The 144,179-nt window shown below is 33.3% G+C and overlaps 1 long non-coding RNA gene across 2 annotated transcripts; it reads left to right on the top strand.

The window, feature by feature from the left end:
• The first annotated feature begins 38,996 nt into the window (after nt 1-38,996).
• Nucleotides 38,997-129,609, top strand: LOC111095658. 2 transcript variants are annotated; one of them, XR_005358636.1, is made up of 7 exons: nt 38,997-39,334; nt 69,571-69,639; nt 71,371-71,506; nt 110,072-110,096; nt 114,940-115,130; nt 121,049-121,155; nt 129,480-129,609. It is a non-coding gene; the product is annotated as an uncharacterized LOC111095658 (long non-coding RNA). The 2 variants fall into 2 exon arrangements; XR_005358635.1 differs by lacking the exons at nt 110,072-110,096; nt 114,940-115,130; nt 121,049-121,155; nt 129,480-129,609 and adding an exon at nt 76,669-77,400.
• The last annotated feature ends 14,570 nt before the right edge of the window (nt 129,610-144,179 follow it).

The following is a 144,179-nucleotide window of genomic DNA, read 5'->3' as shown; positions in this document are numbered from 1 at the left end:
AAAATAAAATATCAAAATATGTATTCTTCTGTAGTATTAATTACATATTCCCTCACTTGTAAGATCCTCATCTTCCCATATTTTTATGAAAGTGTAGCTGAGACATGTTTGAAATTCAATAGTATATTACAATTGTGATTAGCAAGGTGGTAGTTACAATGACACTAGTTGTCACATGTATGAGTCTTGTTATTTGTTAACATGACTAGTCACCCTTAGCCTTTTAAAGTTTCAGTCAACAGTAATTTAAAAATTATTGGAAGAAAAAACATGGGTCTTATCTTCCATTCTGCAAACCTTTCATTGTCACCTTTAGATGTGATGAAAAAGAAGGTTCTCAAACTTGAGGGTACAGAGATAAATACGTTGGGAAAAAAATCTCAGAGCTATCATAATTTTTTTTTAAAGAAATCTTGTGTCAGGGCCCCTCGATGGCTAAGTTAAGTGTTTGACTCTTGATTTTGGCATCTCATTTTGTGGTTATGAGATTGAGCCCCAAATAGGGCTCCCCACTCAGTGTGAATCCTGCTTAAGATTGCTCTCTCTCGCTCTCTTAAAAAAAAAAAAAAAAAGAAAAATAGAAGAAAGGAAGGAATGCTGTACCACTAACACTATTAATGGCACAAAGTAGGATATTTTTTTTTTATTTTTTTTTTTACAAAGTAAGATATTGAGTGGAAAACAGACCTTCAATAATAGGAGAAAAATTATTTGGAAGAGTTGGATTCTAAAAATAAATTTAAAAATTTAGGAATATTTAGCATTTTCATTTTATTGCTTTCCTATTTCACATATATGAGTGGATATATATTATAGAAATCTACATGCAAGTATAAATGAACTTTTCTTGTAAATATTAAGAAAATACCATGTTATAGATAATTATCATTTTTGCCCTTTTTCAATACTTGTAGCTCTATATAAAAGAATTATGTATATTAAACTGGTGTCTAAAATTTGATGTAGTGTTTCTAATCACCTTGATATTTCCCTCAGAAAAAAATGTTTTAAATTCTTAAGTACAAATATAGTAGTCAAGAAGTAAAAGTCAAAAAAAATTACCCTGTACTAACATGTTTCCATTTTTACTTAAAAGCTGTGAAATTTAAAATAAGCATGATTTCATGCTGTACTTTAAACAGCTATGTTTTGATATGGGTATGAAAATTTAGTTTACTAATTATATTGAATTATAGTTATATTCATCAATTATTAATTTTTAGGGACATGTTAAAAACTTTAATTATTATTATGCCACCTGAAGTTTAATTACAGTTAGTCTACTCAATAGCCTGTTTTTTTATTATGATGTAAATGTTGTTTTAAGAAATTAACATATTTGAGTCTCAGAGTACAAGAAATAAGATTACTATTGCAACACAATTCACGTTAATGTAATATTCATACAGTAATATGAAAACAGATTAATGCAATTTATAGATATAATTCCAAGAGTCTAATGATATTTAATTCATAAAAAATATAAATTATGTGTATGCACATGATTATCTACAGGTAGAGATATTCCTCAATTTTGTCATTTTAACTAACATTTTGAATATGTTTTTTCTGTTTTATGTTTAATTCCACTTAGTGCATTTTTAAATCCCTATAAGAACAAACACTGCTTTCTGCATAAAGTTTTCTAATCTTGCCTATAATTTCTTTATATACACTTAGTTGTGATTCCCATTGTGCCAACTTCTTGAGAAAATTACTTGTAGAAAAGTATCCCTGGCCCTTGAAAATCAAGGAAACTCTCAATCCTAAAACTCAATCTGCTCTGTAATTTTGAAGGAATATTCAGCATGTCTTTTTTTGAAAGTGTTTATTAGTGCATATTTGTTATTGTTAGTAAAACTGTTATCCTTCCAAAATTTTGAAGGGTATTGAAGGGCAGGACTGTGATGTCATGTCAATCTGAAAGTAATCAGAGCTCTTTGGTTTCTTTGTTTTGTTTTGTTTTGTTTTTTCAATTTCAGAACTTTCCTAAAGATTAGGTAAACCTGTACTCTCAGAAGCCACACACCTAGTGATTTATCGTTTGTTTGCAGCATGTATTTCCAGTACTGCTCCCACCTCCCCCCAAAAAAGAGCAAAAAGCCAGTCCTTTGTCAAAATGACTCAACTCATTTAGATTGTCTATTCCTACTGCTTTTTTTTGTTTGTTTGTTTCCTAGAAGGTTGGCCATTCTTAAAGTATCAGTATGAGACAGAGAGAGGCAGAGGCAGAGACACAGGCAGAGGGAGAAGCAGGCTCCATGCAGGGATCCCGATATGGGACTCGATCCCGGGACTCCAGGATCATGCCCTGGGCCGAAGGCAGGCTCTAAACAGCTGAGCCACCCAGGGATCCCTGCTAATTTCTTAATTTCATTCTAAATTCCTCAGTTGGAAGATTTAGGCAGTGATTTTATGTCCCACACTGGCTATAATTCCTTGCTTCCTTGTCTTTTATTTTTTTTATTTTATTTTTTTAAGATTTTATTTATTTATTCATGAGAGACACACGGAGAGAGAGAAGCAGAGACACAGGCAGAGGGAGAAGCAGGCTCCATGCAGGGAGCCCGATGTGGGACTCGATCCCGGGACTCCAGGATCACACCCTGAGCCGAAGACAGGCACTAAACTGCTGAGCCACCCAGGGATCCCTTGTCTTTTATCTCTCACTTTGTGCCTTTCTCTGCTAATAAACAAAATAAAAGCAACATGAATTTGTTTTATTCCAGGTTCCCACATTGGCCATTCATTTCAATCAGTAAATGGGTAAATCAAAGTCATAAAAAGGAATGCCTAATTTTGCTAAAAGAATGTCTTAAGCAATCACCTATAAAACATACATCACAAAAATAATGTGTTTGATCCACTAGTTGGAGTGTCAGAACTATTGGACCATAGTATATATAAGAAAATTCATATTAAATTTCTTCTGTGATGGTATTCCTAGAGAAAAAATATTTACATAAAAATAAATATTTCAGTAAACATAGAATTATGCATTCTGAAATTCTGTTTAGAGATGTTAAAACTCTTTAAATACAAGTAAATTGTTGATTGATTAAATTTTTACTATAAAAAATGCATGAACCCTCCACAGACTCTTATTTCTAACTACTTTTCCAAATTTAGCCCACTTCATACTTTGTGAAGTCTTATCTTTCAAGACATCTACTTTAGCATGTGCTCTACAAACTAGAATGCATTATCAATCTTGGTATTCTATGTGTGATCCCTTTTAATGCCTCTCCCTTTATTATACTTTTTAGATGATTTATAAATGTCTTTTTTTTCTACTATATAGCATTTTAGCTGTTGTATCTTAACATTTAACACAGATTTTGGCATTTTCTACTTCATCGATAAATGTTTGTTCATATAGGAAGAGAATAAAATATGGAAAAGAAAAAAAACATCCTGGTAACCCACTACGGTTTTTATAGCTTGGCTCATGCCTCTTTGTAATTTCAATTTTGGAGTCCATAAAGAGTATATATTGTCATGAAAATGAAATCAGTATACATTTACTATTTTTTCCATAAAAATATTTGAGCTTGCATGTGGTCATGACAATAATGTATGCTTTTAATTTACTAATTATTAACCATATTTTAGTCAGAATTTCTTTCCACTGTGGGTAAAGGAATCCACAAGAACAATTCTTCATACTTAACAATGAAAAAAATAACTTCATCTGCAGAATCAGGAGTTTCCCTAAGTATGAGGGCACTGGTATTGGAAGTCAAACAAGTAAAATAAATTCCAGAGGGTGACAAGTCTCTTCAGTGACAGATTGGAAACACAAGCTGTTTCACTTGGTAGGTAATGCGCCTGCCTAAAGCTGAAGAAATAAAACCAAGAAATCACCCATCTCACCATGAGACTTCCATCAAGAAACAAGTGACCATAATCTACTGAGTTAGGTGCAAGACTGCAAGAGAACCACTCTGGAGAAAATGTGTTAAACCTGCTGTGAAAGCTGAAGGTGGCAAATGAATAGAGAAATCTCCGAATCTCTAAAACTCTGCAAAGCACAATGTAAAGCAAAATTTGAAGACAGCAGTAATCTCAAAGTAATTACAGCCCATATTACCCTCTTACTCCAAAATAAAATAAAAAAAAAATTTAACTACTGACTATATTGACTGCACTTCACACAAATGTCCTGTCAGAAGAAGAGATGTGAGTACATGGTATGGAGTATAAATATCTTTCTCAAACTAAAATTTTTGTATTCAATTTCTGGCATTAAATTAAAAAAAAAGTAAAAGCAAAATCAACATATCAAAAGTGACTCATTTTTAAGATATAAAGTTATCAACAGTTGTAGAACCATAGAAGAATAAGATTTTGGAAGCAACAGTCAAAACTATTTTAATTATGATTATTATGTTAAGTTACCTAGTGAGAGAGATAGGGAAAAAAATAGATGGAGACTTTTAAGGGAAATCAAAATTTTACATAAAGAATACAATGAAAATAGAATTTTAAAAAGTTTTTAGGGGATCTCTGGGTGGCTCAGTGGTTTAGTGCCTGCCTTCAGCCCAGGGCATAATCCTGGAGACCCGGGATCGAGTCCCACAACAGGCTCCCTGCATGGAGCCTGCTTCTCCCTCTGCCTGTGTCTCTGCCTCTCTCTCTCTCTCTCTCTCTCTCTGTGTGTGTGTGTGTGTGTCTCATGAATAAATAAAATCTTTTTAAAAAAGTTTTTGGTTTCACAGATGATGAATCACTACTCAGGGGCTGTTAGCAAATTGGATATCTTAGAAAGTTATATACTTGGAAACAGGCCAATGAAAAATTACAAAACCTGAAACACATGAAAGCAGAAGAGTACAGACGAAACAACAAAAAACAAAGCATCCAAGAGCTGTGGATCAATATCAAATGATTTAATATACGTATAATTGAAGTCCAAGATGATGAAGAATGAATGGCAGCCAAAACAGACTGAGACAGTGAGAGTACAGTTATTTTTGTAGACACTGCCAAACTGTCTTCAAAAGGGCTGTGCTATTTTGCATTCCCACCAGCAGCGAATGAGAATTCCTGTGGCTTCAAATCTTATCAACATTTGATGTCAGTGTTCTGGGCCATCTTAGTAGGAGAGTAGTAGTATCTCAGTGTTTTAATTTGCATTTCCCTAATGACAGGTCATGTGGAACATCTTTTCTTGTGCTTATTTGCCATCTGTATATTTTCTTTGGTGAGGTAACTGATAAAATCTTTGGTCCATTTTTAAATGGGGGTAGTTTGCTTGCTCATTGATAAGTCTTAACAGTTCTTTGTATATTTTGAATTACAGTCATCAATCAGATACATGCTTTACTAATATTTTTCCCAGTCTGTAGCTTGTCTTTATATTCTTATGGCAATATATCCTGTAGAGCAGAAGGTTAGAATTATAATAAACTTCAACTTATAAATTATTTCTTTCATGGATTGTGCCTTGGTGCCATATCTTAAAATGTCACTTTCATTTCCAAGATCATCTAGATTTTCTCCTATGCTGCTTTCTAAGCAATTTTATACAATTTTTTTTGTTTATTTATTTATTTATTTATTTATTTATTTATTTATTTATTCATGAGTGACAGAGAGAGGCAGAGACACAGGCAGAGGGAGAAGCAGGCCCCATGCAGGGAGCCAGAGGTGGGACTCAATCCTATGTCCCTGGGATCAGGCCCTGGGCTAAAGGTGGCTCTAAGCCGCTGAGCCACCCGGGCTGCCCTATACAATATTTTATATGATATTTTTGCATTTTACAATTAAGTCTATGATCTATTTTGATTTAATTTGGGGAAGACTATAAATTCTGTATCTTGCTTGCTTATTTATTTATGTATGGATGTCCAGTTTCAGCATTATTTTTTTCAGCACCATTTGTGAAGACTATCATTGTTCCATTTTATTGCCTCTGCTTCTTTGTCAAGGATCAGTTAACCACATTTGCAACAATATGGATGGAGCTAGACAGTTTTATGCTAAGCAAAATAAATCAGTTAGAGAGAGAAAAATACCATATCATTTCATTCATGTGGAATTTAAGAAACAAAACAAATGAGCAGATAGACAAAAAAAAAAAAAAAAAGTGAGAAAGAAAGGCAAACCAAGAAACAGACTCTTAACTATGAAGAACAGACTGATGGTTACCAGAGGAGAGGGTTAAATCAGTGATGGGGATTAAGGAGCACACTTGTCATGATAAGTACTAGATATTGTATGGAAGTGTTGAATCACTATGTTGTATACCTAATATTACAATGTGTTTTAACTGGAATTTAAATAAAATCTTTAAAAAATAAAATTTTGAGCAAAATATCAGTTAACTATGTAAATGAGGCCTACTTCTGGCTTCTTTATTCTGTTCCATTCATCTATTTGTCCATTCTTTCACCAGCACCACACAGTCTTGTTTACCATAGCTTTATAGTAAGTCTTGAAGTTAGATAATGCCAGTCTTCCAAGTTTGTTCTTCTCTTTCAATGTTGCGTTCTCTATTTTTTTTTTTTGTTTTTGCTTCTCTATATAAACTTTAGAATCATTTTACCACTATTCACAAGCAACTTGCTGGAATTTTAATTTTGGGTTGCCTTGAATCTATAAATCAATTTTGAAAGAACTGATATCTTGACAATATTGAGTCTTTTTGACTGTTTCTTTCAACAGAGTTGTGTAGCTTTGCTCAAATATTCTTATATTTTGTTACATTTTTATTTCAGTATTTTATTTTTGGGGATGTTAATGCAAATGGTATTATATTTTTAACTTTAAATTCCACTTGTTCGTATCTCATATGTAGAAAAATAATTGACTTTTAAACATTTACCTTGTATCCTGCAACCTTGCTATGATTACTTATTAGTTTCAAGAATTGTTGATTCTTTTCAAACTTTCTACAAAGATGATCAAGTCATTTTTGGACAAAAGACAGATTCTTTCTTTTTCTGCAATCTGTATAACTCATTTCCTTTTCTGGTCTTATGGCATTAACTAGGACTTCTACCACAATGTGGATGGGCAGTAATGAGAGAGAATATTCCTGTCTTGTTTTTGGTATCAGGGGAAAGCTTCGAATTTCTCACTATTAAGTATGATGTTAGCTATAAGGTTTTTTTGTTTGTTTGTTTGTTTGTTTGTTTGTTTGTTTTTAACAAATACTTCTTGTCAAGTTAAGGAAGTTTCTATTTCTAACTTACTAAGAGTTTTTTTTTTTTTTCATCTCCATGAGTGGATGGTGAACTATGTCAAATGTTGGTTCCCCATCTATTTATATAATCATGTGATTTTATTTCTTTAGTCTATTGTTATAATGGAATGTGTTAACAGATTTTAAAATACCGAGCCAGCTTTGCATACCTTTAATAATCTACTTATTTGCACTTACATAATTCTTTTAGACATTGTTGGATTCAACTTGCTGATATTTTGCTGAGGATTTTCACATCTATATTCATGAGATATCATTCTGTAGTTCTTATATTGTCTTTATCTGGTTTTGGTCTTAGGGTAATACTGACTTCGTCAAATGAGACAGGGAGTGTTCTTTCTACTTCTATCTTGTTAAGGAGATTGTAGAGAATTGGTATAATTTCCCCCTTAAGTATTTAGTAGAATTCATCATTGAACCCACTCAGAACCTGGAACTTTCTGTTTTGTATGGTTATTATTGATTACATTTCTTTCATAGTTTTAGGACTATTCAGATTACTTCTACATGAATTTGATAGATTGTGTTTTTCAAAAAATTAATCCATTTCTTCTAAGTTATTAAATTTGGTGGCATAAACTTGCTTATAATATCCCTTTATTATCCATTTAATGTCCATAGAATCTGTAATAATATTCCCTTTTTGACTTCTGATATTAATAATTTGTGTCTTTTTCTTAGTTCTGCCTGAAGGAGTACTGATTTTTATTGATCTTTTCAAATAACTGGCTTTGGGTTTCATTGATTTTTCTCTACTGTTTTCCTATCTTCAATTTCACTACTTTATGCTCTAATTTTACGTCTTCTGCTTGCTCTGGATTTCGTTTGCTCTTTTCTAGTTGTTGTCTAAATTAGAAGTTTTACTGCATCCCATGTTTCCTTGATTTTTAACAAATGATTTTGCATTCTTCCTGGCTTGTTTCCAAATTATGAAATATTCAGTTTGTATTCTAGGAAATGAATTCATTTCTCAGAAATGATCATTCCTTATCAGTTATCTTTTAATAAAAATTGGAAATATATTTTTGGTACTTCTTGGTGTTTTTGTTTTTCTTCTAATTGTATTATTGATAATTTATTTTTAATTTTTATCACTTCCATTAGTTCACTGTGGCCTTTCTCTATCAAGTTACTGAGTAATCCATCATAAGATTTTTCTCTGGTTCCTCAGAATGATACGGTTTCTTAACACTCATAGACCTCAATTTGCTGATATTATGAAGTAAGAGTCAGCCAGTAAGGAATTAGAACAGCTTTTGATCTTATAGCCTGGGAAAAAATAAACCAGTATATTTATTGGGAGGCATTTTTTCTCTTCTCAGTTTCATCAGATACAAAAGGAAGTCCAATCCAAAGTAGAAATTTGTGAATAAAGAACACCAATGCAAGTTTTGTCTTTTCCTGTTAGGAGATTAATTCCTCCCTCTCCCATGCAAATTAAATAAATTAAATACCCTTGGATAGAAAGAAAAAGTTTCTCAGTCTATCATTGTGTCCTTTATATTACATGTCATGTCATTAAAATGTTGATCCTGTATCAAAAAAAAAAGAGCTTTCTAATTTTGAACTGGATATTTTGATTCTTGAGCTTCAGTTACCCCACTCAAGCTGATTCCACTGTCTACTTATTAATGGTGCTACCTCCATAAAGGTCATTAGCAGAAAAAGGGGGTCTTGAATGCAATTTAGTCTGTCTTTTTTTTATAATGTGATTTAAAAATTAATTTATTTGGTTCATTAGTTTCCTACTTTCTCTGATAATAAATTTTTACAAACAACTTAAACACAAAGTTATTATCTTCTAGTTCCATAAGTAATAAACCTGATATTGGTCTCCCTGGGCTACAATCCCGGGGTCTGCAGGGCTACATCCCTTCCTAGAGTTTCTAGGGAAGACTTTCCTTGTCTTTTCCAGCTTCAGACAAACACTACTTTTCCACTTTAAGACCAACAATATTGCATTACTCTCTGCCTTTCTTTCATAAAAACATATCTCTCTGAATCTCCTCTTCTGTTTCCCTGTTCCACTTTTAAATACTCTTGTGATTACAATAGGTACATCTAAATAATCTGTGATAATCTATTTCCAGGTCAATCAATTACTGATCTTAATTTCATTTGAAACCTTAATCATCTTTGTCATGTAATCTGAAATAGTCACAATTATGGGCATTAACATGTAGACCATTTCAGGAAGCCATTACTCTCATTACCACAGTTTAATTTTGAAAATATTTAATCTGTATATACATACAAATATGAATAATATATTCATAACTTTGTCTTACATAATAACATATTCAAATTGCTTACAGGTGCCTAAGTGGCATAGTTGGTTAGACATCTGACTCTTGGTTTTGGGTCAGATAGTGATGTCAGAGTTGTGAGATAGAGCCCTGTATTAGGCTCTGCACTTAGCAGGGAGTCTGCTTCAGGCTTTTTCTCTCCCTCTGCCCTTTTCCCCTGTGTGTGCATGTGCAACTCTCTCTCTCCCTAAAATAAATAAATCTTTAAACAAATAAATTAGTTAAAAGAGGTTTAAAATGAAGAATGTAGCCTATCAATTAGTATTAACTTAATCACTATATAATATATAGTATTATTAACATATAACTATTATATATAATAGCCTTTCTCTAAAATCATTATTTCTCTATAGTTAAATTTAGTTCCTCATAATTTTTAGTTTCCTCTCACCTGTCATTTTTAAAGATTCAGTAAGTTGATAAAATAACATTTAAAAATAAGCACTAACTGATAGCTCAGTCCTAAAAAAAATATGTAGCTGTAGTATAATAGTTCCTGTATTTAATATTTCTAGGTATATATTGCTGAAAAACTTCTCTTTACTCAGATAAATCTGGTAATTCATAAAATAAAACGTTGCTCATTTTTATTGCTTGACAATTCCTATTTTATGATAAGTGATAAGTCACCAAGTATGCTAAAACACAACATCAACATTAGAGTCTTTAACAAGATTACAAAGATACAAAGGTAACTCTATTTAGTATTGATGTTGTGCTTTCAGCATTTGTTAAGAAAATGTTATCTAAAAGCCCATTAATTACATTGCTAACAAAAGAGCATTTTTTAAATGTTTCCTAGGAATAGCAAATACAGATAATAAATTGGAGAAAAGAATAACATATATTGAATAATCTAGATTAAATTATTTCCATTATTGCTTTGGAGTTTAGACTAATTGCATCTGTTAATTATATTGACATTTTTTTTCCAAATGAAAACTTTTATATTAATTAGAAATTTTTTTTATTAATTAGAAATTTTAAAGAATTCTAAATCTAAAGGAGGTAAAAATTCTTAACATAATGCAGTAATACAAATTTGAAAGCTTTGTACTTTTCAACAGTACTCTACATTGCTATTTCTGAAAATCCTTGACTTCCCTTCAAGTAACAGTATATGATCAGGTGGAGAATTATACATTTGGTGACTAAAAAGACAATTTCAATACAATATTTCCCATGTGATTTTCAAGTGTTAATCACTGTTTAAGGTTACTGGTAGTTCTAATTTGTTCTGCAGTATTTGACATCATTTTAGCAATATGGAATTAAACTTTCTCCCATGATAAATGGCCCTTCCAGGGAATTATAATGGACACCAGTTTGTGTCAAATGTACTTAGAGATAGAAATGGGCATGCTGAAAGAAAGTGGTGGAAAAAATACATAACTGTGTGTCATAAAAATGTGAGTGACTAGACAGGAAACATGTTTTTTTTTTTTTCTATTGAATGTCAGAAATGTTTATATGTGACCTGGAATTATTTGAAAGTTTAACTTTAGCAAATCCTTCTTTATAAATAAGAAAATGTAATAATTTAACTACTGGGATAGAATTTATATTGTTACTATTTATTGTATTGACCTAAAATTGAGTAAAATGATTCTAAAACATAAAAACCTGGATTGTAGTACAAAGGTGCATTTTTAGTTGACTATTGTAATTTGGCATATTGTATGTTGAAGTAGCCATGGAAAACTGTAGATCTTAACTATACTATTTTTTACAACTGAGGCATAATTGATATATAGCAACATATTTCAGGTATATAGCATAACAATTCAGTATTTGTGGAATGGTCACCACAATAAGCCTATTAATATCTATCACCATACATAGTAAAATTTTTTTCATATAATGAGCACTTTTAAGATCCACTATCATAGCAACTTTCAAATATGCAATAGTATTATTAACTATGCTGTACATTACATCCCCATGACATTTATTTTACAATTGAAAGTTTGTAACTTGATCCCCATCACCCTTTTCACTTATAACCAGCCTCCCACCTCTAACAACTACCAATTTGTACTCTCTCTATATATATATCTATATCTATTTTTTGTTTGTTTAAATTCCACAATAAGTGAGATTATATCTCACTTATTGAGATTTATCTTTATCTTATTTCACTTATAATAATGCCCACAGAGTCCATGTTGTTGCAAATGGCAAGATTTAATTCCTTTTTATGGCTTATAGTATTCCATTGTGTGTTTGTATCACATTTTTTCTATTCATTCATCAATGAACTCTTAGGTTGTTGTAAGTAATGCTGCAATAAGCATTGGAGTGTACATATCTTTTCAAGTTAGTGCTTTTGTTTTCTTTAAATAAGTACCCCAAAGTGAAATTGTTGGGTTATAAAGTAGCTATTTCTAATTTTTTGAGGAATCTTCATGCACTTTTCCATAATGGCTGCACCAATTTATATACCTACCCACAGTGCACAAGGATTTCCTTTTCTCTACATCCTAAAACTGTTATTTCTTGTCTTTTCAATAATAGCCATTCCATTGTCTAAATATGGTAGAGTGATAGTTAATTTTATGTATCAACTTGTCTAAGCCATTGTACCCAGTTATTTGGTCAAAGACCAGTCTAGGTGTTGTGATGGAAGTATGTTTTTAGATGAGATTAATATTTAAATCAATAGTTCAATAGTTGTTGAGTAAATTAGAATGCCTTCCATAATGTGGGTGAGCCTTATTCAATCAGTTGAAAGTCTTAAAAGACTGCAGTCCCTGGAGAAAGCAGGAATACTGCCTCTAAATTGCCTCTAACCTTAAGCTAAAACATTAACTCTTCACTGGATCTCTAGTTTGTCAGCCTACTCTGAGGATTCTGGGTTCATCAGCTCCCATAATCAAATAAGACAAATCTCTGTCACTCTTTTTCTCTCACATCCTGTTTTGTTCTGCTTCTTTGGAAAATTCTAATATAGGTAGATTTTGAAAAGTTACTTTGAATCAGAAAATATCTAATGATCAATTTATATTTCTAGTATTTTAATGATAATGATCATATACCTTTTGTGTTTTTATTTGAAACAAACATTCAAGCATACTGTACTATCAAAACCTGATAAATACAAGAAAATTACAGAGCAGATCTCCTGCAAACAATGAAACAAAATATATAAAAATAATATATTTAATAATATATAAACATACGATTGCATAGCATGTGCACCAAGAATGGGAAACTTATTTACCATACAAAAATCTTTTCATGTAATTCGCATTATTAACAGATGAAATAAGGATGAAATAAAAGTTGGAATAAATTTAAAAGGTGTCTGACTGGGTGCCTCAGTGGTTGGGAGTCTGCCTTTGGCTCAGGGTGATTCTGGGATGCCTGGATCGAATCCTGCATCAGGCTCCATACAGGGAGCCTGCTTCTCCCTCTGCCAGGGTCTCTGCCTCTCTGTGTGTCTCTCATGAATAAATAAATAAAATCTTTAAAAAATAAAAAAAAATGTCTGAAGGAGAAATTAATATCACGCTTGAGTTATTATCACATGTATATTTAACAAAGATACTTAACAATTGGTTTTTGTATTTGCTGAGCTGATAAATACCTAAATTTAACACTTGACCCACATTAAATTAGAAATGGTCGAATTTCTTTACCATAGTTCAAAGAAAGGAATTCAAAGGACTTTTGAAGAATGATAAACACTCATTTTCTAAGTTTTATTCTTGAAGAAACACATGAAACATATGTTGGTGAAAGAAATAAAAACATTTCTTAGAAGAAGTTTGATAGGGGCACCTAGGTGGCTCAGTGGTTGTCTGTCTTTGGCTAACGTCATGATCTCAGGGTCCTGAGAGCAAGCCACACATCAGGCTCCCCAAGTCCCACATCATGCTCCCCACAGGGAGCTTTGTCCCTCTGCCTATGTCTCTGACTCTCTCTTTCTATGTCTCTCATGAATAAATAAATAAAATCTTAAAAAAAAAAGTTTGGTAACTGGTAGCTGTAATGTATGTTAGCTTTGTTCACAAATATTCTAATATTTCCAGAAACTTGATGAATTGTGCATTTTTTCAGTAATTTTTGTCCAATAAAATGAGTAAAGATTTTTTTTTTTAGATTTATTTTATTTGAGAGAGAGAGAGCTCAAGCAGGGGGAGGGGTAGAAAGGGAAGGACAAACAGACTCCCCATCAAGCATGGAGCCTGACACAGTTCGATCCCAGGACTCTGGGATCATGACCTTTGCTGAAGGCAGATCCTTAGCCAACTGAGCCCCCCAGGTGCCCCTGAGTAGAAGTTGTAAAGACCAATGCATTGTTCACTCAGGCATTGTATAGTATCTGTGATAGCAGATTGTAATTCATGATATGAGTCTCTGAGTCTCTTCAGCCATTGTTGACCTACTGGACATGGAGCATGAGTAAGAAAAAACCTTTTTTTGTGTTAAGTCACCGAGATTTCTGGGCTGCTTATTCAGCATGCACTAGCCCATTTTTAATGCTATAGTCATGCTAGTTTGAAATACTAAAGTTAAAATGACCTTATTTCTGAGGATAGAATGATCTCATACTTACTCGTTAGTAAGAATTAACTCCTGGAGATAAAGTGAGCATTGATACCAAAGAGTCAGTAGAGTCAAGATGGTCATATTAGTCTGAAGCAAAAATGCTCTGTAGCTTTTAATTGATCATGGAGTCCATAAAAACCACAAGTTATAAATGGACAAATAAGTTTCACCTTGGCTTATATAACCTCAGAGTTCTAGGTTCACAAGATATATCCTGATACACCATACTAGAGCCAATATAACTGTTCTGCACATGTTTAAAGTTGGCTAAGCCAAACTATGATATTAGTAGTTTAGATGTATTAAATTAAATTTCAACCTAAGATATTTTCAATTTACAGTGGATTTGTTGGGATGTAATGTCATCATAAGCTGAGGAAATCTGTAAATACCTTATTCTGCTCTTATGTAATGCATTAACACTTCATTTCCCAAAATTGAGTTCCTAAGGATCATAATTGCTCACCATCTCAGATGATATTACTCTGTTCCACACATTTATGACATTATCCCTCTTACCACCTGAAAAGCAAGTATCAGAACCTTCTAAGTTAAGACAGCTATGGTTAAGTCAAGTGTCAAAGAAGAGATACTCTAGGGATAATTCAATAGTCTGCCAACCTTTTACATTTCTTATGCATACAGTGGTAAGTTAAAGTACTATCTCTTAATTAAAGGACAAAATGTTATACTCTATTCCTTCTGGCTCTAAGAGTACTAAGCTTTTGTGAGACTACTAATTTTTGAAAACATGTTCTGTTTAGATATGCTATTTTTATCTATATAATGAGTAAGTGAGAAAGTTTCCACTCTGAATGCATTCAGAGTGTAAGAGGAGTTTCTAGCTTTTCACATAGTGTTGGAAGAATTTGGCTATCTTCACATACTAGTTACAAAAACTATAACTAAATTAACTTGATGTCTAAGGAAAATTATGATGTAGCATGGGACCCATGAAAACCCATACAATTGTGAGTAAAACTTTACGGGTTTTGGTCAATAAATCTCCCCTTGATTTTCAGCACCTGGTTTTCCACTGGCCTTGATGAAATATGAGGCCCAAGTGAACATAAAATCCAAGGTGCCTATTCCAAACTTAATCTGACCCACCTAGCCTTTGAATTAGGTACGTTTAATTACAAGGCCAATTAAAAATGTGCAAAAGAGATCCGGTTCAAACATCCTGAAGGCATATTCATTCTGACTAAGCAGATTCTTTATCTTCCTACTGCTGTGACCTCTACATATTTGCAGTAATAGGAGCTATTTTTAACTAATTGACTAAAGGTTAGAAAAAAAGTGTGGTAAACAAAGAATTTAGTTCCATCAGCCAGAGTAGCCTGTTACAAATTTATGTCCCAGTGCATTAGAATCTCTGAGGAGCACAAACATGCCAAAATGCATCCAATATATTTATCTTTAAGCAGTACATTTTATACTCAGAATAGGAACTAACATGATAGAAGAAACAAGTAAATTCATAGAAATGACTGAAGTCTTGTCCTATTATAGGGTTGAGTTTAAAGTTTGGGGACATATCAGAATAAGATTTTTGTGCCTCAAACCTTCTGTACTGAAGACAGAAAATTTATTCTCTGAATGTTAGATTTTAGCTTAGTTTTAGCTCATCTTGTCTAGTGGGCTCCTGAGCAAAGTGCCATGAGGGTAATAATGAATATTAAATACTATGCATGGATTTAAGTCCATTTTCACAAGACTTAATTTCATTGCTAATGACTTCACTCCCCAGAAGAAGGACCATACATTAGTTTCTATATTTTATTGTACCTTAAAAAGGCCAGCTGTTTACCTAGTAGCAAGTTGACAATATTGCACTGTGCCATTGTGAAAGGCAGTAATATTTGCTCTCACTAAAATAGACATTTATTCTTTTTTATTATTATTCATTTAATCATGACAGAAAGAGAGAGAGAGAGAGGCAGAGACACAGGCAGAGGGAGAATCAGGCCCCATGCAGGGAGCCCAACGTGGGACTTGATCCCAGGTCTCCAGGATCAGGCCCTGGGCCAAAGGTGGCGCTAAACCACTGAGCCACCTGGGCTGCCCAACATTTATTCTTAACTAAGGTATACTTACCATGTGTGCCTTAATTTACCATGTGTAAACATAATAAATACCACTAATACTAAATGTATCCTAGAATCCTATGCAAACTTTCCCTGATCAAAGATCTCTAAAGAGGTCAATTAAAGACTCCATTCCTTTGACATCTTGGTGGTAATATGTTGTGAAGTTGAAATACAAACCCAGATATATGCATGTGCCCTGAATCAACAAACCACACAAGCTATTTTTCTTCTATTAACAGAATATTTAGGTTCAGGAACATAAAGAAGGGAAATCTTTTAAGATAGTGATCTAATGGTTGACTTACAAAAAAGTTCTTTTGTTCCTCAATACTCTAGGGATCTGACAGTTTAGATATTTTAAGTTTAAACAATGGTCATTCTTTTATTAAACACATGCATTCAAGGAGAAAAATATTGTCAAGAACAGAGGTGTGTGAAAAGGTTTGATCAGTTTAAACATTTGGAAATAGTTCATTATTGACAAATGATAATTCATTAGTTTAATTCAAAATATATATTGAGTAGATACTCAACGATAGACACTCTTAGATGTTTAAATGCTTTATAGGTACTCACTGGACAAGACATTTAGTGATCCATTTCTTTTTTTTTTAATTTTTTTATTTATTTATTTATGATAGGCACACAGTGAGAGAGAGAGAGTCAGAGACACAGGCAGAGGGAGAAGCAGGCTCCATGCACCGGAAGCCCGACGTGGGATTCGATCCCGGGTCTCCAGGATCGTGCCCTGGGCCAAAGGCAGGCGCCAAACCGCTGTGCCATCCAGGGATCCCTAGTGATCCATTTCTATTGGTATAAAACAATCATAAGTTTTGGGGTGGTTTATCATGGAGCATTAGATAAATGATAAACATTATACAATTTAATGAAAGTCGCCATCATTCATCAAGACCCATACATTTTAAGAATAAACTAAATAGGCAAATTGAATATGGCTGAAGGAGAAATGCCTATATTTGCATATTTCAAGTCCTTCATGGTGGCATTATTCTCTAGAGTCCCCCTGTAGAGATAGTATTGCTTTTAACTTACCACTTTTGAAGATAGAGGCAGTCTTCTAGGGTTCCATTTGGCCTTTCCTACAGTATAAGTCATCATTCCATGTATCATGAAAACCAATGTGGATTTTCTGCCAGTTGGGTCTATTGAAACTATACATTCTGAAACTGGGGATATAATCACAGAGAGATTTAGGGAAGACCTGGACCAAATATAAAATTAACCCTAATCAAAGCTCTATTGATTACCTGTTTTTTTATGAACTTCTTCTCTGACTGGTAGAATATAATAGCATTGTCCTCCAGATATTAGTTTCAGTTTAACACTAAGACTTTATGAAAAGTCTGTTTATTTCCCCTTTGCCAATGTACCGTACACTCCCACCCCTTTTTACTGTGATAAGGACATGTGACATGAGATCTATCACAACACAAAAAAATTCAATGAATAATTCAGTATCATTAACTAGTGGGCACAATGCTGTACAGCAATTTTCTAGAACTTACCTTGCATAACTGAAATTTTATACTTTTTGAATAGTAGGTCTCTATTTTTTACTTCCTCTCAGTTCATAGCAACTCTTATTCTCTCTTCTATGACTTTATTTTAGATACCTCATATAAATGAATCATGCAGTATTTCTTTCTTTGACTAGCTAATTTCATTTAGCATAATGTCTTTGGGGTTCATCCATGTTGTCACCTTCAACCAGATTCTCTAAGATTTACTAAAGGGAAAATTACAGGGTGACATTGGTTACGTAGCAGGATACTCCTGCAAGGGAAAATGACTTCAAATTTATTTAAAGGTTTTTTGACTCTGTAAACTGGCTCAAGTCTGGGAATTAAGAGCTTTAGTTGCAGCTATTATAGTGATTCCAGTCACATTCTGTTCAATAGGTATAGATGTTTCCTGTGTATGCAAAACAAATATGACCTTTGCAGGCTGCCTGTCTCTAGCTTTTGTTGGGAGCTTGATCACCCAGGCACATCAAAAGGCTAACGGCAAAGGGAATACCTTTGAGGTCCCTCCAGAGAACACCGGTAGAAAGAGCAAGTCTTATCTTATAGATCCATTATAAACTTCTGATCTCTCTTTCTGTCTGTCTCTCTCTCTCTCTCTCCTTTTTGTACAGAATACCCAAAAAAAAAAAAATTCTGGAGTTTCAAGTTTATTTTGTTAAATGCCTTTGTGCTTATGGTTAAATCAACTGATCAAGATGCTAGTCATTCCCAGAAAATTGAGTTTACAGATGGGAACCAGAATTTCTCCTGATTCACAAATTGAACATTCAAGCTGGTCCAACACTACATATCTTAGATCCTGATGCATATCTTTTAAGACCTATTCCTATATCTTTTCCATAGGCTTTGTATTAAAAATTTAATTTCAATCTTATATCTTTTCTAAAATAATTGTTGTGATTTTATGAATTTATATAAATAAGTAAAAATAAATCCCATAGAAGTAGGAAGTGGCTTTAAGCAAGGTGGTCTTAATCTTCTCAAACAACAATATGGCAACTATTATCTGCAGCCGTGAATGTCATTAGGAGTGGTGCCATGAAACTGAGCTCACTGAACTAAATGGAGATGATAATATCCATGGTAGCTTGGCTACCTGGCATAAATTAAATGTCATTTATAAAATTAGCTGTTTCCATAATGGGCAGGTGAGTCAAAGAATTAATCAGACTTACTTGGCTCATAGAATTCACATGATCTTGCTATGTCTCCAAGTTTATAGACACCCCAAATTTCTGCTGCTTGTCATATTTTGGGTGGATGCTGGTTACTGTATTTTCTTGTTGAGTGACTGGATTTGTTTCTTAAGGAGTTTTGGGTTTGTTTTGGCTGGCTGGTAAGTCATTTGTGAATCAGTGAAACACTAGATTTTCCATGGAACATAAACTATAACCTTTTACTTCAGGGATAGTTCAGTCTTATTACAAGGAAGTGAGACTTCTGTATCACTGACCCCTAATGATTCAGGTGATCATTGAAGATGACAGTTGACCCTTGAACAATGTGAGGGTTAGAAGTGCCAACCCCCCACACAGTTGAAAATCCACATAAAACTTATGCTTCCCCAAAACTTAACTACTTACAGCCCACTATTGACTGGAAGCCTTATCAATATCATAAGCCGTTGATTAACACGTTTGGTATGCTATACGTATTATATAATCTATCCTTACAATAAAGTCTGCTAGAAAAAAGAAAATGTTATTAAAATCATAAGGAAGAGAAAAATACATTTACAGTCCTATACTGTAAAAATATCCTTATATACCTGGACCCATGTAGTGCAAACCTGTGTTGTTCAAGGCTCAACTGTATTTCTTTTGCTTGTACATAGCTCAAATATCTTAGTGTTCTATGGGGTTGATGGATGTTCTCAAGTTTACAATTTTCTACTTTTTTCCCCCTGGCCTTTTAGAATAACTCTCCACACTTGCATAATTTCATACTCCGCAAATATCAATTGGGACACTATCCATATTTCTGATTTATTTTTCTTTATGGTTCTCTCCTTTCTAGAACTTAGCTCTCTAAATTTCAGCCATCTTAGTCTCACCAGATTTCCAATCTCTACAGTCTCTTCTCAGTAGGGCTCTTAGATTCTGTTTTATTTGCCATACCTGATTCTATGATTTAAAAGAAGCATATAGGCAGAAAATCAATATCAAGAATATTTCATTTATTTTCTTCATATCTTTAATCAAAATCTTGCACTTCTTAGTGATTAATTCCTGAAACATGTGTTTAATCTCTTGCCAAGTTATTTTGTTCGGTTTTTGGCTTTCACTTTAGTTATTTTTAGGGCATAAGTTGTAGTTTTATCCTTATTAATTTGTCATGAGTAGAGTGGATAAATTTAATTTAAAAATGTAGACAAATGAAATGAGAATAAAAGGAGTCTTCACAGTTTCTTATACTTTGTAAATAAAAGTGAAATACAGTCAACATAAATATTAGTAATTTTCCTGAAAGTTAGCATGGTAGAATTTTGTCAGTTGGTAAACTACAAAAGTAAATAAGTAACACCTGATACATATTAACTTTCTATTGTTTTTGTTGAAACTAATAATAAACCTATGAGAAATATTTTTTTGAGTGAAATACTACCAAGTTATGTAATTTTCATGTGAGGATACTGTATGATTTTTGTTAGGCATTGTTGTATTTTAATAATGTCAAGAAAAAATGAGTATAAAATTGATAAAAATAATCATTCTTTTCAACATTTCCATGTTTATTCATGGGTTTTATGCCAAAGACAAATAGGGAAATGTGTATGTGTGTGGTTTTGTGCATGTATGTGTGTGTAAATATATATATGTAAATATATGCATGTATATTATAAATATATGTGTATAAATGTCAGAATAACCTGGAACAAGACATAGATAAGCAAACTATTTACATTATTCCTAGCTGTTAAATGTTAGTTTCCTCTTAATAAACATATTTAAGGTTTTTACTTAATCCCTCAAATTACTTCAAGTGTATAATTCATTTGATCTGATGGTTTTTGTGAACATGGTTTTAATATTTAAACTAATACATTTCTTCTTTCCTGGATTGAAAATATCATTTATTTCTTAAATTTATTTAACACAGTTATTTTATGTATCATGCTGATAAAAGTAAGAAAAGCTCAGTTTGAAGGAATTATGCTATTTTACATGAATGTTTTTAAGAAGCTGGTAGTAAAAAAAGTTACTAAGCCTTTTGAGCTATATTGCCCAGGGCCGATTGATTCGTATAATTTTAAAGGGCATAATTAGATATTACAAGTACTCCTTTTAAGGAAAAGAGAGCCTAGCTTATATCTCTTAGGTATTGTGTGTGCCTACCAGCCATTTATTATTGTTCTAAACTTATTTATTTGTGTATTGAAATTTATAAAATCCTCACCTGACATAGATTTATGGTAATTTTCATATCATTGGCAAACAAGTGTGGGTTAAATCTTTGAGAAGAAATATTCAGAGGATCTAGAAGTATATACTCCCTTAGGACTTCAAAAGGAAGAGAAAGATAGTCAACAGTGAAGAAGCATTTATTTTACCAATAGGGCATCTTTGTTATATATTGAATTTATTCTAAATCTAGAGAGTCCTAATTTTTAAGCCCAAACTTAAAAGAGTGATTAGAATGTATGTAACAAATCTTATTTAGCTCTGAAATAATTCAAAATTAATGAAAATAAGAAAATCATGAAAACTGTATTTTCCTACCAATGTAAACACGTTGCATAAGAAATTATTCAAAGATGCAGTGAATCATTGAATAATTTCTTATGCAACGTGTTTACATTGGTAGGAAATTAGATGGGCACTGGGGGGCACTTGACAGGTTGAGCACCGGTGATATGCTCTATGTTGGCAAATTGAACTCTAATAAAAAATAATTAAAAAGAAGAAAGAAATTATTCAATGATTGACATCCCAAAATTTTCAATAACTATGTTAAATATTTCTTCATTATAGAGTTCAATGTTACATTATTTAAATATTTGTTATGATTAATTCAATATCACATTGTCTTAAATTTAGTAAATATTATGTGGATTTATATTTAGCTATGTTCTTGATTATCTGTCTCCCTCTCTGTTTGAGAAACAGCATATTACTATGTTTACATTTAATGAACATTTTTTCTAGTCTTTATTTTTTTTTAAGATTTTTATTTATTTATTCATGAGAGACATAGAGAGAGAGAGGCAGAGACACAGGCAGAGGGAGAAGCAGGCTCCATTCAGGGACCCCAACATGGGACTCGATCCTGGGTCTCCAGGATCACACCCTGGACTGAAGACAGCACTAAACCACTGAGCCACTCAGGCTGCTCTTTTCTAATCTTTATTCATGGCTTCATGTCCTTCAATTTCCCAGATTTTTCTTTAGAAACAATTTAGGCATTTAATTATTTCTGTATGTAGTCTGGAACTTCTCATCACATAGTTTTTAACATTCCTGTTGCCTTGGGCATAAACTAAATGGCACATCTTCTGATTTTTGGCTACCCATTCCAGTGCTTCACAAGGATATTAGAAAGCATAGAATATTTCTCTTTTATCCTTACAAATTTTAGGTGAATTCTGTCTGTGTAAATATAACAGTAATGATGATGATGATTTTGACCGTGACGGTTTTGACAGTGATGACAGCACTATTCTATGTGTATGCTCTTTCAGTTTACTACTTTTTAAGTTAAACTCTTCATGTTTTATATTAACTTAATTTTTTCTAAAAGACTATGAAGTTGACAAGATTATTGTCCTCATTTAAGAAACATGAAAATCAAGACCCATATGAACCTCAATTATGGGATTTTTTTAATGGATAAAGAATCAGAAACAGGTTTCTGACACCAATGCCAATCCTCTTAACAAACACAATCTATTTTCTCTCAATTTATTTGCACTTTGAATCATTTTCAGATAGAGCCAATGTGTATATGAAAGATAATGATACATAGGTAAAACCAATGAGGCTTGTTTTCTCTAGGTGGCTTATATGCTGAGAAGAAAAAATTGTAACCAGAAATAATTTTTCCTCAAATCTCTACAAAAGGAGCATTTCATTAATCAGAACACAATTTAATGAGAAATTAATGAGCATATATGTTTATAAAATTATTAAACTAGCATTCATATTGAAAAAAATTATTAAATAATAGAAGAAAATTCAATTAACATTAAGAAATAGATGCATATGTGAGAGTCTTATTATAAAAGACATAAAGGAAAAAGGAATTGCCAAATTCTGATTATAAGTAATCAGATATAAGTTTAGGTTTACATTTTCCCTAAAGCCTTGTGGTGTTTATGGCATGATTTTTGGATACCACATTGATTTTTATCAACACATATGTCATGTTATAGCAAAACTGACTGCGATTGTTATGAATTTGTTGAAATGACGTGAGGAAGGAAGGGAAGGAGGAGAGGATGGAGCAGAGGGGAAGAGAGGAGAGGGAAGGAGTGGAGAGAAATATTGAAGCTTCTAGGCAATCAACGTGGGAGGAAACCCATTGTGTATTAGTGTTTATGAAAGAAGGCAAGAATAAGTTAAATACTCATGGATATTTTATGTAGGTGGAGAGTAATGTGGAGAGTGTTTGTGGTAGGGTCAACATCATGATTGATATGTGGGAGAAGAAACGAGTTCCATAGAAATAGGAGCCCCCTAATTGGTCTACCTTTAATCCCAGAATATTGGATTTATCTAAGAGCAATTATTAAACTGAGCAGATTGTCAATGTAGCTCTTGGTCTTACTAGTGAATATAAGCTTTTTGAAGAAGTAACACATTTACTTGAATCTATCTTTACTGTGTAACTGGTTAGTGCCTCTGTAAATAAGGGTCTGAGATATAAGATATCAGTAGATTTATATTGAGCAAATGAATGGAATAGTCAGAGAGGAATGCAGTGTTAATAGCTGTAAAATGCAACTTGACTTCCAGTTTTTTAATTCATTAATGTAACATTAAATGTTTAGTTCAATCAATCCTTAACAAGTGACTAACTGACATGTATTGAGACTCTGATATCCCAAGCACCAGACTACTGGGTGAGGTTAAAAGAGAGGTAAAACAAGATTTCTCCTACAGAAGGAGAAAGACAAAACAAAACAAAACAAAACAAAACAAAAAACATGCAACTAGAAAAGCTCAATAAAGCTGCATCTGAACTACAAATGCTTTAGGTTCCTACCACATTGGGCCCCTCTTATTGTGTTGAGTTGTGTCTCTTGAAAATTCATATGCTGAGGTCCTAATCCCTGGTATCTCAGAATGTGACCTTATTTGAAGATAGGGTCTTTATACGCTTAAATTAAAATGAAATCATTAGGATGAGCCCTAATCCAATATGACTTATGTCCCTGAAAGAAGAGAAAATTAGGACACAGATACATACAGATGAAAGGATAACGTGAAGATGCATAGGAAGAAGACAGCCATTTACAAATCAAGGACAGAGATGTAGAACAGATTCTTCCCTCAGGTCCCTCAGGAGAAAAATAAAAACTAATTAGGACAACACCTTGCTTTTGAACTCCCAATTGCCAGATTGTGAGAAAATAAATTTCTGTTGTTTAAGCCACATAGTCTATAGTACTTTGTTACAACAGCCCTAACAAACTGATACAGGTACTCTAACACATATTATTGGTCCAAGTTATTTTCCCGCCCTCCTGAGCTCTTCACAATTTCACAGGAGGCTGAGAATCTACTAACTTTATTTCCTAGGCTCCTTTACCAGATGATTTCTATTTGGTTGTCATAATTGGGAATCCCTAATGGGATATTAGAAGGGAATATAAAAGAGAAAATGTATTTCTTCTTCTGACTGTGGTAGAAGAACCAATAACAGATTTGGGGACCTCCAAGAAATTGCTAGTTCCAATACCATTGGCAGCAGTAGCAAGGAACTCTCCAGGTGCATAGCTGCAAATGTAGAGTTGTGGGCTCTAGGTAAGATGTCTTCCATGTTTCTGTAGAATCTCTTTTCTTTTTTTTTTTATCTTTTGATTTTCAACTTTAGGTCTTACAGATAAATTTGTGACAAAATATTTTTATGCTAGAAATGTCCAGAAGTTGTTTTTGTTCTTTTGTCTGCACTGACACAAGATAGGCTACAGAAGTGAGTAGCACAAAGACAAATTAAGATACTTTCCAGAGGGAACCAAGACCATGGGTGAGGATATGTGAAAGACTATCATTGGTTGTGGCTGCAGTACATAATATAATAAAATTCCAGTAGTAAACTTTTTTTTTTTTTTTTATGTGTTTGGAGGAGCAGAGGTAAAAGAGGTATAAGCTAGACCAAAAAAGTGCAGCATAAGTAGGTTAAGGAGGTTGGATTTCTTTATAAATAATTTGTTTTCATATTTGTCAACTCTTTTGATATTATAAAATCTTTGTGAGGAAGGCCAGATAGCTGTTATTATCTTCACATTACAGATAAGAAAACAACAGGTCAGTTGAAGTTAGTTATATTGCTAATTCAGCAGTTGACCGTTCCTATAGTCTTATTTTTCACAATTAAAAACAATTAACAATTTGCATTTTTTAAAGATTTTTATTTATTTATTCATAAGAGACATAGAGAGAGAGAGAAAGACAGAGAGAGGCAGAAGGAGAAGCAGGCTCCATGCAGGGAGCCCAACGTGGGACTCAATCCTGGGTCTCCAGGATCACACTCTGGGCTGAAGGCAGTGCTAAACCCCTGAGCCATCCAGGCTGCCCAACAATTTGCATTTTGAAGAGCCATGACTTTTTGTCTTATATTGATTTAGTTTAATCCTCTGTAGAATCACCAATCATGTTTTAGTCCTGTTGTTTTTTTTCTCAAATTATGCTTTAAGAAGACATTACAATTTATTTTCGCATTCATTTGGGTAAAGATTTCAAAGAATGATTTTAATATTTTACCCATTCATATGTAACAAGGTATATATTAACATGAGCTAAACTATCAGCACATTTTTTCTCAAATGCAGCACTCTTTTTTGATAGCATAATATCCACATGTAAATCAAATGATATACAATCAGAACAAAGAAGCTCAAAATGAAGTTGAAGCATGTTAATCTCAAATCTCAATCGGTATTTTTTTTCTTCAAATTTTATTTAAAAAACTTGACACAAGTTATACATTTATTTGCAAAGTATCTTAAGAGATTATACAAGGGAAGGACAGAGAGTCTCTTATGCTAATATGAATGTCTGGATATTCATAATGAATGTTCAGTTAATAGCTTCATTATAAATTAATTTATAGTAACATTCAAGAAATGCTATGGAAGCCAAAAGTGGTTCTGTTTACAAAGTTCAATCTACTGTAAGACAGAGTTTTACAAAGACCATTCTTGAAAATCAGAGCACATAAAATATAGACCTGGAGAGAAGTCAATCTCAAAAGTATTTCAGGGTATTATAAGTATAAAAGTAAGAATAAGAATAATTTAATTACATTTTTATAATTGTGTGGATACCTGCCCATATAGTCTCTCACATTTGATCTCCTTTTTATAAATAATTCGTGTACATGAAAACATATTTCTTGGGAAGAAAAATCAATAGAAAAAGTAATGATTATATTAGAATATGTTAATATTTTAAAACATTTAAAGAGCTATTTAATTTCCTAATAAAATGAGGCATTGTAAAATGACATTAACCATAGCAATAAGTATCCTTAGGCCAACTAATATGTACACTTAAGTTTTCATTTCTCCATACTGAGTAGGGGAAGAAATTTGAGAATGTCAGTAGATGATGACCTTGGTCTCTACTGGAAGAAATTATTGAACTTATATTCTGGTAAACCACTTACTATATGTGGATAAATTTGAGTGAGACATTTAAACTCTGTAAACTGAACTCTTTATTTATAAAAATAGGATATAATAGAACTCCATAAACATTTACAATAGTTAAATGTGCTCCTATGTTAACATATTTAGATTTAGATTTAGAAAGTACCCAATAAATATTATTTATTTAATAATAGCTTATTTCCAAAGTGCTTTTATATGTGTTTATAAAGGGAATTATATATGGTAAAAATTGCTTAAAGGACAAGTAATAGTGAGCTGATAATGAGCATAAAATGTCAATTGCTAATTCTCATTATATTTGTTTTGTCTCTAAAGTCAGCCTTAGAAACTTAGAATCCTTAGTCTACCCATAACTTTGCACTATCAATTCAAGTGCATTTTAACTTATCACAGTTTAGAATTATTAGTAAGCATTTCAGAACAATCTCAGAGGAAAAGACTATGTATAAATTAAAGAGTGATTGGGATAAATGAAATTTAACTTCTGTTATTTTGTTTCCCAAAATACTAATTTTATTTTCCACTCTATTTGTGTTATATGACAACAAAATAAGTTCAATTAGGTATCAAGTAAATCTGATAGCATATTAAAGTGTGATAGGTTTATGAACAAACATTGAGTGGATATACAGCAGTGTTAGGCCAAGGGAGGGAATGTTGAAATTTTCAATGGAGAAGTCAGGCTAGGTCTGAGTAGGAAGGTAATCAATCTTTGAGTGTATGTTATGAGAATGTGAGCCAAATAAATTTCTGGTGGAGAGTTCTAGCAAAAGTTTTAGAGTTTAGAATACTTTGAAGAAATACCAGCAAGAGTTCATGATTCACTGGGCAAAGGACTATGCAGGAAAAGACAAGAGTTGAGGAAAATTTCAATATATTTCATGTGAGGGATAGAAGAATGGGATTGCCTGAAATGAGAAAGACTGGAGTAGAAAAAAAAGGCATGATAAAGCCACTATATTTTGAAAGTAGAAAACTTGAGCTTTCTATCACATATCAATTGGACAATTGGGCAAAAATATTGAATAGACAGATTTATCTGACTTGTGTTTAAGAGAGGGAATGAGGCTTGAAATACAAATTTTAAAAAGTCAGGATATAGATACTTAAAACCATGAAACTAGATGGAGTCACCAAAAAGTAAATACACACACACTATAATTTCCTAAGGATATACACATACACATACTTACTAGAATGTAATTGATAAATTGATAGGTTTTATACCTGGAAGAAAACTCTTGATAATATAGTGATTTCCATCATGAATCAGAAATGTCATTAAATCACACAAGTTTCTTCTTAGGCAACCCTGTCATGTGGCATATTATTTGGCAAGTGATAGAAACTTGAAAAATAGAGAAAGCCAGCATCTATTTCTGAATCATGGCTTATGACATGAAAGGACAAATTGAGCAAAAGGTCAGTAGAGCAAAGCTGAGCATAAAATCTCTCCAGCTGGGAACACAGACTTGCCATGGATGTCACATTCAGCTACTTGAGTAGCTTCAAAGTGTCACTGTGAGCCATCCTCACCATCAACAGAAAAGACAGCCTCACAAATCAACCAGGCCACTAATACTGAATACTTTTGGAGACACATGAAAGTAGGAAAAGCCAGCAACTGCTTCCTGGCTTATTACATAGAATTTACTTAAGGAAAAAACTGGGAGTATAACATCAAGCAAGAAGATAAAACCTAAGACACATTGAAAATTTGCACCTGGAACACAAATGAGATGATTTTTAAAAAGCAAAAAAAAAGAGATTTTGAAAACTGAAAAGTTATTTGCTTAGTACAGCAAGCCAATAACCAACGTAGGTATAGGTCTAAAGATTGTCATACACTAGAGGCAGTGGCACGGGCAGCTTTATGGTTTTCAAAAAAGATACTGAGAAAGGAAACACATGCCCATACACCATGGCCCTATTTACTAAGTCCATGACTTTGATAAATATATATCACTGTTAAGAACTATGTTTCTTCACATAAATGATGGTTTCTTTATAATACTACTTACAATGTGTGGTGGACTAGAGTAATGAAATTGCAACTGCTTATTTCTTCTGGAAAAGAAAAACTAGATTTTCTACATGAAATATGACCATTTAAAAAAATGTGCAGTAGTTTGCAAAAAGGAAGGGGAAATTATAGATGCCAGAAGTAAAGAATCCACTGAGAACTAGACATGGAAGTAAATAAGATGATACAGCGGCAGTTCTGTGAATTTATTGCAATAGTAATGGTTAGAGTACAGCACTTACAAGCCTACAAAATTCCTATAGAGTAGGTACCATCAAAGGCCTTTAGTGTCAGTGATAAGGAAACTAACTAAATCTGTCACCAGAGAAAACTAAGGTTGCCTCTCCCACGGCTCTGTGGGTGGGGTAAAAATTCTCACAAGAAATCAAAAGGATAGCCTTGCAACTTTGACATGTTTGAACATAAATTTACACTGTGCTTATAATATGGGGATATTGCAAGCTGAGATGGTAGCAATTAAAAAATGATCCTGGTGTGGTGCAAACCCTGGGTGGTCTAGAAATCAAATGCAAAATTGCTCTGGAGAGATATATTAGTCCATGTAGGATTTATAAATGGGGAGAAATCAAAAGAGGCCAGGTTAAGATGAGCTCAAAAGCTCCAGATCAGAAATTAAAACATTTATGGTAAGTGATAGCAGTCAAATGCTCAAGGAGAACTGGAGCTATTGGGTTTAAAACCTCAAAGTAAACCCCAAGAGCATGGGATCCTAGGATGACAGAAAAATTAGACACACATGCATACATACAGGTAGCCTAAGTGTGTTTTAAAGGGATTAAAGAGGTAACATTTGTCGTATGGATAAATGCAGGAAGTTTGAAAAGACAGAATCTTAATTTAGCAGTGGGGAAAGTTAGGAATGAAGTGAATATGTCCCCATAGAGCTTCCAGAAGCTGTGCTAATTAGTGGCAGTAAATGCTAAAAGGTGAAGGAAGGTGACCTTTAAAACAGGTGGACTGGTTCAAAGTCTAATTGAGAAGAAATTAGACCTAAGTATCTTCTTCCCACTCCACGCAGGCGGGAGATTGTAGCTGCCTTGCTTAAGAGGAGACTGAAGGATTGTACTCTAGAGAGAATAAAACACAATTTCTTTTTGCCTGGGGGGAAAAGTTGAAGGTTGGGAGACCATGCCGTTCACATGAGAATTAAGAGATACTTAAAGATTTTTTTTTTTCCTGCTATTTGGTATCCTAACTGGGAGGAAGGTATTTACCCTTCAAGCAGGAAATGGGCTTTAACTTCTTCAGAATGCATAGGAAGTACGAATGGAGGAAAAAATATCAGAGATTTCCACAAGAAGTACCAGCAAGATCAATCTACAGTAAAGGACAAAGAGGACCTGTATTCCCACATGGATCTTAGTTGAACATGATTTTCAGTACCCCTATTTTATATATAATAGATAACCCACCAGGAAAGTAGCTAATAAAACAAACTAAAGCAACTTCTGAGAATCCGTTTACTCATGGGAAAGAAATACTACTTTATGGAGCCTGCTTAAAATTCCATTTCTCTCTCTCCCTCTGCCCCTCCCACCCTCTTAAAAAACAAAACAAAACAAAACAAAAAAAACTACTTTATACCCTTAAAGATATGAGAGAACTATCTACCAAAAATAATTAGATCTTTAAAAAGCCAGATGTAGAGACGCCTGGGTGGCTCAGTGGCTTAACGCCTGCCTTTGGCCCGGGGCCTGATCCTGGAGTCCTGGGATTTGAGTCTCACCTCGGGCTCCCCACATGGAGCCTGCTTCTCCCTCTGCCTGTGTCTCTGCCTCTCTCTCTCTCTCTCTCTCTCAAGAAAAAATAAATAAAATGTTAAAAAAACCCAGATGTAATATTTATAATAATATAACATACATATATAACATCTTTATATAATATATATATGTGTGTATCTACAATATTGAATAGAAAAGATGAAAGCAGATGGTCCAGTCTTGTTCTTGAGCTCAAGAGAAAGTATTCAGTCTTCTGTCATCAGACAACAAGTATCATCCTTATCAAAGATGCTCTATATTAGGATAACAAAGTTTCCTTCTGTGGCAGACGTGAGAGTGCTCCACTCAGAACTCTTTTCAAAAGAGAATCTATGCTGGGAAGAGTAAAGTTAGCTCACAACCTCCAGCTGCCACAAATTCATGACCCACCAGAGCATTTTATCAAAGCCACATTTCCCAGTCTACTCCCAACCAAAGACAGAACATGGTGAGGGTACTTGAAGTATCAGATCCTTGCCTCATGTGTGACTCCTCTAATGGACTATCATTGTTATGAGGCTCCCATCATCCTGGCCAGGGCCTGATCAGGGCTGCATTGCAGGCTGAAGCTCTTTCTATCCTAATTTGCTTCTTTTTTTTTTTTTTTCTCTCTCCCTGCATTGTGGTCTGATGGTCTCCTCACTACAGTCTTTTTCCTCTATGCTTCCCTGGCATAGAGTTCTATACCTAATCAAACACGAGAAATAAATATGGGACAGAAAATATACTCTGCTTTACTCATTTTTTTTTTAAGATTTTATTTCTTTATTCATGAGGGACACAGAAAGAAAGGCAGAGACACAGGCAGAGGGATGAGAAGCAGTCTCCACGCAAGGAGCCCGATGTGGGACTCGATCCCAGAAATCCACCTTATGACTTATTGTAATATGCCATGGACACTTGAAAGGACTATATATGCTTCAGGGGTGGGTTGCGTTTGTCCTTTAATTATCAGGTCAATTAGATCTACAGAACTTAGGTTGGCTTGATATCCAACCACAAATATCCATACCTGTGCTCATTTTTATACACTTGCCCTGTCAATTACTGAAAGGAATACTAAATATTTAGCATTTACTGTAGATTTGATATTTCTACCTTTAGCTCTATTAAATTTTTCTCCAAGTATCTTGTAGTTCTGTTAAGAGGTGCACACTTAATGACTGTTAGATCTTTTCAAATAATACTTTATTTTTTATAAAATATCTTTTAAGATCTAGTAATGCATTTGACTTGAAATATACTTTGTCAGGTATTAATGTAGTCATCACAGCCTTCTTTAGTTTTAGAATAGTAAGTAATTCTTAAACATTTTTGATTCCACTACTGCATCTTTTTACTTAAAATGCATTTCTTATAAGCAAATACACCATGGTCTTACTTGATCAAAAGTCTGGTCTGATTTTTTTTTTTGCTAATAATCTTAATTCAATCTATAAAATAGTTGGTATGTTTGGGCCATGTTTCCCATCTTGGCATTTGCTATTATTTGGTTCTTCTTTGTTAGTTCTCCTTTGCCTACATCGACTTAATTATATTTTTGCTTTTGGTATGCTAGAGATTTTAATATGCAAATAATATTACTGTACATCATAATAATTTTACAAACCAATCACAGTACATTTACTCTCTCCAAATACTTGTCATTTTTTATATTCCTTTCTATACTCTAAACCCAACATAACTTATTTTGAAAGAAATCACTAGATTTTTAATAATTCAATAATTTTAAAACTCTATAAAATATAAATACTAAAAGAATGCTACTATATATTTCCCAAGAGATACCCCTTTCCTGGTACTTTTTATTATACACTTTAAATCTGGCTATTTGTTAATTTTTCCCTTCTACTTGAAGAACTTCTTTTAACCATTTCTTGTAGTGAATTTACTGGATAAAATACTCTTAGTGTTATCTGGAAATGTTCCTTGAGACTTGTTAAAATTCAAGCAATATTTTTAGTGAATATAAAATTGTAGCTAAAAAATTTATTTTTGTTCTGCCATTTGACATTCCATTTTCCCTGGTGGAAGCCATTAGTCATTCATCTTGTTGTCCTGCTGTATGTAATATGTACTTTTCCCTTATCATTTAAGATTTACTTTTTGTTTGCTTTAAATAATTTATGATATGCTAGTGTGCTTTTATGTATATACTACATGCTTAGAGTTTTGCTGAGCTTCCTATACATGTGTATCAACGTCTTTTTAACAGTTTGGAAATTCTCCATTCCTTATTTCTTCAAATAGTTCTTCTGACTTATCCTATCTTTTTTCTCCTTCTGGAAGCTAGTTATATATAGTTTTTCCCTTTGCTATTATGGCATATATCAGAGATCCTCTCTTTCAGTTCTCATTCTTTATTCCTTTCTGTTCCACCTTTACTATTTTTACCTGCCTTAATGGTCACTAGCCTTCCTATTCTGAACCCAGACTGAGGTTAAGCCTATGTAGTGGAAAGTGTTCCAACTAAAACACAGGGAATAACTGATAAAACAACAAAAATGAAACATCACAGTTAAGTGTAATGCAGTGAAAAAGTTTAGTATGCATCTAATTTGATTTATAGGGGTAAAAAGAGAAGAAAATGGAGTACCCAAAATACCTAAAGATGTATTCACTATGAATTTTCCAAAACTGAAGAGATGGCAAACACAAGTTTATAAAGCATTATGAACACCAAGCAGTATAAATATAAAATGACATATATAAACATCATAGTCAAAATATCTGAAAAAAGAAAAATTAAGAAAATTAATTTTAAAGGACATTGTTTGGGGTTTTTAAATTTATTTTATTTTTTTAAGTAGGCTCTATGACCAGCATGGAGCCCAATGCAGGGCTTGAACTCACAATACTGATACCAAGACCTGAGCTGAGATCAAGAGCCAGAGGCTTAACTGACTAAACCACCCACATTCCCCTAGAAGACAGTGTTTTAAATTAAGAACCAATAAAACTGACATCTGATTTCTCAGCAGAATCCTGGAATCCAGAAGACAATTGAATTAGATCATTAAAGCAGTTCAAGAAATGCAAGATTCTACAAATAGTATTCTTAAAAAATTAACATATTTCACAATATTTTAACAAAGAAGCAATTTTAACTATGATTCCTTCCCTATAATTCTATAAAGTGAAAGAAAATTATCCCCATAGAATATTATAGAGATTTTTAAAAAATGTATTGACAAGAAATTGAATGTTAGGATACCCAAATTTGAGATTTCTTAATGAATGTGCCAAATAAATGAATGTTGATAAAATAAATTTAAATTAGACAAAGATATTAAAAGATCTAATATACAAAGAAGATAGCAGCATAAAGGGAATAGAAGTACACATTATCTTACCTCATTATATTTTAAAGTATCCTAACTTTTAAAGTGATGAGATTATATAAATTAAAAGGAACCACTAGTTTATGGGGAAGTGAAAGATTGAGGAACCTCATCCAAACTGTCAGTATCTTGAACCAGGAGAAGCTATGAAAATTAAAGCAGCTTAAAACCAACTTTAAAGTTCTGGTTATGTTGAAGCCAACCTTATGTTTTGGTTGTTTAATTAAAGTGCATTATAAACTGTTGACATTTTGCAAACAAGAGGGTGAATATTTTTTGCACAATAGCAAAAAAAAAATCTTTCTGCAAATTCACTTCAAAGTATGTCTAGTTTAGTGCCTTCTGATGCACTTGAATCTGATGAGTTATGAGTCTCAAAATTCCAAGTCTATTTCCTTGTTTTTTTTTTTAAGATTTTATTTATTTATTCATGAGAGATACAGAGAGAGAGAGAGGCAGAGACACAGGCAGAAGGAGAAGCAGGCTCCATGCAGGGAGCCTGACGTGGGACTCAATCCCAGGTCTCCAGGATCACACCCTGGGCTGAAGGTGGTGCTAAACCTCTGCACCACCAGGGCTACCCCCAAGTCTATTTCCTTGTATCCATCTAGCATGCATTTGTTGGGTTCTTTTGAAATGTGACATGAATATTGCCCAGATTTACCTAATTTCTCTCTCTATAGCTATCAGTTGATCTTATTGTCAACCTAAAAACTTTATAATTCTTTGGGTATTAGAGGTTTGATATCATTTATCTTTATATTCAGTATTTCTCAGAGGAATCATCCTCCCAGAATGTATTGCTAATTGTTAGCCCCACTCACATCCTGTCTTGTTTCTTAAAATGTCACCTCATTGGACCATTGATAAAAGATCTACTACTGCAGGATGCACAATTTTTAAACAAAACTGTGGCTACTCTATAGAAGCTATTGCAATAGATGTATAGTTATTTGGGTTTGTAACCAGCTTGAAGGCCTTAGGAAAGGTGTTCCCTCCTTCCCTAGGCAGCAAGATATCTGTATAGACTAATTACATTAGTCCCCTTTATTTATGGCCTATAAAGTCTAATTTCTCTCTGAAACTGACAAAAAGTTTAACGCTTGTTATTACCAGGAATTGTTCTCATAGTAGGTAGCAAAAGTCCAACCCAAGCTGCATTAATAAAAAAGAGTAAGGTGTAGTAATGATGCTGATATAAGTCCAGAGACTCAAAAAGGGCTGAACTAAATTCAGAAATACAAACCCTTTCAAACTCTACTGGTGTACCAGTTCATTTTTTTTTTACATGATTTGTTATCACTTGCCCCATATTTCTTTCCTCCATTTTCAAGTTCACACATCAGAAAATGGCCAGTAACTCCTAAATTGACATGTCTACTATATGAGAACCATATTACTAAAGAACCCAGTGAGATCTGAAAGTGTTTGTTCAGTTACCCAAAGAGCTACTCATTTTCATATATTGTGTCTAATTCCCACTTCTGGTCAATAAGTTATGCATCATAGGCAGTATCTATTCATTTTAACCAGAATATTATCACAGTAAATATAAAGTTAGAATGAAAATAGAGAGTTAACAGAGCAGCCTGGGGAAGGGAGTTTCTAGGGAAAAAATGATAAAGAAATGGAAAAAAATAATATGTCAGTTCCACCAAAATTACAATTCTTGTTCTCATTATCAATTTTTTCATATTTCTTTAGAATTTTAAAATAATAAACTGGAATAATAACAGTGTCTAGTTGGTGCTTTAAGAAAAAAATGATGGCAATAGGTGAAAATAATCAACTTGTTTAAATGAAGTTTAAAAATTAGTCTTTGTTTGGGGACACCTGGGTGGTTCAGTCAGTTAAGCATCTTCCTTCAGTTCAGGTCATGATCTCTGAGTTCTACACGTGGCTTCCTGCACTGCAGGGAGTCTGCTTCTCCCTCTCCTTCTCCCTCTCCCCCCTGACTCATGCATGTTGTCTTTCTGTCTCTTTCTCTCTCAAATAAATAAATGAAGTCTTAAAAAAATTGGTCTTTGTTTAAATAAGCTGCATTATTATCATATGAGAATAAGAGAGGGTATATATAAAATTATATGGTAATTTTGCTAATGAGTCTGTAGGATATGTATATTATATATCCTATATAATATATATCATATATATAGGATATATCCTATAGAATAATAATGATAGAATAATATACTATAGAATATACATATATATTCTATAATATACATTCATCAAGGTTCTATACCTTTCACTTCTCTTTTTTCTGAAAGGTTGTTTTGCTAGTTTTTAAATATATCATGGTAACAATTATTTTGGTCCTTATTAAAGTACCAAGTAGTTGATCCAGAAACTAGTACAAATATTTTAAAAATAATGTTTCATTAAACATGCACACAGGGTCTCCTGACTGGCTTAGTTGGCTAAGCATCTGACTCTTGATCTCAGCTCAGGTCTTGATCTCAGGGTTGTGAGTTCACGCCCTGTGTTGGGCTCCGTGCACACGTATTTATGCCTATATTAGGAAACAAATAGAATGTTAAGGTAAATACAATTTAAAAAGGAACCATTTCTTAGAAAAATAGCATACGTTTTTTTATTTATATTCCTTCAGACTTGAACATTGCAAGGGATAATTTAGAGTTCTATATCTGGTGTCAAACAAAATGAAACAATCTGACTACATAAAGTAAAGTACATTAAACCACGGATGGTGTCAGCTTCCCTCCTGTCTCCTCAGGGAGCAAACATTACAACATCATATGAAAGGTAGTGGATTAATAGTAAAGTTGCCAGGATTCAAATATATGTAAATACGGCGCTTAATCCTTTTGACTCCTTCTGCTAAAATTGACTTGTCTGATATATGTGTACATTTTCAGGTTCAGTAGTTTAAATTGTGTTTTCAGAAGCTGCTGGAATAATCTTTGTAGTTAATGTTTTATGGAGTAGTTATACACCTGGAAGAATCTGATTCCGGATGTGGAAATAACATATTTGTACAAAACCAAGCAGTTTCAGAAAATTCCTCCGTAGACGTAGGGCATAGTGAGATATCTACAAGAAATTATTTTGATTTTTTTACACTTTTTTCAACGAGTATTTACTATTAGTTGAGGCTTGATTCAGGATCCCGTGGTGGAGATCACCATGTACCCAGGTCCCCCTTCACCACCCTGGGAGAAGGATGGAGGCCAGAGGAGAGGTGGGTGGACCAGTTCAGATCTTCTTAGGCAAGTTGCCTTCTTCCTGGTGGTCATCCCAGGCTGGCACCAGGGGTATGGGGCAGAGGGACTTGTATGCATGCCCAGCACTGTTCTCACATGGAGATGTTATCCTCTTTAGCAGTCATTGGCTGCTCACAGCAGTGGAGATCCAGGTAGTTCTGGCAGCAGTTCCTAGTCTGTTTCTGGTTGGGGAAGCAGCTGTCAAGAGGGACAGTCTGGTAGTTCTCGATTTTGGTCCTGATGCCTTCTGCCCTGGTGCTCACTCTAAAGACACCCCTGTAGCCACTTGCAGCTCAACGTGACCCTCAGCAAAGATCAAGAAATTATTTTTAGAACATACTATTTGACTCTAAAGTATTCAAAAAATAAGATGGGAAATGTTGCTACCCACAAAGTACAAAAAATACCAAATAATGGTTTCTGATTTATTTTCTAGTTTTGCTTCATTTATCATTTCAAATGTAGTTAAAATTTGCCTTTCATCTAATTTAATGCTTAACCAATACTATGACGTAAACTGTGGGTTGGTATTACTGACCACATTATAAATATAAAGAAGCCAAAAACTAATTAGGTTCTAATAGTTTGCCATGGTGACAGAAGGAAGACTAGATTATAGAGTTTCTATCCATTTCTGCATTTTATTTTACTGATTCATCTCTGTTTTAGGGCTAAAATGAGAACAACTTTTTTTTTTTGGAGAAATATTTGGATAAAATGTGTTCAAAGCCAAAATTTAACTGTGAATACATTTACAGATCAATTGACTTTACCTAATGATTCATGAATCTAGCAGCATCTTATATATCAAATGGAAATGATCTCCAAAGAGCTGAACAAAATAGGAGATGTTCATAGGCAGAAGGGGACAGGGAACAAGGAAAGAGTGAATTATATCATCTTTGGGGGATGGGAAGGGCCTATCAGGTGAAGTAGCTCATTAGCACTGACCAGGAAATTTCAAATTTACTACTTTAAGATTATTTTCCTGGGACAGATTGAAATTGCAATTAGGTTAGGTATTGAGTCTTGATTTTCTGATGTGGGGTTTAGCACAAGTGATTCCATTGTGGGCCTATTGTCTTTTCTTGTTTTAATTTCCTTCTTTTGATCAAAGTCTCAGATTGAGAGAAAAGAACAAAATTTGAGGCATTGTCACCACTCCCAGCTACTGCTCAGAAGTTCTTGCGTGTTTTTGTTGATCTTCTGTGTGGTATTCACAGGTCATGACTTTTTTCCCCCCTTAATCTCTGTGTTACAAGCCACAACTTCAGATCTACAAATTTTAATTCAGTCATTTTCTTCATACCATTTCTGACATTTCAGTCTTAGGGAGATCGTTTGCTTGGTGATTGACAGGTGCAAATATGCATTTAAAGTTTTTGAGAGAGTAGAGCATGACACAGAGATTACTGTTGAGTTTTAGAAGTAAAAAAAAAAAAAAATCTAGCATATGGAGTGAACTTCAGAGCCACGGTCTCCAAGACACAATCAATCAAGATAAAATAAAGAAAGACACCATTAAGGAATTATCTTTTTAAACCAAGGGGCTAGCTCAATAATCCTACATACTTGGAAAATACCAAGTTTGAATTTCATGAGAAGTGTTAATCCTGGTCTAAAAACAGGTGTTGGCCACGGCAAGATACTAGTACTTGTTCACCTGAAAGATAATCAAATGCTAGCCTATATCAAGAATGATTTTGGCCAAAGAGTCTAAAGATTTTTGCTGGGCAGCTATTGTTTTAGCAGTCATGTAATACCTTCAAGAGTTAAGGAAAACTTCCTGATCATAGCCTCATTTCCACCTATTCTTAGCCAGGGGAGCTGTGATCTATCAAAGGAAGCTAAACTCCTCTTGGTAATTTCCACATGAGTCTATGGCTCAAGACTGGAAAATTTACATGAAAGCCAGTAAATTTTAATGGTCTGTAGACCACACAGTTTTATTCTGGTTACCAATGCCTTGTGCCTCTTTCTTTGCATAGAGCCTAGATGCAAGTTTCCCTGAGTTTGGAATTATTAACCACAGAGAAATAGAATCTCTTGGTTAAGTATTATGACACAATAGAGAGGGAACAGAGTTTGTTCCAGACAAACTGATGCTTTGGAAATCAAAGTAGTTTGTGATGAGCTGAACTACGTAATCACTGCAAATCTAAGAGTTGTTTGAAGGTTGGGTTACCCCCTTAGCAATGGCTTGGGAGATACAGCCCTCTTTGGCTGTGAGATGTATATCTAAGGTTCAGGTTTCTGAAGTTTGGCTTCCATTTGGGGAGTGAAGGCAGCCTGATATATTTACCTCTAAGGAGATTCAAGGGAAGTCTTTCTCTTAGTCCAAAAGAAGGTGGAAGAAAATTAGAAATGTTCGTTCAGAGAATTGTAGCCAGGTATTTGAAAAAAATTAGAAGATTTCAGAATCCAGTTCAACTTACAGGTATGTACCAAAACTTAATTAGACATGCTCACAGGATTAGAATCTAATATTTTTTATGCAGACATAATTCCTCTCTCTAAAAATATTTCTTCAAACATTTTTCTCTCTATAGTCAGCCCCATTTTTATCAAAGATAATAACATTAAAATAATATTTTCATTAAACTTGGCCTCATTATTAACAAAAGTAAAGCGAGAATAGTGATTGACCCTATAAGCTCTTTTTAAGAATGCTTTACCGACATCTTTTCAAAAAGGTCCTCTGTGACTTTTCCAAGAAGCTTTATTGGTTCCATAAAGTCAACCTTGCTTCCTGAGAAATGTCTTATCACCTCTCAGTGTATGCACATCTCTCTCAACTATGGCATTCCAATCAAAGCCTTGGTAATATAGTCAACATTTTCAATTGGGTCCTGTAACAAGAACAAATGCTTGTTAAACTTATATAAATATATTATTTTGCTAGGAAAATATTACTCGAGAGTTTATGAATTCTGAAGGAATCAGGCAGGTAGGAAAAATAAATGTTTTCCTCTTGGTTTATAAATGTGTGATTTACCAAACTGCCATAACCCATAGGAAGCTTAAGAAAAAATGCTTCCTTAAATTTTGGAAAGCAAGTCATCATAGAACCAGTAATGTTTCAAAAAAGTCATAGAAATTATGATCAGGGATCCCTGGGTGGCGCAGCGGTTTGGCGCCTGCCTTTGGCCCAGGGCGCGATCCTGGAGACCCGGGATCGAATCCCACATCGGGCTCCCAGTGCATGGAGCCTGCTTCTCCCTCTGCCTATGTCTCTGCCTCTCTCTCTTTCTCTCTCTGTGACTATCATAAATAAATAAAAATTAAAAAAAATAAAGAGATATTAAAAAAAAAAAGAAATTATGATCATACTTTTCAGTTCCTGTAATCCCAATAATTAATAATTCTGCTTTTTACAGTTTCTCCACTAGTTCAAGAAATTCCTACCCAGTTCAGTTTTAATGATCTTGATGAGGACAGCTTTCTGATAGCTTTAAGATTCTTTACATGAATTTCCTTGAAGATGAAGTACTTTTACAGGAATAACTTTATAAAAGCAGCAAAGTAAAACAATAAGAGCCTATGAAAATACTTAAAGATTCTTATAGTAAAAGATCTGATAAGAGTTTATTATAATGCAATTGACAAGGAAATTTGGTTATTTTCATGCACACATTTGAAGATAAGAACTGGAATTATGACTGATAATGTTAGAACAGGAAATAGCAAATTTTGGAAATTTCATATTTCTGCAATACTTCTATCTATACAAATATAACATAAAGAAATCTTACTATTATTTCTTACTTGACATTCTTACCGTATAATTTAACATATCAAATTAGCCTAATTAGTTTATCATTTCTCTTTTTTTATAAAGAGAGAGAACAAATATTTTCAGCTATCTCAAGGACCATCTTTAAAATCCTTAAGTTTGTTCCAGGTCAAAAAAACTTCCTTTAGAATTTGATTTTGGAAAATTTGTCAAAAATTTTGAAAGATTTTAAAGCACTTGGTCAAATAGGATCATAGGTTACTGTGAAACAATATTTTTAAACAGTTACAGGCAAACACAGAAAATAAGTTTAAAAACAACAAATCTTAGCTCTTTTAATAGGGAAAACTCAATTTCTCCAATAAAGTTTTGCTAAAGACAACACAGAATATTATTTTCACAGAACACAGAACCTTTGTTGTCAAACATTAAATAGGAAAAATAATACAAACAGGCTTTTAAATTGCATGTAGTCAATATTTAGTGACTGTTAGTGTGAGTGGAAGAATTTATCTTTGGGACTCAGCAAAACCAGTTCTAAGAGCAAAGTGTGTAGTGATAGAAGCCCCCTTCAAAACAAGAGAAATCTCAAAAAATCTAACTTTACACCTAAAAGAAGTAGAAAAAGAAAAAAAAAAGCCGAAGGTTAATATAAGAAAGGAAATAATAAAGATTAGAGTAGAAATAAATAATATAGCAACTAAAAATTACTATTAGGAATCAGGTACAATAATAGAAAATTGATCAGTTAGAAAAGAAATTGGATCTTTCTGGCGGATGGAATAAATTAAGATTATCTGCTCCAGATGACTAATGAATTACTAATTTTTGTGGAGAAGACATAATATTTTCCATTCTCCTAAATTTTAAAATACTCTCTCCTCTTTTGCTGTCCTTCAGATAAGAATTACCTCCCTGGGGCAGCCCAGGTGGCTCAGCAGTTTAGTGCCACCTTCAGCCCAGGGCGGATCCTGGAGACCAGGGATCGAGTTCCAGGTCGGGCTCCCTGCATGGAGCCTGCTTCTCCCTCTGCCTGTGTCTCTGCCCCTCTCTCTCTCTCTGTGTCTCTCATGAATAAATAGATAGATAGATAGATAGATAGATAGATAGATAGATAGATAGATAGAAGATAGATGATACATAGATAAAGAATTACCTCCCTGAAGTTGATATTTTACAGATGGCCTGGGTAAGAGTTATGGAAAGAACGCATGTCCTCCCAGAAAAATTTGTTTCCTAAAGATAATATTTACAAGCCTCTGAGATAAATGAGAGATGTTCTGAGACTGATAAAAAGGAATAGGTAAACTTTGAACTACCTCTAGACCCGCATTTTGAGTTTTGCAAAGATTTGTAAGATAAGGACAGTTGTTCTCAATTCCTCAAATACAGAAAGGTTCATGATGTACCTTTCCCATGTCATTATCTGTTTCAAATGCCATCAGAAGTTCACTTCAAACCCCATCATTGCCAGCAAAACTGCTAAAAAACAAAATTCAACCGAATAAACTTAAAGATCACATTGGATTTATTCAGAGATTCATGAATTGGGCGGTATCTCATCTAGCCAAAAGAAGTTATGAAAAGCTGCACAAAATGGGACTTTAATAGGCAGAATTGAGCAGAGACATGGAAAGAGCTGATTATCTCATCTTTCTTTAGGGGGATGCAAAGAGTGTAATGTATCTTGAAATCTGGGATTGAGCTACCTCTAGCTTTGTTCTTTGTCAAAATTGCTTTATCTATTTTTGGTCTTTTGTGTTTCCACACAAATTTTAGGATTGTTTTATTTCTGTGAAAGTGCTGTTGGCATTTTGATAAAGATTGCATTGGATTGAATCTATAGATTTCCTTGAGTGGTATGAATTTTTTAACAATATTCTTCCAACCCATGAGCATAATGTATCTTTCCATTTTTTTGGTGTCTTCAATTTTTTCCATCATTGGTTGTAATTTTCAGGGAATATATATCTTCACCTACTTGTTTACATATATTCTAGATATTTTATTCTTTTTGGTGTATTTTTAAATGGATTTTTTTCTTAATTTATCTTTTTGGTAGTCCATTATTAGTTTATAAAAATGCAACGAGGTTTCTGTATATTTTGTATCCTGTGACTTTTACTGATTCATTTATTAGTTCTCATAGGGTTTTGGTGGAGTCTGTAGGGCTTTCTGTGTATAGTGTTGTGTCATCCACAAATAGTAACAGTTTGATTTTTTTTCTCTACCAATTTTGATTCCTTTTATATCTTTTTCTGGTCTAATTGTTGTGGCTATGAATTTGAGTACTATGTTAAATAAAAGTGCCAAGAGTGGACATCCTTGTCATTTTCCTGATATCAAAGGAAAAGCTTACATTTTTAAAAATCATTAAGTATGATATTAGGTATGGGTTTGTCATATATGGACTTTATTATGTTGAAGTATATTTATTTCCTCTGAATTCACTTCTTTGAGAGTTTTTATAATAAATGGATTTGAGGGATCCCTGGGTGGCGCAGCGGTTTAGCGCCTGCCTTTGGCCCAGGGCGCGATCCTGGAGACCCGGGATCGAATCCCACGTCGGGCTCCCGGTGCATGGAGCTTGCTTCTCCCTCTGCCTGTGTCTCTGCCTCTGTGTGTGTGTGTGTGTGTGTGTGTGTGTGTGTGTGTGTGACTATCATAAATAAAAAAAAATAAAAAAAAATAAATGGATTTGAATTTTGTTAAATGTTTTTTTCTGATCATGTGGAGTTTTTTAAGATATATATATATATATATATATATTTTTTTTTTTTTTTTGAGAGAGAAGGAGTGAGCACAAGCAGGAGAGGGGCAGAAGGAAAGGAACAAGCAGACTCCCCACTGAGTGGGGAGCCTAATGTGGAGCTTAGTCCCAGAACCCTGAGATCATGACCTGAGCCAAAGGCAGACTGAACCACCCAGGCACCTTGATCATGTGGTTTTTATCCATTATTTAATCAGTGTAATGTATCATGTTTAATTGTGGATAATATATCATACTTACATTCCTGGAATAAATCTCACTTGATGGTGGTAAATGATATTTTATTGTATCACTGTTTTTTAATTGCTATATTTTGTTGAGGATTTTTGCATCTATGTTCATCAGGAATATTGGCCTATAGTTTTCTTTTGTTATAGCATCTTTGGTTTTGTTAGCTATCAGAGTAATGCTGACCTTATAATGAATTTGGAAGCTTTACTTCCTCTTCTATTCTTTAGTAGTTATTAGCTCTTTCATTTTTGTGCATTTAATAGGTATTAACTCTTTTTTATATGGTTGGTAGAACTCACTAGGGAATCTAACTGGTCCTGGAATTTTGTGTTTTGGCAGGTTTGTTTTTGTTTTTGTTTTTGTTTTTCACTACAGCTTTGTAATATAACTTGAAATTTAACATTATGATACTTCCAGTTTTTTTTTTCTTTTTCAAGATTGTTTTGCCTATTCAGGGTCTTTCATAGTTCTATACAAATTTCAGGATTGTTCTAGCTCTGTGAAAAATACTGTTGTGTTTTGATAGGGATTGCATTAAATCTGTAGATTGCTTTGGGCAGTATGGGTGTTTCAACAACATCCTTCCTGTCCATGAGCATGGAATACCTTTCAATTTCTTTTTATTATCATCAATTTCTTTCATCAATGTGTTACAGTTTTCAGAGGAAAGTCCATCATCCTTTTTACGTTTATTCCTAGATATTTTCTTTATGGTGCAATTGTAAATGAGATTTCTTTCCCTTAAGTTCTCTTTCTGATGCTTCATTATTAGTGCAAATAAATGCAATGGATTTCTGTACATTTTTAGTGGAGTCTTCAGGGTTTTCTATATATAGTATCATGTCATCTACAAATAGTGGAAGTTTTACTTCTTCTTTACCAATCTGGATGACTTTTATTTTGTTGTTGTTGTTGTTGTTGTTGTTGTCTGATTGCTGCGGCTAGGACTTCCAGTACTGTGTTGAATAAAAGTGATGATGTACTTTGTCAAATTCTTTTTCTGCTTATATTGAAATAATCATATTATATATATATATATATATATATAATCATATCATCATATCCTTTCCCTTGTTGATGTGATGTATCACACTGATTGATTCATAAATATTGAACCACTCTTGAATCCCAAGAATCTTGGTGAATCCTAGTTGATCTTGGTGAGTTTCTTTTTCTAATGTATCAATGGATTCAGTTTTCTAGTATTTTCTTGAGGATTTTTGCATCTATGTTCATCAGAGATATTGACCTGTAGTTTGCTGTTTTGTTTTTTGTTTTTGTTTTGTTTTTTTGGTGGTGTCTTTATCTGGTTTTGGTATCAAGGTAATTATGGCCCTAAAGAATAAATGTGGAAGTTTTCCTTCCTCTTCTATCATTTGGAATCATTTGATAAGACTAGCTAGTAACTCTTCTTTAAATGTCTGGTATAACTGGTATAACTGGCCTGTGAAGCCCTCTGGTCCTAGACTTTTGTTTGTTAGGAGGGTTTTTTGCTTTTGTTTTTGTTTGTTTGTTTTGATTACTGATTCAATTTCATTCCTGGTAATTGATCTGTTCAAATTTTCTATTTTGTCCTGATTCATTTGGGGGAGGTTATATGTTTCTAGGAATTTATTCATTTCTTCTAGAGTGCCCAATTAGTTATATATTTTTCATTAAAATCTCTTAAAATTATTTGTATTTCTGTGGTGTTGGTTGTCACTTCTTTTCTTTGTGATTTTGAGTCCTATGCCTGCCTCTCCCTCTCTCTCCCTCTCTCTCTCTCCCTCCCTCTCTCTCTCTCTCTGGCTAGAGGTTTGTCAATTTTGTTGACCTTTTCAAAAAACCAAACCTGCTTATTTTTTAAAAATTTTAGATCCATGGGAAATTATATTCTTATTTTTTTTTTAATTTTTATTTATTTATGATAGTCACACACAGAGAGAGAGAGAGAGGCAGAGACACAGGCAGAGGGAGAAGCAGGCTCCATGCACCGGGAGCCCGACGTGGGATTCGATCCCAGGTCTCCAGGATCGCGCCCTGGGCCAAAGACAGACGCTAAACCGCTGCGCCACCCAGGGATCCCTATTCTTATTTATATACACTGTAGCATTTACTGCTTAAAAAAAGAAACTGTGATGTATTAATGAATCAGATGAATCAATAAAAACATTTAAGTATTTTACCTAAAACTATTAAAAACACTAAGGATTTTTAAAAAGGCCAACTAGGCTAGGTCCTTGTCAAATTGGTGATTATATAACAATTTCATGTTGGATTGTGATTTTTCAGTTATATAATTCTACAGTTTAAAATTGTGTGACTCTGTACTTCTTAAATGATTTTTGGCATTGTATTACAAATGTTCTTTTTCCATTTCTGCCATACACATATGTACAGACACACATGTAGATTTTCAAATTATATACTGTAGGGTTTCAAATATCCTAATGTCAGTAGAATTTGAAAATAGGTTTCTAACTTGTGCGCTGAATTTGAAAAGCTCCTAAAGCCAATGAAACTACTTTTACTACATTTGAACTAAAATAAGCAACCTGTCATCGACTGAGTTGAAAGCATGGTTCCAAGAATATATCCAGTAAAATTTATGTCTTTTAAAGTTTAACTTCTTTGGATTTGTTTTCTTTTCTTTTCTTTTTTTTTTTTTTTTTTTTGTTCTCTTTTGTGTTTTAGGTTTTTTTTTTTTTTTTTTTTTAAATGGGGATATTTGTATTTTGTGGCTCTTTTTTTGAAATAATTTTTAGAAAAAAAAATTGAAGAAACTAAATTCCACCTTAATTTCTCTATAAATTTGCATTTGTAGATCAATTTTAAGATTCTAGAGAAAATCTGATTTCCCAAATACTACTAAAATAGATTGTTTTTTACCACAAAAGGAAAGAGATCTTAAAAATGGCTTTAATAATTCAAAACAAAACCTGATTTCTCATCACCAGTGACTAAAAATATATTTGTATTTACAAAAGCTAAAATGATATACGGACAGTTTTGCTGCTCTAACTTTAGGTAGTAAGTAAATAAGAATCACAGTAGACCAGAGTGTGTAGTAGAATAAAGTCAGATTGCAAAAATCATTAGATTTTCTTTAAGTCACCATGTAAAGCATATATGGTACTATATATTCACTATATAAAGGTACCAAAACTCTTGATATGCAGATGACAAGATGGATGGCTCAGTTCACTAAGTGGAACACATACATGCATGACCATAATTCAGATCTGTGCCTTAGTTATTTAACAAGTTATGTTATACATATGTGTTATGTATATGTTGCAGATTTGGTGACTATCTTGTGAGCATCACAAGAAATAAGGTAAAATCTGTCAATATTAAATATGTGCATTTAACTTCTTAAATCATTTAGACTATAGGCTCTTGTAAATAAGAAAATTTAAAAACTGCCAATGGTGGCTAAAAGTTTCATATATACTCTATCCACACATTTTGTGTTCTTAATGTTATTTTCAGATTTTATGATTCCCCATGTCTCTGCTAAATAACTCAGGCCAATGGAAAAAATTGCTATTGCAGGCATTTACTTCATTGTTTTCAAAGTTCTTTTTTTTTTTTAATTTAAATTCAATCAGCCAACATATACCACCACATCATTAGTTTCAGATGTAGAGTACAATAATTCATCAGTTGCATGTAACACCCAGGGCTCATCACATCACATGTCCTCCATAATGCCCATCACTAGGATTCAATTCCATTCTATAAATATTTGTAAGAACTCACTTTCTGTCATGCTGGATACCAGATACTGGCAAAAGATAGATTAATGAGGCACAGTTACTATCTTGAGTAAAGTAACTAGCTACTATACTAGGTGATAGAATTGTAAAACAGAGTAGAGGAGGGGCTTCAGTCTTCAGTATCTCATTGTCCACAGAAGTGTGAAGCCAGAAAAGGTGGTGGTTATATTAGATGCTATCACCAAAAATAGAATTTTACGCTTAAAATTTGTTTTTTCTGGTCCAACTAAGAAAGTAAAATTCCATGAACTACGAATACTAATCTTGTCACAAGTTCCTTCAAATGGATGATAGCTATTTGCTTGATAATGTGGGCAGCTTGGTTATAAAACACTATACTTAAATGGAGAGCCCAATTACAGTGGCACTAGATGGAAATATTTGAATTTTACTGAGAATAGTTGAGTGACAAGTATCAAGGGGCAGAGTAACAATCTGATTGATGCCATTCTCTGATCCTTGATCTCAAGTCTATTATGTAAAAATTGTAAGCTGTCTTGGATACATTATATGCTGTGTAGGATATTAAACTTCAATTTCTTTTTCATAAAGTTGACATATTTTTATATTATACGATGAAAAATGATTAGTCTATAGCAAAAGTCAATCAACATAGAGGAAAAAGAAGGCATTTAATTTTATTTAAAAAGAAGTGAAAAGTTAAAAGCCAAGATGGTAGACAATTATGAGCAGATAGATTGATATTTATGCTGAATCTTTCTTTTCAGGTTTCAATTTAGATTTTAAGGATATTTAGCTTAGCAACATCATATCTAGGTTTTCTTCATATGTCTATTAACAAGATCTCACATTTCTTGGCATGTTATTATTTTAGACATTTTTTGCTTAGGGAGTCCCCAGAAATTGAACTTGGATATTGAAATTTTAGACTTTAAATTCAGAGTTTGGGATCGTCTTATTTTCCTTTGTATTTCCCAGAGATTGTTTTGCAAATAAAATATTTCTTGACAAAGTTATAGGGCTTAATAAATATCGGAAGTAATAAGTGAAATATAAATTTTTGTTTTTCCTAGCTTGTCCATGCATTTAGGAAATATTCTCATTAACAATTTATAGCATAGCATCAAATTAAATACTTAGGGAATTTAATATAATAAAAGGTACGGAACACATTAAATGTTGTAAAATTGGGATCAGACATGTCTTATCCATGAAAGGACCCTTAATTTCTTTTCAATATTAAGATATTTATTGTTATTAAATATGAGGCACAGTGTTCTAACACTCTTTTTCCAAATAGCCTGAGACTTGATAAATTAAATTTCAATGTGTGCTTTAACTAGTTTCCATCTTTCCTAGTGATGGCTCACACTCTTGTTCCTGAACTCAATGCTGCCTATAGCCAGGGGTGATATTTTTGATATGAGATAAAATAATCTCCATATGATTGAGAAATAAAAACTAACTTGCTAAATAAGATTATATTTTTCTCACGAATTCTATATAATAGATGCTGAAGAACTGAAAATTTCCAACTGACTCTTGCTAAACATTAGCCACATCTATTTCTCACAACTGTTCTAATAATATCTAAGCCTATTTATCAAATGAGGCTAAAACATTGAATATATCTGCTGTCTCTATATATGATCCCATGTTTATCATAAGTTCATACTCAGAACAATATGAATGGGTCTAATATTCTTTAATATATATATATAGAAAATGTGTATACTGTATTATATAATATATATACTGCATTCAGAAGGGTAACCTTGAAATAATATCATATTGCAATATTTAATAAAGTTTGAGCTAATGATTTTTGCATATCTCTTCCTTCACAGTATAGAAGATACCCAACTTATAATTTTTCAACTTTACAATGGTGTGAAGGCAATGTGTATTCAGTAGATACCATACTTTGAATTTTGATCTTCTCGTAGGCTAGTGATATGCAATATGATGCTCTCACATGTTGCTGAGTAGCAACAGCAAGCCACAGCCTGCCATCGGCCACATAATCATAAGGGTAAACAACAGATACACTTAGAACCATTCTGTATGCATACAACCAATCTCTTTTTCACTTTTGTGTAGTATTCAATAAATTATGTAAGATGTTCAACACTTTTCTTATATAATAGGCTTTGTATTAATTGATTTTGCCCATTTGTGGGCTAATATAAGTGTTCTGAATATACTCAAGGTAAGCTAAGCTACGATGTTCATTAGGTTAAATATGTTAAATGCATTTTTGACATAAGATATTTTAATTTTATGAAAGGGTTTAGCAGGAGGTAACTGCACTATAAGTCAAAGCAGATCTGTATATAACTACTCTATGCTCACAGTATTTGTTGTTAATAGATTTAGGGCATTAGAAAATCAATGGTGCTTTCAAAAATTTTATGGTGATTTGCAGTAATATATGAAAATATGCTGGTAAACTCACTGTTATTTCCAACTCACAGAATTGCATACCTTCAGACACCAAAAAAAAAAAAAAAAAAAGATGAGATCAGAAAACTATATTCAGTGTTTTGCTACTTTTGCAATATTTTAAAAGTTTGTGTGTTGTGATAATTATAATTATTACATTATTCACTTCATATCACAATGAGAGGCATTATTAGTTATATGTTTTTAAAAATTACACATTTTTGAAAGACCTGAGTGAAACTCTTGTTACTGATTCTACTTTAAGTGACCAGCTCCATTTTAGAGATAAAAACAGAGGGTATTTGGTTGAGGAATTTTATTACATATAAATTTGGAACATTCTCTCTAAAGTTTTACAAGATAAGTTATGGGAAATATAGTTAAAATTAGATAAAAAAAACAATGGTCTTTTATTTATAAAGCCATTTATTATTTTCTTAATATTAGCTCCAGATAGTATAACAGTGAATGATAATTGAAAATGTTAATTGAATATTCATAAACAGTTTCAAGTATTAGGAAGAAATGTAATCTGAAATACAAGAAAGGCCAGAATAAAAATTCTAGGACTGTATGTTCCAGTGTGGCATAAGAGTGAGCCTATAATGAATACCATGGGGCTCCACTGCTCTATTCAAGGCATTCCCTATTTAGTCATCCTAAACACCATCAAACTTGATGCCATGATAAGCATTAACCTAGGTTTGGAAACGAGGAAATTGAAGTGCAGAGAAATGTAGTGATTTTTTTTTCAAGGTTGAGTGGCAAGTTAAAGGTGGAATCAGAAATAGAAAACAATTTTGTACCCCAACTTCAATAGATCATTCTCTTTTCTAATAAGATTGTAACTATGTATAGATGATGTCTATATATTTCTTCAGGCAAGGCTACAATGACCTCCAGTCCACATAAAATCCTTTTGATATCATTGACAGTAATGCCCAGTATCATTTTAGATAACAACGTAAATCTTACATGTTAGCCTATTGGACTTAGTTGGTAAATGAGGATATGATATACTCTAGCAATGGTTTAATAGTACTAATCAGTATTAAATTTCCAGTTAAGACAAACTAGATTTCAACAAACCAAAACAAAAAAATCATGAGTAGTTACAAAAATGTTATTTCAAAGGAAAAAAAGAGATAAAGAAATGAAGGACAATCATTGAATTAAGTCCCAAATTGGAAGGAACTATTCAGAAGTAAATTCATTGTAATTAGTAAAAACTCTCTTGGCTAAAGCTGAGAATCCAAGCGAGGCCTAGGAAGACAGTAAGAGAAACCAAAGATGATAAACACAGCAAAGCGATTAAAATGGAAAAATGAATTTACATGCCTTTTAAGGTCACATACAACATTTATCAAAATTGTCCATATTCTGGGTTGTTGAGAAATTATTAACGCACTTTAAAGTTTGAAATCAGATTATATATTTAAGTTTCATTTATGAATATTTGCTTTCCTAAAATAGTTACATACTAAAATTACCAGTGTTTTTGTTATATAAAGAAATTATCGGAGCTGAATCTAGGGGAAAAAAAAAACAACTTTTATCTTCAGCACTATCCTATATATTAATATACATAGAGGTACATATGTTTTATGTTTATTTATAAACATTAAATATATGTTCTTACCCCTTTGCATCAAGGGTATCTACCATCAACATATATATAAAATATATGTACACGTGCATATATATGCACAAGATGCACATCTGCTAGAAATATATCTCACGATTTTTTTTTTAATTTTTATTTATTTATGATAGTCACACAGAGAGAGAGAGAGGCAGAGATACAGGCAGAGGGAGAAGCAGGCTCCATGCACAGGGAGCCCGACGTGGGATTCGATCCCGGGTCTCCAGGATCACGCCCTGGGCCAAAGACAGGCGCTAAACCGCTGCGCCACCCAGGGATCCCTATCCCACGATTTCTATACCAAACATTTCCTATGTATGGTACTCCAAAGTTCGTTTTCTTTGATTCTTAGAAAAGTATAATCTGTTAGAAGGAAATGTATTTCCCTTAATTAATGATTTTTTTGTCTTTAAATGTCTAACTTCTTACAGGTAGTATGTTTTTATAATACAAAAAAAAAAATAGTTAAAGGGCACTTATGTGGCTCAGTTAGTTAAGCACTTAACTCGATTTTGCCTCAGGTCATGATCTCACAGTTGTGAGATAATCCTCACCTCAGAAGCCCTACTTAAGTAGCATGGAGCCTGCTTAAGATTCTCTCTCTGCCCGTCCCACCTCCTCCAAAAAATAGTTCAAGTAAAAAAAAAAAAAAAAAAAAAAAAAAAAAAAAAGTCTGGTAGCAACAACTACACATAATGGACAAATACTGGCTTCTAATACCAGTCTTCAAAATGGAACCAGGGCTCTTTGGAGAAATGTATTATTCTAGGACTGGGACAGAAAACGTGCAGGATGAGCCTGGAGTATTTGTAGTGCCATAAAGCAAAGAAAGAGCACACACACACACACACACACACAAAATGATGAGAGAAGATAAAAGTGATACTTAAGCCAACTGAAAAAGCTAGAATAATGTAACAAACTAGTGTTATATTATAAGTGTAAAATAAATATCCATAAATCCATATAGGTATAAATAATTGAGTAAATAAAGTGGAAAAAATAGACAAAGTTCCTATGTGGAAGAATTCAAAAGCATTTGCGTAGGTATGCCCCCCTTCAGAAGATGAAGCATAACTTCCCACTTCTTATGTGTGTGCTGTGCATGATTTTCTTCCAAGGAGCACAGTGTGGAAAGAAGAGGAAAAAGGTTGATAGTGGAGAAATCTGATGATCACTGTCTCAAATTATGTGATCAAGGTTGGCATCAAAAGTGATTTCATATTGATGGCAGGTACCCTTGATGCAAAGGGGTAAGAATGACTTTTTAACTCTGTGGACTTCCTCTCCAAAACACATAATCCCAGACAAATTCCAATTGAGAAATATCCTAAAAAAAGGCTGAACAGTAATCCTGAAAATTGTCCATGTCAAGGAATGTCAGGAATCTAAGGAATCTGACATTGAGGAATGTCTGAGAAACTCATAGCTAAGTGGAATCTAAGGAGGTATCACTACTAGATGCAAGGTGGTATCGTGAATGAAATTCTGAAATAAAAACAGGACTGAAAAAAATAGGACTGAAGAAATCATAATAAAGCATAAACTTTAATTAATAATATATCAATATTATTTCTGACAACTGTACCATACTAAGATTTTGAAAATAGAAGAGACTGGGTGTAGGATATTATGGGAACTCTGTTTTATCTTCATAATAATTCTGTAAAAATAAAATGGTTTTAAATAAGACAAATAAAACTTTACCAGAAAAATTAAAGATCACTATTTAATCAGAGAATCATTTTCTGTGTACATATGTGTAACTCTGTGTGTGTGTGTGTGTGTGTGTAGCAGATATTCACCAACTGTTCAAACCCTTTAGGGGAAAGTTCACATTCCTTTCACACAGACTATGGACCTGCCTTTGACTTGGTCTGTCCAATGGCAAGTGAATAGCTTTGGTTCACTTGCCCCCTTTCCCCCCTGTGATGACCATGAGTATAATACACCCTGGGTGCTTGCCCAAGGAGTATGCGGACACATGTGGAATACCTCTGAATTTCATTCAAAGCCCAGAGCCAGGTTGAGCTCTCTGAAATCTAACCCAGTGCCATCTGACTTGTTATACAGACCATAGTGAGAATGATAAACATGTGCTGTATAGACCAGTATGTATTTATGTTGGTTTGGTTAGTTAATTCATTGCAAGAGCAGTGGAATAATTCAATTTGTAACTCAAATCATCAAGTGAATGTTCATTATTCTTGTAATATATTTGCATCCTTATTTATTAATTTTTGTGTATGTGTTCAGTGTCTCTAGAAGTCAACTGTAAAAGAGTGGAAGTTCTCTAGTTCGGGAAAATGCCATCTAAGGGTTTATACTATTTTAACTAATAGACAAGAAATCTGTGGAACCATAGGTAGCCGAGATACTTTGGATTATTATTTGTTCTTTAGGAAATATTTTTAGTTCATCACAGTTAGGTGTTTTGTAAAGATATGACTCAAATCTAGTGCAATTTCATGTCCATGCCATTTTTAAAATGTGTAAGTTAATGAATTACCAATATTGAAATGAGTTCATATATTAGGGGTTCCCTCTGTTTTTGTAATATAGAAACATATTTTGCTGATATCAGGTGATGATTAAAAGGAAATTTAACCAACATCAGCGATAAATGTAATACCACTTGAATATGCATACAATGTCTTGATTTTTAAATATATGGTATGTATTAGTTACATGTTTTCTGCATATATGACATCGCATATATATCACACACAGAGATACACAAAATTTTGTGTACATACACAGAAACATACAAATATGTATGCATAAGTAAATACCCAGGCAGTGAGCTAGATGGCGATAGAGCATGCAAAGATAACTTTACACTAGGATCCCTGGATTATGATCCCATCTAAATCTTGAGAAACTCTAGCAACAGTAATCTGTATGTGACATGTTGGATATTATTATTCTCTTATTAAATAGAAATATTCACTAATATATGAAACGTCATCTTATATCTTTCTAAACTACTTATGAAAATGGCACTGATAAATGAAAATTATAATAAATGAAAAACAGTTTTAGCAAAGAACATTTCTCTTATGTTCAGTATAGGCTGAAATTCTTTTCATAACTGTCTATATAGTTAAATACTAAACTGTCAAAAATGTTTCCTTGTTCTTGGTAATGTGCTTTACTGACTAAATAGGCATTATGTTTACTTTTAAGAGTTTTATTTTTTTTTTCATTGAAGTGTAGTTGATATAGATTAGTTACAGGTATAAAACATAGTGATTCATTATATACATTAGGAAGTGATAACCACACAAGTTTAGCTACTATGTGTCACCTTACAAAATTGTTGAATGTTATTAATTATATTCCCTGTGTTATACTTTGCATCCCCATGTCTTGTTTTATAACTAGAGGTTTTTACCTATTAGTCTCCTTTTTCTACTTTATCTATCCCTTCATTCTCTTCCCCTCTGGCAACCACAGATTGTTCTCTGCATCTGTGAATTTATTTCTGTTCTGTTCCTTTCTTATTTTCATATTTATGTATAAGTGAAATCATATAGTTGTTTTTCTGTTTTTTTTTTTTAATTTGGCAAACCCTCTAAGTCCATCCATATTGTCATATGTGACACAATTTCATTCTATTTTATGATTGAGTGCTATCCCATTGAAGATATTGAATATCATATTGAATATATATGTATATTTATATTACATATTTATCCATTTAGCAATTAATGAACACTTAGGTTGCTTCCATATCTTGGCATTTGTAAAGAATGCTACAATAAGCATAGGGGTGCACAAATTGTTTCCAATCAGTGTTTTTGTGTTCTTTGGGCAAATACCAAGTGGAATTACTATGTTGTATGGTATTTCCATCTGTAATTTTTGAGAAACCTCTATATTGTTTCCCACAATGGTTGTACCCATTTATATTCCCACCAACAGTGTACATGGGTTGCCTTTGCTTCACATCCTTGCCAACACTTGCTATTTCTTGTCTTTTTGATGATAGCCATTCTAATTAGTTTTAGGTGATAACCTCATTCTGGTTTTGGTGTAAATTTCCCTGACAATTAGTGATGTTGGGCATTTTTTCACCTGCATGTTGGCCATTGGGATGTTTTCTTTGTAATAAAACTCATTTAGTTGCTTTGCACATTTTCTAATGATTTTTTGTCATTGAAATGTATGAGTTCTTTATATATGTTGGATGTTAATCCATTGTCTGATATATGGTGTACAAATACTTTCTCCTATTTTGTATGTTGCCATGTCATTTGTTTGGTTATTTCTTTTGTTGTGCAGAACTTTTTAAGTATGATGCAGTCCCACTTAATGAGTTTTGCTTTTGTTTATTCTTTTGGTTTCTTATACAAAAATTTATCACCAAGTCCAATGTTGAGGAGATTCTTTCTTATGTTTTCTTGCAGGAGCTTTTTGGTCTATTGTTTTATGCTTAAGTTTTTCATCCATTTTAAGTTAATTTTGTGAGTGGTGGATGGCAGGGATCCAATTTCATTGTTCTGCATGTTTTTATCCAGATTTCCAAACACTACTTTTGGAAAAGGCTGTCTTTTTTGTAATTGGGTCATTTTGGTTTCCTTGTCAAATATTAGTTGCTCATATATGCAGGGGATTAGTTCTAGGTTCCATATTCTATTCCATGTGTCTATTTTTATGCCAGTACCATACTGTTTTGATTACTATAGGTTTGATCTATAGTTTAAAACCAGGAAGTAAAATCAAGAATCCTTGTAACATTCCAAAGGCAAATCTACAAAATAAAAAAATATTTAGAAAAACACTTCTGTGTTTATTTTTAATTTATGCCCTTAACTCTTTAACGGAAATAACTTTTATTATGAATGTGATATTCATTTCATTGTTTTATTAAAGATTTTATTTATTTATTCATGAGACACACACACGCACACACAGAGGCAGAGACACAGGCAGAGGGAGAAGCAGGCTCCATGCAGGGAGCCTGACGTGGGACTCAATCTCGTGTCTCCAGGATCACACCCCGGGCTGCAGGTGGCATTAAACCGCTGAGCCACCGGGGCTACCCCTGTGATAATCATTTCAATGCTTTCTTTTGCATATATATTTCATCTATTTCATGAATTATAGCAAACTACAGCATATTTTTTATATCTGTACACACACATGCAACTTGAATCACACACTTATAAACTTTAATATACAAAATCCCCTAAAACTTACAAATAAAATTAGATAAAGTGTTGTAATGAAAGTATAAGGAATGCTTATGAGATATAAGCATTATCGTTAAAAAGTGAACAGTTCATCTAAATTGTAATTTTTTCTTAATCCACACAAATATTTTTATAATTTTTGTATTCTTTTTCCCCCAGGCTAAATAATTTTATCCTCATTACATGATGAAGCTGGGGGTAAAAGAAGAAGAAATTAATATAATTTATTTTCTATTTTTCAAGGCAAGATTATTGGAGTATAATTTACATAAAGAAAAATGCATCCGATGAATACCCACCATTTGCTTTGATGTGGATGGAACTGGAGGTATTATGCTGAGTGCAGTAAGTCAATCGGAAAAGGACAGTCATTATATGGTTTCACTCATGGGAATATAAAAAATAGTGAAAGGCACTATAGGGTAAAGGAGAGAAAATGAGTGGGAAAAATAAGATGGTGACAAAACATGAGAGACTCCTAACTCTGGGAAACGAACAAGGAGTAGTGAAAGGGAAGGGAAGGTGGGTGGGGGATGAGGGGGGTGGAAAGGGGGGGGGCTGAAGACTGAGTGACAGGCACTGAGGGGGGCACTTGATGGGATGAGCCCTGGGCGTTATACTATATGTTGGCAAATCGACTAATGTTAAAAAATATACCAAATAATATACCAAAAAATATACAAAAAAAGAAATGACAAGAAAAAAAAAGAAAAATGCATCCTTTAAGATGTACTTTTCTATGAACATAAACACTTTTACTGGTTAATGTTTTCTGATGTATCACAAAAACTCAAAAGACCTCAAAAACAGGTAATATCTCTATTTCATATCCCCTATCCCTCATATGCACTTATTGTTTCTTCTTTCTAAATCGTTGAACAGGAGGAGGTGGGTAGGTGTTCCCACCCAAAGAACATCCTGTGCTCCTCTTACCTCTCCACCCTCAGGCTTTGGATTCCATTCTATCTGATATCTCAATTATGCCTCCATTTACCCTCTTTTTGCCCATTAGTATTGTCAATTTTTTTCTTCTACTATTTCTATTAGATGTATATATATTCTATTGACTTTAAAGACAAAAAAAAGATCACAAAAATCTAAACCATAGTACCATACGTACAACCTCAGCTCAAATCTTACTGTCTGAAAACATTGTCTCCATTCAGGTTCTGATTGCCTCCCCTCCCAATTCCTACCCAATCTCTTCCATTTTTCCCATCACTCCACTGAAAATATCTTTATCCTTCCAACCAAATAATTTTTTCCTTTTGACTTATTCAACATTACAGTTCTCTTATGTTCACCTATGAGATGAAAGGTCCAGCTATTTTACCAGCAAAAATGACTTTATTTGGCAATAGCAGAAAATTGCAATTTGAGACAATCAAACTATAGGGAACTATAGGCAAATTCATATAACAGAGGAGAAAGGTGTGCTATCATGGAAAAAGAAAGAAGCTAGGAGGGACTGATTTTTAAAGAGTTCAAAGTGATGATTGTTTCTCATTGGCTGAGTGTGGCAGTTCCTCACTGGCTGGACTGTAGCTGCGCAAGGAAAATTTCTTTCCTTCCCCCTGCTGAGGTATGCAAATATGCCTTCTGTTTGGGGTCTGAGTGGTAGTGCATGACAAGTCTCTCTTCTGGGCCTCCAAACTCCATTTTCAACAAAATTTCCTTTATTTATTTTCATACTTATCCTACATTCTGTCTAAATTTTGAGTCTGTGTTGTAGACTTTTTCTCCATAATCTGTGTAAAAGGAACCTCTTTCTCACCAAAAACCATTTAATGAAGACAAGTCACCCACAAATTAAGTACAATATCTGGCACTGCATAGACAAGAAATAATTTGTTGAAAGAGAAAATAAAGCCAGGAAAATAGACAGGTGGATGAGGGAGGAGAAGGATCAATGAAGTTAGCCTTCTAATTGTCTCATTAAAATATAAAACTAATTCTCTTAAAATAGAAAACAGTATTTTTTGCTATTAGTTATTGTGATTATATATGCGTATTGTCATTGCATTGAACCAAACATTAGTTGATATCCAAGAGTTTGATTCCCAACCATTGACAGATGGAAAATTGTAATTACTGGTAATGTTTACTGAAGTATTGTATGTATGTATGTGTGTGTGTGTGTGTGTGTGTGTTTACAAACACAGATACACAGAAAAGTTCACAAATTGTGACTTTCCACAAGGAAAGACACCTATGTATAGCCATTAGTAGATGAAGAAATAGATTATAATCAGTATGCAAGATTGCTCTCACATAAACTTTCCCATGATCTAAGCCTCATTCTCTTTAAAGTAATTACTATTGTTTCTAACGATATAACATAAATTTAAATTTATGTAAGTATTATCATATCATGCGTTTTGTGTGTTTATAGCTTTTTCAGCATTTTGTGGGCTATGATGGTGAGATGAATCCATGTTGTTGTGATTTGATTGTTTGGCTTATGAGTTAGCAAATTACCTAAATTAAACACTGGCAGAGAATACCAACCTTACATTGATGGACTTTCTTCCTTTAGGACTTAGTCCATCAAATCCAGTCTAACTTTGTGCTTTGATGCCCATAAGTAATATCATTTTAATTTAAACTACTTTCCTATTGTGTTTTTTTCCAGTAGATGAATTAATCTATTATAGGCTATTCTAGTATTGAAAAAAGCAGAAACTACCTAAATCCATTTTTTTGCCTCCATAATTTTGCTATGTATTTTCCTCCCTGAAATACTTCCTATGCAATTTTTTAAGGTTACCTGCTTTCTGAAATGACATAATTCAGTATGAGTGAAGAAAAAAGGCTGATGTCAATATTAAAGAATTTTTAGAAATAATATAAAGATGTTTGCTTGTCCTTTAAGATAGAAAAGCACACCATATTAATGAGAACTCAAAATTGCAGTAGGTTTAAGTTCATAAAACAATAGATTAGATAGATTAGAGATCACTTGTCTAGATAAATGTTGTGTTTTATCCTTGTCATATTTATTTCCAAGAAAGACTGAAAGACTTTCACCAAAGAGAAGGATAAGCTCTATTTATAATTGTAATGTGATAAAGCAAAAGAGGAATTATAGTGAAAACTTAGCTTTGCTTTAGTCATCAGAAAAAAATGACAAGGGACACCTGAGTGGCTCAGTTGGTTAAGCATCTGCCTTCTGCTCAGATCATGATCCCTGGGTCCTGGGATTGAGCCCTGTGTCAAGCTCTCTGCTTAGTAGGGACCCTCTTCCTTGTACCCCCACCCCCACTCATACTCTCTCTTTCTTGATCACTCACTCTCAAATAAATAAATAAAATATTAAAAAACACAAAGATAAATACAGAATGACTGAGATACAAATGTATTTGTTTTCCTCCTACTTTTATTGAACATGCCAGATACTTCTATGAAGATGCTACCTGTGTTAATTCATTTTCATGTATTTAATCCTACAATCAATCCTATAAATTCGCTATTATAGTAGTCCCATTTTCAAATAGGGAAAGTTGGCACAGAGATATAAAAATTAGACCTGGCATTAAAACAAGTTTTTGGAATTGTAACCACTATCACATACTGAGGTAGGCGCTGCTTTGAGACATACTGAGGTAGGTGCTGCTTTGAGGGTCTAACTGACCCTAAGAAACCAGATCTAACTAATGAAGCAGAGGTAAAGTAATGACCCAACAGGGCCATAGCACCAATATACTCCTCCAATAATACCCATCCTAGGGTAGCCTGGGTGGCCAGGTGGCTTAGCGCTGCCTTCAGCCCAGGCCTGATCCTGGAGATCTGGGTTTGAGTCCCACACCAGGCTTCCTGCATGGAAGAGAAGAGAGAAGCAAAGACTTCTCTTTGCTTCTCTCTCTCTCTCTCTCTCTGTCTCTCATGCATAAATAAATTTAAAATCTTAAAAAAAATACCCATCCTAAGGGAATTCTGAAAGGATGAAGATTATCTACCCTGTCATCAAATGGGAAAGTTGTTCTATTTATTTGCTACATTTAATGAATATCATTATTAATTAGTTCTTCAGTGCCAAGTTTTAGGCTACTTAATTCAGTTAAAATATTTGAAGGTTTAGAAGAAAATTACATAGTGTTTCTTAGTTATTTTATGTTAAACTCCCTTTTCTAGCAGTTAACATCTTGCAAGTCAAGTTTAAAGTAATCTATTTCTTAAAAATAGCCCCCCTCCTTGCATTGGCCCTCATGGAATCCCTGCTATAAAATCTATGGCTATACATTTGACTTGAATGGCAAGCACAATTTTATAAAATAATGAAATATTCCAGTAAGTACATGGCTGGTAAATTTCAAGCATGTATTTGCCAACTATGAGATTTTTAAAATTATTAGCATTTATGTGCTTACAAGGAATAAGAAAGAAAAAATAGTAATTACAGTTACTTTTACTCCTATAGATTTTGGATGCTAAGTACTTTTCTAGAGTCCCTTCATTCCCATAGATTTCCATGTTTCTCATCTTTTTGAGGATCCATTAGTATAATTTATATTTTATTATTGCTATACACATATATACTTTTACAAATGTGAATTTAATAATTTCATATATGAAATGTGTTCATTATAATATATATAAGGTTCTACTTATTTATACAATTCACATGAATAATGCATTGTCAATATAATTCTAGAATGTGTTTTTCTTTTTAACATTATAAAGTCAAAATGTATATATGCTGTTCTTATAAGTATATTTTGATTTGCTTATGTATTTCTCTACAAAGGTATGTTTAAGTTTTGATTATTATTTTAAACATATTGCTGAATAATTTTACTATATATGGTTCTTCAGGCTCATATGCATGTTTTACTACATGCTTATAACTGCCAAGTTCTTCTCTGGGGCCTGTATAATATATTTAACTAAACTCTGTTGCAAAACTGTTCTCCAAGATGTAGATGATTTTTGAGTGCCCCAATTTCTTTACCTCTGTGTCAATATTTTGTATTGAATAAACTGTTAGGATATTGAGATATTACTATCTATAATATAGTAGATATGACATGGTTATTTTTAAATTTGAATTTATCAAATTTTCATGTTTTCATGTGTTCAATTAACTGTAGGCTTACCAATTATGTAATTTATATTCACATGATATTCTTCACTCATTCTTCAAATGGGTTTTGAATTACTGTTTATGAGCTTCTGTAAATTTTTTTATATATGCTGAATAGTAATGTGATCACATTTATTAGCTATATGCATTTCTTTCTATTAGTTGTTAGTCTTTTACAATCATTTTCTGATCATTTTAAAAAATTCTTAACATATTCTGTATAAATTATTTTGCTGTTCATATTCAAGTATTTAAAGAAAAAATATATTTAATGTGAGATGGATATTTAACTATATTTGTTTGCCATATGGAAAACCAATTATCCTATAATGGCTCATCAAAAATTCTGTTTTTTTCCTACTGATTTACAATATGCAATATGTTGTATATCACACATACCATCTGCAGAGTACATCTGTCTTTTAGCTATATATTCCTTGCCATTGGTATCACTGCATTATGTGACAGCTTTACCATTCTAGCTTTAAAAATCCCACCTATTGGTGGCAGAATGAATTTTAAAAATTAGACCTCTCTCTATGCTGCTTATAGGAGACTCACCTCAAACCTAAGGACACATGCAGACTGAAAGTAAAAATATAAAGAAAATATTTACCATGCAAATGGAAGTGAAAAAAAAAAAAGCAAGGATAGCAATACTTATATCAGACAAAACAATTTTTTTAATTTATAATTTTTTTAAGATTTTATTTATTTATTCATGAGAAACAGAGAGAGAGAGGCAGAGACATAGGCAGAGGGAGAAGCAGGCTCCCTGCAGGGAGTCCAACGTGGGACTCTATCCCGGGACCAGGGGATCAGCCCTGAGCTGAAGGCAGACACTCAACTGCTGAGCCACCCAGGCAACCCGACAAAACAGAATTTAAAAAAGACTGTAACAAGCATTATATCATGACAAATTCAACAAAAGAATAATTGTAAATATCTAACACCCAACACTGAAGTACTTAAACACATAAAGCAAGGATTAACACACATAAAGAAAGTTGATGGTAATATAATAGTAGAAGACTTTACCACCCAACTTATATCAATAGAAAGATCAACCATGCAGAAAATCAAGGAAAATGTCTTAAAATAGCACAATAGAGCAGATAAATATAAATATACAGAGCATTCCATCCAAAAACAACAGAATAAACATTCTTTTCAAAAGCACATAGAATATTTTCCAGAATAGATCAATTAGGCCACAAAACAAAACTCAATAAAGTTTAAAAGACTGAAATGCTATTAGGCATCTTTTCTAGAAGACCACAGTGGTATGAAACTGGAAGTAAATCATAAGTTTAAAAAAATGGGAAAATCACACATGTGGCAACTAAACAACATGTTATTAAACAACCAGTGCATTAGTGGATCAACCAAAGGAGAATTAAAAAAAAAAATGCATAGAGACAAATGAAAACAAAATGGTCCAAAATCCTGGGGACATAGCAAAAGAATTCTAAGAGAGCAACATATAGTGATACAGCCTACCTCAAGAAACAAGAAAAAATTCAAATAAACAATCTAACCTTACACCTAACAGAATTAGGAAAAGAACAAACAAAGCCCAAGGTAAGCAGAGGAAAGGAAATCATAAGGAACAGGCAGAAATAGATGCTGGAGAGAGAGAGAGAGAGAGAGAGAGAGAGAGAGAGAGAAGAAAAGAAAATATATTAAAAAAAAGAGAGATAGCAATGAAACCAAGAGCCACTTCTTTAAAAAGATAAATAAAATTGATAAACTCTTCCCCAGGTTCATCCAAAAAAAGAGAGATAGAAAGAGAAAGTAAGGACTCAAAATCATAAATGAAAAGGAGGAAGTAACAACTAATACCACAAAATACAAAAGACTGTGTAAGAGAATTATACAAAAAAAAAAAATCTGTGTCAAAAATTGAGCAATCTAGAAGAAATGGGCAATTCCTAGAAGTATATAATCTTAGTCTGAATCAGGGAGAAATAGATACTTAAACAGACTCATTACTACTAACAAAATTGAATCAAACAAAAGAAAAACAAAACAAAAACCTACCAAAAAATAAAAGTCCAAGACCAGATGGATCACAGGTGAATTCTACCATTTAAAGAAGTATTATCATCATTTTTTAGATTTTATTTATTTATTCATGTGAGACACAGAAAGAGGCAGAGACATAGGCAGAGGGAAAAGAAAGCTCCCTCTGGGGAGCCTGATGCAGGACTTGATTCCAGAATCCCGGGATCATGCCCTGAGCTGAAGGCAGATGCTCAACCACTGAGCCACCCAGGCATCACTTAAAGAAGTATTAATATCTATTGTTCCCAAACTATTCAAAAAAAAAAAAAAAAAAAGCTACGGAAAGCTTCCAAATATACAAGATCAGCAGGTAAACCCTGATATCAAAACCAGACAAAAACATCACAAAACACACCAAATACTACAGCTCAATATCCCTGATGAAATTAGATGTAAAAGTCCTCAAAAAAATATTAGCAAACCATATTTAACAATACGATAGAAGCATCATTCACTCTGATCAAATCAATTTATTCCAAGGATCCAAGGATATAATTCAACATTTACAAATCAATCAACATAACATCAGATCAACAAAACGAAGGATAACAATTATGTGATTATCTCAATAGATGCAGAAAAATCCTTTTAGAAAATTCAACATCCATTCATGATAAAAACTCTCAACCAAGTAAGTTCAAAGAAAACATGTCTCAACATAATAAGGGCCATATATGAAAAATCCACAGCTAACTCATACTCAATAGTGAAAAATGGAGAGTTTTCCCCTAAAATCAGGAAAAAGATAAGGATATCCACGCTCACAACTTTTATTTCAACATGGTTGGAAGTCTTAGCCACAGTAATCAGACAAGAAAAAGAAATGAGAGATTGATAGTGGAAAAGAAGATACTGAACTATCACTATTTGTAGTTGACATGATACTATAAATAAAAAATCCTAATGACTCAACCAAAAACCTACTAGAAATAATAAGTGAATTTAGTAAATTTCAGGATGAAAAATTAATACCCAGAAATTGGTAATATTTCTATATATTAATGTAGCAACAGAGAGAGAAATTTAGAAAACAAATCCATTTATAATTCTGTCAAAAAAGAACAAAATACCTGGTAATAAAGCTAACCAAAGAAGTGAAAGAACTGCACTTTGAAAACTCTAAAATTCTGATGAAATAAATTGAAGATGACATAAACAAATAGATATTTCATGCTAATGGATTGGGAGAAGCCCCTATTGTTAAAATGTCCATACTACTCAAAGCAATATACAGATTCAATGAAATCCCTATTAAAATAGCAACAGCAGACTCCTATCTCTGGGAAGCGAACTAGGTAGGGGTGGTGGAAGGGGAGGTGGGCACTTGACGGGATGAGCACTGGGTGTTATTCGGTATGTTGACAAATTGAACAACAAAAAATAAATAAATTTATTTAAAAAAATATCAACAGCATTTTTTACAGAAAAAAAAAAAAAAAAAAACTTAAATGTCTATGGAACCATAAAAGACCCTAAATAGTCAAAACAATCTTGGGAAGGAAGAACAAAGGTAGAAGATCACAATTCCACTTTAATATCTACTACGAGGTTGTAGTAATCAAAACAGTATGGTACTGGCACAAAAAACAGACACAGATCAATAGAACAAAATAGCCCAGAAATTAACTTAGGTTTATAATGTCAATTAATCTACGACAAAGTAGGCAAGAAACAAGAAATGTTAAAGGGTCTAACCATTTGAAGAATTGTTAGGCAATTTCTGAAAAAAAAAAAGTTATCTTGTGATCTAATCATTGTACTCTTAAGTATATAAGCAAGTGAATTGGTAAAATATGTCCTTACAAAGACTTGCACACACATTTCTATAGCAGCTTTTGCTGCAATATCCAAAATTAGAAACAAATGTATTCTAAATATAAATAGATGAACAAAATACATATCTGCACAAAGGAATAATACTAATTAATAAAATTTAATTCCTAATACTTGACAATCCTGATGATGAATTGTTAGCAAAATAAGGTAGGCATAAACTAATACATGCTGTATAATCCAATTTATATAAAATCTAGAAAATACAAATTAGAAAAAACAGATCAGTAGTTGCTGCAGGCATGGAGGGCAGGAGTGATGGTCTACAAATATTCTATATGTGATTCTGAGAGAAATGTCAGTGGACATTTAAAGCTAAAAGAATTACTGTATATGTTATACTTTGTGAAGTTGATTTTATAAAGTTAAATATTCTCTGCCCCCAAATAAAAAGTAAATCCATTATATATGTTTTACAAGTCTGTTATCATAAGCTTTAATAATGAAAACACATGAAAAGATTATCAAGGGGCACCTACATGGCTCAGTTAAAGTGTGTGCCCTTGGCTGGAATTGTGACCCCTGGGTTCTGGGATCAGGATTGAGCCCCCGCGGGGCTCCTTCCTCAGCAGCGAGCTGCTTCTCCCTCTCCTTTTCCCTGCTGCTCCCCCTGCTTATGCACTCATTCTGTCAAATAAATACATAAAATTAAAAAAAAAAGATTATCAATATCATTACTTTTGAGGAAAATGAAAATAAAAACAAGATACCTGTTAGAATGTCAAAACAAGTACTTTCAGATAGAGAAAATAATTTAAATATATATATATAATAAAACTAATTACTGAAATGACTAAAACAATGTAACATTTAATTCCACAAAACCAAAATTTGCAATGAAGCAGATTTATTCATTGTTAACAATATCTCTTAAAGTTTATACTAAATATATTATTTTGAGAGCTTTATGCGATTTCTATTGTTTTCTGATTTTTTTAACATTAAATGTGAAATGAAATTTACCTTCCACAATATGAATATTAGAAATTTTGGCTAAATCTAGAATATGAGGTAAATATTTGACATATGACCTTATGTAAAACGCTGTAATAATCTTATCTGAAACCATGCCTTTTTATAAAAAGAAAAACACTATATGAAGTTTTCGTTACAACAAAGAAGATGTATTATTTTCTTTATTGTCTTTCTAGACAATGATTTTGTCAGTGTTTCATTGTTTTTTTTTTCATTTTTTAAAAATAATACTTTAGATGTGTGATTTGCTCTATATGAATTATTTTAATCTAAAATATGGACATTTTATTTTTCCAGTCATATAAAAAGATTACTTTCCTGATATAAAATTTGGAGTTCAAATTGTAAAGGAGGGCATGGAAAAGAATAAATTCTGGTGCCCCCAAATTGCATTTTTTCCCCCATAAAGATACCATAATGGTTTTAAGTTCTAAATTGACCCCAAATTTACATGGTATAGAATGCCTCTTCATTAAGATTGAATTCACTATGATCTCTCTAATAAGACCAAAATTAAAATGTTAAGTATTTCATTCCATTTGTAAAAAGTGTGTTAGCAATTCTAATCCTACAGTTTTGGCTGAAGTAAATTTAGAAAAAGAACTTTAAATAGGAAAAAGTTCATTTAATTTTAATATATGATAGCTAGTAGTTCTGTCATATATAGGATTTGGGTGTTAAAAATGGAGAATTTTGAGAGATTATTGAAACATCTTTTATAGAATAATCATAAAAATGGGTCAAATGATAGCATATATACCATAAAAATATTTTCAGTGCTCATGTTTTTTTCTGTTCTTTGTTTTGACATTGCTTAAAAAAGGTAAAAAAAAAAAAAAAAAATAAATAAATAAATAAATAAATAAATGAATGAATAAATAAATAAATAAAGTAAAAATTTGCTCTATTTATTTTCAAATAAAGTTTTGGTTATTTAAGGTATTTTCATTGTGATCATGTAAAAAAGAAGGTAGGCAAAATGATTTTACAGTGCCTTCCAGGTTTATGCTTCTTTATAGCTTTAGAATAAATGTTTGATTATTATTCTCTTACAAATATCAAGTGGGAGTATGAGTATTGACATTCCATGCATAATAATCAACGTAATATCTATTTTATGAAGGTACAGTGCTTAATTAAGTTTGATCCAAGAGGGTCACCTTGAGAAAATAATGACAAGTCGAAGTGCCAGTGCTATTTTTGTTTAAAAATAAGTTTCTTACTGGTTTATACTTTTTATAGTACTATTACTAGTATACATACCTTTACATGTTAACAAAATGTTTATTTTACCCTCATTTTTAATGAGATTTTTAGGGGTTTTGTTGTTCAAGTCTTGTAAAAGATAGATATTCAAAATAACATCGGATTCTATAAAGGAAAAAAAAACAGCGAGAAAGGAAAAAGGAAAACCACAAATAATTTCCCAATATCTTCTAATGCCCACCTTTCTCTTGAAAATGACCTTTTACTGTGGCAGTATTCCCTTATGAGTTATGTATCTGGTGGTAAGTTTGATGGTTTTGCTTGAACTATGGTTTGGCTACCTTGGAGCTACTTATATCTAAAGCCTATTTTTTTGGACAGTAAAGAGCAAAGCTTAATGTCATGCTATCACGAAACCAGTAGGCCGCTCAGCCCAATGCTCTGAGACCATGGTTTAGTACTCCCATTCTCTACTGCTTCCTAATAAATGTCTTTGTATTGCAAGGTTAGGTTTTATAGATTTATTTGGTTAATCTATGTTGTTAAATAGGGAAGGCTACAATAAGCTTTTTTTTTTTTTTTTTTGATTGCCCCTCATCAAACCCCATCCCTTAATTGGCTTAGGGTTTATCTAGAACTTAAAATTATTACTCTCTTCATTTTGTAAATGATCAAATGACCATTTAGAAATATAATTATCTAATAACATACAGTAACTAAATTAGGGCAGCTTTAACCTACCCTAAGATTGTCTCGAAAACATCAATGATTTAATTCAGTCAGTCTGCGAGTAAATCAGTCCAATAGATATTAACCAAGAGGCACTATTGTAAAAAAAGATGAGAGATACATAAGATTAATGGATTCTCTGCAAAATATTCAAATGCATGAATATCTAAGAATTAGTCTGGTTTTATCACTGTATATATCAATTTAGACAACTTTTATTACCTTACCTTAAAGTGACTTAAATTCTGAAGGGTAGAAGAAAAGAACTAAAATATTTATCCCCTTTCCCCCGTATCTTTTCTTGTATCTATAATGAGAAACTTTAATTATTACCTTAAAGTGTTTATTTCAAATATCCTTGCTTCAAATTTTCTGTTTTGAATTCCAACGAGGTCTTTTTTTTTTTTTATGATTATCACAAAACAGGAAAGTTTGGAGTATGCAGTTGTATACTAAGTCAACCAGAAAGAATGTAACATTGGAGGTTTTATGTTTTCATCTTTGTAACTTTAATTTTCCATCAATCTTTAAGATTTTAGCTTTAAAAACCTTGTCACAGGGGGAAAATTCAATATCTGCTTCTTTGGCTCTCGTGTTTTACCACAAATTCTAGCTACATGAGGGAAGACCAAGAGACAAGATAAAATCAACAACTTGCACACATAAGCAACAGAAGGCAAATGGAAGCAAATTATGAAAACTGGGAGAGCATTGGAGATAGAGATACTAATTGTCAGCTCACCCACTGATAACTAGCACTACTTTATTTTTGCCTGGAGAGAATGAAATCTATTTTCCATCATATTTTATATACTATTCATGTACATTAAATACTTTTCTTGGTCAAGATTATCTTATTTGAGTTTCACTACACACGGAATTATGTGTCAGTGTTTCCATTTACCAGCTGTGGAAACCAACATTCAGAGAAATCTAGTAACTTACCCCAGGAAGCAGAGCTGGGAAAATGTAGAGCTTAGCTTATTCCGGACATCTCTTACTCATTCTTGAACTTTCAAACATATCTCACTCTCTTGTTCTACTCTTCACATAGGGAGTGAACCTACCTACCTGAAGTTAGTGCTCCATTGAAAATATAAATTTAAATGGAAGAATGTTTCAGGTAAAAGTACAGAAGCTGTTGTATAGTTTCACTTTATAAATACCTGTAAAGGATAAAGGAAACTATGTATTAAAAATATTAACTCCCTGAGGGGGGAAAAAGTATTATATATGCTTTTAACGTAGTAACAACCCAAGAAAGTCCTTATTTAGAGAAGAACCTTACTTGAATTAAATGTGCTGTACTTTTAGAAATGGTTCTTTATTCACAATATAAAAATGATGTTCATATTTTAGTTCATATATAACATGAATAAGGAGAGATGTCGGGACTGAGTCGGGCCTTGTGATTCCTTTCCCCCACCCAAATGGATTCGTACTCTAGGCCATTTAATTTTTGCAGATCTGTTCAAATTTCAGTTATTTCTCAAGTTAAAGAAAATACTAATGTATTTCATTTTTATTTTTTTCCTGAATATGTTTGTGTTATCTTTTTTGTGCAATAATGAATCATTTTTTGACACATTCTAATATTTCTTTCTCACAAGCCTTTCCTTTTTCTCAGTTCTACATAATGAAATCGTCACTGACTCCATTGGCATTCATTTCTACTCTGATTTGTATGAAGGGATTTTAGACTGAAGTTTTAACCTGTCAACAACTAGAGGGGATTGCTATGATCTTGTCACAGTCTATTTGTTTTACACTGCTTCTCTTTCCTCTCCACACATTCTTTCGATGTAATTTCATGTGAAAATATGGTTAGGGGCTGCTTTACTTATTTTTCAAGATCATCAATGGAAATATTAACTCTGACAGGAAGGCTCTACACCACCCTACCAGATACCTGCCCTTGTAAGTTTATTATCTACTATAATTCATTTTCAAAATCTGCCAGTCATTTTTATGAAGTATTATACACAGTTTGCTTTAAGAACCTCCTATTAATTTTGCTATTAATCTTTAAGCTGTTCTATTATTTGACACAAATATAAGAAGGGGAGAAAGTAGCTGTCCTGCTTCATGATCGGACTTGACTTCTAGGACTCAAACAGATGCCTTTCCTATGCAATGCAGGTCTTGTTGGGACATTTTCAAGGACCACAAAATAGTTGTATCTTGTGTCAAATGTAGATAAAATTTTGTGTTTTATGCCTATTATCCATATTCTATTTTCATAGTTAGATAATATTTACTTTAAAGAAAACTGAAGAGTTTTTAAACACTTTAAAAACGTAAGATTAATGTAAAATATCAATAGATTTTTCTTTCTGAGAAGATATTCAAAAGTCATTATTGGCAAACTTCCAAATACAAAATAACTAATGGATTTTTATGACAATGTTTATCATATTAATTATATATTTACTGCTCTTTAGTGCATACTTGTTTTACATGTGTCTGTTGCCAATGTCTGTGTATGGTATAAATTTGCAAAAAAGTGATGCCAAGTTCTAGTGAGGCTCTGAAAGTTGTAGCAAATGATTATGGAGGATCCTTCTCTGGATATTTTATAATCAAATAGAATGTTGGAGTTGGAAATAATCAAAGATTTAATTTAGGCCAAATTATTTTTTGCATAAGAGGAAACATCTCCAACAGTGAAGTAACTTTAATATAGTTTTAAATGCCATATCTCAGACTAGAATTCAGCTTTTTAGATATCCAGAACTTTGTTGTGCACCATAAAAATTGTTTAAAGGGAAAAGCCTATGTATTATTTTTCTCTTGCTGCATTACAGATAAGCACAAACTTGGCAATTTTAAACAACTTTTATTTATTATCTCACAGTTCTTGAGTCGGACACCTGAACACGACTTCACTGTCTCCTCTGCTCAGGGTTTCAAAAGGTTATAATCGGGCTGTCTGCCAGGTTTTGGAGGCTCAATTAAGGAAGAATATGCTTCAAAGATCATTCAGGTTGTTGGTAGGTGTCATTTTCTCATGAATGTATAGCTGAAGGCACTGGCTTTCCACGGGTCCTCAGCTGGAGGCCACTCTTCAGGTCATAGAGGCTACTAAAAGTTCATAGAGGCCACATGAGTGGGCATCCTTGGCATGACTCCTTATATCATCAAACCATAAAGGGTATTATTTCACCTTAAGGAAGTCCCTGTCCCTCTCTTAAGGGTTTTCATCTGATTAAGTCAGCCCAGCACAAAATAATCTGCATTTTTATTATCTCTAATAGAACTGATTGGGGAATTTCATCACTTTGGCACTATCGCTTCACCTTTGTCATATTCTTTTAGCTAGAAGCAAATCACAGATCCAACCTATACATAAGGGAAGGGATTATAAAAGGCATGAACACTAGGGAATGGATATCATGAGAGATCACCCTAGCGTATGTCCACCACAGCTTGCCATTTTAGATCTGAGCCACAGAAAAGCAATCTGCTGAAATCATGGCACATGTAAACCATCAGAAAGCATACCTAAACGTTCATACTTTCTCCTAGTAATTCAAGAAGTTTTATTTTTTTTACATCTATATGCCTGCTCTAAAACATTGAACTCAATCAACCTTATTTATAATTTCATCTTCTCTTCGTCTTAAAAATTTCAGATAAATTGTTTTCCTCTTCCTTTCCTATCTCTCCCTCAAGTGGGTTAGACATTTAAATATATTTTATATCAGTCCTATACAATAGAAATATAATGCAAGCCACACATGTAATCACATTAAAAAGTAAAAAATGTGAAAGTAATTTTTGTAATATATTGTATTTAACTCAACATATTGAATATATAGTCACCTTGATATGCACACAATATAAATATGTTTAGGAAAAATTTATATTCTCCCTATCGAATCCTCAAACTCTGGTGCACATTTTACGTTTATGGCATTTGGACTTTACTCAGTGCTCAACAGATACATGAACATTTCTTACCTTATTGACCAGTATAGCTCTGTTATAAACATCCTTAGAAAACATCCCCTTCCAGTCATGGCCCTATTGATTTGTTCTCTTTGTCTATTCTATAAAATGTTTCTGTCTTCCAACAGCTTCTACTTCTTAATCTATCAGTTACTCTTTTTATCCTTGTTCATCTTCCACCCTTACAAATCTATCATCGTTGCACTTGTTAATATCTTCATGTTGCGAAACAAAAATGGAATCTTTTTCTTACTAAAACTCTCATCAGCTTGTCACGTGGTTGAGATCTTATTTCCTATAGCTTCTTTCTCTTTAAATAATGCATCAGCACTCTTGCCTGGTTTCATCTGTCCATCTCTGATAACTTCTTGATCCTGTCCTTGGTGATATTAAATGAGATCCCCAGAAACTCTTCTTCTTCTCTACAACACTCCTGCTTCCAATATTTCCCATGGCAACAGATGGCACACTTATTGGCTCAGGTGTTTATATGATTGTATCACTCTCTCTATATATTTTATATACTTTTTAATTCCAGAAAAAAAATTGATTTTTAGGGCACCTCAGTGGTGCAGTCAGTTAAGCGTCTTCCTTCAGCTCAGGTTGTGATCTCACGGTCCTGGGACTGAGCCCCTCATAGAGGTCCCTGCTCAGTAGGGATATAGCTTCTCCCTCTCCCTCTGCCTGCTGCTCCATCTTCTCATTCTCTCTCTCTCTCTCTCTCTCTCTCTCTCTCAAATAAGTAAAATATTTTTTAAAAATTATTGAGTTTCTATTTGTCAAGAATTATTCTAGACAATAAAAAAAATACAACTAAGGACTGCTAAAGATTGCTTTCCTGTGCTTATGCCAAAAATAGTAAGAGAAATAATTGTATATATCCTATAATGATAATCTACTGTAATGATATAGACATAATACAATAATAATACGATTTCATGTAAAGATAAATGCTAACTAAAATTAAAAAAAAGATATCAGTATGGGACTGATTAAGAATTGGAATTATATAGTTTCACCAAAAAATCCAGATTGTCTGTATATACATATATTTTTATATATGATACATATATGTGTTTAAATATTCATAGGTATACAAATATACTCATATATGTATATGTCTGTATGACACACTCTAGCCACTGCTTGTCTGAAAAAACTCTTTCATTCAATTCTTAATTATAATTTTGCTGGGCATAGTATTCTTGGTTGAAATATTTTCTTTTCAGCACTTGGAATATATCATGCCACTGTCTTATAGCCTTCAGATTTTCTGAAAAAAAAAAAATCAGCTGATAGTCTAATGGAGAGTCCCTTATACACAAAAAATTGTTTTCTTTCTTGCTGCTTTTAGGATTCTCTTTAACTTTTAACATTTTACTTTTCGTATTTTTAAAATGTATTTATTTACTTGAGAAAGCATGAGTAGGATGGGGGAAGAGCAGAGGAAGAGAGGTAGAGAGAATCCTAAACTGTCTCCATCACTGATCTCATGACCCTGAGATCATCACCTGAGCCCAAATCAAGAATCAGATGCCTAACCACCTGAGGTGCCTCTAGCTTTTAACATTTTAATTATAGTGTATTTTGGTGTGGATGTGTCTTACTTGGGTTTTTGTGTTTCCTGGGTGTGGTCATCTGTTTCCTTCCCGAAGTTACAGAAGTTTTCAGTCATTATTTTGAAAACCAGTGTTCTGTACATTTCTTCCCATCTTCATCTCTTGGGACCCCTTTAATATGATATCTTATTCTGCTTGATATTGCTTCATAGGTCCTTTAAGCTATATTCCTTTTTTTTTAATTCTGTTTTTCTTTCACTGCTCTGTTTGGGTGAGCTCCATTACCCTGTTTTCTAGGTCAGTGATCTGTTCTTCTCCTTCTTCTAGTCTGCTGTTGAACCCCACTAGTGTAGTTTTCTGTTCAATCACTGTATTCTTCCACTCTGTGACTCCTTTTAGTACTTTCCTATATTTTTTACATCAGCTGAAATTCTGTGTTCATCCATTCTATTGCTGAGTTCGCTGACCATCTTTATGACCATTAATTTGAACTCTATCAGGTAGATGACCTATTTCCATTTCATTAAAGTCTTTCTTTGACCTTTTGTCAAAATCTTTCATATGGAACTTATTTTTTGTCTTATTTTGCCTGACTCTGCATTTGTTGCTATGTATTAGATGAAACAGCTACCTCCCCCAGGCTTTTTTTTTTTTCTCCCCCAGGCTTGAAGTAGTAGCAGTGTGTAGCAGATGAAACTTATTGCTCAATTTTGCCCTAGCTCTTTGTTGTTTCTTGAACTTTTGTGATTGTGTAAGTAGCATGGCTTGTTTTTGATGGTTCCTAGTTACTGAGAGTATGCCAAGACCTGCAAGTCTTCCGAAGGGAGTGATCTCAGTCAGCACCTAGTTTCAGGGTGATTGAAAGCCATATCCTCGGGCAGAAGCTTTTAAAGTATGTTAATAGATCTAGTCTTTTGGGTCTGCAATAATAAACCCTGCTGATGTCCTAAAACAGGAGATCAGGAATTGTCTGCAAGGAAACTGTTATAAAAATTGGGGCTTCAGATGATTGTATAAGCTCTTTTTTGGGAAGTAGGAATGAAGCTAATGGAGGGCTCAAATGGTTTCATCCTGTGTGTGTTTCCTGAGAATGGCTCTGTAGCCTTTACAGTGTGGCATGTAAAGGCTTCCTGCCCGGAAGTCCTGAAGTCTTTCTTTAGCTTTAAACTTCAAGACAAGTAGATAGGCCTTTCTCACAGGTACATTAAAGGTATCTTATCGTCACTCTCTGTATAATTTCCTGAATGTGGTCCCTACCTAGAACTGTCTTCCTCAATTGTTATGATCCCATGCAGCCAGAAATGCAAGTTCCTCTAGCTGTCAAGGCAAGTGATACTGTGCCATGCCTTATGTGGACTGCACCCACCCACCAGTTTTAGCAAGGCTACAGAGAGTGCTGAGGAGGGGGCACATCCGTGCCTTTTGTGATAAAAGGGGAAGGGTACTTGGGCCAGGTCACACCTTCAGGTTTAGTGATGCAGAGGAAGAGGGCTGGATGCGGGGCATGCCCATAGTTTAGTGAGGCTTTGTCTGCATGCACTCACCTGCATTAACAAGGTAGAGGGAGAATGCAAGAATGGTACTTCCCAGCGCCTTCATCCCCAGAGAAAGTCTCCACTGGTTCTTGCCCCTTGGGCAGGCACTTTAAGATTAGCAGCTAAGTGTCCTTCAGGTAGAAGCCAGTTCCCTCTCAAGCCATTGCCTTTGCACAAGACCCTGCGATGAATGAGTCTGCATGCAAGCTCCTCAAAAGAAGTATCTCAGATCCACAAAGCCTACTAGATCCCTTAGATGTAAACCCCATTGGTTTCCAAACCCCTGTTTTGGGGGCCTCACACTGGGCATCCCAGCCCTTGAGAGCTGCACTAAAGAAACAAGGCCCCCAAAACATGAATGTGTCCCATTTATCCCTCGTGGAGAAATCTGTTTAGCTAATGTTCAGTTCTTTTTCAGTGGGGATTATTTCAATGTAACTATAGAGTTGGTGTGTCTGTGAGTGCAGGTGAGTTTGGGGTTTTCTTACACTGCCATCTTGAATCACTTCTCCATATCTCTTTTGATTGGTGAATTTAATTCACTTACATTTGAAGTAATCAGAAAACTGAAAGGACTTACTATTGTCATTTGTTGTTTTCTATTTTGTACTTCTTTTGTTTCTATTTTTCTCTCTTCCTGTCTTCCTTTGTGATTTGTGAAATTTTTTGTAATGATATTCTTTGTTTTTTCTCTTCCTTTTTCTAATTGTCATAAGTTTTCCTTTGTCATTACCACAAGGTTTACATAAAACTTTTTATTTTTTTATTTTTTAAAGATGTTTTATTTATTTATTCATGAGAGACCCACACACAGAGAGAGAAAGAGGCAGAGACACAGGCAGAGGGAGAAGCAGGTTCCATGCAGGGAGCCCGACATGGGACTCGATCCCAGGTCTCCAGGATCAGGCCCTGGGCTGAAGTTGGCACTAAGCCACTGAGCCATCCAGGCTGCCCTACATAAAACTTTTTATAGTTATAACAGTGTCTTACTGTTAAGAACTTAACTACAATCACAGGCAAGAAAAAAATCTACAATTTTATTCCCTCTCCCCTGACTTTTTAATTAATGTCAGAATTTACTTCCTTTTTTTTTTTTTTTTTTTTCCACAGAGAACGAGAGTGTGAGCAGGAGAGGAGGAAGAGAGGGAAGGGAAGCTTAAGAAGGCTTCATGCTCACTGCAGAGCCCCACGTGGAACTTGATCTCACAACCCTGAGATCATGACCTGAGTCAAAATCAAGAGTCAGAAGCTTAACCAATTGAGCCACACAGATGCCCCAGTTATATTCTTAGTAATTCTGTCTTTTAACTTTTATACTAGGGATAAAAATAATATACTCACTACCCTTACATTATTAATAGCATTCTGAATTTGACTAAATATTTTTACCTTTCATAGCTTACTTGTTGCTATCTAGCATCATTTTGTTTCAATGTGAAGAATTCTTTGTATTATTTCTTATAAGTGGTGATGAATTCCCTTTGTTTGTCCTTTAGGCTTCATGAATCTTGTTGTCCTTTTCCCTCTTTGATATGGGAAATTTCAACCAGCATTTCCTTAAATTAGCCTTCTATTCTTTATCTTTTTCTTCTCCTGCTACTACTCACCTGGTGTATACACTGGTTCACTTAATCATGGTCTATAAATCCCATAGACTTTCATTTATTTTTTATAATTTTCTTCTTTTTATTTCTCTAACTGGATAATTTCAAAGCACCTGTCAAGAATTTACTGACTTCTTCTATTTGATGGAATCTGCTGTTGAAATTTTCTGTTGAATTTTGCATATCAGTCATTGCACTCTTTAGCTCCAGAAATTTCTTTGTTCTTTTTTTATTAATGATTTCTCTTTGCTAAAATTTTCATCTTGTTTAGGTTTTATCGTCCTGATTTCATTTAGTCATCGTTTTTTTTTTTCTTGTGGTTTACTAGAATTCCTTAAAATAAAGGTACTAATCCTCCCCCAACCTCCCAGGAAGGTAGTTCAATAAGTAAAGCTCTTCTGATATTTTATTTATTTTGCTCATTTGGTGGCATCATGCTCCCCTGGCACCTCTTTATATTTGTATAGTTGCATTGATGTCATCAGATTTGAAGGATCAATCACCAATACTAATCTTCTTGGTAGAGGTAGACTGGCTTTGAAAAAGAAATCCCTTCACCAGTCAGCCCAAGCCAGAGATTCTGGGTCAATTAGTTAGCAAAGTTTATGGAAATGCAGGTTTAGCATAGGAGTCCACAAGCTGTTGGTCATGATGCTGAGGTCCATGTGCATGCTGATGTCTTTATATTGTATTTCCCTCTTTTTTTTCAGGAACTACATATTGTAACTGAAAAAATATTACTCTATTTCTTATCTTCCTTCTTACATTGAAATCATTATTTTATAATTATAATTTCTAATTTATTATCTTACATGCTTATAGATATGAAGTTCAGTAATGAAAATATTTTAGGTTTTTGTTTTGTTTCATTTCTGTAAGAGAGCAGGAGGGAAGGGCCGAGGGAAAGAGAAAGAGAATCCTAAGCAGGCTTCACACCCAGCTTGGAGCCCCACATAGGGCTTGACCTTGGGACCCTGATATCATGACCTGAGCCAAAACCAACACTCAGCTAAATGGGCCGCCCAGGCACTTGATAAGTATTATTGTCTGCATTTGTTTCCTGGCCATTATTATTTTTTCATTCTGTGATTATTACCAGAATGGGAGGGAAGCAGAGAAGGAAAATGTTACAAATGACCATTTCTGGGTGTCAAATTATGATATAGGTATCTCATATGTCTCATATATATATGTATATATGAGAATGGTCTGGTAGTAGAGAGGTGGCCCTAGGCTTTACACTACACTGCCCCAAGCCAGATAAGTAGAGCTATGAAAAACTATCCAGTCAGAAGGACAAAAAGAGCTAAGGCCCTGACAAAGGAACTAACTGGCTATAATAAGACATAAAGAACATGTAGTATGATAGGAATGTGGACAGTGAGGCAGATTGTCTCAAGATCCTAAGAAATTGCATTATGTACAGTTTTGTAGACCATAGTCAGCAGGTTGTTATTACTCTAATTATAAATGAGGCAAGTGGTTACATGAGGGAATTTTTTAAAAAGTTATATGATCTCATTCTCATTATGCCAGAAACTTTGTAATCCTCCTTTAAGCCAAATCCTGCCATTTTTTCCTTCTAAAATTAAGAGAGATAATGTGACATATTACCCAAAGGTGCTTCAAAGAATAACTTATTGCCCAAACACTGATACTCCTGTTATCAAATATTTACTTAACTTGCAACAACATTGAAGTTTTTGTTAAAAGAAAGCTTTCCTGGAACATAGCCATGTTTATTCATGTATGTATTGCATGGTTGCTTTCATGCTACAATGGCAGATTTGAGTAGTTGCAATGGAAACTATGTAGGTCAATAAAGCTTAAAACATTTTGTATCTGACAAAAAAAAAAAAAAAACACTTGAGGGATGCCTGTGTGGCTCAGCGGTTTAGCGCTTGCCTTGGCCCAGGGCATGGACTTGGAGACCCAGGTTTGAGACCCGCGTCAGGCTCCCTGCATGGAGCCTGCTTCTCCCTCTTCCTGTGTCTCTGCCTCTCTCTCTCTCTCTCTCTCTCTGCTTCTCATGAATAGATAAATAAAATCTTAAAAAAAAATACTTGAAACAGAAAAATATTAAGCCAAAATTTGCTTATTGGAAAGAATTAATAAGTTAACAACACTTTGAGAAAGACTGATCGCAAATAAAATAGAAAACATAATTAAGGAATAAAAAAGGTAGATTTAACTATCAAAAAATACATATATTTAAAAATAATATATTAGGGGTATCACTTTTTGACAAGAAAATTAATATAAAAACATAAAATGAACATGAAATAAAGTTATCATAAAAGTGCCAAGAAAAAATACCCCTGAATGTTTTTATTTCTATTTAGAAATAAATGTTGATTACCTTCCCTTAAATAAAAACAAAACAAAACAAAACAAACAAACAAACAAAAAAAAAACAGGCCCAGATAGCTTTAGAGAGTATAAATAAAGGATGTACTTTCAAAGTCTTGTTAGGACAATATAAAAAAGAGAAAAAGGGGTAAAAAAAGGACAAGGACACTAACATACACACATACCCCACAAAATCATTTGTGAACTGGTAACAATTTTATGGTGTGGTAACTAAGCACAAGATCATAATGTTTGCTAGATGTATCTTAAGTTGAAAACATCTGGGTATATTGCCTACTATTTTTCATTATCTGTTTGAAAAATGTTGAGTAATGTTTCCATTAAGCATACTTGAGAGACAACAATCCTTCTCACAGATGATTTAAACTTCTAATCAATCTCTCTTACATTCATTTTTCAGTTCTGAGCAAGACATTGCTAATGCTACATATTCTAGAATTCTCTCCCCTCTGAATGATTAGAATAGCCTTTAGTCTGGAGAGGATTTATTATATGTTTTTTAGTAGACTTCCTTGAATTCAGCCTGCTTTTGAAAGGGGTGGCACAACTTCTTAAACTTTTTAGAATATCTTTTATAGTAACATATCCTTATTGTAAATTCATGGAACTTAATGCAGTGTAGTCAGTGGATTTAATAAATTCTCAGATTTTACATGCCTGAAAATTAACACCAAGAAACATAGAGGATTATGGTAACTTTTTCACCATTTTGTTATTAAGTGGTTTTTGTTACTGGTAGTTATTCTGACCTCTCTGACAGGAATGTCAAGGGAAATGTTTTATTAATGATTGAAGAGCATTTTAAATGTGAAGTGCCACATAAATACTAAATTATTCTTGACATAAGGAACTAGACTATACCAGCTGTCCTGGCCATAAATGTCAGATCACGGGATTATTTCTGGAAAACAGCTACTGTCTAATCCCTGTCACTTCAGCCTTTTGAAGGAGCTAAAGGTACATGTTTTACTGTTAGTAAAATTTAATAAACTCTACTGCTTTCTGTTATATTAGAATACTTAATAAGATCACAAAAATTCATTAATAATCAGGGAAGAAAGACCTCACTTGGAAAAAGAAATGGCATGAAATTCCAAAAATAGAACAAAAAATGTTTGTAAAATATCATAATATGAAGAGACTAATGAATTATGTTTAAAGAAATGCATACTTAATTATAAGAAGAATAAAGAGGATGGATTGGGAGTTGTGATTTTACATGACACACCCACAGGTGGCTCTCTCCAGAAATAAAAGGAATTTTATCCAATAGGCTTAATGACTGAAACTATTGTAAATATGATGTTTTCAAAACATAATAGTCATATTTCCATTAGCAGATAATAAGGCAAACAGAATCTCCATAAATAACAAAAACAACCAACCCAAGCAAAATCAATATGAAGGCACTGAGCTGTAATTTATAATGATTTTAAAGAATTAGTTGAATGTAAGAAAAGAGAGTCCATAAGATGGTGATGTCGAAAATATTTTCTTCTAGTATCTGAAGCTACTTTAAAATATTCTTATGGAAAGAAAGAAAAAAATAGACTAACATTTATATCTTATACTAAAAGTTTAATACTTTTGTCACTTTCCTAAATACAGGCATACCTTGGAGATACTGTGGGTTTGGTTCCAGACAATCACAATAAAAAGAATATTGCAACAAAACTAGTCACAGTTTTTGTTTCCTAGCACATATGAAATTTGTATTTGTACTATAGTCTATGAAGTGTATAATAGTACTGTTCAAAAGATACATATATGTATAAGATATATAAACTTTTAGTATAAGTCATAAATGATAGTGTATTTGTATTTGTTTTTTAAGTAAGCTCTATACCCAACACAGGGTTTGAACTACAACCCCAAGATCAAGCATCACATGTTCTACTGACAGGGCCTCTCTGTAAACCTAAAATCACTCCAAAGTAAAAAGTTTATTTTTTAATTTTTTTAATTTTTTTTTAATTTTTATTTATTTATGATAGTCACACAGAGAGAGAGAGAGGCAGAGACATAGGCAGAGGGAGAAGCAGGCTCCATGCACCAGGAGCCCGACGTGGGATTCGATCCCAGTTCTCCAGAATCGCTCCCTGGGCCAAAGGCAGGTGCTAAACCGCTGCGCCACCCAGGGTTCCCGAAAGTAAAAAGTTCAAACAAAAAAAAACGTTAGTGTAAAGTTAAGAATGTTGCTAATTTGAGTAACATGGAAGTTGAGGAAAAAATGAAAAAAAGACTATCATTATATATATGAAAGTTATAAATGTTACAAGAGATATCCAAGAGTATCATGGCAGAGTGAGAATTCATTACCCTCCACAACATAAAATCCTCCTAAAACAATAGTTTTAAGTACTAAATTAAAAAGAAAGTAGAGGAGGGAAAAAAAAAATCAACAATGTTTTGGAAACTTCATAAGCAGTGTGTGAGTTACTAAACCTAAAACGCAGAATATTAAACCAGTTGTGACAAGCTGAAGAGCAATTGGATTTGTGGGACTGAACCCTCATAAGTTTCTGGAATTGGCTGTAACAAATAAACCCAGAAGTGGATATGAACTTGATGTGGTTAACAGGAAGATTAATTTATCTGAACGGAAGTTACACCCACCCTTCAGCTACTCCATTCCACTCAGCCTGGAGACCATTACACCTTCTCTATTACTGAAAAGTAAACACTGTACTGGAGGGCGATAAAAGGGTATGGACTGCAGTTAACAGGTATGGTTGGAAGGAAAGTCTACATATCAAATATGAATATTGGGACCCACCAGTTTCTTTCCCTGCTGGAATTCTATAATTTTTCAATGCTGTTAGCAAGGCATATATTCTTCCAAACTGGAAAATCTTACCAGCTTAAAAGAAGTAACTAAAAATTCTGACATTAAAAATTCCCCAGTGGGGATCCCTGGGTGGCTCAGAGGTTTAGCGCCTGCCTTCGGCCCAGGGCGTGATCCTGGAGTCCCAGGATCCAGTCCCATATAGGGCTCCCTGCATGGAGCCTGCTTCTCCCTCTGCCTGTGTCTCTGGCTCTCTCTCTCTGTGTATCTCATGAAAAATAAATAAAATCTTAAAAAAAACAACAGTAGGAAAAGAACAGAATCTGGGAAGATAACTATAATGGGTAGCTTCTGAGCATTTAAAGAAGGTACAGCATTAATCAACAAGTGGATGCTATAAAAAGCAACTTCTTTTTGTCTTCTTTTAGAAGACAAAAAAGAATTCAACAGAGAATTAAATAGAATTAAAAATCAAAGTAGAACAAAAACAAATGAAATGGAAATTATCGAAAGGTGACAAAAAAAAAAGTCAGACAACCTATCTGCCAAGTATACACAGAAATAAGTTCTAGAAAGAGATGAAAGAGAATATGGAGGTGAGGAGTTCCCAGAGCCAAAGAAAGGACACTTGACAAGGCACAGAGAATGCCAGTGAATGAGTCAGTGTAGACCCATAGTGCAGCATAAAACTAGCAGCACAATTCAATGAGTTTATTGCCCTCTCCATCCGTATACTTCCCCCTTCTCCTTCCAAGGCAGCCCACCATACCTAATTATCTCTTACTTTCTAGAAACTCATTCTTAGTCTCTTTTTTCTGCTTCTTCCACCTCTTGTTTTGTTTTATTTTGTCTTGTTTCTGTCGAAGTGTTCCAGGACTTATGACTCCCATCTTTTCTCTTTTTATACTTTCATTTCCCTTGGTGTACTTTTCCAGTTTTATGGGTTTAATCTATACGCTAACTTCCAAAATTAATTTACGGTACTGGCCTTTGTCTCAGTTTTAGCTTCCCAAGATTGTCTACTTAGTATCTCAAATCAACATATGTAAAAATGAACTGATAATTTTCTTCCTCAACTCAGTCTGCTCCTGCTAAGCCATCCCTATCTTATTTGATGGCAACTCTGTCTTTCCAAGTGTTCACCACAAAAACCATGATTTCATGCTTGAACCATCATTTTTACTTTTCACAACCAATGCCTTGGAAAATCCTTTTTGCTTACATTTAAAATACATCCAGATCTGAGTACTTATCATCCCAATTGCTGTCTCTGGGTCTGTTCCCCCATTCCTTCTTTTCTGTGATCTTATCACTGTTGTTCCTTCTCCTTCACTGGGAGCCCAACATCCTATTTTCAATGAAGCAACCAGATTAAAATTTTTTTAAGACTGCTGATTTCTATGCTCACAATCCTGCAGTGATTTGTCATTCCACTCATAGGAAAAAAACAAAGTTCTTAAAATAGTCTATAAGGTCTTCATGATCTAGTCATGTATGTCCTCCTTCACAGCATCCCCTACTAATAGGCTTCTCATTCCAGGTAAGCCAAGTTCCTTGCTTAAATCCTCCAGATCCAATAGAAACATGTTCCAGCCAAAGGGACTTTATGCTCACCATTTTCTCCACGTAGAATGCTTTCACCAACATATTTGCATGGCAAATCCCTTTATTTCATTCACATCTTTGCTCAAGTGTTCCCTTCATGTAGATATTGCAACGCCTGGTATCATATTTAAAACATATTCTCTTTTTCCTCTAAGCAACTCCAGATATTCTTTTTCCTGCCCCACTTTTTACTTTGACCATGGCATTTATCAGCTTCTGATATTCTTTTTAAATTTATTTGGTTATTATATTTATAGTTTATATTCTTCTCTTCAATGTAAACTCCTTACAAGGAGGCATTTCATCTATTTTCATTGAACAATGGATCTCAAATGATTAAAAAATTGTCTAGCATATAATAGGCACTTACTGGAAACTTCAAAAAAAGGAAGTACTGCTAGACATATTCATTTAAGTATTATAATATAACTACTGAGTAGCGATCTAAAAATTTGCCATGTATCTTTCAAGAGAATCAAAGGATGAAAAATGAGAGGGTATGATAGAGAAATCGGAAAGGTAGGCTAAACTCATTTCTTACAAATGAATACAAGTACATAATGACTAAAATATAGAACAAATGAATATCAGCATAAGCATGTAATTTTGAGATAGAAAAAAACCTCCCAAATACTAAAAATTCAACCAGAAGTGTTGAAAGTCACAGCCTGAAGGCGATGGGAAGTGAGTTCCTTCTGGATGGAGCAGGCTGTTATTTTGCATTCCAATCCTTATATAACTCAAATATAGTTAACTGTGCAAAGGTAACTTTGGAACATTAATTTTAAGAACTGTTTCCGCTAAATACAAGAATGAAAATTAATATTATAATTTTCTAACACATATGGGGTCAGGGATGAAGAGATGCCAATTCAAGTGAGTTAAATTTCCATCTTTCATGGTAGGGATCAATACTCTCTTATAGAACCTATAAATAAAAAAAATGGTGGTATTATATCATATAAATTTTTGGAGCCAATTCTCAAACTGAAATAGAAACTTAAAATATACCTTGAAGAATAGGGCAGAGAATAAGGCTTTCACATGTACCATTGTTTGTCATTCCTAAACTGCTCTGTACTATTTGATATCTAATATGTTCTTTAAAAGTATGGACTCAATAATGTTAAAATAGAAATGTCTTTATATCTCACTTCACTTTTTTTCAGCCATTTTGGATTAAATCTTCTTCCCTGTGTCTTAATTTTCAAGTCTAGGAAAAATTTAATTTTCGTTACTCATACTTCGATGATTTCCCTTCAAGTGAATTCCAATCTTCTGAGCATATAGACTCTCCAGTCTGCTCTGATTACATAGATAATTGTGGTAAGGGAAGTGATAGCAAGGAATAAGTGTATTTCATCACAAGGTATGGAGGATGACACCACCTATTTCTATGTTGTTTCCTTTAAGAGCTCCTTGAAGGAGTTTTAGGAACTTTAGGAGTTTAGTCAAAAATCTGAGAGAAAAAAAAAAAAAAACTGAGAAAAAAAAACCCACAAAATTCCCATGACTTTTATTACACATATATCATACATATACAGTATTTGAAGGTTAGGATAAAGAAATATTGTGACCCACATCCATTATTTTTGGATTCTAGTCTTTGTAGTTTTATGTACATTTGTGAGAAGAGGTGAGAAAAAATAGAAATTGACCCATATCATTAATTTACATTTCAGTATACAGTTTCTATACTATTTATTTTACTTTTTACGAAATCTGCTCTTGTGCAATTCATGCTTCCATAGAAAGGTATACCTTCAAAATTTCTTCCTAGCTCTAGAGATGACTTTAAAGTTCTGATCAAGTCACTCTTGTGTTTGAATAGAGCAATTTTCTATCTGGATACTGTAATGGTTTTGAAGCAAACCTAGATGTTCTAATCTATATACTCTCCTTTTTTTCATATCTTTCATAAATTTCATGACATTTATGAAGACTGTTAGTACCAATGCTTATCAAGTATTAATATTTGAAAGGGATATAGAAGTGCTAAATGTCCAAATTATTTTAACCTCTGTGTCTCAATTTCTTTATCTGTAAAGTGGGATAACAGTACCTATCAAATACAAATATTGTGAGGATGAAATGAGTCAATACATCTGGGATGCTTAGAATAGCATCTGGGTTATTGTTAGTACTAGCTATGTATTTCTCCTCAGTATCATTTTTTTTTTTTGGCTTTATTCCTGTAAAGACAGGTGTTGGCTCCCTGAATCTTAGTGAATTCCCAAGTTCTAAACCTTCAAGATCTGTCTGTGTATCTTTCATCTGGTATCTTACAGATGGAGGGAAAACAATGTTTTTATACAATAAATCAACTAAGTGTAGTAATGGCATTATTACATTTTACTTTTGGAAAAATAAGGAACTGTGTAGAAGATAGATTCATTGCTAAGTGGTAAATTGAGCAGAGAAACAGTGGCTGAAAAACTCTTTAATTAATGTATGTAAAATAGAGGATTTCAACTAAGGATGCCACTAAGAGAATATAAAGAAAGAGCTTAGATGCCAAAAACAATTCAAGTCAAAATTGATAGCTCTTTAGAGAATATGTGATTCTCAAATTCTATTTCCATTAACCTGAGAAAGGAATATAAGAAGAAATGGACATGGTGAAGGAGCGTAAACGTTATTGTTTGAATTGAATGTGGAAGTTCTAAACAGAGAAATCCAAAAATAGTTGAGACACAACAAGATAAGGATTTAGCTAAATTTAAGATTAAATCCTGGGTAACAAGTTTTAAATAGATGCCAGAGATGGGTCAGGTACCAGTATATTTTAGTTGGCATAAGGCACTGCATTTACTGTGATGGATAGATAACTGGGTATATGGCAACCTGTTCCATTGCTATATAACACACCACAAAACTTAATGGCTTAAAGGAAAAAAATTTAAAAACTGTTTTCTATCCTATTTCTATGTGTTGCTTAGGATCAGCTGGGCAGTTCTTGCTTGTTGCCTCTCATAGTGAATGCAGTTGAAGAGAAGTTGAAACTAGAGTCATTTTTAAGATTGACATGGCAGGAAAATCAAGATGTCTCATTCACATTGCTGAGAGTCCGTTCTGTTTGCTGGCTGGGAACCCAGCTAGAGTTTATCATACTTTGTCCCCACATAGCCTCCTAACATCTCTTGAGCTTCTCAGAATAGTTGGGTCCTAAACATATATGTTTTAAGAGATAGAAAGCAATAGTAGCCTCCACCCAGAAGATAGAAGCATTTCCTCCCAGTTCTGTGAATAAAAGCAGTCCAAAAGCTTGCCCATATTCAAGGAGAGGTGTCTCTTCACTGGATGAATGTCAAAAAACTCAGGATAAACCTTATTTCATCACACAGTCTTAAAATGAAAATGATTATAAGACACTTAGCTTTGGTCTTACCCTCTTTTCCCCACATTTTCAAAAATTTTTTGTTATCACAGATTTATTATTAACTTTTTATTTACTTGAGGAAAAAAAGAAGGTAAAATGACATTGACTAGAATGGATGAAGAGACGATCTGGAACAGGGAGCAATGCCATGGCCTCTTAGTGGACACCAGAGTGTGGCCGCAGACAGTGAGAAGACAAAGAGATGATTAGGTTAGCCCTGGGAGAAAGACGAAAGTGACACATTTGAGATGACTTCCTATTTATTTTGAATTTTCTTCACCTCCACTACTTAACCTCTTACATCATCAGCTGGGAGGAAATATAATGTATAAAAGGTTAAGCTTGTGGGCTGTCTATGACATCTAATGACCTGGTGTTAATTACAGGTCCTCCCCACCAAAGGCTAGGTTGTACAAAATACTTTAAGCCTATTTTCTTCTCTGTAAATAACATCTATCTATGTTTGCTTTTTATAATAGGTTCTATTTCTCATTTCATACTTTAAATCAGATTCTCTGTAAATAAACTCTTACAGGCAAATGTTTCTCCCTAAAGTTTCATAGTGCAGAGTTTAGCCTGGATCTGTATCTTCTGATTCCTGGATTGGATTACTGCCTATACATTGCTTTTATTCAGACTTTTTAAAACTTCATATTGTCACCTTTAATTTGCTAAGTCACCTGCAAAATTGGTGGCTTAAAAACACTGTTGTAGCTAAATTCTTCCGTGATCAGTATCAAGACTCTCAAGTTAAAGCCGTACTTGGCCTTCACTGACACTCTCCTGGCCAACACCACTGAAATTCATTAGTAGATGCTGTGCCTTTGGCAAAAGTTCTGCATGTATTTAGATATCAAGCAACATGTTTACTACTTCAAGGCAATGTAATCAGGTTACCATGGAGCTGGAAAAGGACAGTCAGCATTAAATCACAGAAGATTTCAAACTCACAGGCCTATAATCCTGGGTATAGTGTATTGCCATCTTGGATAAATGGCTAAATAAAATTTTATAATGGTTCTCATTTTCAACAGAAAGGGAAATTCATTGCAAATTGTAGTCTCTTTCCTCAACAGCTTCCACAGTTTATGAAAGTACTGGCAATAAGACATGGCAAAATAACAATTGGCAGAAAAGTTTTAATTAAATTAACATACCAATCTTCCAAAGCTTGAATTATTTAAATTACTAACAGCACTCTATGGATGTGACAAAGCAGCAAATAAGACCCTGAATAAAACAGAATGGTTTAACAGTAATTATTTTGCCTTTTAAAATGCTTTATCAGTGAATATTTAAATGGAGAATCTAATTATTTGAGAAGGTTATAGGTGACATTTTAGTAATCAGTGCCTAACATGGAAAATTACCTTGAGTTTATCCTAATTAAGTCAGTTTTCTGTTATTTGACAGCATCATGGAAGTATACAATGTTGTTGTTGTTGTTGTTGTTTCAAAGCAAAACATGTATTGACTCAAGTTGGTTTTTTGTTTTCTTTCTTTCCTCCTCTATTGCTATGGGCTACATTATGGTAGAGAAATCTTAGAATTGCAGAAGTAAAAGGGAAGGTCCCTCGGGTATTGGAATTTCCCAATTTTATAGATGTAGACTATTTTTCTTTTTCTTAATGGATTTTACAAGCATATGACATTAGAGAGTTTAGGGTGTATATAACTGAAACAGGAAAGTAATGAACATAAAATAAGCAATTTCTTGAAAGTTTTACAATATCCCTCGAAATTGGAAGTGCATATTCATGCTTCCTTCAGGGGAGAGATCAAAGACAAACTCAGAGCATAGAATGCTGAAGAAAAAATAATGTGAAAGTAAAGGCCAGTTGAAAGCAAGGGAAGATTGTAAGAAAGCTCATCACCTACTTATGCGTTTGATCACTCAAAAGAGAGCACTTGCAGATTATTCTTTAAGTTAGCTTTCATTTTGCTCTTCATGTATCTTAACAGAAGGTCAGGAAAATTTTCTTTAACCTGACAGCTTGAGTGGGACATTGCTGGAACACATAGCTCATAATCGTCACCGCATCTTTTTCTGGTTACATAGTATATTGGACTAAGATTAATGGAAAATAGGTACTCTTTCTTTTAGCTAACTGCAGTCTTTTCTTATTTATTGCAAGTGATTAAAAGGCCCACTTTTATATACTTATTCATTTCAAGATTACATGCTCCATGTAATATTTACCTACCAAATATGAAAAAATATGAATTCATCCTTAATTTTCTAGGTGACGAAAGCTAACCCAAAAAACCTGTTTTGTTAAAATGTGTAGTTATAGGTTTTACTTAATGCAGTATGACACATTTCCTCTGCCCTTGTAGAGTCCAGATCACTTAATAAATTATGATGTAGTTAAAAATAATTTCTCATTTTCCTATCTTTGCCTTATGTATTTCCTGAAAATAATAGGTGAAGAATAATGAAGCAAGAAAGTGAACTACTTCCTTATTTTTCCAGTAATAATTTTATCTTTAAAATAACTCATATGAGTCTCCGGATTGAGTCTCACATCGGGCTCCCTGCATGGAGCCTGCTTCTCCCTCTGCCTGTTTCTCTGCCTCTTTTTTCTGTCTCTCGTGATTAAATAAATAAAATCTTTAAAAGATAAAATAAAAGATAAAACAAAAAGATAAATACATAAAAAAGATAAAATATTTTATTTAAAATAAAATAAGATAAAATAAAGATCATATGCAAGATGGCAGCTAGTCAGAAAAATAGAGCATAAAAGAACCAGTAATGAACACCAATCACATTCCAGCCAGGCCTATCAACAGAAGACTAGAGACGCCTGGGTGGCTCAGTGGTTGAACATCTGCTTTTGGCTCAGGCCATGATCCCAGGGTTCTGGGATCAAGTCCCGCATTAGGCTTCCCATAGGGAGCCTGCTTCTCCTTCTGCCTGTGTCTCTGCCTCTCTCTGTGTCTCTCATGAATAAATAAAATCTTAAAAAAAAAAAAAAAGAAGAAGACTAATTCATGACAGCATTCTCTCTATGATAAACTTACTTTCCTTCCTACTGTCATTTTTTATATTACTGCCTAAAGCTGAGCCTGTATTTAATACAATCATTGCTCAGACGTGCCACAAAAAGGGACAGAATAAGCAAATGCATTAATCTTTTCCTATAAAGGCTGGTGATGTTTCTGTCTGCTTCTCTGTATTGATAGGCTTGCTTCCTTAAATCTCTGGTAGATGAGCAAATTAAAGTAAGGGAGATAGAAATTGAGAAATTCATGACTGAGTACAGAAAAAAAAAAACAGAATAAAAATATTTTTTGAGGACTAAAAACAGTGGTAAAAGAAAGAGTGAATACCAAGATAGCTTTTTTGTTATAAAGCAGAGTTTCAGGTGTTCAAATTTTATGCCAAAATTCAAGATACTGGAGATTAAACTTTTCTTAAAGGTAGAAACTATAGCTCACACTGCTTAAAACAAACCAAAGGTATACAAATGACAAATAAGCACATTAGAATATGTATGAATGTTGTACATGTGTTTCAAGATTCCCATAGTTTTCTCTAGGATTTTTAGTTAAATGAGACACCTTTTGATTTTCTCTAATAAATTTATAAAAGTTTGGAATTCAGAAATTTCTCTTTATTTAAATGTAATTTCTTAACATTTTAATAGGATATCTGCACACTACTGATCCCCCAAAGTATTTGAAATCATTCTTTTCTATTTCTTCCTATTTCAATCTACTCACATCCTGATAAAAGAATATATACATTTCTATGGGAATCTGCTTATATATACCTCAGTTTTAGTTCACTCAGTTGGATGAATTTACCCTATACTCAACTTTGCAAGCAGGCAATTTTTTTTTTTTCTAGGAATAAATACCTCCTATTATGCCCTTGGCCACAGTCCCTGTCATCATCAGTGTAAGAGAAAGTCAAACTCAGGGCACCTGCTTATTTTCCCTTCTGGACATGAGGCTAAAGTGACATCACACTTGACATTGCTGCAGCCATCTTATCAGTAAGGGGAGAAACTCTGAGGATAAATCAATACAAGAAAAATAACATAATCAAGAGATATAAAAATAAAAAATTCTTAGGAATGGAGTGGCTTCTCTGTTAATCGGATTTTTGAATATATCCCTAAATCAAATAGTTCAAAGGTTAGCACAACTTTCTGATTTAAAGAAGGGGTGCTAGTATTTAAATAAATATCCAGAATAGGATTTAGATTGTGAAGATTCTAGGAGTTTGATGGCAATTATGAGGTCTTGTTTTATTTCCCCTGCCATAACATCCAAACATTAGCTGCATTAATATGAAAACACAGTAGTACTGTTTAGGAACTGCTGAACATTTTATGTACTATAACCTGTGGGAGGTACAAAATACTTAATAATAATAAAAAAATTCCCTTCACTGTACTCTAATTTCACTGGCAACATTTTGATTAAATTGCTTGTATTAAATAAGAGCTAGAAAATTGCTGATATAATATGAAACTTGAAAGTATGATCTAAAATTGCATTTAACCTGCAGAAAATTAATGAAGCAATGACAATAAGATAGAATAATTTGGTATTTACATAGTTACAAGTGGGCAGCTTCCAGACATTAAATTAGGGGAATTAGAACACTAAGTGCTACTTTTAAAACAGATTCTTCCAACATGGGAAATCTAAACAGAGTAAAGAAATTCAGATTGAGTGGATTTCCTTTCATAAGGACATAGTTGTTGACACTGCGTTCCTCTAAAATTAACTCCTAAAAGCATGCTTATATACTATTACGTTGGGAGCTTATATAAATTGCATTTCTTAATCACATCGAAACATTATGTTTGGGTGCAATATTTAAGATATTTTTTAATGTCTAAGCAGATGCGATAAAACTCATTTTCTGTTAGCAGGCTAAGAGGGATATTTGTTTTTAGGATTATAGTAGTCCCCTTTCACCCATGGTTTTACTTTCCACAGTTTCAGTTACCATCAATTAACCACAATCCGGAAGCAAATAATCCGTATTCTGATGTATTGTCAGAAGCTCAGTATCAGCCTAATGCTACATCAAAATACCTACATCATTCACCTCACTTCATTTTATCATGTAGCCATGTTATCTTATCATAGCATATCATTACAAGAAGGGTGAGTAATATTTTGAGGGAGGGAGAGATGATATTCACACAACACTTATTACAGCATATTGCTATGATTGTGTTTTATTATTTTTGTCATTATTCTCTTACTGTGTCTAGTTTATAAATTAAACTCTATGCTAGGTATGTATGTATAGGACAAAAAGTGTAATGTATACAGAGCTCAGTACTGTCTGTGGTGTTAGGCATCCGCCAGGGGTCTTGAGGTACCCTTGGATAATGGGAACTACTGTAAAAGAAACATTCTCCTCTAATCCAACTTGATTTCAGAGCTGTGTGTAGGAAGACGATGATTAAGGAGTATTTGCATTTTTCGACAAGAGAATTGTTCTTCTCTATCTTCCCTCATTTAAGAACATCACCAGCTCAAAATTATGTACATGATCAGCTTTGCAATGGTATAAAGCCAGTTGTATCCCACATGTAGACATCCCAGAATTCTAATGACTATTTTAACACAAAAGATGGAACATAAAGATTCTGGTGACTAGGACCACCCTGATGATGTAGGATGAACTGTTAATGGTTCTGGAAACGTAACTTCTCTTTCAACTTTATGATGGGATAAACTATATTAGTACTTATTAGTTTGCTAATTTTATTATATATGCGTGTTCATTCATGTTTAATTGAGATGTAGTCCACATACCATAAAATTTACCGTTGTGCAATGCATAATTTACAGTGGCAATTATTTACAGTAGATTTTAGTACATCACTGTGTATCCATTGCCACTAATTCCCCACTTTTAACACCCTCAAAGGAAACATGTATCCATTAGGAGTTACTCCACACATACCTCTTCTACCTGACAATCAATATTTTGCTTTCTATCCTTGTAGACTTTCCTATTCTGGACATTTTATATAAATAAAATCATGCAATGTCCAGCTTTTTGTGTCTAGCTTTTTAAACTTTGCATGATATTTTCAAGAATTATTCTTGCTATAGCAAGTGTCGATGCTTCCTATGCTTTTATGGCTGAATGATATGTTATTATATGGATATGTTTTATTCCGATTATATATTCGTCAGTTGATAGATATATATTTGGGTTGTCTATACCTTTTGGCTATTCTAAGAAATACTACTATAAAAAATCTCTGTGTAAGTATTTATGTGAACATGTGTTTAATTTCCTTTTGGTGGAATTTCTGAAAACTGCTGGACCATATAGTAATTTTATGATAAATATTTTGAGGCATTTCCAACTATCCTTCTAAATAGCTGTACCATTTTATAGTCACACAAGCAATACATGAGGGTTTCAAATATTTCCAATCCTTGCCAACACTTTTAATTTTCATTTTTTAAATTATAGCCATCCTAATAGGTCTGAAGTTGTATCTCACTGTGGTTTAAATTTTCATTTCCCTAATGACTAATGACATTGAGCATCTTTTATGACCTTGTTGGCCATTTGTATATCTTCTCTGGAGAATGTTTAATCCAAGGACTGTTCATTTTTAATTTGATTGTGTGAAGAGTTGGGCAAGCTACTGCATGGTAATAATGCCTTGTCATCCATTTGGTCTGGCCAAACAGCAATAACTGTAAACTGACACCAGACCCCTCATGCAAATGCACACATTGGCAGAAGCCTACAGAGTCATAAGCAAATGTAAGTTTTCAATGTCATTTTCTTAAAAGCCTTTATGATAAAAATTCTCTCTTGCCACCTTCTTCTCTGCCCCTTAGATAAGATTCTCATGTAACTTACCAAACTTATCGGGCTCTTTTGGATGGAATTGATCAAGTCAGCCTTAGCCCAGGAAAGCCACAGCACTTCACCCGTGGATTCTGGTAAAGGCATATGCCCCCCAGTGGGTGTCTCTGTCTTCATCTTCCTGTTTGGACCTTCAAGGCATGTCGGGTACTTCCTCCAGGACTCATGAGGATTTTAGTTCTTCTTATATTCTGCTGTTGAAACTTAGCTCACCATCTGCATACTCTGTTCAAATTCCTAAGTGTTAACTTGATAAATTCATAACAAGTTGCTCAACTTGATAAATTCATAACAAGTTGCTCAACAGAATTTCTTATAGACAGCATATAGATGGACTCCATTTTAAAATCCATTCTCTAAATATTGCCTTTTAAGTGAAAAATTTTCCATTTCCTTTTAAAGTAATTATATTAAGGACTTTTGGAATATAGCTATTTGTTTTTTGTATATTGTACGTACTTTTTGTTTCTCAATTTCTTCATCACTGCCTTTTTTTGTACTTCTTTGTTGTACAATATTTTGACTCTCTTGTACTTTCCATTTTGTGTATATTTAGCTATATTTTAGTAGTTATCTTAGACAGTGTAATTAGTATCTTAAACATAGCAACATAGTTTAAGTGCTATCAACTTAGTGTCAATATGCATAAACATTTTGTTCCAATATATCTCTATCTCGCCTCTTTTATTTTGCTATTGTCACAGATTACATTTATATGTGTGTGATTATTAATATAAATTTATAATTATTGTCTTATGTATTCACCTTTAAATCATACAGGAGATAGAGTTACACACTAAATGGTACCTATTTTTATAAGTACATTGTTTTTTTTTTTAACCTATGCAGTTACCTATATTAGTCTTCTTTATTTCTTGATCAAATTACTATCTCATATCATTCTATTTCTGCCTGAATGCCCTTTAACATTTCTTATGTGAAAAGTCTACTAGCAATAAACTTTTTAATTTTTTTTATCTGAGAACATCTTAATTCTCTCTTCATTCTGGATGGATAGTTTTCCACATACAGAATACTTGGTTGACAGTTATTTTTTTCAACTTTGGTGCTTTAACTTTGCCATCCACTTTTTCTGGCCTTTATTGTTTTTTTATGAGAAATTAGCTGTTAATCTTGTTCATGGTCCTTTTTATCCATTTTTTTTTCTGCTTTTCATGATTCTTTGTTTTTGTATTTTGACAGTTTGACTATAAAGTTCCTCTTTGAGTTTTCATGACTGGAGTTCATTGAGCCTCTTGGATGTGGATATGCATATATTTTATCCAATTTGGGAAGTTTTCTGCCACCATTTCTTCAAATATACTTTTCTGACCCTTTCATCCTTCCCCTCTTCAAACTCACATGATGTGTATGTAGGTGCATTTGACTGTGTCCCACAGGTCCCTCAGGTTCTGTTCATCGTTCTGAACTTTTTCTGCTCCTCAGAGTACCTTATGTCTAATTTTTCCTGATTCTTCCTTTTGCCTGCTAAAAGCTGCAGTTGAATTCCTCTAGTGATCTTTTCATCTTTACTATTTTACTTTCGGTACCAGAATTCTATACTTTCAGATCTAGAAATTCTATTTAGTTCCTTTCATAATTTCTCTTTGTTAACATTCCCTATTTGTTCAAATAACTTTTTATCATCTTCTTTAGTTTTTTTTACCCATGGTCTCCTCTAGCACATCGAGCATATTTAAGGCAGTTAATATGGACACTGATTATTAATATCAACATCAGGTCTTCCTTCTTCAGAAAGTTTCTGTTTATTTCCTGTGAGTTATTCATATTTCCCCATCAGTTTACTGTGTAATTTTTTAATGATAACTGGACATCTTGAGTACCATTAATGTGGTAAGTCTGCAATTCATATTCTTTCTCACATCAGGAATTGCATTAACTACTTACTGAGGGCTGCAGTCATCATTTTGTATATTATCTTTTCCACATTAACTTTGTTTAATCTGTATTCCTTGTCCTGTGGGATCACTCACCTGTGTTCTGCTCTATTATCTCTTCAGTAAGCCTGTTAATTAATTTAAATTTATTTAATTACTGTTAATTAATTTAATTAATTAAAAAAAAGAAACACCTGTGTTTCTTTGAATCTTACAAGAGAAGCTATGAGAGAGGTTGCTGCAAACAGGGAGCCAAAACAAATACAGGTGTGTGCCATGATCTCTTGGAACTGCTCGGATTGACCAAAATATACAACTCCAAATATGGAGGACAAAGTTGCTTCTTACTATCTTGACACCAACCACTCCAGGAGTGTGGGGCACCATCTCTGTGGCTAGAATAGACCTGACAAGGGTAATAGTAGCAGGCCCTGTACACATTTTTCTCTTACCAAAGTTATGTAGACTCTTCAGTTACACAGCACTCCCCTCAGGGCACCTGGGTGGCTCGTGGGTTAAGCATTAGACTCTTGATTTCAACTCAGGTCATGATCTCAGCGTTGTGAGATTGAGCTCCGTATCAGACTCCATGCTGGGAGCCTACTTAAGATTCTCTCTCTCTCTCTCCCTGTGCTCCTCCCCACTACCTGTGTGCAATCTCTCTATATACAACACTCCTCTCATCACTGTATCTAATCAGGGTCTAGAGTATCAAGATAATTGATTTTTATAATTTTTCCAGCTAAATTGTTGTTTACTGGAGAAACCAATGTCCGAAGCTTCCTATTCTGCCATTTTCTATGATGTAACAATTCACATTTTTGTTTTGGTGGCTATTTTTGCTAATGACTATTCAGCATCCTTTCATGTGATTATTAGTCATTTCTGTTTTCTTCAGAAGAATGTTTATTCAAATGTTTTGTCCAATCTCAATTGAGTATTTTTAATCACTGAGTTGTAAGAGTTCTTTATATATTCTGAACACTGGCCACTTATGAGAGATAGGATTTGCAAACATCATCTGGCATTCTGTCTTTTTATCTTCCTGATAAGTGTTTTTTGATGCACATTTAAAAAAATCACACAGCTAAAACTATGAATTTTTCTTTTGTGTTTTTTCTCTGCTCATTTTTAAAATTTTAATTCCAATATAGTTAACACACAGTGTTATATTAGTTTCAAGTGTACAATATAATGATTCAACAGTTCAATATATCACTCAATGGTCAATAAATTAAGTATACTCTTAATCCACTTCATTTATTTCACCCATCCGACCCCCCAGCTCCCATCTGGTAACCATCTGTTCTTAGAGTTAAGAGGCTGGTTTTGGTTTGTCTTTTTTCCCCTTTGTTCATTTGTTTTGCTTCTTAAGTTCCACATATAAGTGAAGTCAAATTATATTTTTATTTTTCTCACTGATTTATTTTGCTTACCATATTACTCTCTAAACCCATCCATGTTGTTGCAAATGGCAAGATTTTGTTCTTTTTTATGGCTGATTTTATGGCTCATGTATATATATGTATATACATGAGCTGATTCCATAGTTTGTTTATTTTAAATAATGCTGCAATAAATATTCGGGATGCATATGTCTTTTCAAATTAGTAATTAGTGTTTTCATATTCTTTGAGAAAATACCCACTAGTGTAATTTCTGGATTGTAGGATAGTTCTATTTTTACTCTTTTGAGGAAACTCCATACTGCTTTCCACAGTGGCTTACACCAGTTTGCATTTCCACCAGCACTATAGCAGGAGTCCTTTTCTTTCACATCCTCAATAATATGTTGTTTCTTGAGTTGATTTTAGGCATTCTGACAGGCGTGAGGTGATACCTCATTATAATCTTGATTTGCATTTCCCTGATGATGAATAATGTTATAAATCTTTTCATGTGTCTGTTAGCTGCATGTCTTCTGCTCATTTTTACTTGAATTATTTGGTTTTGGTTTGGGTTTTTTGGATTTTTTGCAGGGAGGTTGAGTTGTATAACTTCTTTATATATTTTGGATACTAACCATTATAGGATATGTCATTTGCAAGTATCTTCTATTTGGTATGTTGTATTTTAGTTTTGTTGATTGTTTCCTTTGCTATGTAGAAACTTTTTTATTTTGATTAAGTCCCAATTGTGTATCTTTGCTTTTATTTCCTTTGCCTTAAGGAGACATATGTACAAAGAAGTTGCAGAGCCATTTTCAAAGAGGAATAGGTGTTTTTCTCTAGGATTTTTATAGTTTCAGGTCTCACATTTAGCTCTTTCATCCATTTTGAATTTATTTTTGTGTATGGTGTAAGAAAGTGGTTCAGCTTCATTCTTGTGTATGTACTCCAGTTTTCCCAACATTTATTAAAGAGAATATTTTTTCCCATTGGATATTCTTTCCTCCTTTGCTGAAGATTAATTGACCAGATAATTGTGACTTTATTTCTAGGTTTTCTATTCTGTTTTTTTGATCTATCATTCTATTTCTGTGCCGGTATCAAACTGTTTTGATTACAGCAGCTTTGTAACACAACTTGAAGTCTGGAATTGTGATACCTCAAGTCTTTGCTTTTCAAGATTTCTTTGGTTATTTGGAGTCTGTGGTTCCATACAAATTTTTGGATTATTTGTTCTAGTTTTACAAAAAATGCTGTTGGTATTTTGATAGGGATTGCATTAAATGTGTAGATTGCTTTGGATAGAATACATATTTTAACAATATTCTTCTAATTCGTTAACATGGAATGTCTTTCCATTTGTGCCATCTTCAATTTCTTTCATCATTGTTTTATAGTTTTCAGACTATAGGTCTTTCTCCTCCTTGGTTATTTATTCCTGGGTATTGTTTTTGATGCTATTAGATATGGTATTGTTTTCTTACTTTCTCTTTATGCTACTTCATTATTAGTGTATAGAAATTCAATGAATTTCTGTATATTGATTTTATATTCTGTGAGTTTACTGAAAACATATATCAGTTCTAGCAGTTTTTTGATTAGTCTTCAGGGTTTTCTATATAGAGTATCATGTCATCTGCAAATAGTGAAACTTTTACTTCTTCCTTACCAATTTGGATTACTTTTATTTCTTTTTGTTGTCTGATTGCTGTGGCCAGGACTTCCAGTACCATGTTGAATAAAAGTGGTGACAGTAGACATCTTTGTCTTTTTCCTGAGATTTTAGAGGAATAGCTCTCAGTTTTCCCCCATTGAATATGATGTTCTCCATGGGTTTCTTATATATGGTCTTCATTATGTTAAAGTATGTTCTTTCTAGACCTCCTTTGTTAAAGGTTTTATCATGAATAGATGTTGTACTTTGCCAAATGCTTTTTCTGAATCTACTGAAATAAATATATGGTTTTTACCCTCTTCTCTTGTTGATGTGATGTATCACATTGATTAATTTGCAAATATTGAACCATCTTTACATCCCAGGAATAATTCCTACTTGATCATGGTGAATGATTTTTTAATGTATTTTTGGCTTCCATTTGATGGTATTTTGTTGAGGACTTTTGCATCTATGTTCATCAAAGATATTTGTCTTTAGTTCTCTTATTTGTGTGCTGTTTTTATGTTGTTTTGGTTTCAGAGTAAAGCTAACGTCCTAGAATGAATTGGGAAGTCTTTCTTCCTCTTCTTTTTTTTTTTGAAATGGTCTGAAAATAATAGGTATAGCTCTTCTTTAAATGTTTGGTAGAATTCACTTCCAAAGCCATCTAGTCTTAAAGTTTATAGCTTGTTGGGAGTTTTTTATTATTATTATTGATTCAATTTCATTGCTAGTAATCAGTCTTCTTGAAATTCCTATTTCTTCCTGCATCATATCTTATAGGTTTTATGATTTCAGTAATTTATGTATTTCTTCAAGGCTGTCCAATTTGGCATATAATTTCTCATCATATGCTCGTGCACCCCTTTGTATTTCTGTGATGCCAGTTGTTATTTCTCCTCTTTCATGTCTGATTTTGAATTCTCTCTCTCTCTTTCTTCTTCTTTTCTTTTTCTTTTTCTTCTTCTTCTTCTTCTTCTTCTTCTTCTTCTTCTTCTTCTTCTTCTTCTTCTTCTTCTTCTTCTTCTTCTTCTTCTTCTTCTTCTTCTTTCTTCCCTCCCTCCCTTATGAATCTGGCTAGAGGTTTATCATTTTTGTTGATTTTTTTTTCAAAGAATCAGCTCCTGGTTGGATTGATCTATTGTCCTCCTTCTCCCCCTTTCTTCATTTCTCTATCATTTATTTCTCCTTTAATTTTTATTATGTCCTTCCTTCTGCTGGTTTTGAGTTTTGTTCTTCTGTTTTTAGCTTCTTTAGGTGTGTAGCTAGGTTGTTTGAGATTTTTCTTGCTCCTTGAGGTAGGCATGTATTGCTATAAACTTCCCTCTTAAAACCACTTTGACTGCATCCAAAGATTTTGGACCATTTTGTTGTCATTTTCAATTTTATCCATGTAATTTTTCAATTATTCTTTGATCTCAATTGACCCATGCATTGTTTGGTAGCATGATTTTTTAACCTCCATGTATTTGTGCTGTTTCCAAACTTTTTCTTATGTTTGATATCTAATTTCATAGTGTTGTGGTCAAAGGAGATGCATGGTTATATGACTTTGATGTTTTTAAATTTGTTAAGACTTCTTTTGTAGGCTAATAGGTGATCTGTTCTGGAGGATGTTCACTGTGCATTTGAAAAGAATGTGGGGCAGCCCCAGTGGCTCAGCGGTTTAGTGCCGCCTGCAGCCCAGGGTGTGATCCTGGAGACCCGGGATCGAGTCCCACATCAGGTTCCCTGCATGGAGCCTGCTTCTCTTTCTGCCTCTCTCTTTCTCTCATGAATAAATAAATAAAATCTTAAAAAAAAAAAAAAGAAAAGAATGTGTATTCTGTTTTAGAATGGAATATTCTGAATATCTATATTGAATCCATCTTGTCCAGTATAACATTCAAAGCCACTGTTTCCTTATTAATTTTCCATGTGGGTGATTTGTCCATTGATGTAAGTGCAGTGTTAATGTCCCCTACTATTATATTTCTCTCAATTAGTTCCTTTGTTTGTTATTAACTGCTTATATATTTGGGTGCTCCTATGTTGAGTGCAGAAATATGTACAATTATATGTTATATCTTCTTGTTGGACTGTCCTGTTTATTATTATATAATGTCTGTTTTTGTCACTTGTTACAGTCCTTGTTTTAAAATCTATTTTGTCTGATAGAAGTATTGTTAATCTGGCTTTCTTTTGACATCTATTTGGAGGATAAATTTTTCTCTATCCTCTCACTTTCAATCTGCATGTGTCTTTAGGTCTGAAATGAGTTTCCTGTGGGCAACATATAGATGGGTCCTGTTTTTTATTCATACTGTCACCCTATGTCTTTTAATTGGAGCTTTTAGTGCATTAACATTCAATGTAATTATTGATAGATAGGTATTTATTGCCATTTACGTTAGTTACTTTGTGGCTGTTTTTGTGTTTTTTCTCTGATCCTTTTTTGTTCTCTTTCATGGTTTGCTGGGCTTCTTTAATGATATTCTTGGGTTCTTTTCTCTTTAGTGTTTGCATATCTATTACTGGTTTTTCTTTTTCGGTTACCATTAGGTTTATAGATAACATCTTCTGCATATAGTACTCTATATTATGTTGATGGTCACTTAAATTTGAACACATTCTTTTCTCCTTTATCCTTCACACTTTAAGTAAATGGTATCATATTTTATATTGCTTTATTTTATGCATCCCTTAATTGATTTTACAGATATACTTATTTTTCTGTTTTTGTGCTTCCTACTTTTCATACTGTCATTTGTGATCTTTCCTTTCCACTCAGAGTCCCCTATAATATTTCTTGTAAGGCTGACTTACTGGCCATGAATTCTAGCTTTTGTTTTTCTGAGCAAATCTTATCTCTCCCTCTATTTTGCATGGTGGACCTCCTGGATAGAGTATTCTTGGCTGCAGAATTTTTCCTTTAACTACTTTAAGCATATCATGCCATTCTCTTTTGGCCTGCAAAGTATCCGCTGAAAAATCTGCTCGTATCAGTATAGGCTTTCTCTTGTATGTAACTGCCTTCTTTCATTTTGCTGTTTTTAAATTCTTTATCACTACTTTTTGTCATTTTATTTTTTAACAATTTTATTTATTTATTTGAGAGAGAGAGAAAGAAAAGAAAAAGAAAAAGAAAGAAAGAAGAAAGAAAGAAAGAAAGAAAGAAAGAAAGAAAGAAAGAAAGAAAGAAAGAAAGAAAGAAAGAAAGAAAGAAAGAAAGAAAGAAAGAAAGAAAGAAAGAAAGAAAGAAAGAAAGAAAGAAAGAAAGAAAAAAGAGCATAAGTAAGGGGAGGGGCAGAGGGAAAAGCAGACTCTCTGCTGAGGGGGAGCCGACATGGGGCTTGATCTCAGGACCCTCAAATCATGACCAAAGGCAGAAGTTTAACCAATGGGATCACCCACCCAGGAGCCCCTATTTTTTGCCATTTTAAATACAATGGGTCTTGGTACAGACTTCCTTAGTTTGATTTTGTTGGGGGATCTTTGTGCCTCCTGGATCTGGATATCTGTTTCCTTCTCCAGATATGGGAAATGTTCAGCTATTATTTTGCCAAATAAATGTTCTGTCCTCTTTTCTCTCTTCTTCTTCTGGCATCATTATAATGCAAATGTTATTTTACTTAATGGAATTGCTAAATCCCCTGAGTCTAATCTCCTATTGCTTCTTTTTTCCCTGTCACCTCCTCAGCTTGATCACCTACATTACTGTTTTCCAAGTCACTAATTCATTCCTATGCTTCATCTAGTCTACTATTTATTCCATCTAATATATATTCAATTTATTTATGTGTTCTTCATCTTGGATTAGTTATTTTTTATCTCTTTGTTAAAAATGTCACTAATGTCCTCCACTCCTGTCTCAAGTGCAGTGAGTATCTTTATGATCATTACTTTAAATTCTCTATCAGGCACATTATATATATCTGTTTCACTTAGGTCTCTTGCTGTGGTTTTGTCCTATTCTTTCATTTGTGATATATTCCTCTGTCTCCTCATTTTATCTAACTCTCTTTTTCTGTGTTTGAGAAAATGAGCTATATCTCTTGCTGTCGAAAATAATGGCTTTATGAAGAAGAGATCCTATAGGATCCTGCAGTGAAGCATTTCCTGTCCCCCAGAACATGGCATTTCAGGGGTCGTCTATGTGTGTTGCATGTGTCCAGCTGTTATTTCCTTGCCACTTTTTCCTTCAATCCAGTCATCCTGCGGAGGCTCTCTTTACTTATTGTGGGCATGTGTCCAGCCATGATGGGGCAACATAATTTTAACAAAATACTTGCAGGTCTGCCTTCAAAATTATACATGTAGCCACTGCCACAGGGACCAAGAATGTGTAAGTGAGGAATGCACTCTTAACAAGGTCCACCTCAGAATTCCAAAGGGCCTGCCACCACCACCACCACCACCACCACCACCACTACCACAGGCACAGAGGCTCTACAAAGCACACTGATAAATAGATGCAGATTGGCAGGGGTTGTGCTGGCCTTCTGAGGGAAGGAACCTGCAATGCTGGGACTGAGACTAGTGTGACTGGAAAGGGCAGATCCACTGAATCACGGGGGTAGGACTTGGTTTAAATAAGGTAGGTAGTGAATGTCAGTGCTATGTGGTTCTCCCATATGGCCATGTAGTTACTCTGAGGACCTCAAAGGAAATGGTGCCTATCAGCTCCTTTGTTCCTAGAATGGTTGTCCTATGATCCCTGGACCTCCAGACATGCTTTGAGATAAGCCAATGGTTTCATACAGGAGTCTTGCAAATCTGTTCTGTTCTTTACTATGTCTTTGCCCTTCATAAACTCTTTGATATGGCTTCTTCTCTACCTTTAGTTGGAGAGTTTGCTCTGCCACTATTTCAGTAATTTTTCTGGTTTATTTATGTTGCTGTACTCTAGCAGGATTTGTGGGATGAGGTAAGCTTACAGTCTTTTTATGCTGCCATCTTCTCAGCCTATTATTGTGTTTTGACATATAAAATACACCGTCATATAATCCAACAACATAAAATTTTGGGTGTATATCTTCAAATAATTTTATCACTTTATTTCTTACACTTTGGTCTTTGATCTATTCCTAGGGTTTTTTTTTGTTGTTATTGTTTCTTTTGGTTTTTGTCTTTTTCTGTATATTGCATAAGGTGGAGATTCAGCATTGTCATTGCATGTATTCAGTTTCTCAGCACCATTTTTAAATTTTTTTTCAGAAGATTTTATTCATTTATTTGAGAAGGAGAGAGAGAGTAAGAGTGAGTGAGAGCACACGAGCAGAGGGAAGGAGAAAAAGACTCTGCTGAGCAGGAAGCCCAATAAGGGGCTCAAACCCAGCATACTGGGATCATGACCTGAGGCAAAGGCAGATGTTAACAGCCACCCAGGCACCCCTCAGCATGGTCTTTTGGAGACTATGCTTTTACCATTGAATTGTCCTGACACCTTTATCAAAATTAATTAAACTTAAATGAGTTTCTCTTCTCTAAATTTTATTATAGTTTGTCTGTCTATACTTATGCTAATCCATGAAGCCTTGATTACTGTAGCTTTGTTCTAAGTTTTGAAATAAATAAGTCTTCAAATATTGTGAGAGGTTTTTTTTTTTTCATTTTGTTACCTTTTTGAGTTTGTTTTGGCTATTCTAGGTCTTTTGCAATTCCATATGAAACTTTGTATCCAATTATAAATTTCTGCAAAATGTCAGCTGGAATTTTGATAGTTTGTGTTAACTCTGTGAAACAGTTAAAGAGTTTGCTGTTTTAATAATTTTAAATCTTCCAGACAAGGGTGGCAGAGTGCCTTAGTCATTTGAGTGTCTGATTCTTGGTTTCAGCTCAGGCCATAATCCCATAGTTATAGGATCAGGACTGTGTCAGGCTCCACACTCAGAAAGGAGTCTTTCCCTCTGCTTCTCCTCCTGCTTACATGCACTCTCTCTCTCAAATAAAATCTCTAAAAAAAAAAAAAAAAAAAAAAAAAAAAAAAAGTCTTCCAAGCTATAAACATAAGACACCCCTGCATTTGTTTTAGTCATTAATATCTTTTAACATTGTTTTGTAGTTTTTCATATAGAAGTCATGTACTTCTTTTGTTAAATTATCTCTAGTTTACTTGTTGATGCTATTATAAATGGGATTGTTCGTCAATTTCATTTTCTGTCTGATTTGGTTATGCATAAAAATACAATTGTTCTTTGTTTATTATTTTTGTACTCTGAAGCTTTGATAAACTCATTTATTAGATCTAATCATTTTTGTGGATCCTTAAGATTATGAATATGTAATATCATATTATCTGTGAATAGAGATAGTTTTAATGCATTCTTTTCAATATAATTGTTCCTAATTGCCCTGGCTAGAACCCTTATTACAAGGTTGAATAGAATAGACATGGTGAGAGCAGACAATCTTTCACCATTATGTATAACTTTAACAATATGTTTTCTATAATTCCTTCTATTTTTTTAATTGCATGGAGTAAAACCTACAGAATAATTTTAAATTGATGTAGTGAAAGAGGACATTGCTGTTTTTTACTTGATTTTAGAAGAAGGGTTTTGGTCTTCGTTATTAAGTTTGGTATTTGCTGTGTTTGTCAGTGACTTTTTCTTTGGTTTATTGAAAGGACATTTTTATAGCTTTTGTTCTCTTAACATGGTGTTTTACATAGATTTACTTTCATATATTGAAATACTGTATTTTTGGCATAAATTCCACTTGGACATACTGTTTAATCCCATTAATATTGTTCTGGATGTGGTTGGCTATATTTTATTGATGTCTATTACATCTGTGAGAGATATTTGTTCTATAATTTTCTGTTCTTGTGATATTTCTTTCTGGTTTTGGTATCAGGGTAATTCTAGCCTCATAGAATGAGATGAGCAATGTTTCTTCCTCTTCTATTTTTGGAGGCCATTAAGTATCAGCATAAATTCATCTTAAATATTTTGCAGAATTTTTCATTATTGTATAAAATTTTTCTTTGTAGAACATTTTTGATTGCTATTTCAGTTTTATTGCTTATTACAAGTATATTAGTTTGCATTAGTTTCCGTTGTTTGTGTCTATCTAGAAATTTTCTCATTTCCGATATATTTTTAGGCATACAATTGTTTATAGTATTCCCATATAATTGTTATTTTTGTAAAGTCATTGGTATTGTCCTCTTTTTCATGTCTGGTTATAGCAATCTGAGTTTTCTCCCTTTTTAGTTTAGCTAAAGGTTTATTGATTTAGTTGATCTCATTAAAGGATAAATACTTAGTTGTGATTTTTTTATTTATTATATAGTACCTATTGTCTTACCTCTGTTCTTATATTTCTTATATCCATTCTTTTCACTTTGGGATTTGTTTATTCTTCTTTTTCTAGTTCTTAATTGGGAACATTAGGTTATCAATTCAAAAAATATTTTTAAATAGCATTTCTAACAATACATTTCTCTTAAGTAGTGTTTTATTAGTATCTAATGTTTTGGCATACTGTGTTTTCCCTTTTATTCCACTCAAATTATGTCATAATTTCACTTGTGATTTCATATTTTACCCAGTAGTGATTTTGGAGAATGTTATTGAATATATCATATTTCCTTTTATTATTGGAAGAATATATTTTGTATGATTTTAATCTGTTAACTTGTCAATATGACCTGACATATTATCAATTCAGGAGAATATTCTATATTACTTGAGATGAATGTGTATTCTGGTGATGTTGGCTGAACTGTTTTGTAGATATGTTTATTTATAGTTTGTTTATAATGTAGTTCAGTTTTTCTATTTCTTTATTGATCTTATATTAGTCTATCCATTACTGAAAGTGCAAAAATGTCCAAATATTATTCTAAAATCATTTATTTCTCCATTATAAAATTTTGTTTTATGTCCTATAGAAATCTCATATGAAGTACATATGGATATATAATCATATATTTTAATTAACTGACACTTTTAGCATTAAAAATATATCTTCTTTTTTCTCTAGTAACAATTTATGTACTCGAGGGTATTTTGTCTGATATTAACCCTTTCAGGTTTCTTTCTTTCTTTCTTTCTTTCTTTCTTTCTTTCTTCTTTCTTTCTTTCTTTCTTTCTTTTTCTTTCTTCTTTCTTTCTTTCTTTCTTTCTTTCTTTCTTTCTTTCTTTCTTTCTTTCTTTCTTCTTTCTTTCTTCTTTCTTTCTTTCTTCTTCTTTCTTCCTTCCTTTCTTTCTTTCTTTCTTTCTTTCTTTCTTTCTTTCTTTCTTTCTTTCTTTCTGAGACAGAGAGAGCACTAGCTGGGTGGGGAGGGGCAGAGGGAGAGAGAATCCTAAGCAGGCAATATGCTCAGTGCAAGGCCTGACATGGGGTTCAATCTCAGGAGCCTGAGACTATTACCTGAGCCAAAATCAACAGTCAGATGCTAAACCAATTGAGCCACCCACGTACCCCTTTGGGTTTCTTTTGATTATTTTCTATTGCATGGTAATTTTTTTCTATCATTTATTTTCAAGTTACCTATGTTTTCAAGGTTAAGTGGTCTCCTAAAGGCAACATATTGCTATTTTTTTAATTTTTATCCATTCTTCAAATCTTTTCATTTTTATTGTAAATATAATCCATTAAATTTTGCATAATATCCCCTGTTTAGCTATTTCCTTTCTATATGTCATATATTTAATTTGTTCCTCTGTCCTTTAATTATTGCTTTCCTTTGTATGAAATAGATATTTTTATAGTGTACATTTGCTTGTTATTTGACTATATTTTTTATGATGTTCTCCCAATGGTTGTCTTTCTTACAATTAACGTCCTAAATTATGACAATTTACTTCAATTGATATGAACATTTTCAAGAGTACACAAAAATATATTTCTTTATCTTAATTATCTCTCCCTTCTTTGTGCTGCTGTCATACAGATTACATCTTTGTAAAATGTATGACAACACAGATTTAGAAATATTGATTTTTGTAGTTGTCATTCAATACATATAAGAGAAAAATGCTTCAAAAACTATGCTTATGCTGTCATTCACCTATGCAGTTACTTTTAATGGTGTTCCTAATATCTTCTATGGGATTCAATTAATTGCTGTCACTTATTTTAGTCTGAAAGGTTACCATTAGTATGTTGTGTTGTTGTTGTTGTTGTTTTCTGTAGAGCAGTTCAACTAGCAGTGAAATCCTCAGCTTTGTTTGAGAATCTTTAAATCTCCCCTTTTATTCAATAGATAGTTTCAGATATAGAACTCTTGCGTTACTGTATTTTTTTCTTTTATTATTTTGGCTATATCATTCCACTGCCTTCTGACTTGTATGGTTTCTGATGGAAAAAAAAAAAAAACCGTCAATCTTGTAGTGAATTCTTATGTATGATAAATTGTATTTCTCATGCTAATTTCAAGGTTCTCTTTTTGTAAAAATGTTTATATTGTGTCTTGGTGTGGATCTTTTATCCTATTTGGAGTTCATTGAGCCTTTAGATATGTATATTAATGTTTTTCACCAAATTTGTGAAGTTTTGGTCCATCATGTCATCAAATATTCTCTCCATGCCTTTTTCTTTCCCATTTTATTCTGGTACTCACACACACATCATGATGTGCCACAGGTCTCAAATAATTTTGATTCTTTAAAATTCTTTTCTCTTTCTGTTTCTCAGACTGAAATAATCTTAATTATCATATTATATTACTCAGATAATCTCAATTTAGTTACCTTCAAATTTGGTGTTTATTTCTTCTGCCAAGTGAAAACTGCCCCGGGGGACTTGTAGTGAATTTTGCATGCTATTTATTGTGATTTCCAACTTCTGAATTTCTATAATTTTTAAATGATTGCCATGTCTTCACAGATGTTCCACATTTCATAAATACCATTCTTGTTCTTTGCTCAGTACCACAGACATGCTTTCCTTAAGTTCTTTTAATATATTTAAGATAACTGTTTTAATGTCTTTATTGAGTGTTAAGTCCAGCCACCAACTTCCTAAGGGACAATTTTTATTTACTCTTTTCTTTTTTCTCTTTTCTCTCTTTCTCCCTTCCTTCCTTCCTTCCTTCCTTCCTTCCTTCCTTCCTTCCTTCCTTCCTTCCTTCCTTCCTTCCTTTCTTCCTTTTCTTTCTTTCTTTAAGGAGAGAGAGGGACAGAGAAGATCTTGAGCATGTTCCATGTCCAGCATGGAGCCCATTGTGGAGTTTGATCTCACAGCCCTGAGAGCACAAACTGAGCCAAGATCAAGAGTCAGATGTTTAACTGATTAAGCCACCTGGGCATCCCTTGACTACTTCCTTTTCTTTGTATTGGTCATATTTTCTTATTTCTTTGTATATTTTGTATTTTTTAAATGGATATATTAAATAACATGACAGTTCTGGAAACCTGATCTCCCCCAGTATTTGTTGTTATTGTTGTTTGTTTAGAGATATCTAAGTTAATTATGTAAAGAATATATTCTTTCTGTAATAGAATTTCCACTGAAGTTTGTTTGGCTACATTAGTGGACAGCTAATGATCTTTAGATGTTTGTAATTAGGTTTATTTGCTTGTTGCTGAGAATTTCTTCATGTAGAATGTGATTATGTCTACAACTCAGGGAAACACTCAGGCTTTAACTTGTGTATAACCTTCTAGGAATATGTGAAAATTATTCTGCCTTATGTGGATATCTTTTTCCCCTAGATTTTTTCATTAAGCCTTATGGTTAACTTATTGTTTGCTCCAGTTTTTACTCACCACCTGGGACATTTGTAATGTTAAAAAATTGCCACTGATTGTTTCAAACAAATATTCACCAGAAACATATCTGGCCCCTGGAGAATTCTGAGTCAGGTCAAATAAAGACAAGTTTTTTAGTACAAATTTCAGGGAATAACCAGTGAGATCAAATATGAACAATTGAGAATGGGGCTTTAAAGGAGCTTGATATCATTTGCATCTTCTAATGCTGTCATGCTGCTGATTTTCACTGTGATTTCAGGCCGTTGTTTTTCTTTTCTAGTTGTGAAGAGAGAGAGAACAGTCAGGTAAGTTAAATGTCATTATGCTTAATGCCCTGGTGCCTTCATTTCTAGGTTTCTTTACTTGGGGTCCTCAGCCAAAGTAGTCTTCAAACACCTCCTTGTTAGGGTAACAAGAGAATACTTAACAAGGCTTTCCCCACTCTGGCCCAATAGTACTTTTCTACTTTCTACTGTTTTCCTCCTCTTTTCCTACTATCCAACATCCACCCCTAGCCTCAGGGTCCATAAATGTGCAGGAATATTTTGCTTAATGATCCATGTACTGTAATACAATTTTCATGTCTCTGCTGATCTATTTGATCTTTGACTAGCATACCATTCATTGGGAGGGGAGATGAAATGCAGTGTTGTCACTTTCTGCTTAGGTGGTTACTTATAATATTTCAGTAAGTGACTAAAGGTTTATCTTTTTTATTTAGGCTTGCTGTTTTTAATCAGTTACTCTAAAATATATATCTCCAGCTCAGTTGTACTCTATACAGTACAATTCTGAGTGTATATATATATATATATATATCCCAGTCAGGAAATCCCTGGGTGGTGTATATATATATATATATATATATATATATATATATATATAGTTATCTGCATCCATATTAAGTTAATTATGAGTTAATACTAATGTCTGGGACTCTAATTAATGACCACATATACTGGATCTCCTGGGTAGCTCAGTTAACCAAGTGTCTGCCTTTGGCTTAGGTCCTGATCTCAGGGTCCTGGGATCAAGCCACAGTTGGGATCCCTGCTCAGTAGGGAACCTGCTTCTTCCTCTCCATCTGTAGCTCCCCCTGCTCTCTCTCTCTCTCTCTCTCTCTCTCTCTCTCTTTCTCTCTATCAAATAAACAAAATCTTTTTTTTTAAATAACCACATGTATTATTTTAGGCTCTTTCTCTTACTTATGTGCAATCTCCCATTCCAAAAGTGAGAAAACTGACTCCTACCATCCTTAATCCATTTACTTAGTTCTTCAATGTATTTGTACTGTGGTACAAGAATTATTGACCTATACCCCATGAAAAACGACTTTATCAACTCGATAGTTTTTTTTTTCTTTTTTTTAAATTATTTATTTATTCATGAGAGACAGAGAGAGAGGCAGAGACACAGATAGAGAGAGAAGCAGGCTCCATGCAGGGAGCCAGGATGTGGGACTCAATCCTAGAACTCCAGGATCATGCCCTGCGCTGAAGGCAGATGCTAACCGCCAATCCACCTAGGCATCCCTCAATACAGTTCTCATGTACAGTTTCCATTGCCTCTAGTCTTAGAGATTACATTCATTTCCAAAATTACCTAGATTAGATTATTAGATTAATCTCTCATATCTTTTCCAGTGAGGTTAATATGTTTCAAATACAGTTAATTTTTCTCAATACTCTGAATTCCATCCTGTAATTCTCTGTTCTCCTAAAGGACTTAACTTTCTTTTCATTTGTTAGGATTCAAGCATTGTACTTTAAAATTCTGAGTATTGACAAATGTATTGTCTTTACTGTCTCATACACTGTAGTTTAACCACACTGAAAATTTCTCCTGTGCTTCAGTTATTCAACCTTCTCGTTACCTTCACATGGACACATGGGAATGACTAATTTGTTTAAAATCTTTACAGTCGGGGGATCCCTGGGTGGTTCAGCAGTTTAGCGCCTGCCTTCGGCACAGGGCATAATCCTGGGGTCCCAGTATCTAGTCCCACATCGGGCTCCTGCATGGAGCCTGCTTCTCCCTCTGCCCCCCTCTCTCTCTCTCTGTCTCTCTCTCTCTCTGTCTCATGAATAAATACATAACATCTTTAAAAAAGAAATAAAAACAAAATCATTACAGTCTTACCTTTTCCAGAATATCATGTAAATGGAAAAAATAGTTTCCACTGCTGTGCATGCTTGCCAGCAATCAATATCGCCAGGTTTTGGATTTTAGCTATTCTGATAGAGATGTACCTATGTGGTGTTATTGTTCCATTTCGTAAATCCCTAATGACAAATGATTCTGAGCTTGAGTTCAAGTGATTAGTTGCCCTCTGAGCATCTTCTTTGGTAAGTGTCTATTAAGATATTTTGCACATTTCAATTGTTTTGTTTTATCATTTAGTTTTAAGAGTTCTCTATGATTTACATACAAGTTCTCTAACAGATTTTTTATTGAAGTAAAATTAACTTGCAATATTTGTTTTAGGTATACAATATAATGAATTAACAATTCCATATATTATTTCTACATATTATTAAGTACTCATCAAGATAAGTGAAATCTTAATCTCCTTTATCTATCTTACCTCCCCTCTGGCAGCCAACAAAGTGATGGCTACAGTTTGTTGTCTGTATTTAAGAGTCTGTTTATTTCCTATGTTTGTCTGTTATTTTTTTCTTAAATCCACATAAATGAATCATATTTGTCTTTCTTATTTTGCTTAGCATTATACTCTCTAGGACCATCTAGACCTAGACCATGCTGTTACAAATGGCAAAATCTCATTTGTTTTTATGGCTGAGTAATATTCCTTTGTGAATACGTGTCTGTGTGTATGTGTGTGTACACATACACATCTTTATCCATTCATCTGTTGATGGACTTGCATTGGTTCCTTATTTTAGCTATTGTAAATAATGCGACAGTGAACATAGGGGTGCATATCTTTTTGAATTAGTGTTTTTATTGGGGGAGGGGTAAAAACCCAGCAGTAGAATTACTGGACCGTATGGAAATTCTATTTTTATTTATTTATTTTTTTTAGTAACTTCTGTACTATCTTCTATAGTGCATGCTCCAATTTGAATTACCAACAGTGCACCAGGGTTCCTTTTCTCCATATCCTTATGAACACGTTATTTATGTTTTTGATTTTAGTCATTCTGGAAGGTGTAGTTTTGATGCACATTTTCCTGATGATTAGTGATGTTGAGTGTCTTTTCATGTCTTATGTTGGCCATCTGTATGTACTCTGAAAAAATGTTTGATCAGGTTTTCTGCTCATTTTTAATAGGATCATTGGGAAGGTTTTTGTGTGTATATTTTGAGTTGTGTAAGTTCTTTATATGTTTTAGACATTATCCCCTTATTGGATGTATAATTTGCAAGTATCTTCTTCTAGTCAGCTGCTTTTTTTGTTGATAATTTCCTTTGCTCTGCAAATGGTTATTTTGGTGTATTCTCAGTAATTATTTTTGCTTTTGTCTTCCTTGCCTGAGGGAATCCATCTGTAAAAATGTTGTTAAGCTGGCATCAGAGAATTTACTGCCTGTGTTTTTGTCTAGGAGTCTTATAATTTTAAGTCTCACATTCAGGTGTTTAAAACATTTTTAGTTTATTTTTGTGTATGGTATAAGAGTTTCCCAGCACTATTTGTTGAAGAGATTGTCTTTCCCCATTGTACATACTTGCTTTTGTCACAGATTAATTGACCATATAAATGTAGGTTTATTACTGGGCTTTCTATTCTGTTTCATTGAACTATTTTTGTACCAGTATAATACTGTTTTATTACAGCTTGAAGTATATCATGAAATCTGGAATTATGATACTTCCAGCTTTGTTCTCTTTTAAGATTGCTTTGGCTATTCTTCGTTTTTTTTTTTTTTTTTTTCATACAAATTTCAGTATTATGTGTTCTAGCTTTGTGAAAAATGTAGTTGGGGAAGCCTGAGTGGCTCAGTCTGTTAAGTGTCTGACTGAATTTCTATTCAGGTCATGATCCCTGGGTCTTGGGATTGAGACCTGCTTTGCGCTCCACGCTCAGCAGGGAGTCTACTTGAGGATTCTCTTTCCTTCTCCCCTGCCCACTCTCTCTTGCTCACTCTGTAAAATAAATTAACCTTTTAAAATATGTTGGCATTTTTGTAGAGATTGCATTAAATCTGGATTGCTTTGGGTAAAATGTATGTTAGCAATATTGTTTTTTTCAATTCACTATCATGGGATATCTTTCCATTTGTTTGTGTCATCTTCAATTTTTTTCTTAGCGTTTTATAGTTTTTAGAGGACAGATTTTTCACCACCTTGGTTAAGTTTATTCCCAGGTATTTTATTACTTTTGATGTAATTTTAAATGGTATTCTTTTAATTTCTCTGCTACTTCATTTTTAGTCTATAAAAAAAATGATAGAAATGCAACCAATTGAATACAAAAGAATTATCCTCTGACTTTACTAAATTCATTTAACATTTCTAATACATTTTTGTGTGTGTGCATGGAGTCTTTAGGGTTTTCTATATGTAGTATCATGTATTCTGCAAATAAAGTTTTATGTATTCCTTACCAATTTGGAATTTATTTATTTATTTATTTATTTATTTATTTATGTCTGATTGTTGTGTCTGGCACTTCCAGTGTTATGTTGGTTGAATAAAAGTGATAATGTCTATACTTGTCTTTTTCCTGATTTTAGAGGAAAAGCTCTCATTTTTTTCACAACTATGATATTAGCAATGAGTTTTTCACATATGGCCTTTAGTATGTTGAGATGTTATTTCTAAACCTACCTTGTTGGAAGTTTTTATCATGAATGGATATTGTACTTTGTCAAATGCTTTATCTGCATCTTTCAAGATGATCATATGATCATCCTTGATCATCTATGTTTTTTATCCTTTCTCTTACTAATGAAATGCATCACACTGATCAGTTTGCAAATATGGAATACCCTTATATCCTTGGAATATCTTTATCATGCATGACCCATCATAGCTTGATTGCATCTGCACCAATTCTGTTTCTAAATAATGTCGCATTTACATTTACAAGTTCAAAATGGACATGTATTTTGTTTGTTGAAGTTTCTTGGTAAGTCACCCTATTCTGTTCAAAAGCATGGAAAACATGATTCCCTGATTTTTGAATAGCTGTTGGAAAACAGGATCCCTCACAGTTAAGATATAAGAAGCACATAAAGGAAGAAGAGGCAACATGGCCACAGAAGCAGAGACTGGAAGTATATGGCCATAAGCCAAGATCCTGGAAGTGCAAGAAATGGAGTCTCCCCTCAAAGTCTCTCTCCCAAGGAAGCATGGCCTTGCTGAACCTTTCATTTCAGGTCAGTGAAATTGATTTTTAACCTCTAGCTTTCAAAACTGTAAGATAATATATTTCTATTGTTTTAAGTCTTAAGAGTTTATGATGATTTGTTACAGCAGCCCTAAGAAATTAATAAAGCTATTTTTTCCATTCCTAACATCATAAAGAACCTTTCTTGACTCTTCATTGTGAGAATCTAGTGGTATTTCTGGAAATAAAACCCATGAAATTTTGGGGTTCCCTCAAACTGTAGCACCCAGAAATTTCTCATTCATTCAGGACTCTGCGGACTAACCAAATCGATATTATCATTAAAGATGCCTTACCATTTTCTGGCTCCTGTAGTTTTTTTCTCTGCTTAAGCAGATCCTTTGAGTTCACCTGCTTTTCTTGACTTTGGGATGGTGATTTGCCCTACAGACTAGATTCCAGATCGAGCCACAGAAGATACATTAATTTCTAGGTTTTTCAGGATTTTCCTGTTGTGTGTCTTAGAGGGATGACTTCAGTGTTTTTCATGTGTTAGAGCTGAAACCAGAACCTTTGTTAGGTATATCTTTTAAATTGTAAGCAAAATAACTTTTAAGTTCTACAGTGAAAAAATTCACTGTAGATTGTCTAAATTCATTTCGAAAGCAAAAGAAATGAAGATAAAGGATTGCATTTTGTGAAAATCATTAAGTCATGTTTTCCAATTAGATACAGTGTTTAATTTGGACTTATTTATGAAATATCTGTTCAGTAAATTACCTCCCTTTTTCCATTTCATACAGTTACCTATTGTTTGATTTTAAAGCTCTAATAGAGTTTTAGATTTCTCCTAGAATTGTTTTTGTGTGTTGATATTATTCAGATATCATTAGCAGATACTGTATAATTAAAATGTGGGTTTGCTCTCCATAAGTGCTTTATGTATAAATGCATTGTATGATGTTCTTCTATAAACTGAAGAAAATGAGCATTTAAATATTTGCAAGTTTTATTTCTGGAAAGAATATACAATGGTTAAAAATAATTAAGAAAATAATGGAGTGAATCTATCTTTAATGAGCTCTCTTTTATTGTGTATATTTATCTTTCACAATCATAATTAATACTGAGATGCAATTTGTTAGCAAAATACTGAACACATTTCATTTGCAGAAGAATCTCCTTTAATAGTATTAGTCAAAATGTATTATAAATAATTTGCATTTAGTACAAACATTTTCTATTTTAATGATCAAGTTAGTTTTCATATTTCATTTTTAATATGCATTTCACTTTATATCATTGCCAACATTGTCCTTGTCACAAGTAAGGGTTCCAATGGACAAAAGTTATTCTACTTTCACTGTTAAAGAAGATTTTTTTTTCATCAAAACTATAAAATGTTTTATATGAATAGTTATTTTCAACAGAACAGTGCGATATTTTGATTAGGTAATATTCTAACAGGTACATTCATATGACAGAGCTCTGCAATTTTTATGTGTACAGATTGTTGTATAGTAATTGTACCACAATTAAATAGTTAAAACATGATAGGAGAAAACTAGGGTAGTAGATACACTTGTTGGCAGAGAATTTTCATATATCATATTTGGTGTTGTGAATAACAATGCAAAGGGCACAAAGGACACACTGCAGAGAGGCGCATAGCTTGGCTTGGTGGCTGTTTGGAAAGGCTTACAGAGGATTTCAATGTGAGATGAAGCAGAGGGATAAATAGTGTATTAGGTTCCTAGAGCTGCAATAATACTTAACCACAAACTGGGTGGCTTCAAGTAGAAGTTTGATCTCTTATACTTTGGAAGGCAAGAAGGCTGAAATGAAAGTGTCAGCCCTGTCACACTTCTCCCTGTAGTTTTCAGGAGAGAATTCTTTTTTGCCTTTTCTTAGCTTTGGCAATTTGCTAATAATCCTTGGCTCATAGCTACATCATAACAATTTCTGCCTCTATCTTTACACAGCCATCTTTAACTCCTTTGTAAGATCAAAGACAAAGAAAAACACAGAGAAGAGTTGGACTTAGGGTTCTCTTATCAAGCATGACCCCATCATAGTCTATTTCTATTCCGTTCAAAAGCATGGAAAATACGTGATTTCCTGAATTTTGGTAAACAGTCACTCATAGTTAAGACATCTTGGGGAATCCTAAGGCATGGCAGGTTCCACCTGTCTATAGACCATGCTCTTATGTCTTTTGGGAAAATGGGTGAACTTTTGTAATTGCAGTGGCCACTTTGAGACACCTTTAACTTATGAGGGTGACCCTCAAGGTGGTCTTATCTAAGAGAGGATCTCAAACCTCTCAAAGACAAAGGAATGGATACCTCAGTATTCAGAAAGTTCTAAAAGATACAATGACTACAAAAATAGTTCTAAAAATAATTATGGTATGGAAATAGAAAACATTTAGAAAGCAGAGGCACCTGGGTGGCTCAGTTGGTTAAGCATCTGACTCGACTCTTGGTTTCAGCTCAGGAGGTGATGAGATTGAGCTCAGCATTGGGCTCCATGCTCAGCCATGGTCTCTGCTTGAGAGTTTCTCTCTCCCGCTGCCCTCACTTGCTCTCTCTCTCTAAAATAAATCTTTAAAAAAATAAATAACAATAAATAAACTTCTCCAAAAACAAAGTTGGCCCTCTAAGCAAGTAACCTTAATATAGCCTATATAACAGAACACAATTTGATCCAACTATTCTTTTGAGTTTTGTACCTGCCATATACACACACATAAACGCACAGAAATATGTAGAGTTCTATGTAGTTGGGTTACGGAAAAAATAAGTGCTTACATATTTGTAAAACTTTAAGAAATACAGAAATTAACCCAAAGGTTTTTCAGGTTCACATGACCTTGAGTAATCTATAATAAATAAAAGCTAGTTTGTCTGTTGATTTAATAAAAACAGGCTTGTCTTCAGAATTGTCAATATTAAATGTAATTCCAAACATATAACTTATTCTACTTTGGTTTACTAATCAAATAAGCCCAATATCTATGTCAAAAATTTATCATCAAGAAAAATGAGACTAGTTATTTAATGTGCAATCCAAGCATATTGGGTAACAACAAATATTTTAAATAAATGTAAATAAGCCCAAAGTTTCTACTCAGTTATACTAAGTAATAGCTAGATTATTTCCAAATAATATAAACAAATTTATCAACTTGGCTTTTTAATTTTTACAGAAAGACAGAAGATAGTAATATGTTTTTCACCACATTAAAAAAATTATACTATAAAAAAATGTCTTTATCATTACATATTAACTTTCCAGTAATCAGATGATTGCTTCTTAGTTTTCAGTAGGAATTATGGATTATAAGGGCTAAGAATTCAAATTAATATGTGTAAGTAAAACTAATAGAAATAAAGAATAAAAGAAACCAATTGTGCATAAAAAGTTAAAAAATAGTGTTTTTTGGATAAGCAATGATTTAAAGGACATGGATTTTTGTTTTGTTAAAGGGAAATAAGGTAATTTTGTCTGAAAATATTCCAGGATAAGAAAGTTGCAGAAGGTTGGTGGAAAATAGATCCTGAGAAAGAAACTTTATGTGGTCAAGCTAAAATAGAAATGGCTTTAAAAAATTAAAAAAAATAAAATAAAATAAAATAAATAAATAAATAAATAAATACATAAATGATTTAAGTTAGAGAGTTTTAATATCAAATGTACACTGTTATAGAATTCAAATTCAGTTTTCTCTCTGTTAAAAGGACAAAGTATTTTTAAAAATTATTACTCTGATCTCAATAAGAAATTATGAACACAATTTCTTTACCTTTAATGTAATCTACCTAGAAAACAAGGCTCCTGTTTCTGATGAAACCATTTCAGACTTTGATTACTTAGGAAAATAGCTAAGGCTTTTTACAACTATATAACTTTCTGTATTTACCTTTGAAATCTGTTGTCACTTTGAATGGATACCTATTGTTTCATAGTGACCCTATTTCTTGAAATATCTTAAATCTTTTGACATTTTAAACTTCTCAATATCAAATTCTGAATTAATGGAAAGAGAAATGTTATTTGATACATAAAGTAATTTTTAACTTTCTTAGACCACATTTTTATGGCCTATGTATGTCATTAAAATAAGTGATTCAGAAATTATATGAAATTTCTAAAAATCTGATATTCTGATATGTTATCAGTCATAATTTGTTATTGTTTTAAAATGTATGTCACTGAGATAACAAATTTCCTTGTAAATTATAATGAACTCATCAAATTTTTGGTTATGGCCATTTTTAAGTCCTTTGTCACTCACAGTTACTGTTTTACTCTGAGGCTCTTGGAAAAGACCCTGACTACTACTCTAAAATGTAGGTTTCTGGTAACTTTAATAAGACAGAACTGAGTAAAAGTTTCTAAAATTCTAATGAAAAATTGATTCATAGGGGATCCCTGGGTGGCGCAGTGGTTTGGCGCCTGCCTTTGGCCCAGGGCACGATCCTGGAGACCCGGGATCGAATCCCACGTCGGGCTCCTGGTGCATGGAGCCTGCTTCTCCCTCTGCCTGTGTCTCTGCCTCTCTCTCTTTCTCTGTGATGACTATCATAAATAAATAAAGAAAAAAAATATTTAAAAAATTGATTCATAAAGCTGCTAATCCAAGTTGAAGCAAAATAAGAGCTATAATTCTTATGACTTCACTTAAAACGTTGCTGTTTTAATGTGTGCTTTCCAGATTTACAAGGCCCCCTTTTCTATCTTTTAAGCAAACTATAGCTTACTGTAATTTGGTAAAGTAGATTTTTGCAACAAGCAGATACGTTTATCTTTTTCTCACTACCTGATCTCTGCAGAATGCAGAAACTTATTAAATATTCTTATTTTTCATGACAATATATCTATTTGCATAAGTTGAATAAAAGTCTGTTTCTGTGTCAGGATACAGTTAGACAAATCCTTAGCTTGGCTTCCTATTCTTGAGATGATTTTAAGAGTCCAATCTGAGATTCCTTATGAAAAGTTTCATCAAATTAGGTTTAAAAACACCTATATCTGGTCAATCACATTTCTTGCTGCACTTTTGTAAATAATCAAACCAAGTGTTTTGAAACTAGACTTCTTTGCAAATAAGTTAGTCTTATTATCTTACTATGATTATCTATGATAAATATTAGATTATGTTTCAATAATATACCCTGGTAGATATCAGATTTTAGTTCTGTAATGACTGTATTTGAGGTTTTGTTACCTACTTGTAAATTTCAGAGAATTCACCACAATAAATTGTATGTGGACAACTTTATGCCTATTGCTGTATGAGCAACTCAAGGAAGTTCAACAGAGGACCTGCTGAAATCATCAAACATTGTTAAACTAGAAAAACCCATTAGAATAAAACTGCCATCCTCATATTACCATCTCAAGATGTTTTGAAACCACTCTAGAGTGGGTGTTCTCCAAATTCAAATGTATAATTTTCTTAAACTACAATTTATATGAAAATTTTTAAAAAACTAACTCTACCTACCCAATTATTCCCATCATATAAAGGTCTAATTTAGGTAGAAGCTCTGCTGCAATATTGTCTCTTGATTTACAACAGGATAAATCTGAGAATGTTTTAAGTAATCATGAGAATGTGTCTGCTAATACATCATGCTATACTCATGAAAATAACTCAAAAAATTAAAACCCAAGTATACATTATTCAAAAAATTGATTTAGAAAATTAAAATCTGAATATAAATGGTTAAATCTTGGCTCCAGGAATTCACTCCAAGAAATTTTTAATCATTGGCTATTATTCCATTTATTCACCATATTGACCTATATAACACATTATATATTCCCAGGGATTTTAACACCTATCAGCACGTATTCACATACCAAGTGGTATCTATCACGATCAGACAACTAGATGAAACCTAATCATGGTAGAGTTCCTGACACTGTATAGGAAGACACTGAACTCATCTTCTCCCATAGACATGCGAAATCTACACCTACATATAAAGCAATCATCTGGAAGGAAAACTGAAGGCTGATTGAAAACTCTTTGCACAACAAATGATAGAAGGAAAACATGGAGAAAGGTAAGAAAAACATGGTAATGAAGAGAACCACACCCTCCTTGACAATCTGTAGGAAGGAGGAATATCACTGAGGAGCCCATGTGCAGACTCACCCACCTGGGTCACAGAGAAAAAACGAAAAACCTCATTTAAAAGGCAACAGGATTATAGGTGAAGGAAATTCACTTACTAGTCCTAAAGAGCCCAACAAGTAAGAATTTCTGATATTTTTCTCTGAGATTGAGGTACCTTTGAATACTATATTTTTTATGTTCCTTTAGCTTAATAACATGGGTGGAAATAGGGTCCAGGTGGGATCCCTGGGTGGCGCAGCGGTTTGGCGCCTGCCTTTGGCCCAGGGCGCGATCCGGGAGACCCTGGATCGAATCCCACGTCGGGCTCCCGGTGCATGGAGCCTGCTTTTCCCTCTGCCTGTGTCTCTGCCTCTCTCTCTCTCTCGCTATCATAAAAAAAAAAAAAAAAAAAAAAGTTTAGAAATAGGGTCCAGGAACTCTAGCCAACCTGCTAACATTGACCCTGTGTACCCTGGGCTCCTGATCCATGCCACCTCCTGGTATCCCACCAAGGGGTCCCCAATGTGTCATACCCCTGGGCCTCCCTGGCTTGTACCCACACCACCTGGCCTGCCAAAAAAATATTTAAATAATTGTACACTGTTATCAAATGTGATTTCTTCCAGGGATGCAAGTGCACCCATAAGTGAATCAACGTTGTGTATCATATTAACAAAATAAAGGATAAAAATCATATAATCATCTCAATAGATGCAGAAAAGGCATTTGATGGAGTTCAACATCCATTTACGATAAGAACTCTCATAAAAGTGGGTATATAAGAAACATAACATAAAGCCATATACTGCAAACCCATAGCTAACAACATGCTCAATGATGAAAAGCTTAAACTTTTTAAAATTAAAAATAAAATGCCCAGTCTTGCCATTTATATTCATGAAGTACTGGAAGTCCCATCCAAATCAATTAGGCAAAAAATAAATAAAATCATAGAAGATATCCAGATTGGAAAGGAAGAAATAAAATTATTTGTAGGTGACAGGATACTATATATAAAAACCCTGAATTATATATATAAAAATCACAACAACAACAAAAACCCAACTATTAGAATGATTAAATGAATTCAATAAATTTGTAGGAGACAAAATGAACATATAGAAGTTGGTTGTGTTCTTTTACACATATAATTAGCTACCAGAAGGAGAAATTAATGGTTCCATGTAATACTGCATCAAAAAGAAGAAAATACCTAGGAATAAACTTAACCAAAGAGGTTGATGATACAAATGAATGTAAAAATAGTCTGGCTCATGGATTGGAAGAATCAATATTGTTTAAATATGTATACTACCCAAAGCAACCTCTGTACTTAATTCATTCTATTCCCTGTCAAAAATACCAATGACCATTTTTATAAAATTATCATAAAGAAACCTAAAATAGAACTACAAAACACATTGAATAGCCATAGTTATCTTGACAGAGAAGAACAAAAGACTTCCCTGGCTTCAAACTATATTACAATGCTGTGGTAATCAAAACTGTATAGTACTCTCATGGAAACAGACACATAGGTCAATGAAATAGAAAGCCCAGAAGTAAAACCATGTATATATGATAAATTAATCTATAACAAATGAGGCATGAATATATAATGGGAAAATGACAGGTTTTTTTTAACAGTTTTCAATAAATAATGCTGGGAAAACTGGACAGGTCATGCAAAAATATGGACAAAAACTTTTACGTAAGACCTGTCACCATAAAACTACTAGAAGAAAATAGGCAGTAAGCTCTTGGACATTAGCAAAATTTGGATTTGTCACTTCAGAAAAGGGCAACAAAAGCTAAAATAAACAAATGAGATTACATCAAACTAAAAAACTTTTTCACAATAATATTGGAAATAATCAACAGAGTGAAAAGGCAACTTACTGAATGGAAGAAGGTGTTTGCAAAACATACACCCAATAAGGGGTTAATGTCCAAAATATATAAAGAATTTACACAACTTAATACCAAAATGAACCAAATAAAAAATGAGCAGAGGACTTGAATACACGTTTCCAAAGAAGACAGATAGCCAACAGACACATAAAAAGATGTTTAACATCACTACTCATCATCAGGGAACTGCAAAATCAAAACCACAGTGAGAAAAAAACAAAAAAACAAAAAAAAAAACCACAGTGAGATATGACCTCACACCTGTCAAAAATGGCTATTATCAAAAAGACAAAAAAAATGATTTTGATGAGAATGGGAAAAAAAGAGGACACTTGTTCACTGTAAATGTAAATTGGTATTGCCACTATGGAAAAAAATTTCAGGTTACTGAAAAATTAAAACTAACATATTATCTAGTAATTCAATTCCTAGGTATTTATCTGAAGAAAATGAAAACACCAATTGAAGAGAGATTTGCACCCCTAAGTTCATTGCAGTGGTTTTTATGATAGTAGAAGTATGTAAGCAATATAAGTGTTCATGATAGGTGAATCGATCAAGAAATTGTGTGTGTGTGTGTGTGTGTGTGTCTACTGGAATATTACTCAGCTTTAAAAGCAATGAAATCTTATCTTTTGCAACAATATGGATGAACCTAGAGGTATTATAATAAGTCATACAGAAAAAGACAAATACCATATGATTTCACTTATAGGTCGTACCTAAAATAACAAAACAAATTAACAAACTCATAGACACAAACAACAAACTGTTGTTTACAAGGTGTGGGGTGTTAAGGGGAGGGCAAAATAGATAAAGGGGAGTAAGTGGTACACACTTTCAGTCATAAATAAGTCATGGAGAGGTACCACATAGGCAATATAGTCAATAATATTTTAATAACATATATGGTGATAGATGTTAATGACACTTATTTTGAGGATCCTCTTATAATGTATAATTATAAATTATACATTATAAATTATAATTACCTTAAGTTAAATTACCTCGATGTACAACTTAAATTAATAGGATATTATATATCACTTATAGTTCATTTAAAAACTTATAAAAATACTTAAGACTTCCAAATAGTTATGAAAAGCATGAAGATCTAATGTAATGGACACTTCCTGTACATGCCCAGATCCTTTAGATTCTTTTTACCTGTGGGGTCACACCCAGCTCTTGTATGCATTTTCTTCTTACTTTTTCTTAAGATTTTATTTATTTATTCATGAGAGACACACAGAGAGAGGCAGAGACACAGGCAGAGGGAGAAGCAGACTCCAAGCAGGGAGCCCGATGTGGGACTCGGTACCAGGACCCCGGGGATCACGTTCTGAGCCAAAGGCAGACACTCAACCGCTGAGCCACCCAGGCGTCCCTGTATGCGTTTTCTTCCAATTCATGTGCCTAATATGGTCTTTGGATGACTGTTCTTGGCTTGGAACCACTTTACCTCTATATGCAATGATCCTGTATCTCCTGGTAGGCTTCCAACCCTCAAAGGTAACCCTTAGTCAATGAAGAACTATAAGAGCCTGGCTTATTTTCTTAAATTTTGGAACTAACTCTGAAGTACAATTCATAGCCTAAGGCACCCCTGCAGGGTTAGGCTAGAGCCCATACTTCACATGAAATCATCTACTTAGTTTCCTCCTTTTCCCCACCCTGCTTCTTCTGCCATTGCCCAGCTTCTTCTGGAAACATATTGTTTATAAATTACTTGCACATGTGTTGTCATCTCAGGGTCTGCTTCTAAAGGACCTCATCTAAGACCCTTTATTAACTCTACAAGAATTCAGAAGAATTTTGGTAGAGAGAAAATGGAAATACAGTAATGGGAAATGATCAGAATATACTTAGAGAAGAAAACTCAAAGTTACAATTTGAATTATATTAAGTACTATTTCAATAAAATAAAGAAAAATTGAGTCCACCAGATCAAACCCCTAGTCCCATAAATACTGAACAACTAAAAGACACTTTATTTAGCAATCAGAGACTGACAGAGTATGGACATGCACCAATGACCCAGAGCAATATTTTATCTAATATACTATATGAAAGTGTATTGAGTACAACACGCATAGCAGGTATACTTCTGCCCTATTTTGCAAATAACTGGAGCTATTACTTCTCATTCAATTATTAGGCAAAAGAACAACAGTATTAGACAAGTTATATCTGAGAAAGTTAAACTCAAAAAACTAGGGATAGAAGGAAACTTCTATCTCTTAATGATGGGCTGTTTTTCCTCTAAGACTGGAAAAAAATCAAGAGTCAACAATTTCCACCTCATTCTACCCAATGCCATAGAGTAATAAAAATAAGTATAAAATTATCTGTGCTATTAAAAGCAAAGCTTTCTTTACTGTCAAAAGACATGATCATATTTGCAGAAAATCAAAGAATACACATACACAAAAGTTTAGAAGCTAAAACTAAGATTTCTAGGAAAAAAACTTTTAACTTTGGATTAGGAAAAAATATCTCAGATATGATACCAATAGAATAAATCAGAAGGTTTTTTTTTTTTTAAGATAAACTGGAATTTATTTTTAAAAAGAAACCAAAATAAAGTGAAGATGGTAGAGTAAGAGGATCTTGGGCTTACCTTCCTCAGAGAGGGAACAAATAGATGTGATACAGCTCACTCTTAAAATGACTTGCACACTGCAGACCAGACATTCCATAACTGAAGATGTAAAGAGAACGCCACATTGAGAAGAGTAAGAGGGGCAGGGACATAGTCAAGAATCAAACCTCTGGTGAGGGACCCAGGAATATCACAGGCACCAAGGCCTCTCCGAGGAGGGGATCAAACCCCACAATGGGTATGCCCAGCCTGAGTCTTGCACCAGAAAGACAAGCGCTTGTAACATCTGGCTGCGAAATCAGCAAAGCTTAATTCCAGGAGAACTAAAAGTCTATAGGAAACCACTATTCTGCTATTAGAGAGCCAGCCAACTATATCACTCAGTAGGAAATAGCGTAGAAAAAGCAATTTGAAAAGTGTCTGGGTTATACTTGAAGGAGATTTATTAACTCATTTTAGGACATATGCTAGAAGAACAGGAATCTGAAGGATCGTCCTCTAGAAACAAAAGTAGTGTAGGGCACCACTTTTCTTACTCTCTTTTAGCCTTGCTGGCTTGATGCTAACGGGAGCCAGTTCTGACAGTCTCCAAGCACGCTAGCACCGCTTGTCCTGCCCTGTCATTCTCCTGCAAACCAGGCCCATCCAACCCACCTGCCCCAGCAGGTACTCCTTCAAAGTGGCTCACACTGCAACACCTGGTAGGCGGTCTTGGTCAGGACTGGAATACCCACAAAGTAACTATTGCCTCACCTCAACCGGCAATCAGGTTAGGACTGTTGATCTTCCAAAAGGCTCCTGTCCTGTGAACCCCGCATCAGCACACCTGCAGCAATTTCAATCAGACCTCTCAGTCAGTTTTGCAAGGGACTGGCCTCACTTGCCAGCACATCTATAGCAGCCACAACCCAGCCTCTCAGCTGGTTGAGCTGGGAGTCAGCCCTGCCCAACAGTGGACCTGCAGGAGTCACGGAGAGTTATAAACAGCAGGGCTGAGGGCTCTTGCCATCCACTAGCATGTTCTCAGCGGTTGCAACCTGGTCACAAAAAAAGGTTATATAGGTACTGCTTCCAGTAACTAGGGGGTGTTGCACTACTGGACCCCATACAATGCCTTTGACAGAAGGCCACCATACTCAAGACAAAGAGATGTAGCTGATCTATGTAATACATATAAGCAGAATCAGACAGACTGAAGAGATAGGAAAATATGTTCCAAATGAAATAAGACAAAACCTCAGAAAAAGAACTAAGCAAAATGGAAATGATCAGTATATCTGATAAAGAGTTCAAAATAATGGCCATACAAAATACTCACTGGAATTAAGAGTAGATAAACTCAGTGAAATCTTCAACAAAGAGATAGAAAATATTTTTTAAAAGAACCAATCAGAGCTGAAAAAATACAACAAATGATATATACATATGCAGACTGGGTCAGTGATCTGAAAGGATGATGGAAGTATGCAATCTGAACAGAATTATAAAAAGGATAGGTTAAGGAGTCTCTGACAATATAAAAATTAATAATATTAATATAGGGCTCCCAGAAGGAAAAGAGCAAGATAGAGGGGGCATAAAACTTACTTGAAAAAATAACAGCTGAAAACTTCCCCAACCTGGGGAAGGAAATAGACATCAGGTCTCTGGAAGCAAAGAAAGCCCAAACAAAATGAACCCAAGGAGGTCAACACAGGACACATAGTAATTAAAACATCAAAAGTTAAAGAGAGAATCTGAAAAGCAACAATAGAAAAGCAAATAGGAAAACACCATAAGGCTACTGGCTGAGTTTTTAGCAGAAATTTTGTAGACCAGAAGAGACTAGTGTGACATGTTCAAAGTAACAAAAGGATAAAAATCCTAACAACCAAGAATACTCTACCCCACATGGTTGTCATTCAGAATTGAAAGAGATTTAGAGGTACAAAGTTCCAGCTATAAATAAGTCACAGGGGTGAAAAACAGCATAAGGAATATAGTCAATAGTGTAATCACTTCATATAATCACAGATGGTAGCTACACTTATTGTGATATTTCAGAATCTTTATAATTATTGAATCACAGTGTTTTATGTTGAACATCTGAAACTAATATAGTATGTCAAACATACTTCAACTAAAAATAAAAATTAAAAGTAGAAAGAAAACAGCACCACAGCTTTGAACCTCTAGACAAACATGTTCATAAGAATATGAATAGGCAAGCCATAGATTGGAAGAAAATATTTTCAGATTATATATCTGATAAGACATTTGTACCCAGAATGTATTACTTACAACTCAATAGTAAGAAACTCAATTAAAAATATACAAAATGCCAAACGTTACCCTAAGACATATAAATGCCTAATAAAGGCAATACAAGGTGAATAATCTCATAAATTAGGAAAATGTAGATTAAGCCCACAATTTGTGGACTGTAAACCCAATGCTATGGCTACAATGAAAGACTCAGACAATGGGACGCCTGGGTGGTTTAGCGATTGAGCCAATCGTCTGTCTTCATCTCAGGGCATGATCCCAGGATCCCAGGATTGAGTCCTGCCTGCATCCAGCTCCTTGCAGGAAGCCTGCTTCTCCCTCTGCCTGTGTCTCTGCCTCTCTCTCTGTGTCTCTCATGAATAAATAAATAAAATCTTTTTTTAAAAAAGTTAAAAAAAAAAAAAACCCTCATACAATACTAAGTGTTGGTGAGTATGTGGAAAACTAGATTTCTCAGGCATTGCCGGTAGGGATGTAAGAGGCTACAGATACTTTGGTAATCAGTCTGACAATCTATTTAAAGTTTATATTTACTGTATATTTCACTAGTCACAGTCTTAGTAATCTACCCATGAGAAATAAACATGTCTAAAGACACTTAGATTTCATAGCAGAATTATTCATAATAGCCCAAATTGGAAACAAACCAAATGCCTATCAGCTTGTCAGTGCATAAGTGTTATATCCATATAATCCGATTCTGTTCTGCATTAAAAATACTGATGCGTGCTACAACATGGATAAATATCAAAATAACTTTGCTAAATAAACTAAGCCAGTTGCAAAAATAATATTTATTCTATGACACCATTTACCTGAACTTTTCAGTGTTTAACAGGGCAAATTGAAAAATACATAAAGAAGACTACTGGTTGCCTGGGACTGGGTGGTAGGGGGAGAAATGTGAATTATCTGCACAGGCTCCATGGAAGCATGAGGAGTGATGGAAAAGTTTTAAAATTGAATTGTTGTGATAACTGATGAAGGAACAACTCTAGGCATTATACAAAATAATTTTAATATTTTAATAATATTTAATAATATTATTAAATTATAATAATATTTAATAATAATTTAGGCATTTAATAAAATCATTGAATTATTAAAATTATATGTGATGCAATATGAAGAGGACAAATCAAACTAGGCCTTGCAAACAAACCTCTCTACAATATCAAAGCACAGTCTGCATAGCTGGTGAACCATCTACATGAGGTAAACACAAAAGCAGGCGTAGAGTGAAAAGGTTCTAAGCCATCTCACAACAGACCATCAAAACCTTGAGCAAATGACTACTGTAGTTAGTGAGGGCAGTGCCCAATGCTGCTGGGACTCCTTAAAAACCTTGTACATAGGCTATGTTGGGTTATTAACTGAGGAGATGAGAGAGAATAGGAATTAGGTTATTTATAATAATTTATGTTATTTTTAATAACTCTGTTGCAGCCTAGATAAAAACCAGTAACAAAATATAATATATTCACATTTTATAGATGAGGAACTTGACTAAGAAAAATGAAGTAGTTTGCCCAAGGGCTATATACCTATTAGGTGACACAGAAGACTTCTGGATTCTGGATGCTGCAATGTTCAGTTTCTTGATCTAGGTGCTGTGCACGTGAGTGTATTAAATGAATATGCCTCAATCTTTGTAATTATGGTATGTTAACTTCAATGTATATTTCAATAAAAATAGTGGGTTATGAAAAATAAAGCCTAAGGCATTTTAAATTCCTTGTGTTGTAGGGAAATATAAAACAGATATTGAAATTACTAGAAAAAAAGAAAAAGTGGGAATTATAAATGACCTATTTACAAAGTTAAATACCTCCGTATGTAAATGATAAACAAATCCATAAGTAAATGGAGGCAAAGATTGATAAATGTGGAGATAAAAAGATACACATACACTAGGTCTTGAGTTAGATACACGTGGACTTTAACTAAAAACAATGAATAATTTCTATACAATCTCCATTTAATGTACTCATTAATCTTTATTATTCTCTTCCTCTTCCTTTGGGTTTAGTTTGCACTTATTTTTCTTATAATTTTTGAAAATAGTATGTTAGATTATTAGTATATATTTTCTTGGCATTTAAAACTATAATTTTTACTCAGGCAATGCTTTATCAGCACCCAGTAAATTTAGGTATGTGGTTTTAAGCTAATAGGTTTTAAGTGTTTACAATTCTGTTACTAAATAGAAAGCTATGAGATGCCTGGGTGGCTCAGTGGTTGAGCCTTTGCCTCAGGCTCTGATCCCTGGGTCCGGGGATCAAGTCCCACATCAGGCATTCTGCAGAGAGCCTGCTTCTCCCTCTGCCTGTGTCTCTGCCTCTCATGAGTAAATAAAATGTTTAAAATAAATAAACAAACAAGCAAATGAATGGCTAGTGCAAAGAGTATACATTAAATAAAACTTATTAATCATAATTCAAGGTAATTCTTATTTAATCATTAATACAAAAATATACCAAAATGATAGGCAACAAGGAAGATAAAGGGATAAATTAAAAAAGATAAAGAAATTAGTAAGACATTCAATGGAGGTTACCAGATATCTAAAAAGAGATGAACAGTAAAGGTGAATTTACAAACACACATTATCAACATCAGTCACAGTTTGTAACATTTTCTAAGAGTGTATGTAGTCTGGCTAACATATAGGCTGGTATCTTACTAGTTAAGTCCTAACATGTGCTTGAAAAAATAATATCTATGTATTTCATCTAAAACAATCCAATAGAGTTTATCCTGATTTTAAAACTATAAAAATGTAACCAATCTTCTGAGATTTCAGAGTAAATAAAATTAATTCTCAGGACATTAGTTCTGTGATTGAAATTCTTACATCTCTACAGGAAATGAAATTTTCCTACTAAAAGTTCAAGTGATAAATAATTTTTAATAACTGGTGGCTTAGTGTTTTTGATCCTTGCTTTTTCCAATAGTTTTTCATTTTCCCTGAAGGAAGCGTCATATTGTTGCTTTTCCCCCTCAAAATATAGTACTGTTTTCCCTCTCCAACATAAGTGTCTGGAGAGAGTTATGAGCTATTTTAGAAACTGCTAATGAGACATATTCACTTCCATGGCTTCTCTTTTTTTTAATCAATAAGGAAGACGTAATTAAAATATACTTTAGGGTGTGTGATTTCAGGTGACAGGTCAAAAGAATCTCATTTATTCAATAAAGTGAATAAAGCACATAACACATAAATAAATAAAGGGAAAGACTTTGGCTCTCAGGCCTCTCTCATACTCCTTTACACAGTCCATCTCAGTGGAAGAAGAGTGAATTTTCTCTTTAATGAATTTGGAGTTAGAGACTTTGAACTTCTTCCTCCCTCCATTCTAAATAAGATTGGATACAGAGAATAAATATACTGGATACGGAGAATAAATATACTGGTCTGGCCTAAACTTAATGGTAAAGATGATACCTTTATCCATTCAATCTGACCAATGATTTTGATTACAGTAAAAAAAGAAAAAAAAGAAAAAAAAAAAGAAAAAAAAAATTAGCAACTATATATTATTAACCCAGACTTCCCATCCCTCCAATCGCTCTCAGGATGCACACAGTGTGATATCCTCTACCTTTGGGAAATAATTGTGGTGGTTCAGTGCTGCCCGTGGTAAAATGAATCCAATATGGGGATCAATATTCAGTATGGCACTGTTTCCCCACATCTAAATCTCCTCAGAATCTGCTCTCCCAGTGATATAGCTGCTGTGTTTATTTTTATATGTCTGATTCTTTCTTTGTTTCTTTCTTTCTTTTCTGTTCTTCTTCTTTCTTTCTTTCTTTCTGAGGGGGGATGCGGAGCGGGGGGGGAGAGTGGGGGGTTTTTTGCCTTTTTCGGAAGGAAGGAGGAAGGAAGGAGTTTCTTCCTTCCCTTCTCTTCTTCTTCTTCGTTTCTGTTCTTGGGGATGGGGTTCTTTAGTTTTCTTTCTTTCTTTCTTCTTTCTTTCTTTTTCTTCTTTTTTCTTCTTTCTTTCTTCTTTCTTCTTTCTTTCTTTATTTCTTGATGTAGTTATTTCTTATTTCTCTTTCTTTCGACAGTGGTGGGATGCGGGGGGAGGGAATCTTACACTGGATATGGAGCCTGATGTAGGGAATGATCTCACAGTCCTGAGATCATGACATGAGCCAAAAATCAAGAGTTAGATACTTAACCAACTAAACCACCCAGGTGCCCCTTGGTTTATTTTATAATTTAAAATTTGAAAAAGAAATCAATTTTATTTTTAAAAATAAACAATAAGAATGTAGAAATGTTTGGTGTTCTTTGCTTTATCAGCTTTTAATTTTTTGAAGTTTCCTTTCTAAACAGTTTTCAATATTCAGAAAAAAATTCTGATTTTAAACGATACCAAAAGAAATGTGTATGGAATCATTTGGACTCCGTTTGCCCATGTTCTTCAATACATGTAGCTGATTAAAAAAATAAACAAAAAACTTTCTTTTATTTTTTTGCCACTGTGCTATGAGAGACACTTTATGTATATATCATGTATTATTATGTGCTAAGCAGAATTAATTGTACAACTGTTGGGATTTTTAGATAATGTATATAAGTATTTCAAATGTTTTCAGGCCCAGAGTTACCTTTTGTGTTTTACTCTTATTGATACTTTCTCCTTGCCTTTGAAGAAAACAAATAAATAGTTTATATAAATGAAGAAAAGAATGAGCCTGAGCTCTTTGACATTGAACTTACATGTCAAATTCTGAAATCTTTAGGAAAAAAAGCACAAAAGGTACTCACTTAGGAAAGTAGCAACAACAGAGATAACACTATTACATAATGACTCTGTAAACACATTAAAGCAAATGCAAGAAAAATCTCTCACATTCCCTTAAAGCTTTAGCCCATTTTAGTTCCAATTAACTTCTGCTAGTTTTAAGTATTTAACTTCTTTTCTTTTCTATTCCAAATGTATTATAAGCATGAGACAAAGTGAATAAGGGAAAGTGGTGTATCGGAAAAAGTTTTATTCATCTAATTTTACATGCTGGGTCTTTCAATTATTGCCTATATGACATAGTAAGCCATGCCAACTCTCATATATACATATATATATTTACATATTCTGAATATATACACATATATATTTATATATTCATATTTTATATATAAAACATTCTGAATATATACACATATATATTTATATATTCATATTTTATATATAAAACATTCTGAATATATATAGACTAAGAGGATAATAAAACTAAAAGTTGCTGTGTCTTTCACAAAAGATAAAGAGTATACATATGTCTAGAAAATATTATTCACTTTTGGCAAAAAATCTTTTTTAATGTCAAATTGGAATGTATCAAATTAATTTTTCTAGAGTTATAGATTTGAACTCCTATCATAGTCATATATGTATTACTACTCACAGAACTTATGACAATACTGTATTGATTAGAATCTGTTTTTAAATATTATACTCTTCAATATTTTAATTTGTATTATTAAGCAGATGAAATGTAATTTTAAAGTCTATATAGTATTGATATAGTACCAGTTCAGAAGTTTCAAAATTTCTTTTGTGAATTATAATATTCATTCTGTTCTTTATCCATACTGAGACAACAGGTAGTGAACTCAAGCTAAATAAGATCTTTCCAAGCATTCATCATGCAATAGTAACAGACACATAAAGCCAGATGTAATCTCAATAAGAAACATTTCTCCCAGGGATGCTGCAGCTCATAATATTGTAGCATGTCCACCACCTTTTGTCTTTGAGAAAATATTGCTTTCTAACTCAGAAATTCTGTTGTCTAAAATCACCAAATATCATAAAACAGTGATTTTTGAAATTACGTCCATAAGAAAGAAACAGCCTACTCATGTCTGGAGGACCAAAGTCACTTTGAAAAGGAAAAGTTGTTTTGATTTACAATCCAGGAAAAAAGCTTCGGATAACAGGTTTCTGGACTCAGAATCCCAATTCAATCTTCCTATTGTAGTTTCCAAGGAAATGGGATTTTCAGTTAACTTTCCAGTAGAGATCTGATGTTCCCCACTTTATATACGATCCTTTTTTGGGGGGGGGGGCATATAAAAGTACTGCTCAATTAAATTACACTTGTAAAACACTGTTTCCCAAAATATTATAATCCATTTTTACCTCGTTGAATTGTCCTATGGTTGTTTTGGTGGGCAATCTCCTTCAATGCAATGGCACACTAAAGTCTGGAGTTTGTTTGTTTGTTTTGTTGTTTTTTGATTTTTTTTTTTTGTAACTGATTTGGCTAGCACAATTTATAATCCAAAATGTTATGGTAAATGTGGATGAGCCAAGGGTTGTTCTAGATAACAGGGATACAATAGTGATAAAGTAGAAGTGCTCTTTTTCTCATAAAAATTACATGGTAGTAGGAAATGCAGAATATAGTAAAAAAAAATAATACATAATATAACTTGAATAATAAACTTTATAATAAGAGAAGTAAAGCAAATGGAAATATTAGCTAAGGAGGGAGAAGAATGTGCATAAGGTGGTCAGGAAAGGTCTGTGAGGAGGAGGTATTTGACATGCGTACTAAATGATCTCAGGGTCCATTATGGGATATCTCCTAGAGAAACATTCCAGGCAGAAGAACCCCAAGAACTGGTAAAGATTATGGGATATGGTAAGAATTGGAAGATACAGGTAAGAAAGGCCAGATTGGGGCTAAATCATGTACATTTTAGAGATAAGTTTTATTTCATTCTAGATCTGAGGAGAAGCTTTGAAAAGTTTGGGAAATAAATTTTGGGGAAAAAATAAAAGAAAAATCCCATGTAGAATCTGTTGAGAAGTACAGATATAAAGGTAGGCTGACAAGTATGTTGAGAGAGGATTCAAAGCACATACCTCAATGTAATAAAGCCGTATGTGACAAACACACTGTTAACATCACACTCAGTGGTGGAAAGCTGAAAGCTCATCCTCTAAAATCAGTATCAAGACAAAGATGCCATGAGAAGTGCCTCTGCCACTTTTATTCAATATAGTACTAGGAGTTCTAGCTTCAGGAAGGAAGGGAGGAAAGCGGGTGGGGGTGGAGGGGAAGGAAGGAAGGAAGGGAAGTGAAAGAGGAAAAGAGAAAGAAAGAGAAAGAGGCATCAGAATTAGTAAGGCAGAAGTAAAACTACCACTATTTGCAGATGGCATGCTATATATATAGAAAATCCTGAAAACGCCACCAAAAAACAAAGAATAAGTGAATTCAGCAAATTTTCAAAAACACAAAATTAATATACAAATTATGTTGGGCTTCTATATAATAATAGCAAACTATCACAAAGAAAAATCAAGATATTCTTCCCATTTATAATGGTACCAAAGACAATAAAATACCTAGCAATAAATTTAACCGAAAAGGCAATGGCCTATGCTCTGAATACTATGACATTGTGAAATAAACTGAAGACAACACAAATAAGTGGAAAGATATACTGTATTCATGGATTAAGAGAATACCATTGAAATATTCCTACTACCCAAAGCAATCTACAGATTCACTGAAATCCCTATTAAAATACCAATTGCATTTTTCACAGAACTGGAAACACTATTCCTAAAATTTGCACAGAAACACAAAAAGACCCCAAATAGTAAAATCAATCTTCTTTTTTTTTTTTTTCTTTAACAGTACTGATGTACAGTTTATTTTGTCTTTAGTTATTTCCAAAGTTACTTAAGCCAACACATTTCCCCCTTCTCCATTCAGGAAGGTGTTTCATATATTATAACACAGGTAAATTAACTTTTTTCCCTTAAGTTTTAATTTTAATTCCAGTTACTTAATACGATGTTATATTAGTTTCAGGTGTACAATATAGTAATATAACTCTTTCACACATCACTCAGTGCTCATCACAACAAGTGCACTCCTTAATCCCCATCACCTATTTAATCCATTCCCCCACCTGCTGCCCTCTGGTAACTATAAGTTCTCTGTAGTTAAAAGCTGGCTTCTTGATTTGCCCCTTTCTTTCTCTCTCTCTCTCTCTCTCTCTCTCTTCTTTTGCCTTGCTCATTTGTTTTGTTTCTTAAATTCCACATGAGTGAAATAATATAGTATTTGTCTTTCTCTGACTGACTTATTTCACTGAGTATAATGCTTTCCGGCTCTGTCCACATCATTACAAATGGTGATACTTCATTCTTTTTAAGACTCTTTTTAAGACTAATATCTCAACATACACACAAACATACCACGCATTCATCCATCCATTGGTCAATGGATACTTGGGCTGTTTCCACAGTTTGGCTAGTATAAATAATACTGCTATAAGCATTGGGGTGCATATATCACTTTGAATTAGTACTGTTGTATGCTCTGGGTAAAGAACTAGTAGCATATTTGCTGGATTGTAGGGTAGTTCTAGTTTTAAATTTTTGAGAAATCTCTATAGTATTTTCCATAATGGCTGCCCCAGTTTGCAGTCCTACCAACAGTGCAAGAGGGTTCCCCTTTTTCTGCATCCTTGCCAATGCCAAAACAAACTTGAGAAAGAGGAACAAAGTTGGAGGTATCACAATCCCAGATTTCACACTATATACTACAATGCTATAATAATCAAAACAGCATGGCAGTAGCAAAACAAAACACAACAAAACAAAACAGACAGATCTTTGCAACAGAACAGAGAGCCCAGAAATAAATCCATGTTTATATGCTCAATCTTCCACAAAAAGGCAAGAATATAATGGGGAAAAGACAGTCTCTTCAAGCAAGGAGTGCTGCAAAAGGACGAGACTGGAACACCTTCTTACACATAAAAATGAAATCAAAATACATTAAGCACCTAAGTGTAGACTTGAAGCCATAAAACTCCTAAAAGGAAACACGAGCATTAAACTCTTAGACAATGGTCTGAGCAATTTCAGGGGGTGGGGGTGGATCTGTCTCCTCAGCCAAGGGAAAGAACGGCAAAAATTTAAAAAGGGACTACATTATGCTAAAAAAACTTTTGGACAGCAAAAGAAAAACTCAAAACAAAAAGGCAATTTACTGAATTTGGAGAAGTTGCAAAAAATACATTTGATAAGGAGTTAATATCCAAAATATATAAACACATCATACAACTCAATACCAAAAACAAATATAAAAAACACCCAAAGCAAAACAAGCCAAAAAAATCCAATTAAAAAAGAGGACCTGAATACACATTTTTCCAAAGAAAATATACAGATGGCTAACAGACACATGAAAAGATGCTCAACATCACTCATCATCAGGGAAATGCAAATCAAAACCACAATGAAATATCACCTTACATCTGTCAGAACTGCTATTATCAAAAAGATGAGACAAAAGTGTTGGCAAAGATGTGGAGACACTGTTGGTGAAAATGTAAATGGAAGTAGCCACTATGGAAAACATTATGGTGATTCTTCAAAAAATTATAAATAGAACTACCGTATGACACAGTAAATTCACTTCCCTGTATTTACCCAAGGAATATGAAAACACTAATTCAAAAAGATATATGCATTCTTATGTTTAATGCAGCATTATTTACAATAACCAAAGTATGGAAGCAACCTGAATGTTCATTGATAGATAAATGGATAAAATATGTGTTATATACAATAAAATATTACTCAGCCATAAAAAATAATAAAGTCTTGCCATTTGTGACAACATGGATGGACCTACAGGGTATTATGGTGACTGAAATAAACAACATATAAGCAAATACTGTATGATTTCACTTATATATGAAATCTAAAAAAAAAAAAACAAAGAGACATAAACTGACTCATAAATACCAAAAACATACTAGTGGTTGCCAGAGAGGAGAGCGGCGGAGAAAAAGTGAAATAGGTGAAGAGATTAAGAGGTATAAACTTTCTGTTATAAAATAAACAAGTCACAGGGATCTAAAATACAGCATAGGAACTAGAGTCAATAATATTGTGATAACTTTGTATGGTAACAGATGGTAATTAGACTTTTAATGGAAATGATTTCATAATGTACATAAATGTCAAATCATGTGTGTGTACGTGAAACTAACATAAAATTTTATGTCAACTATAATTTGAAAACAAACAACTATCACCAAGATTTTAGCAAGTAGGAGGATGTGACATTACGTAAAAATCTAGGAGAAAAAAATATTTCAAAAAGGATAAGGTGAACTTTATTGGAATTGTCCTCTAGTGGTAAATAACTTGAGGGAGTAAGGATATGAAATAGAGAATTGCATATTTTGGACAACAGGCAGCACAAGATTGTGACCATTGAGAAGGAAAATAAATGAGGTGAATTCAATAATGGTCCCCAGTGCACTGTCTGAAGGCAGTTTCGAAGCCACAGCAAAAAGAGAGACCAAAATAGATTTAACATTCTCAGTGGGCTAAAGAAAGAGTCTGGACTTCAGATATACAAGGGCACTGGAAACTGAGTTGCAGAGAGCCAGTGAAGAAAGTGTTGCAGATGTATGTATGGTAGAAAGCTTCCTAAACTCCTTAAGGAAAGAAGTACTTGAAAGAAGTAGAAAATACAATTATCAGAATTCACAAAAGATTTTGAATATTATTTCATAATAGACCAAGTGAAGATATGTTATAATACATTCAATTAGATTCTTCAGAATGGCATGTCTTAAAACAAAGAGAAATTATCTAAAAATTAAAATTGCTCTAAACTTGCCATAACAAAACTTAAAAGCAAGCCACAAAAGTGTAGAACTGAATTTGCAGGCACAGAAAATGCAATTAGAGAAATAAAGCACTCCAACCACATAAAATTTTAAATTTCTAGCATCTACTAAAAATTTACTCAAATGGGAAGAAGCAGGAAAGTGTAATTCATAAGCAAGAGATTTAAGATAACAGAAGTTACAGAGATGAGAGTCATTATGAAATTAGGACTGAAAGGGACTTTAAAACAATCATCTTTTTAAAGATACTCAAAGATACAAAGGAAATAATAAATATAATGAGACAAAAAATGGAAGATATAAAAATAAACTAAATAGAAATTCTAGAGATAAAAATTAAAATATCTGAAATTTTAAAAAACAAAAATTGATAAGGTAAAATGTTGGGATAAAAAGATTAAATAATAACAGAGGAAAAAAGAATAAAAAATAGAAAAAATGGAAAGTAAGATCTTTTAGGGTACTCTGGGACAAAAATAATAAGTGAGTAGAAAAGTATTTGAAGACATCTTAGATTTTTTTTTCCAATTTTAATAAAATTTATAAAGCCACATATTCAAGAAACTCAATGAATTCCAAACAGAAGAAACAGAAAAAAAAATCATAATTCAGTTATTGATATTCATGAAACTTAAATTTATAAACATATCCAAAGAAAGAATGACATATAAAGGGAACAAAGATAATGATCCCGGATTTTTCTTAAGAATCATACTGATAAGAAAAACAATATTAAATATAGTCTTAAATCACTAAAAGAAAAATCTATTAATCCCAGAATTAAATATTTAGCAAAAATTTCTCTCAAAATAAATTTGAAGACTATTTTTGAGTAATGAATGCTAATTATTAGAGACACGCATTTTTAAAAAGACAAAGCAAATTCTTAAAAACAGAAAAAATATTCAATATAAAATGGTATATTTACATTAAAGAATAAAAAGCATAATAAAAGTACATACTTATATGTTAGCAAAAATCAAAACATTTTTAATTTTTTTCTCTTTAAAAAGTAATTGTGTAAAAGAAATAAAAAATTTAAAAAAGTAATTGTGTAAAAGAAATTAGAATATTTTTATTTATAACATGTAATATCATCTATGATTGTTGTAAGTAAACCCCACAAAAAGTACTACAAATATAAATAAAGTATTACTAATAAGCGAATACTGAATCTAAAAGGAAATAGAATAGTAAAGAAAAAGAAGAAACAGACAATAGTAAGATTCTAGATTAAACCAAATTCTAATAATATTTACATTAAATGTAACTTGTCTAAATACTCAGTTAAAAAGTTTTGTCAATCTGAATGTAGCTATATGATATTTATATAAACCCACTTTAAATAAAAGAGGCATATAAATAATAGAATATATGAAGATAATCATCAAGAAGCAATCCAAGGAAGCCTGGATAGGCTAAACTAATATCAGGCAAACTTATTTCAGAAAAGTGAATATTATCAGGGATAAAGAAAGATATATCCTAATGATAAAGTACTTAGTTCAGCCTGCAGACATGCAAAATTCCACATTTCTCTGCACCTAAAAAGAAAACTTCATGATACTTGAAACAAAACTTACAAGATGACAAAGAGAAATAGATGCAGCCAAAATTATAGAGATGTTTAATACTCTGCTCATAATAATTGATAAAAGTAGCAAAAAGTAATTAAGGACAAAAATGAGTTTATCAATATCAACTAACTTAAGTGGCATTTATACAATACTCTAGCAAACAACAGCTGATTACGCATTTCTTTTATGTGCATATAGAGCACATAATGATAGGCCACATTCTGAGTCTCAGGACATGTTTCAATAAATGCAAAGGATTTATTTAAAATAGAATATCTGAAAATAAAATATTTGTTTCCACAGTGGAAATAAACTAGGCATCAATAACAGATATACAGATATCCAAAAATACTCCCCCAAATACATGTAAATTAAATAATACACTTCTAAATAACAAATTGGAGCAAGAAAGGGATATTGAAATGTATTTTTAGTGAAACTGAAAACAAAAATACAACACATCAAAATGTGTAGGAAGATGCTAATGCAGTATTTAGAAGACAATGCATAACATTAAATATTTATATTATAAAAAAGATATGTGAAAGTGTTGTCCTAAGCTTCTACTTCAAGACACTAAAAAATAATAAATAATAGTCTAAACCAAAAGTCAATATAAGAAGGTAAAAAGATAAACCAAGAAAAAAATCAGTGAAAGGTAAATAGAGAAAAAAAGCATTTGACAACAAAATTCAATACCCAAGGAAATCATGGTAAAAATGTTTAGCAAGCTAAGAATAAAAGGGAATATCCTTAACCTATTAAACCCTATAGCTAACATCATTTCTACTTGTGAAAGGTTAAATATCTCTCCACTAAGATCAGAAATAGATAAAGACAGTCTTTTCATAACACTTCCATTTAATATTGTACATATTTTTTAACTATTGCAATAAGATGAGAAAAAATAAATAAATTTAGTGTCACTTCATAATTTTTTTAACTATTACAATAAGACAAAAAAAATAATAAATAAATGTAATGTCACATCTTCTTATATTTTGATCAACACATTCAGAAGCACAACATCACTTTTACTTGTATACATTAGAAAATAGTTGTGTTGGTCATGCCTTTTCAACTTTAAAATCTTTACTAGTGCAATTTTGACATTTATCTATGTCTAACTAATATATTAATTCAACTATCAATTCACTTCATTCTCAAGGATAGTATATGCATAGTGGTTCCTGAAATCTTTCCATTTAATAATCAAAAATGTCAATATCACACTGTCACTCATCAATATCAGAATAATTTTAAGAAAGACTTTAAACAATCCCCCAATGTTTTGACAAAAAAATGAAGATTACAAGTTATATATATGATTAGGAATTGATACATTTCAATCCTCAAGAAAGTTATATGTTGACAAGAGAAAAGGCACACATAAAACTTCAGTAAAGTCAAATGTGATAAGCAGTATGAAAATTTTAAAATGCTATTGGATACAAAAATTAATTTCTGACTTAAGATAAAATTTGGACATTTTTCCAAGAAAAAGAGTATTTCCAAAGAGACAATAAGTGGAGATATCTGTAGGAGGCAATAAGCATGGATAAGAATAGAAAATGGGATGGGTAAAAAGTAAAGAGATTAACTTGGCTAAAGAACACAATCTACATGAGGAAACAACACCAAAAGCTGGAGAGGAAGGTTTAGTTAGATTTTGGAGAATCTTGAATTCAGTGGTGAGTTGCCTATAATTATTCTACACACCAGATAAGTATTTCTTGTTTCTTAGTACAGAGGAGTGTATTCAGAAGCAAATTTTATGAAAAGTTATCTACCAGCAATTGTAAAAGAGACTAAAAAGATAAAAACACTAATTTCAAAGCAATTGCAGTAGAACAGATGGATTGAGTAAAGGCTAAGAGTAATGGATTGGACATAGAAAGAAGCCAATAATAAGTAAAAATGATGATGAAATTTGGCTATGAATATGAGGGACAAAGAGAATGAACGAAGATTCTTTAAGATTTCCAACCTGAGTGATCAAGAATTTCCTTAATTATAGGTATCAGTCTGAAATTCATTTGGGATTTGGAAAGATTGTGGATGAATTTTCAATGTATTTGGTTTGTGAAAGGATAGTAAGAGGGTTTTTTTAGCCAATTAAGTATGAGAGTGTAAGAGCTTTTAGCTAATTAAGGGCTGGATCCGCCTCAAGAAAAATGACAAAGCAGGACGCCTGGGTGGCTCAGCGGTTGAGCGTCTGCCTTCAGCTCACGGCAGGATCCCGCAGTCGAGCATCAAGTCCCACATTGGGGTCCCTGTATGGAGCCTGCTTCTCCCTCTGTCTCTGCCTCTGTGTGTGTGTGTGTCTCTCATGAATAAATAAATTAAATCTTAAAAAAGAAAGAAAGAAAATTGACAAAGAAAAAAAGACAGACAAAAACCAGACTCTTAAACAGAGAATAAACTGGTAGTTGCCAGAGGGGAGGTGGGAGGGGTAGGTGTGAAATAGATAAAGGGGATCAAAAGTACACTTACCTTGAGCACTGAATAATGTACTTAATTGTTCAATCATTATATTGTATGTGGGACACTAATTAACAGTGAAATATTCATGATACTTCAATAAAAAATTTAAGTTTTAAAGGATGACCAATAATTAGTACATAAAAGCTTCATTGTATTACTCATTAAGAATGCAATTGAATTGGTCATTCATCAAAAATTTTGCTATAGTATATAGGTATATAAAAATGAGTATATAGGTATATAAAAATGATAATAACTAATGTTAAAGAAGAAGCTGAGCAATTCTTTGCAAAAGATTGGGAAGCCAGTATGATGCCCAGCTATGAAGATTTGAAACAAACCAAAAACAACAACTGCAAACAAAACAAAACAAAAAAAACCAACCCAGCAAAAAAACACAAGAAATACTAGAAGAGGGGCCCCTGGGTGGCTCACTGATTGAGCGTCTGCCTTTGGCTCAGGTCATGATCCTGGGGTCCTGGGATGGGATCCGGCATCAGGTTCCTCACAGGGAGCCTGCTTCTCCCTCTGCCTATGTCTCTGCATCTCTGTGTCTCTCATGAATAAATAAAAACTTTTAAAAAAATAACATAACATGACATAAAATATAAATCTGATCTTATTTATTCTGAGTGTTGATGCCTAGGCCATTGGAAACACAATTACTTCCACGGTTAAACTTTATTCAACTGATACTGAATTAAGCCAAAATTTTAAGCTCTGCATAAGGATAGAAAAACTAAAAAAGTGCATGCTTAGTGAGGAAAATTTAATGCACATAAATTCTTAAAAGTATGTATATTTGACTGTATATATCATTTATTCACTTAGAGACAACTGTATAATATAGAAAAAATGTAGTCAGCAGTGCTTTAAAAAAGCAAAATAATGTTATGATCTTTACACTCAAATTCAAAAGAAATAACGTAATGTCTGGTAATTATTCTGATGGCTTCTTCTGATTTGTTAGAAACTCCGTGATTAAAAAAAAAAAAAAAAAAAAAAAAAAAAAAAAAGAAACTCCGTGATTAATTATTCAATGATATTTTAAATGTATTTAAACAAGCAAAATATTTGAAACTTAATTTCTCCTGGAATTCCAATGGAATATTGCAATGTGAGGAAGTAAATATCAGATATTCATGTCAATCTATTGTATATTCCCTCAGAAGTAAACCCAGCTAAGTAATTTAAATAAGATAAAATAGTGTCCTGTAAACAGAGAGTCAGAATAAAAACAGTTTAAATATAGATTTTTCAAGCCTAATCCTTCATTCTTTGTGGTACAACATTGTGTTATGCTTTTCTATTTGGAGCATACTTTCCTCTTAATCATTTCCTCTTTTTCCAAAAGGACACCCTTTGCATTCATGTTAATTAAAGCCCACCTCTAATCTGACTATGGCAAACACTTCTGATGAATCCTTTAAAGGTATATTTTCCTACTATCTTCA

This window comes from Canis lupus, chromosome 4, assembly GCF_011100685.1.
Source record: "Canis lupus familiaris isolate Mischka breed German Shepherd chromosome 4, alternate assembly UU_Cfam_GSD_1.0, whole genome shotgun sequence".
In the NCBI taxonomy this organism is placed as follows: Eukaryota; Metazoa; Chordata; class Mammalia; order Carnivora; family Canidae; genus Canis; species Canis lupus.
This window is presented reverse-complemented; position numbering and strand designations above follow the sequence as displayed.